The sequence below is a fragment of the Schistocerca gregaria genome, chromosome 3, assembly GCF_023897955.1.
Source record: "Schistocerca gregaria isolate iqSchGreg1 chromosome 3, iqSchGreg1.2, whole genome shotgun sequence".
Classification (NCBI taxonomy): Eukaryota; Metazoa; Arthropoda; class Insecta; order Orthoptera; family Acrididae; genus Schistocerca; species Schistocerca gregaria.
In genome coordinates, this window is record NC_064922.1 from 897,190,444 (window position 1) to 897,334,622 (window position 144,179).

At 40.3% G+C, this 144,179-nt stretch overlaps 1 protein-coding gene across 1 annotated transcript; it reads left to right on the forward strand.

The window, feature by feature from the left end:
• Positions 1-16,639: 16,639 nt before the first annotated feature.
• Positions 16,640-68,438, forward strand: LOC126355171 (ubiquitin domain-containing protein UBFD1-like). The gene is made up of 6 exons (XM_050005382.1): positions 16,640-16,966; positions 17,353-17,565; positions 42,778-42,929; positions 53,742-53,864; positions 65,724-65,912; positions 67,882-68,438. The coding sequence occupies exons 1-6, from the start codon at positions 16,954-16,956 to the stop codon at positions 67,990-67,992; spliced, it is 801 nt and encodes a 266-aa protein (XP_049861339.1). The 5' UTR covers positions 16,640-16,953; the 3' UTR covers positions 67,993-68,438.
• The last annotated feature ends 75,741 nt before the right edge of the window (positions 68,439-144,179 follow it).

Below are 144,179 nucleotides of genomic sequence, written 5' to 3' on the forward strand. Positions count from 1 at the left end.
TGGATATTGACGTTAATGATTTGGGCCTGTGATTTAGTGGATTACTCCTGTTGCCTTTCTTGAATATTCGTGTGAACTTCGTGTGAACTTCCCAGTCTTTGGGCACGACTATCGTCGAGCTAGCGGTTGTATATGATTGTTAAGTACATAGCTATTGCATCAGCATACTCTGAAAGGAACTTATCTGGTATACATTCTGGGCCGGAAGACGAGCTTTTATTAAGTGATTTAAGTTGCTTCACAACTCAGAGGGTATCTAATTGTAAGTTACTTATGTTGGCAGCTGGTCTTGATTCGAATTCTGAAATGTTTACTTCGTCTTTTTTTCGGTAAAGAAATTTCGGAAGTTTCTGTTTAGTAACTCTGCTTTAACAGCACTGTCATCGATAGTATTTACATTGCCATCCGGCAGAGAAGGCATTGACTGCGTCTTGCTGCTAGCATACTTTACATACGATTAGAGTCTCTTTGTACTTTCTGACAGATTTCAAGACAAATTTTAGTAGTGGAAACTATTATAATCATCTTGCTTTGAAGCCCACACTAAATTTCGAGCTTCTGTAAGAGATCGCCAATCTTGAGGATTTTGTGGTCGTTTAAATCTGGCATGCATGTTTCGTTGTTTCTGCTACAGCGTTCTGACATGTTTCGTGTACCATGGTGGATAAGCTCCGTCGTTTGGTAATTTATTCTGCATAAATCTCTCAGTTGCTGTCGATACTATCTCTTTGAATTAAAGCCACATCTGGTCTACACTTACATTGTTAATTTGGAACAAGTGGAGATTGTCTCTCATGAAGCTGTAAGGGACTTTTTTCTGCTGTTCTAAATAGGTATGTTTCTCGCCACCCCTCACTCCTCAAATGTAAAATCTAGCAGGGGAGGGGGGGTGTACAGTAGAGCGAATGAGGAATCTTACCATGGGGAAGGAGAAGATACGAATAAGCAGGGGTTGCAGTAGCTAAATGAGAAGTGAGTAGAAGAATTATTGATGTCAGTAAATACGGACTTAGAAGAAGGTATGGAAGCATTTCATGCCAGTGATGACCAGAATAGGGGTCAGCCGAGTAAAAATAACGTAGGAGGAGAAGATGAGATAGAAGAATTACTGTAGAAAAGGGAGCTGCAGATTTGCAGAAGTGTTTTAATCTATCCATAGTGGATAATTTAAAGAATGTAGGAAAGGAGAGTAGTCAAAGCAATCCTGTAGATATTTGTATAATCTCTGGGCACAAGGAAGGTTTCGAAAGGCGTAAAATTGTACACGACTTGCTTGAGGAGGATGAAGTAACTGTTAAGGAAGAAAAGAAAGTTCGACTAGCAATCAATCTGTTAGTGCAAGGGGAAGAAGTGCAGTTCCCAGCTGATAGTGGCAGTGATTTGTGTGCTGTTAGTCAGAAATGGTTAGATGTTTTGCCTAATAAAAGAGAACTAGTAATTATGCCTGTCATGGGACTCCAGATAATTGTAGCACAGGAAAAGTGAAGAAGCATGTAAAGTATGAAGTGATGTTGCCTGTCAGTATAAATGGTAACCAGTTGTCTCATAACTTTCTAGTTATTGAGGGCTTATGTATAGATATGTTAGTGGCAATTGATTTCTAAATGAAGTACAAGGGAAGGCTGGACTTTGAAAATGACAGTATAAGCCTGAAAGTGAGTGGGAAAAACATTATAGTGCCTTTTTCTAAGAAAAGAAAGTTTACAAACAGAGAAGGAGTAGCAGAGGGTGTTGTTGTGATGAATAGTGGTAACAATGCGAGTGAAGTATGTGTGGAAAAAGGAATTGAGAAAGTTAGAGTAATGAGACAGGCGGATATAATTTGAAAAATAAAATGATGTATTATGGTGATTTTGCAGTAGTGAGGTGTTGTCATATTGTATATGAAGGTATACGTTTTGAAGTAGTAGTGAGAGAAGTAACAGAGATGACTAATAAATAATAGAGCATAATAAAAAGGCTCAGAGTAATGAGGAGGAAGGACATAACTTGTTGTAGAAGGGAGTGTTATCCTGTTGGAAAATGGTAAAGGAATTGTGGAGTGTTGTTATAAAAGTTGATGTTTGAAAAAAAAGGTCTTAGTTAGCATTTGATTACTAATGGAAAGCGACTAAGATGATTTGCTTCAAGATGCATGGTCATAGTGGAAAATGAATCTATCCGAAAAAGACATGAAATTTACGAGAGGTGACAAATAAAATTAACCAACAGAGATGACAACCAAAATATTACTAATACTAGTGCTACCAGGTGTGAATGGCCTTATTAATGGATTTTGTGAATAGTTACATGAATTTGAATTTAATATCTTATGTGTTTTTGAAGTAATGCCCAAGTATTGAATTTTGTTTATTATTTGCTATTGTAAAAGACTTCTTAAAAATTTTTGAAGAAGAAAAGTTAAGCGTACTTATGGAACCTTGTAAAAGCTGTCATAACGACTTTGCCATAGTTGTCAAGTTTTGAGAAAAGATTTATTGGATAGGGAATAATCAGAATTTAACCTAATTAAGTGATTTCAGTGTATGCCTTCAATAGAAACGCATTATTTTGCTGAAGTAGTTAAACACTTCAAAAGAAAATGCAAATTTTCTTGCAGTTTAAGAGTTAAATGTTCTGTTAATTTGCTCTGAATAGTTAAAATAAAAAAATAAAGATTATAACATAGGGAGAACAATTTTATACTATGTGTTGAGACGGTTATGTATATTAGTTGTCTTAGACGAAACATGTTTTGTAGGTAAAAACACTGTACAATGAGGACTGGCCTGAGAGTGGACCAATGTGCAATGTTATGGACGCCAACAAACTAAGGTGTTGTGGCATGCTAAGAGAAAAAATCGTGAGGCACTTATGCAGTGCCATGTGTAAGGTAGGAGTGATTTCAGAATTACACCAGGACACTAATCAAAGTGCGGGTGGAGATTCAATGAAATATTGAGTTCATGTAAATAAGAGGAGGTAAAAGGCGAAAAACGTAATTGTAATGGACAAGAACTATGTTATGTAAAGCCAAAATTTGTGGAAAGTTTGGTTTTGGAGGAAAACATTAATTACTTCAGTTGTAAAGTTTTGTATAAAATTCCTAAAAAAACAAAAAGTTTTGTAAAATATTAGACTTAGTTAGGCTAGTATGCCAAGACCGAAGTAAGAATTCTGTAGCTTATATTAGTAATTTTCAAATTTCACATTTGTTTTGAGAGTAAGGAGACAGTCGCGATGTAGTAAAATTATAAAAAGTTGTTTTCAACAATTTTAATAACTACAGGGGGTGTGCGGCGTAGTGCCTTCGCATCGCTCCTGTCACTTGTTAGGAAATATCGTTATAGGCATGAGTCATCGACAGATGTCACCAGCTGACATGGACCTGAGTTACAGAGATGCACGTAGTTGTACTACTAACTGGCAGAGGTCAGCAGTCGACAGACAGTGCTAGTCAAAACAATGTTGTAAAGTTATGTTCGATTAATATTTAATGTATTTGCATAATTATAATTGTTTTCTATGTGTAGTAAATAGCAGTGTGAGTGTTGTATGAGTGAAGAAGAACAAAAGTAAATGAAATTTTCTTTGTTTATTCACAAAGTACCAGTTACACTATAGAGGGGATTTACTATAATTAAATGTGCAGTCAGTTTATGGTACTAATAAATCGTGAGTAGAACACAAATTAATCGATAATTTCAGGAGTAATTTTATATTTGATACTTTTCTAAATATATTTATTTAGCAATTGCCATAGAAAGACATGTTTTACTATGATTTCTCATTGAAGTAAAACGCGGGTTAGCGCGGGATAATACTGCAATCTGAATTGCTTTTTGTGATATCAGCCAATCAGAAAAATGCAGGCTCGCGCCAATCTATGCTGGGAATAAAGCCTTTGGTGTGATCTAGGGGGGGCATGGCTGAGGGTTCGAAATAGTAACATCTGATTGAAAGCAGCTCTGACCAAAGTACTATAAAATAGCGGAAAAATGCTAATTACGATTTCGCTAAGTAGTACAAAGTGTATTCAAGTGAACGGTATAGTGGAAGTCATGTGGAATTTCGGACGGAATATCAAAATTATTACTTTTGACTGTTAGTTAAAACCGCGTGGTGTGTTGTGCAATCTAAGATTGGAACAGGTATTACGTGTAGAGCAGAGTGCACAACATTTGAGCGAGCATTTTCATAACTAAACGATCCCGTGAATTCTATTAACTTCGGTAACGGGTGTAAATACCATAAACTGGCTATGTGTGTGATTGTGGTGTGTGTGTGAACTTTACACTGTATTGCCATTTAGTACGGACTTGGCAGTATTAACTGTTATCTTTATCGTAAAAAATAGACCTGAAAATTTACATTGGCTAGTTAAAACTTTTATTTCAGTAACTAGCCACATCCCGTTTACCGGAAAATCCTATGATGTTGCGACCTGCAATAGACAGTAGTGGTCTAGTATTTTCTACTAAGCTTTTAGCTAGACAAACGAACACTGCTGGACACTGGCAGGGCGGTAAAAAGTAGCGTGTCGCGTCACAATCCTACCCCAAACAACTCCTCTCAATGGACTTCTTTCAACACGTCCACATATTCCGGAAGGCAATCATAATGATGGACGCCAACGCTAGGCAAAGGAATTTAGGAGACACCAAGGAAAATAACAATGGACAACTCCTTTTTGATCTGCTGACAACAGAACCGTGGAGCAGCCTCCCAATCAATCAATCAACATATATAGGATATGCAAGCCACTCCACACAAGACCACATCATCTACAGTCCATGCTTTCAAGAAGCCATGACACAACAAACAATAGACCCAACGATAACAAGCGACCACCTACCAATACTGTTTACAACCACAGCAGTACCCCCTCCCCACCTCCCAGATCAGGAACATGGGCGATTAGAATCTACAAAGCAGCAGAATGGGAGGGATACCAGCCAAAAATACGGGACGAAATAGCCGACCCAGTACCGACCTCAAACAACCTGGATCTAGTAATGGTCACCAACAAAATAGAATCGACAATTCAAACCGCAATCGAAGAAAATATCCCCAAAAAAGTAATACAAAACCGGAAACTCACCATTCCACAGGCAGCACTAGCGCTTATAAGAGAAAAAAAGGGTGTACACGGAAATCAAAAGAACGAATGACTCCACACTAAAAGGAACAGGCTAAACGCGAGGATAAACCGAATATTCGCCGAATACACACAAAACAAATGGACTGAAACATGCATAGAACTAGACTACAGGGATGGAGCTAAAGTTTGGCACAAGTTTAAAATACTCACAGGCCAAAAACAGTCCAACGTACATTCCCGTTAATCGACAACGAGCCGACCACTGATGCCAGGAAAATAGTACAGGAGTTCAAATGTGTGTGGATTCCTAAGGGACCAAACTGCTGAGGTCATCGGTCCCTAGACTTACACACAACTTAAACTAATTTAACGCTAAGGACAACACTCAAGCCCATGCCCAAGATTGGAATCGAATCTCTGGCAGGAGGGGCCACAGCATTAGTGACATGGCGCCTCTAACCGCGCGGCCCCTCCGCGCTGCCAAAGGTGTTCTAAAAGTAATATACAAATACAAGATTCGACTTAAACCACAGACTAACGACAGAACAGGCCATAGACGAAATGCTAAACACATCCACTGTAGACAGAAAGGAAGAAGAAACGCTCACATCACAAATTACCCAAAACGAAGTGGCGGAAACCATAATGACAGGCAGGGAGTCGTCACTTGGAGAAGACGAAATTCGCAGATTGCACCTCCGGAAAGCCTCCCTAGAAACAGTAGCGCCAATACTAACGACACTATTTAACTACTGTTTAACCAGGGAAACGACACCAGAGACATGGAAAAAAGGAAAACTCATTATGCTACCAAAACCGAACAAACCAAAAACAAACCCCAGCTCGTACAGATCTGTCACACTACTAAACGTAATAGGAGGGACATATCAGAGAATTATAACAGATCGGATCAGAAAATGCGTGGAAAACAAGTACATAATACCCACCATCCAGGAGGGATTCCGCTAAAACCACTCTACAAATGACCCGCTCATGGGATTATCCAATTATGTCACACAAGGATTTAACAACAGTCAATGCACCCTGGCGATATTTTTAGATATTGAGCGAGCCTTCGATAAAATATCGCATAGCGGTCTGCTAACACAGCTAATCAATATAGGAATCCCCAAAAACTGGTGAGGATAATAACAGGACAAATATACTGAGCGAGGTGGCGCAGTGGTAGGCACACTGGACTCGCATTCGGGAGTACGACGGTTCAATCCCGCGTCCGGCCATCCTGGTTCAGGTTTTCCGTGATTTCTCTAAATCGCTTTAGGCAAATGCCTGGATGGTTCCTTTGAAAGAGCGCAGCCGACTTCCTTCCCCTTCCTTCCCTAATCCGATGAAACCGATGACCTCGTAGTTTGATCTCTCCCCCAAACAACCCAACAGGACAAATAAGGGAAGGCAATGCCGGGTACACATAGGAAACGAAACATCGGACTACTTCACGCCACAGGCTGGCGTACTGCAGGGAGAAATCATCTCCCCATTGATATATACACTTTACACGGAAAACATTCCGACCATGGACGGCAATAAAGAAACATAGCCTTGTATGCAGATTATAAGGAATACTGGGTCACAGGCAGCCAAAAACACACAATACAAAGAAAAGCAACTGCATATTTAAATAAACTAGAAAAATGGATGGCAAAAAATAGGATCAAACCCATCCCCAACAAGACTCAAATGGTACTTTTTCGGCATCGAGGCTTAACCAAGAAAAGAAACGAAATTAAAGAGATGTAAGACTCACACTATGGGGTTCGCCACTCCAACTATGGAACACAGCTGAATATATAGAGATCCACTACAACAAACCTAACACCTGAGTCCCCTAGACGTAGCACTACTTAAACCTAACTAACCTAAGGAAACCAAAACCATCCATGTCCGAGACAGGATTCAAACCTGCGACTGTAGCAACCACGTGGTTACGGACTTAAGCGCCTAGGAATTGGCACATCCACCAACAATAATTACTAAATAGAATCAGGAAAACACAATACTTCGTCAGAGAAGTACAGGGAAGGTTTGAAGGATGTAGCACACGAACAGCAGCTTACAAATATAAAACCTTTATAAGACCAATGCTAGAATATGGGGTCCCAGCACAAGGAGGAATGGCAGCCATAATAGCAAATAAAATGTACACAACAGAAAAACGACTCCTACGGTGTTTCCTTAAATTGCACAACACTACATCAAGCAATGAAGTATACAAAGTCACACCACTACAAACACGTCTAGCCAACCTAAGAGTCACCCTGACTTAGAGCACATAATAACTACCAGAATCAACAAAACCAGGAACCGAAATTCAAATACATTCACCCCAATAGGACAGTGACTCAAAACACAACCAAAGCATTCCCAGAACTAGCGCTAACGACGGTGCTCCTCACTGAGGATGAAGAAACACCTATACATCTGAATGAAAAACAAAAAGAGCAAGATTAGAAGAACCACAGACACAAACAACAACAAGATCACAGCAACCAAACAGCAAGTGGACCACCGCCCCACAAAAAAAGAATAATAAAAATAAAAAAAAATAAAAAAGTGAAAACGCCTGATATCCATTCTCAGCGATATTCATCAGCAGAAACAGCGTTCTTCTGAAGATAGCGAACAGCTGGATCGCCAAAATATTGAACTGAGTGATTTTAGGATCCAGCAGCAAACCCGAAGAGAGTTTCAAGACACTACTCCAGGAAAGCCTGCGAAGTCAGATAAATGGGGTATGTTTTCTGATGATGCCTAGGTCTTGACTTGTTTCATAACAAAATACTGGGTGATCATAGTGAAAGTGCAGCTACTCACGAAGGTCCAATGTGGGCTGTAATTATTGTATGGTAACAGAACTTGGAAGATATGGTAATGCGTTAATACAGAACCGATTTACACTGAAAAACAAATTAGTTTCAGCTGTGGCCACCAGGTGCAAATCCGAAGCTATACACAATCTGTATGATGATATGATATCGACGTTGCCATTTGGCAAGCTATAATGTTAGTGGACAGCATGGCTATCGAGAAGAGAGAATGGGCACTCTTAATGAATCAGTTTTATGTGAATGGCAGAAATTACAATGCTGCATTGAGAGAGTATCACCAACTGAAATGTCATTATATGATGTAAGGAAGATGATAATGAAATCCGAAAACATGGCTGAGTTTGGTGTGACATCTGGATGGGGAAGACGTTCTATCCCGGTCAAAGTTATTGACAAGGTAGGCTGATCATGCACTACATGCTCCGACTAGCGCTGGTGCTCATGCAGAATTGTCTATCCCATAGTCAATGATACAGAAAGTTTTGTCGTCTGTTTTATTCCAGTACTGGTACAAGGTTCGTGGCGACGTTCTTAATTTGCTCTTCTGTTTCTGGCGTGGATCGAAGTTGATGACTTGTGGCCAGGCAATGTTCTATGGAGAGAGCAGACACATTTTACAATATACAGTGCAGTGAATAAACAGAAGTAGCGAATTTTATGTACTGCTAAACCGCATGTTGTGCATGAAGAGTCATTGCGCTCACCATATGTGACTGGTCGGTGTGGATTCACAAGCACCTTTACTCTCAGTTCATTCTTCTTTGAAGAGAATACACACAGATGGCCTGTCAGGTGTATTGTGATGTCTGCAGGTTAGGGAGTCAAGAAGAAACGTAATCGACGGAACCGAGAGAAGACATGATTATTAATGGGAATAAGTGTACAATGATCAGCGCTCACTGACTTGCAAACAGATACAGAGAAGGAGGTGGAATGACAGAAGAGCACATGGCCCAAATCACCATACACTCGTAGAATTGAATGAGACAAGATAGGCATGGCCAAGGGGGCGCACCGTCGCCTGGCCGTTTTCAAAAACAGAAGTGTTATCAAGTGGAAGAGGAGATGAAAGGAAAAGGTAATAATGTCGACAATGATATTTGTACAGTGTATGCTAGTGTTATATGTGTGTAGTGCTGGAAACAACATATACTGTCGTTTTAGTAAACAGAGGAATTTTCCTTCTTTTGGCATCTTGCAATTGCGAAACTTACAAGTGTAGGAACTGATAATATTAGAGCTTAAACTATTTCGGTTTTTTGTAGTAAGTGTAAAAGCTGAGAGGCGCTATGTTTTTCATGTTTGCTGCATGATGGAGAGCTGCAGATTGGGGGTTCTGGTGACGCACATCAGCACCACACTGCACCTTGCTCGCCGCTGATGAAAGCTGAGAAAGAGAGGTGATGGTTGCACAAAAATGGCTGCATGCTTGTTCTGTTAACTCTTCGCTCGAGCAGCCACAGGACATAGACCTTCATCCATACAGCTCGCAACACTCACAACAGTTGGCATTCCGATGCGCTTACACAATGTTCCTAACGCAGGAAAACTGTCGAAATCAGCTGCTAACCACTACCTGTCAGTGAATGTGTGGATTGCTTCAGGTGTTGTGTGGGAAAATAAAACGTCATTTATCTGTGTCTTTGTAAATTTTCTGTTCCAGGAAATTCATCTTCTACTTGTAATAGTTGTATTCCGGTGTTTGTAAGCCGTAAGTGCTAAATCTTTTTTAAATTATGTTTTACATTACTGACACAAAAACAAAGAATAAACTTTATGTGTAATATATTTTAACTGATATACACAATATATTTACTGATGTAATGTTATTGTTTACTCTTGATGTATAACTATTTTCCATTTTGCTTGTGTTTCTACAGATATGGCAATGTACAGTAAAAACTTCTTGTCGATTAGAAGTGGACAGTAAATATTGCTGTACTTTGCTTTTTCTGTTTGCCCCATTGACTTAACCAGAGTAAATTAACCTGATTTTCATGTCAGTAATTACACTCTACTTCATGTAGAGTCTTGAGATGTTTTACGACATTAGGTGAACAAATGTTAAACAATTACTTCAATTTTAATGAATGTTTATATTTCATTTAATGGCTTTTATGTATTAAGCTACATTCATATATAAATTGTTATGGAAGTGTAGATACGTTTTACTTAACTGATCAATGTTTGGCTACACAGCTCACTTAAGGTATCATAATTCCTGGATTTATGGAAATATGTTTGGATGAAGTAGTAAGTTATGCCTTGTTACAGTATCAGGCAATATTTTCAATGAAGTTTAGCTGTGTAGAAAGAGAAGTATGCAATGTTTAGAGTTGTGTAAGAAGTCATCATTTTTTAATTTTTTGTGCAGTCTGTGAACATAACAGCTGCTGATTATGTGAACATGCCTCTACAACTGCAACATATAGTCTTACTTATTGGAAAAATCAATAATTAGGATGAGCTGTGTGGTCTAGAGCTTTAACTGGAATGCATTAATTAGTTTTGGACCAGTTTCCATGGTCACTGATTTCACATTGTGTTGTTGAATAATCTAATCACATAACAAATTTCTATTTCCATGTATATTCTATGTCTACTCAGGACATATATAGACCAAAATGTAAATATATTGTAAATTTTCATTGTAGGAGAATGTGAAGCATACTTGATATTTTTATTGTATTACGATATGATGAGTCATTGTTCATAACTCTGAAGTTATTTCTTTCTCTGGGAATCTTGCTGGGTCAAAATTTCTTTGATATTTCTATATTCATTTTGGGTTTATGGAGAACTTTTTGTCACATCTTTTGAAAAAATTCCTGTGGGGGCAGTGGTGAGAAAGAGTACTGCTGTCTTTGATGTTATGACATAGTGATATCATGCTCCTTATTCAACACTGTATTCTGGTATCTTAGAAGTAGTGTGCACTTTTTCTCTGACTACGACATTGACCTGCTACTTAATCTCAATAATTCCCAAGCACTACTAGTCACACACAGAGATTGGTGTGTCAAATAATCAACACATTTAAGACCAAGCAATCGGCTGGCTGGGACGAGATACTTAGTGCCCTGGTTAAGAAGTGTCACAAAGAATTAGTTAAACCTATTATCTATCACATTAACTGTTGTATGAGGGAAACGCCTACTCATTAAAAATTTGCTTGGGTTAAGCTAATATATAATAAAGAATCCAGAAAACGGGTTGAAAACTTTAGGCCAATATCATTAGTACCCATATTTAGTAAAATCTTTGAATAAGTTTTTCTTTCACAACTCAGTGAAATTTCACAAAAAATAATCTACTTACTGAAACACAATATGGTATAAAAAAAACTCTGAATTTTTACATAGTGTATATAGTGTACTAGGTACAGGAAATTTGTCAGCAGATATATTCCTTGATTTTATCAAAGCATTGGATTCAGTTAAACATGACCTATTAATAATGAAACTTAAATCACATAACTTTAAAGATTCAGCAATAGACCTAGTAACCAGGTACCTGTCAAACTGGCAACAGTGCACATGGCTAAGCTATTAAATTAATGACTGAGTTGTAACCTGTCAGTCTTTTAGTGAAACAGTAAAATGAGGAGTCCCCCAGGGGTCAATTTTCAGCTGCTTTCTCTTCTTAGTAGACGTGCATGATGTCACCCAGCTACAAAACTCGAAAATAGTTAATTATGAGGATGACACATCTCTGCTGTTTTTTGGTAAAAATACCCTTGAACTTACATTTTCTACAACAGATGGAGTAGTAAATATAGTTTTTTGTATGAACAAGTAAATGCATATGTTTAAAAAAATGCGATTATTATCATTTAAGACTGTTAACTCGACTCATACATCTATAAATCGTATATGTGGAACTGAAGCAACAGATGCTAATAGCTGCAGATTCTTAGGACTATACATAGATGAAAACTTGTGGTGGTCAAATCATGTTGACTTTGTATGTGGGACGATTAGTAGTGGATGATATCCACTCAGTCACCTAGCATAAATAGTTACAAACACTACTATCAAAACTTCTTTACTATGGAACAATATATCCCTAGCTAACTTATGATATTAAATTATGGGGCTGTGTTGCAGGTATATACCTCAATAGATTCATGTTGCTGCAAAAAAAAGGCAGTTAGAATAATGAATGGTTTAGGTTTTTTTGACTCTTATAGATAGGTTTTTGTAAAATATAAATACCTACAGTATATTCCTTGTATTTATATAAGGTATATTATTTTTTGTAGATCATCAGAAATGTTCTAGAATGTGCAATAATAGATGTGACCACAATACTAGAAATAAAAATAACTACTTTAGACAAAGAAGTAAACTAAAAATAACAGACCACATCCCATACATCAGTGGTCTACTTATAATCACTTTCCGAATTTTCAGTTGAAAACATGTGACCTAACAGTTTTCATTAGAAATTAGACATATTTTAATTATACACCTACTTTTGTAGCTTTAAATTCTCTTTTGTGCGCTTCTATTATAGTTTTGTTAATTTATGTCACCTATCTGTTTGCAAATTCATCTTCTTTGTTGACTCTTTACAAATAAATAAATAAAGAAATGAATAAATAAGTTGTTGTAGGAGTTACATTCCAGATGGTTGGATGCAGTCACCACTCAGATAAAGTGGCAGAAGAATTCGGTAGAATGTATGAGCATAAGTCGAAAACATTGTGTTGGCCCATATGGTAAACATATTTAAGTGTTTTACTTTAGAATGAGATTTTAACTCTTTAGCAGTGTGTGCACTGATATGAAACTTCCTGGCAGATTAAAACTTTCTTTCAGGAGTGCTAGTTCTGCAAGGTTCACAGGAGAGCTTCTGTAAAGTTAGGAAGATAGGAGACGAGATACTGGCAGAAGTGAAGCTGCGATGATGGAGTGTGAGTCGTGCTTGGGTAGCTCAGTTGGTAGAGTACTTGCCGGTGAAAGGCAAAGGTCCTGAGTTCGAGTCTTGGTCCGGCACACAGTTTTAATCTGCTAGGAAGTTTCATGTTTTACTTTAGTCACAGAAGGCGCACGAAATTATGTATGAAAATTGTGGTTGTTACAACACTGTGTTTCTTAATCAGTAGCTCCTGTGGTGGAACACATTACTATTATACATAACTGAAAAAGGCTTTTGTGATCAGTGATTACCTGTTAAATTAATGTGGAAATGCAATACAGTTATGCTTGTTTCTGCATGAATGTGAAATGAACTTGAATGTTGATACAGGAGTAGTGAGGTTAGGTAGTATTAGGAAGTCTGTTACATGTCAAAAGGATAATAAATTAAGGTCATTTCACACTGACATTTTGCAACTTTTAAGCGAGTGAGTTTCACATATGAATAATACAAGAGAAATGCCTTCACATTAGGCACATGGTAAGCTTTAATTAGTAAGAATGTGCATTCTCATTGTGATGCTCCCATTGTCGACTCCAATAGCTGCAAAATAAATAAATTATAAATGGAGAGCTTTACAGTCCTTTATGTCAATTTGCTGTGGAATTATTCTACATGTGTTGTGCTCATGTATTATGATGTGTTTGTAGAATAATACATCCTCTATAAAAATTATTATGGATTTTTCAAAGAGAGCTTTTGTGAAACTCTGCTCGATTTATTCCTTTATGAGATTGACAGTATTGTAGATAATGGCTTTCAGGTCGATGCTGTGTTCTTTGACTACAGGAAAACATTAAATACCATGCTCCATTGTTGTTTAGTGAATAAATACGAACTTACTAAATATCAGATCAGATTTGCTACTGGATTCAAGATTTCTGTGAAGTTGGAACTCAATATGTCACTTTTAATGGAACACAATCGACAAATACAAAGGTAATTTCAAGAGTTCCCCTAGGAAATGTAATAGGACTATAGCTTGTTGCAAATATATATAAACGATCTAGTAGAAAAGCTCGAAACCTCCATAGGGCTGTTTGCACATGATGCAGCTGTCTATAAAAAGGTAGCAATGCCAGTATACTGTAGCGATTTTCAGGTGGAGCTGAAGAGGATTGATTAATGGTTCACAGGCTGGCAGTTGGCTCTTAATGTAATTAATATAACATATTGAGCATGTGTGGGAGAATAAATCTACTGCTGTAAAACTGCTGAAATGATGCTAAGTTACTGGAACCAACATCTACCATACAATATCTGGGAGGAACTATCCAGAGCGACCTTAAGTGGTGTGTCCACATAAAACAAATAATAAGAAAAACAGATGCCAGACTGAGATTCATAGGAAGACTCTCACAGAAATGTAATCTGCATGTGAAAGAAGTTGTTTACAGAACACTTGTTCGACCCATTCTTGAGTACTGTTCATCAGTATGAGACCCTTACCAGGTAGGATTAATGGGAGAAACAGATATGTTCTAATGAAGAGCGGCACGTTTCGTCATGGGAGCAGTTAGTCAGTGAGAGAGTGTTAACAGAGATTTTCTATGAACTCCCATGTAAGACGTTACAAGAGATGCATTGTGCATCACAGAGACGTTCTTTGCTGAAATTCTGAGAGAGTATGTTCTGGGAACAGTCGGAAAGCTTATTACTTTCTCTCACATACGTCTTAAAAACTCTCCACAGGGGAAATTCTAGCAATTAGAGCTAATACACCGGTTTAACGACAGTCATTCTTAACATGTGCCATTCATGAATGGAACCAGGAGTGGGGGCAGGGGGAACCAGTTAGTGGTATTGGAAGTACACTCTGTGTCACATCGTCAAGTGTTTTGTGGAGTACTGATGTTTATGTAAATCTAATCCACCTGACCAGCAATAACATACTTCAAAATCCGCAAAAGTCACAACTTTTGATTGCTTAGGATTTCCGTAACTGAGAATGCTATATACGCATTCACCCATCCAATTTTACAAGCGTTGAATAACAATACAACACCGTTTGGTATTTTCTTTTGACTGTGTGAATCACAATGTTCTCCCAGATGAGCTGAAGATTTAATAAATTGATGCTGTAGGCAACCGAGGAATGATGCTATTTCCAACCAAAAGAATACAGAAAGTTGTACTTAATAAATAATTCAACCAGTGTAAGCAAGGGAGATTTTTCTGACTGAGGAAAAAAAATTGTTTAACAGGTTCCACCACTATTTCTCATAGATGTAAATGACCTTCTGTCTAATATACTATACAACAAAACAGAATTAGTTCTTTTTGTGGATGACACTGATATTATAATCGATGGAAACATTTATACAGCAACTGAAGAAATGGTAAATAATGTTCTGATAATTATTATTGAGTGGTTTTCTGCAAGTGACGACTCCCTCAATTTCAAAATGACTCAGCATATTCAGTTCTGCACGTATAGAGGCTACTACACTAGAGATAAGTGTGACACAGTAGTATGTTGTATCTTGCATTTACTCATTGAACAATGTCACATGTAATAATATTCTAGGGTAACTCATCTTTAACGAAAAAATTCTTCATTGCTCAAAAAGATGCTGTAAGAAAAATGAGTGGTGATTACACACAAACATTTGTTTAAGGGTGTAGATATTTTGACTTCTGATTCAAAGTGTATTTACTTCCTCATGAAGTTTGTTGTAAATAATCCACTGCATTTTAAACGGAACAGTGATGTACAAAATTTGCAATGCCAGAATAGGAAATGATGTCATTACTCCACATTAAGGCTGTCTGCAGCACAGAAAGGTATGTACAGTGTTGCAATCAAATGTTTTGATCACTTTCCCAATGATATAAAATGTCTGTCAGACAAGTTAAATCTGGAACAGACTGCAAAAGTTTCTCCTTGACAATTCCCTCTGTTCTGTAAAATAATTTCTGCTTTTGTAAGGTGTAATAGCTGGTACATATAAATAAACTAGCTCACAACTACATCTAAAACAATCTTAAATGGTCAGCATGTAGCCAAATTAACACTCAATATCGTAATGTGAATGTAAAATGACTTTTTCCATATCATTACGGTTAATCTTACAAATAATCCATAGAAGATGAAACTAACCAGCTAACTTACTCTGCTCTCATAATTTGTATAGCGGCCTTTCATTATTCAGTGCCATTGCAGATAGTTTGGGTTTACTCTTTATAATTACTTCTTTTTGTTTTGTAAACAATGAAAATAAACACATTTGGATCAGAGAGAGAATAAAAATGTCCTTTGTTACAATGAGAAGCACATGCAGCGTTAACTGATATTACTTTCAGTTATTGCACTGAAGAGGACTATCCGATTACGGAGAGGAAGATCGACCTTGTGCCATTGCTGCCTGTCCGACTAAACGTTTCACACTCCATTCCTCTTAATCTCAGAATGTTATGATTATAGTTGAAGTTCTACTGTCTTTCTTTTTCTTCTTTAGATAAAAATTTATTTTTGAACATGTGAACTGTATCAGTATCACGCATTAGCTTGAGGTACGTGTTAAACTTTATACCTCAAAATCCAGGCTCTGTGATGACGATTTCGCTGAAGTTAAATGAACATCTCGCTTTTGGGTTGTTGTGCATCGAGGGGCTGAAGCGTTCAAGGCTTTAATGAGAATTATACTTGCAGCGAAAATAATTCCCAGATGGTGTTATCTTTTTAATAACAGACTCATACTCCTCACGGTATGAATATTCACGGTATGGACTTCCATTGTCGTTTGAATTTTGCCGCCTAGTCAGACAAAGATGGAAATTTAATAGTCATTCATTTTTCTTACAGTCCAGCCAACGTGTCAATTGTCAGAATTTGACTATTTCTGCCGTAAAAGTGCATGTGTGTGTTGTGCATTAATGAAGTTGTAAATTGTAACTAATTTCTGCAGTGGCCAAAACATTTTCTGAGACTGTTAACCAGTAAGCGTCCAGGCACAATAGTTCAAATTTATGTTTAGTTTCCGACACTAATCATCTGTTTCGGCATCTAGAAGAACTGCATCTCGGAAGAATAAACAACGAAGATACTGCATTTCGAAATTCAAGTTAATGATTGGTTGAGCTTCGTCAAACTATAAGTTAACCAATATGGAGTGTGTTGGTATGAATATATTTATTTGCATAGTGATCTATTGTAGCGTTTTCTCATACGATTGCTCGTCTGTTCGGCAGCGTAGTTTTAAAATGTAAACAAATTAGACCAATAGTTAATTCTTTTTATCTGCTGTTTCAATCCTTTGTCAGTCATGCAGCTTTTCAAATAGTGCATGTCATTTTAGAGTAATATCAGGACAAAAGCTAGACGATTTATATTGTAAAATTAAAATTAATTTTAAGTTGTAACCGTTTATAATTTCGTTTTTACACGTTAAGGACGCTACGGCTGAAATAATACGCCGTAGTTGATGGGCTGTTTTTTCCAAGTGTTTGTACGTTATAACGCATAGTAGGACTGAAGGGTTACTTTCATTTTATTTGCATTTTTAGGGGCAGAAAAGGGTGATTGTAGTAGTGAAAACTGTAGGCCTAATGCAGAATGTTTGCCAGAGACAGAAAAGGAAAGTGGTACTATTCCTGATGGTGATGTGAATGTTGAAAAAGTGGACTTCAAAGTAATATACAACAAGACGAAATACGATATTAGTTTTGGTTTAGATAGCACTGTCGGGCAGCTGAAGGAACACCTGCAGGATGTCATAGGTAGGTTCTGTGTGTTTTATTACGCTTAAATCTTAGTACTATGTTTTGGCATGATACATGTAGTTTATTTTTCCCTGTTTAGTGTTTAGCACTATTTCCTCTCATATTCATAATATTTATAAGATCAATTGGTTTAGTTCATTGTGTTGCTGACGAATGTTTAGAACTTGCTCATTTGTGCCACCTGTAGTTTCTAATCCTTGATTTATCAATTTTGCACAGTCATTCATCATACAACTAGTAGTTTCATAAGAATGTGATCCTTGATTCACCACTCAAATATTTTGTCAATTGTAGCAGGAAAACTGATGGTAAAAATGAGTTTGGGTATAGGTATAGACCTGCCATGGCACAATCTTGCGTAATTCGCTAAAAATGACACACATTACATTAGTATAAAATTAGTATCTGTTTAAACCAACAAACATGTGGGAACAAAAGTCAGCATCTGTATTTTTCTGACAGCCTATTTGTGTATGCTTTCCACAGTGATATTTTGAACATTATTGTTGAAACAAGAACCATTTGTTTCGTTTGTATTGATTGCTCTTTCGAACAGAACACTTTTTTTTATTACTCACTTGTTGATATTTAGGCTAGAGTATGGCATGCTGTGTTTTTATTGAAATATTTGTAGGTCAGCCATGATTTGATATTTTGTGTCAAAGGCCTATGCAGTTAGCACACACAGACAACATGTTTATAAAACTGATGGGGGGAAAATAAATGTTTGTCAGCAGTCATCTTGTGGTTTCAGTTATTAGAGAAATAATAAGTAACTGAACAAGTTTTGCAAATATTTTTTGTTATAATCAAATAAATAGAAATCATTGCTTGGTCATTTAAAGAAAGCCTTGTAGTGCACTACAAGCACAGTTAATAATTAGTGTTAGACCTTCGTCACATTTGACTGACTGTAAGCAGAGAGATACGTTAGACTGCTTTACCAGTTTTCTGTAATGAAATGATTTTGATCAGCTGATAAATCGCCGCACTTAATATTTAGTAATTTCTATTTTTGCTATGTTTAAATTATGTGTTTTCTTTTATTGGTAAAATGGAAATAATTCTGTGTTGAAATGAGCATCTGATAAATTCTGATACATCGGGGCCGAAGTAATTGTGTAATTTCAACACAGTTAATGGTACAGAGAAGGTAATAATTAGGTTATGAATGTTGAAAGCCAGTGAATGTAAATGCCAAATACGTGTTATTGTAATAATGAACTGAAGTGCTCTGGTATGTTTACGTTCTCTGTACACTTTTCATCATTAAAACAAAAACTGCAGAGTACTTTTCGAAAACATATGTTAGATAATGGACAAGTCTCAGTGTATTTCAGTGCTTATTATGTGCATATATCGTACATAAACTACGACAAAACAAGGGCAGTACACTACCTAACTGTTCCCTAGTTCGGGCTTATAAGTTAAGTGGAACATTGTGAAGTTAACTTGTTGTGGGCGGTTTCAGTTTTGTTAACTTCTACTCTGTATTTGATTTCTGAACATGCAGTGAAGACATTCGAAAGGTAGCTAGCTTTGTGTCAGGTTGACTAATTCATAAATGCCATATGATATAATGCCACCAATTTAAACAGTAAGCCATGCTGGTATAAGTTCAAGTAACACTTATGTGATATTGTTCAACTACAGTTGGACTTTGTCATAAATTGACATTGTTATGGGTAAGTCAAAAATTATAACTACCATCTTAAAACTAACAACAGTATTGAGCATATATATCGATCAGTTGGATGGAATTCAACTTGTCATTCTGTGTGTATTTTCCACAGTAAAAAGAAAGATTTAAAGATCAGCAAATACCAGACTTTAACATTTCTATGGAAGCATTTGTCGACATTTTTGACATAAACGCTATACAAAGTGACAAGCCAAAAAATGTAATACCATATGATAAATAATAGAACAAATATTATATTAAAGTGACAAAGTTTAAAAATTACCATTTGTAGTGTCTTTGTTTATACTCTGTGGGGCCACTGGGGTGATTTTTAAATAATTTTTGAAAGGTTGTGATATTATTCAACTATTTTTTGACGTAGTCCCACTTTTTTATTCACAGCTTCAAAGGGATAACAGAAAGCAGGGAAGCTTTTTCAGGGTCCCTTGTGTTCTGAATCACACCGAAATTCCATGTATTTGTCCGCCTGCTCAACTGAGTGGTAACGTGCTTGCCTACCATGGAGTGGGCCCAGGTTAGATTCCCAGCCAAATTGGATGTTTTCTCCAATCGTGGACTGGGTGTTGTGTTGTCCTCATCATTTCATTCTCATCACTGGCACACATGTATTTATTGGTTGAAAGTATAACTTTGGGTTGGGCAGCAACAACATTTCTCAGTGTTTCCATGGCTGAGAGACTTTTCGTTTAATGAGTTTTTGATAACTGCTTCATCCTCTTGTGATCATGTTTCTTAAGTTTTATCTTTGTTGTTCGAAGATATAAAATCTTGATCATTGGTAAGAAGCAGATCGGCTCTTACGAGAAAATAATGTGTTATCTTGTTGAAATGCCGAAAGTCTGAGACAGGGAAAATTGAATCATTGTGGTTACATTTGTGTCCAGAGCAGCCATCAGAAAAAAATATGTACTTAATGAACATGCTACGAACTTCATTATTTCCTTTCTTTGCTTCAGTTTCACCAAACAGAAAGAACATATTTTTTATTTGTTGAATTTTTAAAATTATTGTTTTCCATTGTTTATATAAGTAGGTGATGTCTAGAGGGAGTATTTTTGGTCATGATAGATTCTACATGAAGTCAAAATTGTGCAGAGTCACTATGTTGTATACACAATTTAGTTCTGGGCTTCAGTTTCAGATGACAGTTCATATCAGTTCAAGGAATAAAAAGGGAAAAAAATCTTTAAAGTGTCAGGTGTTACTGCATTTAAGATGTATTAAATGAAATACTAAACCTATATTTATACATTCGACCCAGAAACATTCCTGTCCTGGGAGATAGGCTGCAAACAGTGGCACCTCATCAAATACAAAAAGATTTTTTCCCAATAAACTGCTTTTATTTTCCTTTTTCTCTTAATCAATATTGTGCAATATTACTTTCCATATAGGGGTGAACTTCAGTTTTTCAGTGAAGCTGATTTTTTAAAAATGGAAAATAATTCCACACATTAAACCAGTTCCATTAACATATCTTCACATATTGAGTGTATGAATAAAAATACAGTTTTATTTGACATAGCGTTTTAATTCTTCTTACATACTGATAGACATGGTTGTCAAACATACAAAAACTTCAAAAACAGGTGTGCAAATTGTAACACATGCTGGTTCCTAACAATAACACTTTTATGATTCCCACTTAGGACTGAAATTATCAGTTAAGTGAATTAAATGTAGGTTTCAGTCAGTTTCTTCATTTGATAGTGCGTGATGCATAATCAGTCTTCAAAAATGTCTTACCAATTTCCTCAGTTTCTCACATTAATTACATCCTTTACTTTTATCTGTTATGCTTTTAGCAGTTTGTTTGGGAAGGATTGCACTTTATTCATGATGTGGTCACCTACACATTCTCAATACACGGAAAACTCCTCTGGCCCAGAAGCCAACACAGTAGCCAATGGACTCTGAGTAATGGACAGCACAGTGACTGGGTGATGCCCATGAGGAGAGCCCTCAATCAAAGTAGATGACATTGTGGTTCACACCTCACAAATTAAAAAATTAAACTTACACCAGCTAATAGCTGTCTAGAACTGGCTGTCTCAGTGGCTGGAAGAAGAAAATTTACTGCGGCAACCTGCAATCTCTGGACCTTAAGTTCTATGGCCATGTCTTATATATACAGATTGCAGCTACACAGGGTGCTACTGTGGTTAAATTCAGGTGGAATGGGAGTCAAATCCCTATTCATTTGCCCTGTTGTAAATTTTCATTATTTTGACTAAATCACTGCCACAAATGTAAGAATGGTTCCTTAGACAAAACCGCTAATTTCTTTCCCCTGGGCCAATTGTTGACACACAATAGGGCCAGTCCATGCCAAGTTTACTTCAAGCCACTTTAATTTTTTTACAGGTTTCACTAACATTCTGTTGAATTTCGTGACGAAAAACGTATTGCTAGCCAGATGATGTCACTGATTATGTTGGAATAAGTGTGGTAATGTGCTGTTCCAGAACCCAGCACTTTTCACTCCTTGGTGGCCAATGAAATGAATTTGCTGGGCCATGGGGGTGCATAAAGCTTTTTAAAGCATACTTCTACTCAGTGGAAGCTCCACAGATATTTCCAATTCACCAATCTTCTTGTTAAATACATGCACCATACCAATGGTAGGCCATGAAAAGCTGATACCTCCATTTTGTTAAATTTTACAGATGAAGCAAAAATTGTTCCTTAAAAAATAGTTTAAAGTTACCCAGAGAGTTGCTGCACGTGTAATGGTATAGTAGAAGCCTAGTTATTGACAGATTAGACTAATCCACCCATCTCTCTGTGGTTATGGAGTTACTGGGCACTGGACTTGCAAGTTTTCACAGACAGGTGAGTTCGGTTTTTGTTGCCTACCATCAATATTGCTGTGGCTAGAGGTCTGAGGTCACCTTCATCACTGTCATTAATTTTGGCCAGAAAAGATAATGAATTGTTTGGAAACTTGCTGACCTGATTTGTTTTATCAGTTGGCAAAATAGCATTAAATTTGCTTTCATCAGCACAGCAGAAATTGAATGAAATCAAGGAGTGATAAATCCTGGGTTCCAGAATAGCATATTATTTAAATTATTCCAGCATCATCTGTGACATCATGTGGTTTTCATCTTAACGTTCAACAGCAAATTAATGAAACATGTAAAAAAAAATAATAATAATAATAGTGGTGTGAAGTAAACATAAGTGTAGGATTGTATAAGAGACCTCTTCTAGCTTCAGACTCTTAAGACTTAAATATATCATCAAGATTAGGATCCTGTATAAAGAAGCCCTTATTGGGCTTGGAACCCTTTTGATAAATTAACCCATTGGCAGCTGCTGTTGCACAGCTGTCGGGTGTGGCCTCTATTGCAGTGAGAGAGCTGGTATTCTCACTTTAAAAGAAACATGCAGTGATTAAGCATCTGTAGACCATTGTAACTCATTTATACAATATTTTATCAGTACAGTAATTTTCCACATGAACTACAACTACACAAACACAAATATGCTATATTTTAAACCAGAATTAAACTAGCAAATCAGTAGCATTGTACAATAAAAAAGATATACCCAGAATTCTTTACAGCATAAATTTTATCAAAAAATAAATAAAGAAATAAAACGTCTGGCTGACTGCTGTGAATTTTATCAAACTCACACAATGTGACAGTAGTGTAAAACTTGAAGGCAGTTTATAGGGTGTACGTTGCAGCTGTTATGCAATAATTTTTCTGGTATTATCTGCAGTGCCTTGGTAACGTACAGAAGTTTTGAAATTATAACCAGTTAGTTTCTGTAGTTGTCGTAGCAGAAAAACAGGCTGAAGTATGTTGTGAGGAGTTGTGACAAAAGACACAGTTTCGTCCTCCCCCTCCTGAGTTGTTCTGACTCAATCTCACTTCCTAATCAACATCTTTTGTTATTACCTTTCCTAGAGGGTACTAAACAATAATGGAAGATAACAAAAGACATCAGATTTGAGTATCTGTGGAATATGGGCACACTTCTAATTCGCATCCACTTTGTTATTGCTTTTTAGGGCCTTATATGCTTGCATTGCAAAACCAGATCTAATTTTTTGGCTGTTTAGAAATCGGCTTTCTGATGAAATTGGTTTAAAAGTGTTTTCGGAATACTCTTCTTGTAAAAGTGGGGCATTTTTGCAGAAAATAAGAAATGTAAAGTTTTCCCTTAATTTGTAAACTGCTTGAAAGCAGTGGGAGGATGAAATTTTCTTTTCTAAGACCCTGTGTTGGTAAGATATTACACACAAAGTTTCAGATTTATGTCACAATTGCTTCCAGAGATACTTTGCATTTTTTTCCAATCGTCTGTTTTTTTGGCTGACTTTGCTTCAAATCATCTGTATGCAAATTGCTCAAGAAATCTGTTATTATTTTGCTTAATAGTGCAAAAAGTTTTACAAGATGGCTAAGTTTTGTTTCTTTCAAGAAAATATTGCCAGAGGTATTGTGTCACAAAGTTGCCAAAAAACTCAAAAGTACATTTTGGGATAAAACAAATGAGTATGTTGCTGCAAGTATTACATTGGCAAAAGTAAAACTGTACCTGTGTTCATAGGGAACGTGTCCAAATGTTCACACAACATTTCAGCAAAATCTGTGATTGTCCTGCGGGGAGCTCTATACCACTTGGCAAGGTATGACTGGTAAAGGTTGAATGAATCGTATTTTCCAACAGTGAAAAATATCATAAAATCATTAATGTAACATGATCGCCACATGGTAAGTTTCGTGCGTCCATGTTTAATTCCGTCAAATTTACTTTTGTGGAGAGGAACATAAACAGTATTTAAGAGGGCGTGGTAGGTACTCTTTAGAGGCTCATTGCTGAAGTATAGATCAAAATTTATTTCATAGTTACTGCGAATAGCAATTGGTATACAGATTTCAGTGGTGCCACATTGAAAATTAGCTCAGGTAATCGTGAAAGCAGTGCCTATAATTGCACTTTCCTGTTCAGTGTTTCTCGATTCAAATTCTTTCAAACTTGTGATCTGTCTCCAGGTCACAGTATGACCATTCACAATGTGGTGTGACACTTGATTTATAACTATGAAATAATGTTAAAAATGTCAGACAACGGTTTATGAAGTTGTGGTAAGTTGACCGGAAACTCATTAAGTAATACCTGTTAGCGCAGTAATTGTAGTGTATTGAAATGCTTTGTTGCAGATTGTCAGGTGCTACCTGTCTACTTTTAGACTTCAGGAAGCTCTTCAGTTCCTGTGAGTTTAGGATATATTCTTGCATCTGTGATAGCCATGTCCACATGGATCCAGCAGTAATAATGATTGCATGTGGCTCGATGTGACTTGGGTGTCCCTAACATCCCCCAATTATCCGCCCTTTGTGCAGCACCTACTTCCTTTCTTGTGCTGGAATCTCCCATCTCAGACTGTCCTTGTTTCTCCTATATCCCTTCCCATGGTAACAGTGTTTGATGTTAACCCAGCTCTGTCTCTAGCTTCTGTTGTTTTACATCTTTATGCATTTCCTCTGCATCAGTTTTTCAGCAGAAGTAATTTTGGTCCCTTTTTGCCTTTGACCTCCATTTTCAAAATTTTTTCTATAGTGTTTATCGGATGGGGAAGAATAGCTTAAATAGCACAAACTTTTTATGCCGCTAAAGATCCCCTGACCACAGTAAATACCTAGGCTCATTTATGCACTTAAATGCCAGCGCAGTAGCCAGTCTAATTTGATAGGGATCATTTAACAATTCGATAGAGGCTTGTGACAACACAGGGATCAAACTTCTGATGCCTGAGCTGCTAGCTCCCCATGCATGTGTAGAAATACATACCCAACTTCTTGGGGCATTGAGACTCCCGTCAACAACCTTTAAGCCAGATGACCTTTGCTGTGGCTGGGTGGCATCTGTGTGGAGAGCCCTTTATCAGAATATGTGGAATCAGTGTTGATGTTTCACACATGAAACATTTCAGACTACATCAATGTAATGGCTCTATTGACTGTCTCAACTAATAGTATTGCCATTTCATTGAGGACAGTTATGTAGGATATAACATACATGTTAAAGCAGAACAGACACAGAACAAGCAGCCAGAGGTGTTCATAAACTTCTCAGATTAAACACCTTCTGTGAACAAATTCCTATAAACACTTCACTCAAAACAATAGGTCATTCCATTTCAAATCAACCAATAAAAAGATTTTGACCTTTATGTTTTACAGTTTTGTAATGTCATACTATTCAACTTATCAAACTAACATCGAATAAAAAATTAGAGGATAATGAATAACAATCTGTTATTTGACAATGGCTTAAGAAAGCTGAAAGCCGGTTCATAACGAACTAATAAATAGTGTGCACCAACAACATATGGTACAGTATTTTTTTGATTTACACAAGGTGTTTGATACAACGTGGCATTTTCACATTTTGTCATATTTGCATGAATAGGGTGTACAAGGAAATTTACCAGTCATCATCTGTGTGTGTTTTTTCCCCCCGACTGTTTAGAGCCTGGATTGGCTTGACCCTTAGTAACAGATACATGCAGGACAGTAGAGTCACATAAGGGTCAGTGCCACACTTTTTGCAATTACAATAAACGTCATTGAAGATGTGATGGCACAGAGTCACACCAGAATTTATGCAGTTGATCTTTGTGTTATAGCACCATATCACTATGTAAAGCAGAATGCCAACTACAGACAGCTATATGGAAAGCAACAAAATGGGCCCAAAACCATGAATACCATTTCTCTCTGACTAAATCAAGAGCTGTGTACATTTGTAGAATATGGCCTCCCCATCCTCGGTGAGAAGTACATGTTGAAACCCAATGGAGGTAAAGGACCACTACCATTTTCTAAGACTTCTTTTTGATGATAAGTTTATATGGTTGCCACATACACAACAACTCAAGACTTCCAGCATGAAGGAACTCTCCATTTCCTCTCTAACAGTACCTGGGGTGTGAATCACAGTTTCATTAATATTTTGTAAAGAACTCATTTTATCCTATTTGGATTGCGGAAGCAGCACTGACCATCCTGGAAATATTAGACCCTGTCCACCACAATGGGATCCATGTTGCAACCGGAACTTTTCAGAAAAGTTCAGTTGATAGCCTTCTTGTAGAAGCAAGAATACCGTCACTGAAATACAATATCAACAAAATTTATTTAACCACACAATCCTGATTAATCAAATAACGAACCAGCCTTGGCATTCAATTTTATTCCAAAATTCAAAGACAAGTTACTCATGAACTACATTATAACAGGACATCTGGTAGCATAGGGCTGGGAGACATCAGACAAGAACTTCAGCTTCCTCCAGTTATCAGTATGCAACACTCCACCACAAACACCTCCATGGTAAGTTCCCCAACCAGAAGTAAAGGTGGACCTAAGTTGTGGCACCAAAGACAATACAATACAATACAAGTTCCAATTTTTATCGATGTGTGCTTCATTCAGTCATCAAGAGTATTCACATGTTAAATCTCCTTTAGGCTGTTTGCCCATTAGTGCAACGCTCCTGCAAGGAAATGTATGAGCATTGGACAGCTGTCACTTCAGAGTCTGACCCATTGTGCTGCATTGTACCTTGTCCACAGGCGCAACTGCGGTCCATGTGCAATGCAACATGTATGTACGTAACTCTCATACAACCACGTCCATTGCAACTGCTCTGGCAGTTGCGTCACAACTCTGGTGTGACTTCCCGCATTGTATGTTCTTTCTTGGTTATTAGTTATATCACATTGGGTCCAAGTAATTTGTACTAAGCTGGCTGTAACAATGGAGAGTCATCCGTGTCTATATAGTCACAGTTTGCCAGTATATTCAAACAAAATTGCTGTGGAAAAAGCATGAGAAACTGTAGGCAAAGAAACTGATGTGAGTGGAGTGATAAGTACATTGGTTGTTATTTCAGCATTGAAGTGTTTCAGGTTGGCTTGGGCTGCGTGATGGTTTGTTCTACTTCACCTCTTGCACCAAGCACTTAATAAGTTGCCACTTCAACATAAATAAGTTTCCACTTGAACATTCCTTTTATATACAATGAATGTTTCTTACTGAATATTCGGTTGCTGTTGAGTATTATTAATCAAGGTCCAACTAGCCTGTGTCCTGAATCTGTGTGCCTTTGTCCCCAAATTTGGCTCAGACTTCACCTCCTTATAGACTGCTGATAAAGCTGCAGAAAATTAACCTATCATTTTTGTTCACCTCACCACCAAAATAAAAAGTAAGATTCAATTCACCTTATATTATCTTCAAAATTAGAACTCAATACATGATACATGAGGACAGCTACCAACCCGTATACTGCCTCTCTGTGCTATGTACATAACAAATCTGATACTGAACCAGGTAGTTAACAAGTACAATACCTTTATTATCTTTCAGATTTCGTGTTCTTAGATTTCATAGAGCTCTTTCCTTCTGCACTGCCTGCTCTATGGAAATCCTATCTCCACCTCAGCATGTACGATTGTCTGACTACTACCCATTTCCATACATTCGCTGGATCATTAGCTCTGGTATCATCATCTACAATTTAAAACACTTCCCAACAATAAGGTGCTCACCACTTATCGATTACTCTCTAACATGTGTATTTAAGGGTGTTATACCTCTTATTCAGGGAATGGGATGTATCATCAGTGTACATATGATATTGTGGCTATGTACAGCAATTTAACTATGTGTAGATAATGTATTGTTCACTGTTATCTGTTTTTTAATTATTATTGTGAAGTATTTTTATTAGAGCAACAAAAAACCCATCATGTGTTTGCATAGCTGATAATTGTTTTTATTTTGATTTAATTATTTTTAACATAATACTTCCATAGCCAAGGTAAAGCAATATTTGGTGTCGGGAAATATTGCGTTAAATGATTTTGTAATTGTTGGGCATTCGAAGTGTCATCAATGGGAGTGATGCCAGGTACTTGTACTGGCTGTACAATTTGATCCTGGTCAAAGTCATATTTGCTTACTGAATATATTTTCTCTTCTCTGTTTCTGATGTTGTGTAGAGCGCGTGCGTGCGTGCGCGCGCGCCCACACACACACACACACACACACACACACACACACACACACACAGAGCTTTTATGATGCTACTCACTGTTGAGATTCTTTTGCAAGTTACTAAATTTTGCAAAATGCAGGCTCGCCATACTCAATGCATGAACCTGACTCAATGTACAGTTGAAAATCCATGTGAGGTGATTTGTCTTTTTTATGAAATGGTTGCATGAGATATTTTTGGAAAGGAACTACTTCATCAACAACAAAATAAATGAGAACTTTGGTCTCGTAATGTCATGAGGTAAGGTACAAGGTTCAGGCAAACCAAGAGTTCGTTGTTGTAGCCTGTGTTTCAGGTTTGAAACTTTGAGAATTCCACCATCACTAATTCCTTCTCGTTGCCTGTGGTTCAGGCTTGAAACTTTTAGAATTCCACCATCACCATTTCCTCCCAAGATACCCTGTTTCATTTGCAGTGACATTTGTCATCGGAATCGGCTGCAGCCATCAGCATGATTGAATGGTATGTTCTATAGCTGAAATCTGTTAGTTCGCTTCTAAGAATTTTCTTAAAGTGTATGTGGGTTCCATGTATCGTGCCTATGCAGATAGGTAGTTCCAAAGAGACTGAAAATGCTGTTTGTTTCCAAAGAGTTTTGTCTGAGCTGGCATGCATTGCTTCTGCAGCATGTTCCAAATTTCTTTGTTGTTCTTCCAATGGCACAACTCCCATGAATGAAATAAAATGATAGTGAGGGGAGACTGCATCCACTTCCCAAGTGCCTAAAACAAAAGTATCAGTTATAAGGGGAGTTGTAAGTGAAATTACACTGATAAATTTTATAATTTTTTCTTCAGCTATTATCAAACTTAGAAAACTGAAACTTGGCAACTGAAAACACTGTGCTTAAAGGAATACTATTTAATATTTACAGTATTTTTAATGCTATTAAATTAAAATTGAAACACTGAAAAAGTTATGTACCTGTTTCTCCAATACCATTGCTGATAGACATCTGAAATTTAGGTAAGCTTTAGTTGGTGTAGGTACAAACAAATTGGTGGAAATAATTTTTAAAATAATGTACTTTTCTTTGTATTTTAATTACCTTCTGTAAAGAAATATGGAGAAATGGGGACTGTATTTTCAAAGAGTCAGAACCAGGTTGTAGTGGCGGCAAATGAAAGAAACAATATTATTTGTATAAGGAGCTACAGTTTCTAGTTCCAGTCATGAAACCTTTAGCTAGCAGATGTTGCTGGAAGTTTGCCTCGATTTACCAAACAAGGAAGTGAGGCTCTCAGCAGTGCACATATCGGTGATGATGAAGGTGAAATTTATGATGATAATGAGTTATCAAATAAATATGCTTCCCCAGATAATAAAACTCCATTACAGGCATCGCAACCCAGCATTAAGTCTCAGCCTACCTCGGTATTTCTGAAATGAGGACCAAACACACTGTGAAGAAGGTAAAAGTTTAATCACTAACATCTGCAGCTGATAAAGCTTTTATAGACTTTTGTAATTAGCAGATTAATTTCACAGAAGGCGGTCTGAGTAAACATGTTTCAGTAACAGATGTGAAAAACATGACACACTATTTCGTCTGTTCAGAAGTGAAGTGGTACTATTGACAGATGGTATTCTTGACTCCTCCAACTCGTCAGTCATCTCTGTGCCCACCCCAGGATTCCCAGCACCCCTCAGTCAGTTGGTGGCAGTTTGGTGCAGGCAGCCTAAATGTTTAGTTCTATGAACTCACATTGTTATTTTTCATGTCTTTGTGTTAAATTTTTTTAAATACCATAGAATTATAACATTTCACTCAAATTCGATGTCCCAACTGAGGACACACGCTAGACCCTGCATCCTGAAGAAACGGGAAGATAAATGGCAATTAAGTACACGATACAATTAACTACGGACAATTGACACACTGCTAAGGCAAACTTTGCTACAAAGCTCAAAGAGGAAGGTATTGCCTTATGCAGATTACGAATTGAATGTACCAAAATAACTCTTACATCAACATAGTTGAGTCTCTTTACATTTACAATCATCTTGAACATCCGAATTATCCAATGAGGGAAAGGAGACCAAAAGCATAACATTGAATCTGAACCATTTCTCAATCCTGGTAGGTTGTTACGTTGTTGAGAGGTGAAGGTTAGATTAGACAGACTGAAAATTTCTGTGATCCAAACCTGATTCTGTCCTGCAACCTCTGTTTCCACACTCTTGCCTTAGCTCTAGATCACCAAGCCCAAAATTACATGCACTCTTTGACATGACTTAAAAAAGGTATGTTGTTTTCAATATTTTGTAGTCATTTGACTCTACTTGCATATGTATCTTCGAACTGCTCTCTGAATAGTGCTTCTACACACATTTGCACATTTTTATGCCATTTTCCCACTCGATGTTGTTTCAGATATCTGTTTTGCCGTTCAATCCATATTTGTTGTCAATTTTCCCCTTTTATCCCATTGAGGAATCTGAAGTACTTACCTTACTGTGATATGTTGACCATTCAGCATCATAAAATATACCTTATCTGTTCTAGTTTGACAAATAATAAATTTCTTGTTTACTGTGAGTGCATAGTGTGTGGAGCTGAAACCTTAGTGTATTGTCGTTGAAAAATGAAGTGCATCATAGATGCGTTGTGGAAACTGCATTGTGAATATGGTTTTTACAGCGTGTGAATGTCGGTATTCACAAAGTCTGTGTCCAAAGGGCATCTTAGCTTCTGAAGAGTCTCAAATATATTTTAGATATTTTGCAGTACACTAGAGCAAACCCTCCCATCAGGATACATTTTTGGGTATGAATAGCTCTCATTGGTTGCAAGACCATTTTCAATGTGTATATTAGGATTCAACTTGCATACAAAATTTGCAGCTTTCAAGAGAGATAGCAGTGTACATCTAACAAAGAAGTTGTTGAAGGGAAAAATGCCCTAATCTGTTATAGTTCCATGGATAGTTTTGAATAGTTGTTCCAGCAGAGAAAATTTCTCTTATGTGTAATAATATGTTAGTTTATGCTTTGTTACATTGCTTGCAGACACCACAGCAGTCCATTAAGAAAAAGTAATATGCACCTCTTGCTACAAAAGTGTTGAGATGTTGATGTACCAGTAAGTAGTTTAGGGGGCACACGAAAACAAGAAATATGATGTAACAGTCAAAGGGAGTACTCCGTGACTAAAACAACTTGTCGTTTGATATTTGTCACACTGCAGTACAGTATTATCAGCTGCACCTCTGTTAAAGCTCAAACAGCACATTGCGGCGGGTGACCAACACTGGCACTTCTCCAACTTGCCCATCACTCAGCAGAAGGAGAATGGACTGCTGTCAGATTGTGTCTACACTGCACTACTTGAAAACTGCATGTGATCTGATGTTTGGTTGTGGCTAGTCCGTGTCATGTTGTAAGGTTTGTTTGGATCAATTAAATTCGAAGGTGTTCAAAGCAGACAAATTATTTTAATCTGACTATTGTGATGTTGAAATGGACTAGGAAACAGTCAGTGATTAAAGGGTCACTGCAGGTGAGGGGAAAACAAACAGCCATTGTTTAGAGTCTTTATGTCAGTGTCTTAGGACACGTTAACTTTGATCCACATGTTATAAAAAACAGTGTTGATTAATAACAAGTTTCATGGGTAACTTTTGTGATTGAGGACCTTTACCATGCTCTTCCACAGAATAACACTTTTACCCACACATTACTTCCTCCTCCCACCCAGTACTCAAGTGATTTCTGATTGTTAAAGATTTTTTGTTTTTTTTGTTTCTATATATGTTGATTACTTAAAGATCCCCAATGATCTCCCCTCAGTGGGCTCACAGCTCTCTCATTAGTGAGTTGGTGGGTAAACAAGGGGCCCAAAGCTACTGCAGCACTTCATTCCTTTCTTGTGATGTGTAACATGCCACACTATTATTTATTAATTTATATTTAATTGTTGCTTGCTGTAGTAAAATTTATATTTAATTGTTGCTTGCTGTAGTCTAGCTGTTTGGAAAATAAGGTGTCGGACATTCATACATAGCCGGCTTTGGAGAATGGACTTACCCCAGACATACATGTGTCGATAAATAAAGTTCTGCACCTTTGCCTGCAGCACATGCTTTGTCTATTCTCCTACACTGTTCTATAACTTGGTTCCTTTCATAATATTGTAATAATAATGAAGAGATTGTAATATGTGAACATTTTGTGCAACACAGTTAATTTATTTCACTTTAATTTCAAGTATCACATCCATACTCGTTCTTATCGCATTCACACTATAATTAGTGTCACTCATTTGCCTCAAGCTTATATGAGTTTATAATTACCAGTTCCTTGCAGCATGGTTGCATTTTAATTACCTGTCAACTACACTGATAAGAAATGAAGCCATGCTTTAAAATTATTGTTTTACCACAAACACTTCTCTCTCATACATATGTGTCCTACTCATGTGAGGGGCACTGTTGGAGTTGACTCATTCCTTCGTGCCATATGACTCCAGGTGCCAGCCTGTTCCTTGTAGAACTATGGGGCATCTCTGTCAGCAATGCTGCTGCACCGTAGCAAAGAAGTGTAAGAGTAAATTTGATCCGTCAAGTACAGGATCAATATGTATCTCCCAATTAATTGTTCTCAAAATCCAAGTAAGATTTTGAAAGTAAAAGAAAAATTCTCCCAAATACTGAAAAAGAAAATTCGCCACCGACTGCAAATAATTGAAAATGGCAGTGGTGCCCTCTTAGCTTGGCAACATTAATTCTCTCTCTCTCTCTTCTCTCTCTCTCTCTCTCTCTCTCTCTCTCTCTCTCTCTCTCTCTCTCTCTCTCAACCACTAATGTGCTGTGAGCTCACTCTTCTACCACGCCACTCAGGTTTATGACTAGGTGACATATTGACAGCTGGTTCGCCCCTGTTGTTGTTAGCTGACATCCAGCTGGCTGTTGAATTCTCTCCAGTCCATTGGCTGCTTCATTCACTGCCTGAAGTCTCACCACACCGTCAGGCTGCTCTCCGCAGTGCCAATCTGCAGTCAAATGCAGCACCTCACTTCACTGGCTCTTAGCATGTAACAACCCATCACACTGTCTAACAAGTGTTGTTAGAGCTGGGCCCACTCTTACTGCCTCTTGAATTGCTCTGCTTTCAACACAACAGGCTAAATAAGAGGCTGTGTAACTGAATGCGTTCAAAGCAGCCTGTCACTAAACTACATATACTCTTAATTTTTAGACATGTCCATTACAAGAGTCACAATGAACATTCATAAACTTAAATAGAAGGAAACAGTCAAATTAATATACCAATACAGTATTGACATGTTCATTATTGGCAGTTAGATATATTACACTTAATTACTTCATCAACACTGTTAATTTTACTCCCTATTTTCCTCTTCTTCTGGGGGGGGGGGGGGGGGGGGACAGATCTCCAGTAAAGTTATAAAAGTTCCAACGTGTTTGGGAGTTTCAGTGCTATAATCTTATATTGTCCTTTATATGCATGATGGAACTTTTAACACAGAATCCATTACATCATAAATTGTAGGATGCTCCAGTTTATCGTATTGTCTTCACCTAGCATCAGGTCTTCCAGCAACTGTTTCCTTCCATGTAACATATTTATTGTAGAGATCGGTAGAGTCCTGAGCTGGCAGGCAATCAGACCAGTCTTCTGCCACCCAGGAAGATTAAGGAAATGTTGCGACCCGTGAGAGATAATCTCTGCCTGAGAGTACCGGAAATTTACAGCATTCCTCGCGAGTGTGGCAAAAGTATGTGGGCCAGTCTATAAGAACTGTTGCCGATGCTGTGTGGAACATCGGCGTCCCCTGAAATACAGGTATCTAGAAAAATCAGCGGTGGCTGAGCACAGTTTGTTAAATAAACATAAGATTTATTCGATGCAGCAAGAATACTTGCTCACACTTCAAACTATTGGGACTCTGTCATCAGGGAAGCAGTTGAAATTAGTCTAAGTGAAAATAATTTCAGCAGAGACTCTGGATATGCACTCACCAAACCATGGAAGCGTGCAGCTGATTAAGAAAGAGAGTAGAGGGAGACTTCTTACATTCCTCCCAGTTCTCCGCCTGTTGCGATGGATGGCGCTACAAGCAACGCTGGATAAAGCGCGGAAACAAAATCTATGGACATACAGGCCACCATTTCCGTACGCGCCGTTTTCACCATCACGTCATCCAGCCAATCGGAAGCCGTCCACTGCTTATAAAAGCGGAAGCCTCACCGGTCCACGGCAGTCAGTTTTACCCCTGACGAAGATGACGGTGGTAGCCATCGAAAGCTCAGGATTTTATCCAAATTTGACGCGGAAAGTAAACAGAGAACTTTTTATGCAAGGACTCCCTCGTGAAAAACTTCGTCGTAGTCATATATATGTGACTTCTTTGAACAAATCTACAGTGAGGCCCTATTACACCATCAAGTTTCTTTGACAAAGATATTCAACAAAGAAATTTGATAGTGTAACACTGGCCTAAGCAAAGAAGGGAAAACAGAAAGGTGGAAGGAGTATATAGACACTTTGCACAAGGGCGATGTACTTGAGGGCAATGTTACAGAAGTGGAAGAGTGCGCAGATGAAAATGAAATGGGAGGTATGATACTGTGTGAAGAATTTGGCAGAGCACTGGGAGTGCCAGCCATGACAAAACTCTTCCGTCTGGTGAGCAAGATGTATGAGACAGACAAAATACCTTCAGATTTCAAGAAGAATACAATAATTCCAATCCCGAAGAAAGCTGGTGTTGACAGGTGTTGAAGTTACTGAACTATAAGTTTAATAAGTCACGGCTGCAAAATACTGATTTGAATTCTATACTGATGAATGGAAAAACTGGTAGAAGCCAGCCTTGGGGATGATCAGTACGGATTCCAGTACTGACCATTACAACTTATCTTGGAGGATAGTTTAAGAAAAGGCAAGCCCACGTTTCTAGCATTTGTAGACTTAGAGAAAGCTTTTGACAATGTTGATTAGCATACTCTCTTTCAAATTCTGAAGACAGCATTGGTCAAATACAGGGTGCAAAAGGCTACTATTTACAATTTGTACAGATACCAGATGGTAGTTACGAAAGTCAAGGGGGCATGAAACGGAAGCAGTAGTTGGGAAGGGAGTGAGACAGGATTGTAGCCTATCCCTGATGTTATTCAGTCTGTATATTGAGCAAGCAGTGAAGCAAGGAAAAGAAAACTTTGGAGTAGGAATTAAAATCCATGGAGAAGAAATAAAAACGCTGAGGTTTGCCAATGACATTCTAGTTCTGTCAGAGACAGCAAAGGAATTGGAAGAGCAGTTGAACAGAATGGGCAGTGTTTTAAAAGGAGGCTATAAGAAGAACATCAACAAAAGCACAACGAGGATAATGGAATGAAGTCAGGTGATGCTAAGGGGATTAGATTAGGAAATAAGACACTTAAAGTACTAGATGAGTTTTACTATTTGGGGAGCAAAATAACTAATGATGGTTAAAGTAGAGAGGGTATAAAATGTTGACTGGCAATGGCAGGAAAAGCGTTTATGAAGAAGAGAAATTTGTTAACATCAAGTATAGATTTAAGTGTCAGGAAGTATTTTCTAAAAGTATTTCTATGGAGTGTAGCCGTGTATGGATGTGAAATGTGGACAATAAATAGATTAGATAAGAAGAGAATAGAAGATTTCGAAATGTGGTGCTACATTAGAATGCTGAAGATTAAATGGGTAGATCATGAAACTAATGAGGAGGTACTGAATCGAATTGGGGAGAAGGGGAATTAGTGACACAGCTTGACTAGAAGAAGGAATCGGTTGGTAAGACATATTCTGAGGGGGGATCACCAATTGTATTGGAGGGCAGCGTGGAGGGTAAAAATCGTAGAGGGAGACCAAGAGATGAATACACTAAGCAGATTCAGAAGTCCCCCCTGTGGGTTCGGGGGTAAGAATAGGCCCACGGTATTCCTGCCTGTCGTAAGAGGCGACTAAAAGAAGTCTCAAACGTTTTGGCCTTGTGAGATGGTCCCCTAACGGGTTTGACCTCCATCCTTCTAAATTTTCCGAAGAGCGAGCCGATTGGGGAAGGGCGCCTTACAAGGAGCGATGTGTCCATCATGCATTACCATCTCTAGCCAGGTTTGTCGTGTTCGCTTAGCAGTCCCGCTCACCTACCATCTCTTGGGCGTGGATTTGTTCTTGGGTGCAGTTTATTGCAGTCTGCTATGCTGTGTCGCTTTATGCGCCAATGACGATATTGGACTACATCACCTGAAATCCAGCACGGTAGCCAGTCCGTTGTGGTGGGACCGCCATGTACCCTGTTGGTTGTAGCCCCCTGACTACACAGGGATCGCTCTGCTGATGCCAGTGCCGTTAACTCCCCACGTATGCCAAGGAGTAGATGCCTATCTCCTTGGGGCATTGGGACTCCCGGCAATGGTCATCCTGCCAGGTGGTCGTTGCTGAGGCTGGGTGGCGCCCGTGGGGAGGGCCCTTGGTCGGAGTAGGTGGCATCAGGGCGGATGACCCGCAATGAAGCGTGGTACATCATCTCTTGCTGGCGGCCAGCCGCCAGCAGTCTCTAAGCGTTCCAGGGCTCAATACAACGCAACTACATATGACCCCAAATCGTTCCCCTCCCTGGCTACACCATGGGAGGAACGAAAGACTAAGGATGCCAGCGAACCATACTCGCCCCGCTACCTGGTGTGTACGAGAGCTGATGGTGAATCCTTTACATCCATGAAGCCTCAGTTCTTCGTCGAGCACTTAGAGGACAAGTTCGGGGAGGTGGAGGGCTTGTCCAAAATGCGCTCGGGCTCGGTTTTGATCAAATCGGCGTCCTCCGCCCAGTCCCGCCGGTTACTCGATTGTAACAAGCTGGGGGATGTTCCGGTTACAATCACGCCCCATAAGAGTCTTAATATGGTCCAGGGCATAATATTCCATCGGGACCTTCTATTGCAGTCCGATGACGAGCTTCGCGCCAATTTAGAGCGGCGAGGTGTTCACTTCGTCCGGCGCGTACATCGTGGTCCAAGGGATAAGCAGGTTGCCACCGGTGCCTTCATCTTGGCCTTCGAGGGTGATACTTTACCTGAGAAGGTCAAGGTGATGGTCTATCGTTGTGCCGTCAAGCCATATATCCCTCCCCCGATGCGGTGCTTTAAGTGCTGGAAGTTCGGGCATATGTCTTCCCGCTGTACTTCCAGCCTCACATGTTGAGATTGTGGACGCCCATCACATCCCAATACTCCATGTGCTCCGCCTCCCATCTGTGTAAACTGCGGAGAGCACCACTCGCCTTGCTCGCCGGACTGCAGGATCTTCCAGAAAGAGCGCAAAATCATGGAGTATAAGATCCTGGACCGCCTGACATACACTGAGGCCAGGCAGAAGTTCGAACGCCTCCATCCTGTTCGAATGACTGCCTCTTACGCCGCGGCTACTACTGTTATGGCCCCATTAGCTCTCCCTCAGACTGCCACCTCTCAGAGCCGGAATGCTACACCTGCCCCCTTGCTGGTGGGGGGCACTTCACTCCCTGCTGCTCCTGCACTACCTGCCTCAGGAGCAGCAACCCCCCAACCATCAGGGACATCAGTCCCCACTTCTAAGCTGGGGAAGCCTCAAACTTCCCCGGCTCGAATAGCACGGAAAGGGTCCCTTGGGTCCCTTCCTTCCCAGGTTTCCGCCTCTGGGAAGGGTGACGTCAGCCAATGGAAGAAAAGCAGACCAGCGGCTGGTCGCAGGGCTTCCCGCTCCTCCTCCGTCCCGGAGACTGACTCGCTGGAGCCCTCCCAGCCAATGAAACCCAAGGACCAGAGAGACAAGACGAAGAAGAAGACCTCTAAGGCCAAGGAACACGCGGTGGCATCCACCCCACTGCTCCCTACAGGCTCTGCATCCGAGGATAAGGCGGAGATCCGGGCGTCCGCTGCGGACCTGGATCTCGCCGGACCCTCAGACACCATGGAAGCAGATTGTACTGGTCCTCCATCGGTGGCAGCAGGTGACCCAGTGGCGTGATCTGCCTCCTCGGCCCCTTCACGCCTTTTTCGGACATGGACAAAGCGATACTCCAGTAGAACTGCAGTGCTTTTTTCCACCACCTTGCTGAGCTTCGCCAACTCATCAGCAGTCACCCTTTCCTCTGCATTGCCCTACAGGAAACTTGGTTTCCGGCAATGCGGACCCCTGCCCTATGTGGGTATCAGGGTTATTACAAGAACCGGGCAGCTTATGAGAGGGTATCTGGTGGAGTCTGCGTCTACATCCTTAACTCTGTCTACAGCGAATGTGTACCTCTTCACACACCTTTAGAGGCTGTCGCTGTAAGGATGTGGACACCTCAGCCTATTACTGTCTGCAGTTTGTATCTTCCGCCAGATGGTGATGTCTCGCGTCATGTGTTGGCTGCATTGATAGCACAACTGCCTCCTCCTTTTGTGTTACTGGGCGACCTTAACGCCCATAACCCCCTGTGGGGTAGCGCCGCTTTTACTGGCCGGGGTAGAGATGTCGAGACTCTTCTCTCGCAGCTTGACCTCTGCCTCTTAAACACGGGAGAGCCGACACATTTCAGCGTAGTCCATGGCACATTTTCGGCCATCGACCTTTCTATCTGCAGCCCCGGACTTTCACCATCCATCCACTGGAGTGTCCATGACGACTTATGTGGTAGTGACCATTTCCCCATCTTTCTGTCACTACCACAGCGTCACTCTTCTGAACGCCCCTCCAGATGGGCTCTGAATAAGGCTGATTGGGGCTTGTTCTCCTCTCTCGCCACTATCGCCCCTCCTTCCCATGACACCATTGATGCGGTGGTTCAGTCGGTCACCACCGGCATCGTTTCTGCGGCGGCATCTGCGATTCCCTGTTCATCCGGGTCCCCTCGGCGGAGGACTGTGCCTTGGTGGGCGCCCGAGATCGCAGAGGCGATTAGAGATCGCCGGCGAACTCTTCAACGCTATAAGCGGCACCCGTCCTTGGAGAACCTCATCGTTTTTAAACAGCTCCGTGCCCGTGCCCGACGCCTTATTCGCCAACGGAAGCAGGAGTGCTGGGAACGGTATGTTTCCACCATTGGCGTCCGTACCTCTGCATCGCAGGTTTGGGCTAAGATTAGGCGACTCCATGGCTATCGGCCGCCTGTCTCTGTCCCTGGGCTTTCGCTGAATGGAGTGGTGTGTCCTGACTCCGACACGATTGCGGACCGGTTAGCAGCGCATTTTGCTCAGCGTTCTGCATCTACGAATTTCCCACTGGCCTTCCGCTCCCGGAAAGAGCGGTTGGAAAGTTGGAGGCTTTCCTTTCACACGCGCCACGCGGAGTCGTACAATGCTCCTTTCAGCAACTGGGAATTCCAGAGTGCACTATCTGCTTGCCCTGATACGGCTCCTGGGCCAGACCGCATCCACAGCCAGATGCTGAAACACCTCTCTGTGAATTGCCAGCGATGCCTCCTAGATGTTTTCAACCGCATCTGGGTTGAGGGTGTGTTCCTGTCTCAATGGCGAGAAAGCATCGTCCTCCCCGTGTTGAAACCTGGCAAGAACCCGCTGGAGGTGGACAGCTACCGCCCCATAAGCCTCACCAACGTTCTTTGCAAGTTGCTAGAACGTATGGTGAGCTGGAGGTTGTGTTGGCTCCTCGAGTCTCGAGGCCTTCTGGCTCCGTCTCAGGGTGGGTTCCATAAAGGCCGCTCTGCCGTCGATAATCTGGTCTCCCTAGAGTCTGCCATCCGTACAGCCTTTGCACGCCGCCAACAACTGGTTGCCGTCTTCTTCGACATGCGGAAATGCGGAAGGCGTACGATACGACTTGGCGATATCACATCCTGGCCACACTTCATGGGTGGGGTCTTAGGGGCCCGCTCCCGATTTTTATTCAGAATTTTCTGTCGTCTCGTTCCTTCCGCGTGCAAGTTGCTGCGTCCCATAGTTCCTCCCGGGTCCAGGAGAACGAGGTCCCACAGGGGTCTGTCCTCAGTGTCTCCCTGTTTTTAATTGCGATCAATGGGCTCACTGAGGCGGTGGGATCGTCCGTCGCAGCTTCGTTGTATGCAGACGACTTCTGCCTCTACTACGGCTCCGCTGGCATTGCTGTTGCTGAGCGCCAGCTGCAGGGTGCTATCCGCAAGGCGCAGTCGTGGGCTGTAGCGCACGGCTTCCAGTTTTCGGCCGCTAAGACCTGCGTTATGCATTTCTGCCGGCGTCGCACGGTTCACCCTGAGCCACGCCTTTACCTTGACGGTGAACCTCTTGCTGTGGTAGAGACTCATCGGTTCTTGGGACTGGTATTTGATGCCCGGTTGACTTGGCTGCCTCATATTAGGCAGCTTAAACAAACATGCTGGCGGCATTTAAACGCTCTCTGTTGCCTTAGCCACACCGGATGGGGTGCCGATCGGTCCACCCTTCTCCGGCTGTATCAAGCGCTGATCCAGTCCCGCCTTGATTATGGGTGTGTGGCTTATGGTTCGGCATCGCCATCAGCATTGCAATTGCTGGATCCCATCCATCACTGCGGGATCCGACTCGCCACAGGAGCATTTCGGACAAGCCCTGTTGACAGCTTACTTGTGGAGGCTGGTGTTCCTCCATTGCGGATCCGGCGCGACAGACTTCTGGCCGCTTATGCTGCCCACGTTTGTAGCTTTCCGGGGCATCCCAACTACCGTCTCCTGTTGCCGCACTCGATCGTCCATCTTCCAGACAGGCGGCCCCGGTCAGGGTGTACGATCGCGGTTCGCATCCGGGCTCTACTGTGTGGGATTGAGTTTTTTCCTCTCCCGCCTGTTTTCCGGACCAATCTCCGTTTGCCCCCTTGATGTGTGCGCCAACCATGCATTCGGCTGGATCTGGCACAGGGTCCGAAAGACTCGGTCCCTCCTCCGGCCCTCCGCCGCCGCTTTGTTTCTCTCCTTGCCGAGTTTCCCGGATCTGCCGTGGCCTATACCGACGGTTTGATGGTCTCTGGTCGCACTGGTTACGCTCTTACTCTAGAGGATCATTGTGAGCAACGGTCGCTGGCACCCGGAAACAGTGTATACACTGCCGAGTTGGTTGCCATCTATCGCGCCCTAGAGTATATCCGCTCCCGCTCAGGTGAGTCCTTTGTCATCTGTAGTGACTCCCTGAGTGGTTTACGAGCTCTTGACCAGTGCTTTCCTCGTTCCCGTCTGGTGATGGCCATCCACGAGTCGCTCCATGCTCTTGCCCGTTGCGGCCGCTCCGTGGTCTTTGTTTGGACCCCAGGTCATGTCGGCATCCCGGGCAATGAGCGGGTTGACACGCTGGCTAAACAGGCAGTGAGTTCACCGGCTCTGGAACTCAGCCTTATGGAGTGTGATCTCCTGTCGCTTTTGCGCCAGAAAGTGCTTGGTGCCTGGGGTGACGAGTGGCGCACCCTGCCCACGCCCAACAAACTTAGGGCGGTGAAGGAGACGACCGGTGTGTGGCGCTCCTCCATGCGGGCCTCTCGGAAGGACTCTGTCGTCCTCTGCCGGCTGCACGTTGGCCACACGTGGCTGACGCACGGCCATTTGTTGCGCCGGGAGGACCCACCGCTATGTCGCTGCGGGCAGCTCTGACGGTGGTCCACATTTTGGTGGACTGCCCGCTTTTAACAGGACTCAGGCAGACGTTTGCGCTGCCTGATACCCTCCCTGCCGTTTTATGTGATGACGTTGCTATGGCGGACCTCGTGTTGAGTTTTATTCGGGCAGGGGGTTTTTATCGTATGATTTGAGTGTTTGTCCTTTTATTTCCTGTATTGACTTGGGCCTTTGGCCTGTGGTTTTAAACTGTGGGTTTTAATGTCATTTGGTGGTTGGCTTTTCCTTATTTTCATGGTCGGCCAACCACCTTCACACTCGGTGTGATTTTAGTCCCGTTTGTCTGGTCTTTGTCTGTCTTTCTTGTATTGTGTCGTCCCTTGTCTCAGTTCTCTGTTTTTAACGACTGACAGTTTTTATTTCGTGTGATTTTATTGTGGAACAAGGGACCGATGACCTTAGCAGTCTGGTCCCTTCAATCCCACACCCAACCAACCACCCAGATTCAGAAGTATGTAGGATGCAATAGTTACTAGGAGGTGTAGAAGCTTGCACAAGATAGATTAGCATGGACAGCTGCATCAAACCAGTCTCTGGACTGACGAGCACGACGATGACAACACCACCATGTAGTTAAGCCCCTTCAAAATTGTCATCATCTTTTACTTTGGTATGTTGAACTTTCATGATGGTTATATTTTATGTGAAGATAAAGGTAGACATAAAAAAACCAAGTGTACACTGTAGTAAAACTATCATAAATGTGCATTTGTATATTTACAGTTGAGAAAGTATGTATGTCTTGGCATCTCACATAATTTCTGTTATACATTTCCTGTATAGTTAATATCTACATAATCTGACTGGAGCAGAACTAAGAGGATTATGGTTTATTTTGCAGGTGTTCCACAGGCCATGCAGAAAGTTATGATAAAAGGACTTGCAAAAGATGAAAGGACACTGAGGGAACTTGGTGTTGTTAAAGGTGCTAAAGTAATGGTTGTAGGATCAAAATTGGATGATGTGCTGGCAGTGTCTACCCCCAGCAAGCAGGTATTGTGTTTGTAGTCACTGTTGCAGTGTAGCTTATTTGTGCAAGTTTGTAAGAAAGGAAAAAAAAAAAAAAAACAAATAATGGAGAAAGAAATTCATCCAACTTGTTTACCTCCAGATTAATGTGGCTGGCACGATATTATCTTGTTCTAGTAAAAGTGCAACTCATGCCCGCCTCCTCCCCGTTTGTACCCTATCTCCCCCCCCCCCCCCCCCATTGTTCACTAGGAATGAGAGATGGTTCTAAGGTCAGTGTGATTTTGAGAGTCCATAGGTACTTTCTGCCATCTATTCATAGAACAAGAGAATTCACAGCTGCTTGTAGGTTTGCTGGCTGATGCTGACACAACAGAATCAACTATTAACATTGGTCTGCTCACCATGCTAACAATAAGACAACTGATGTTTGCTGCAATCACTTCGCTACTTGTGTTGCATGTGGCATTTACCTCTTACCATGCCCTCACCCCTCTGACAGCGGACTTCATATGGTACGAAAAGAAAAGGATTGTTCAATAAATAATGTCCACACTTTTTTCGCAGAACTTGTTTATTCTTGAGATTCAGAATCTGGTTACACTATCAGTTGATAATTCTTTTACATGTACTATTTTTCTGCATAGTCTCCAGGACATTGTATGGCCTTATGCCAGCATTATGTAAGATCACAAGCATCCTGTTTGTAAAAGATCTTGTCTTGTGTTCAATAGCATGAATTATGTTCTCATTGTCTTCAAAGTGTGTTCCACATAGAGAATCCTTAAGTGGTCCAACATATGGAAATTCAAGGATGAGAGGTCTTGGGCAATGGGTTGGGTATGTTCACATTCCTGCGGCTTGCGTGTAGTGGTGATAGAGCAGTGTTTCTGTTGGGTTCTTGTCACACAATTTACTTTGGAAACGGATCTTGAGTTTTTGTCAGGGTCTTCACGTATGACTTAATTAAATGGTAGGCCTTTTGGAAAAACATAAACGAGAATGGCACCACCACTATACCAGAAGACTATCATGTCTTTGCCAGCCAATTGAGCTACTTTGAATTTCTTCATTCCATTGATTGGCTTAAAATTGTTTCTAGCTTGAAGTGAGGCACCCAGGTTTTGTCACCTGTAACAGTCTTCTGAAAGGATTCTCCATTGGTCTGAAACTGAATCTTGTCATCTGTTGCTAGCATTCATGGAAGCCATCTTGCTTTGAATGTCAGAAGAGGCTCACCCCCCCCCCCCCACACACACACACACACACACACACTTCCAATGCCTACCATTAGCTGTAGAGCCAATTGTCAAATTACGATGTGCTGGTCTGCACAAATAATGGCAGCTGCACGATTCCCTATATCGGAAGCTGTAGTTCTGATGGGGCTTCTCAAAGGTGGCTGCTCTTGGAGCTCAGTTTCTGCACTACAGTTATTGTTGCTCAAAAAGACATGCATTATTCAGCAACAAAAATCTTAGATCATTTGCCCAACAACATAAAGTGTCTGGCTGTTAGCAGATCAAGTTTTAAATCTAGCTTAAAGTCATTTCTTTTGGACAACTCCTTTTGTTCCGTGAATGAGTTTCTGTTTCAGGACTAGTAAAAAAAAAAAAAGAGGTACCTCTAAATGTAGTTGCATGTGTAGAACTAAAAATTTCAGTAATATTAATATTAGCACTATTCATGTGTGTGTATATATATCTTGTAATCTGACTTGTTCATCATATCGATAAAATAATTGTGAAAATTATCTACAGAACATGACATAACTAAACTAAACTAACAAGTGTGTTGCGTAGATGCCATCTTGATGGTTTGTTATGCCTTTGCAATCTATCAAAATTCTACCAAAGCTTCACACACACGGAGGGGAAATGTCACATTTGAAGCATATTGAAGGGCAATGTCATATGTGTATTAATTACTGTAAAAAAATGAGACATTATTGAACAGCTCATTCATTCACCTGTATGGCTAAATTTTATTGGCACACGTTTGATGGGGGTTTGTGTCGAGTGTGAGAGGGAGAGGCAGCAGGTGCACAGGGTAGAAATGTGGCACCAGTGAGCTCATTTTGGTTGCAGGCATGGGAGTAGTGTGGAGCATACAATTGTGCTGGCCTCAAATTATGCTAGCCTCTGACCTGAACTAACCACCTCTTCTGATCCATAACCCTAACTTCTGTCATACCACACTCACACCCTGTTTCCCACAGTATCATTCTACCTCTGTAGTATTTCATTCTTCCAATGAGCTTTTATATATCGTTAGTGTCTTTTGCACAATTCCTCTTGCCTGCAACAAGGAAGAGTTCTTCAATGAAATGTTGCCATACTGTGCATCTGCTGCTTCCTTCTCCACCTCCCTTCCCCACATCCTTTCTTTCTCCACCCACTCTACCTGGTACAACCCCCATTCCAGTTGAACTGCCGTGCCAGCACAGTATAATCAGCTGGCACAATGAACTCCTATACATGTATGAATGTGTAGACTATTGTTCTGAAGAGGGACTCTTCCTAAACGAAACAAAGTTTTTAGTCTTGTTAATGCATATCAATGACTTAGCAAGCAACTGTTCTCTGTGTTGTTACATTTAATCCTTTAATTTAGAGTATTTTTACACACCACACTAGTACTGGTGTTGATACCTATGATGAAATGTTGGCTGTGAATACCATACATACATTTCTTGTCCACAGCTCCGCAGAGCAGCACAGTTCAACATCATACAGATAAATCTAGTACAGGCTGATAGGTCTGAATGGTTGTACTATGGTTGCTTTAGAAGGAAGATGCTGTACAATTCATGCAGGTTGTAGCATATTCCTAGTCATCATTTAAAAGTTCATGTTGAAACTTTATTAATAGACTTTCTTGGAATAGTTACGTCAGTCTTAAGTCTTCCAGTACAGTTCCTTCGTTATCTGTGTGACACTCTCCCATGGATCAAATAAACATGTGACCATTTGTGCAACCTTTCTCTGTATTCGTTCTATATCCTTAGTTAGTCTATTTATTACGAGTCCCGCGAGTGATTTGTAAGCAATCTCCGTTGTATACTGATTGCATATCCCCGGTATTCTACCAATCAACCAAAGTCTACCACCTGTTTTACCCACAACTGAGCCTATGTGGTCATTCTATTTCATATCTCTTCAAAGTTTTATACCGGATATTTCTATGAATTGGCAGATTCCAACCGTGACTCTTTGATATTATACTCACAGGATACTAGGTTTTTTTCATTTTGTGAAGTGCAAAATTTTACATTTCTTAACATTTAGAGCAAGCTGCCAATCTTGGCACCACACTGAAATCTTATCAAGATTGCGTCATTTGCAAAAAGTCTGCAAGGTCATTAATATACACTATGTGATCAAAAGTATTTGGACATCAGCAAAAACATGCATTCTTCATATTAGGTGCTTTGTGCTACCACCTACTGCCAGGTACTCCATAACAGCAACCTCAGTAGTCATTAGAGAGCATGAGAGAGCAGAATGGGGCACTCTGGAACCTACAGACTTCGAATGTGGTCAGTTGATTGGGTGTCACTTCTGTCATACATCTGTATTTGAGATTTCCACAATCCTAGTGATAGTGAAATGGAAACACGAAGGGACACATACAGCACAAAAGTGTACAGCTCGACCTTGTCTGTTGACTGACAGAGACCGCTGACAGTTTAAGAGCATTCTAATGTGTAATAGGCAGACATGTATCCAGACCATCACACCGGAATTCCAGACTGCATTAGGATCCACTGCAGTTACTATGACAGGTAGGTGGGAGGTGAGAAAACTTGGATTCCATGGTCAAGCGGCTGCTCATAAGCCACACAGCATGCCAGAAATGCCAAACGACGCTCTGCTTGTGAGAAGCATAAACATTGGACGATTGAACAGTGTAAAAACATTGCGTGGAATGACGAATCACGGTACATAATGTGATGATCCAATGGCAGGGTGTAGGTATGGCGAATGCCCGGTGAACGTCATCTGCCAGCATGTGTAGTGCCAACAGTGAAATTCGGAAGCGGTGGTGTTATGGTGTGGTTCTGTTTTCATGGAAGGGGCTTGCACCCCTTGTTGGTGTGTGTGGCAGTATCACAGCATAGGCCTACATTGATGTTTTAAGCATATTATTGCTTTCCATTGTAGAAGAGCAATTCAGGGATGGCGATTGCATCTTTCAACACTATGTTCATAATGCACGGCCTGTGGCGGAACGAAACAGGACATAAGAGGAGACTCCATGAGCATCAGAGTTTCGTAAACGATAATTAGACTTACATAGCACATTCGTATATCCAGATTCAGAAAGACATATGCCCCAAGCTGATATTAACCTTTTCAGTGTGGTTTTCGAGATGCAAATTTTCTTGGAGTACCAGTACTGTATTATCTCATGTTTAGTTCTTTATTATGACATACGTACCAAAAGATAATGTGCACTTGAAATTCTGCAAACATTTCACAATATAGTGCGTGTCATTTACGACGGCGGCTGAGTTTAGGTTCGTTCTGCGCATCTGACGTCACAAAAAACAGTCAGCCAATGAACAGACAATTACATTGCCAGAGCTCGACTGCAGTGCAGAACACAGACGAGTGTCTTCAGTTTTAGAAACATTCAGTCATACATAAAATAATTAAACAAAAGCAATGTCTTGATAGCAGACTTTCTTTTATAGAAAGTTTGGAAAAAGCATTCTTTATACGAATTGCTTCATATTCTATTAATTAATTAATTAAACCAAACAAGCAATAAGCCTCCTAATTCAGGCGATAGCAAGAAAAGGGGTTTGTATCATTCTCACAAACCACTTTTTAGCAATAAAGAACAGCGGTAATCGTTTATTTCCTATTGTACTTCGACAAAACATGAGTAATTCATAATAATACCAACAGTGTTTATCGGTATTTTGTGTGATATCTTAGAGCCCTCCAGAAGCTCAGTTGAACAATGAGCTGCCTTAGTGTAATGGTTAAGTTGTTTGACTGCTAAGCGACAGGTTCCGAGTTAAAGCCTTGTTCGGTGATCAATATTTTCTTTATTTAAAAACAATATCGAAGTGTCTTACTTCAAGAATTTTATTCATTTGAATGTAATTTTTTAAAATTTCTAGTGCTTTCTCTCTTAATTATAGCCATAATAAGTTTTCGGTTTTTCTAATTTTGTCCTCCAATATTTCTTTTCGCATAAATTAAAAACAATAAAAAGGCACACATACAATATTCATGTTATCTGTTTTGTTTGTATATCTTCTCTTCCACAGTCGCTGTTTTACTATTCATACTGAGATATATTTTTTTGTGGCATATTAAAAGTATTACTTAGAGCAGAATTTGAAATATATTCCTCCTCTGCAACTGTAATAAGGGTTATATTTAGACCAGACGCGTTTTTCACTTTTGAAGCATCTTCAGTGGACAGTATTTTGTCTCCTCAATTGCCAAGTCACCTTTTGTAGTTCTGTGCTGCGGTAACACAATATTCAACGTTTGTGTCAGCTGATCAGTGTTTTAGCAAATAAATGCTGTTTGTGTGTGCCACACACAAAAACTATATTTGACACAGCTCAGAGCACTTCACTGATACACAGTATATTCAAGTCCTAATGTTTTTGTAAGTCCACAGTTTTGTTTAATGTATTTTGTTACTTTCTCTTGATTGACTGAAGTGCTTTAAAATAAAGCCAAATGTGCCCAGTGTAAATAAAACTTGTATTACAGTCACGAAAGACGGAATATTTCTCAATATTACACACGACACCTATCTGGTACTTACATGAATTGAGATATTGTTAAACAGTTAATTTTATATGAAATGTAGGTATCTTGTCCACATTTCATTCTCAACATTGTTGCAACTAAAATCGACCGTACTGAAAGTATACGCTATGGACTTTTACCTCTGCAAACTCTTCAACATTTCTTGCAATGGTTTACTACATTTAATGCTGCAAAATAACTGCATTGAACATTGAAACAAAATTAAGTCATTTATGGGGGGAGGTATCAGTCAAGAAGAAGTGTAAAAATCAAATTTTTGGGCCAAATACTTTTTGTGAAATTAAATGATAAGTGTGTCTGCACATGCGAGCAGTGCAGTGATGACAAAATGCGGGGAACACGTCTCTGCAGCAGCGAAAGGGATAACGCGGTCGTAGTGGCTTTACTTCATAAACTGAGTGCTCCCCCCCTAAATGTAAGTTTGCGAACTATACTATGGCGCTGCTTCTCTTGGCGCGTGCCTCGTTTGCAACTGGCAACGCAGCAACTCCCACATCTGAGCAGGCATGGGCCAAGATAAAAGAATTGAACTATAGCCAATAGTGTTTCCAATAAAGTGACTGCCTCTGAAGAAAAGGTTAATGAAAGCCATTTTTTATGAAATCAACAAAAATAACTTCAGTGTTCTGCAAGGCAATTAATGCCCAACTGCCAAAAACCTGGAAATAAAATCAAACCAGAAAACTGAAACTAATACCGTATTTTACCCTTCCATAATTATGTGAACGTATTTAATTCACTTTATAGGTATGGGCCACAGAAATCAGTTCTGTTTTCATTTGACTTGACAGCTGTCAACCAAGAGGAAACAACAAAATCACTAAATGTAAACACGGTTCACGTGGAGACTACCCCTCACCTCACTGCAATTCAGACTGCTCTGCATATGTGCGAACCTGGCAACTTGGGCGCGCAAAGAAAATGTCTCCGGGTAGCACCGAACAAGGCTTGAACTCGGAACCTTTCGCTTAGCAGTCAAACACCTTAACCATTACACGAAGGCAGCTTCTGGAGGGCTCTAAGATATCACACAAAATACCGATAAACACTGTTGGTATGACTATGAATTACTCATGTTTTGTCGAAGTACAATAGGAAATAAACGATTACCGCTGTTCTTTGCTAAAAAATGGTTTGTGAGAATGATACAAACCCCTTTCCTTGCTATCGCCTGAATTAGGAGGCTTATTGCTTGTTTGGTTTAATTAATTAATAGAATATGAAGCAATTCGTATAAAGAATGCTTTTTCCAAACTTTATATAAAAGAAAGTCTGCTATCAAGACATTGCTTTTATTTAATTATTTTATGTATGACTGAATGTTTCTAAAACTGAAGACACTCGTCTGTGTTCTGCACTGCAGTCGAGCTCTGGCAATGTCATTGTCTGTTCATTGGCTGACTGTTTTTTGTGACGTCAGATGCGCAGAACAAACCTAAACTCAGCCGCCGTCTTAAATGACACGCACTATATTGTGAAATGCTTGCAGAATTTCAAGTGCACATTATCTTTTGGTACATTAAAAACAAAGATTCCAAGACTTACCAAGCGGGAAAGCGCCGGCAGACAGGCACATGAACAAAACACACAAACACACACACAGAATTACTAGCTTTCGCAACCGATGGTTGCTTCTTCAGGAAGGAGAGGGAAAGTCGAAAGGATGTGGGTTTTAAGGGAGAGGGTAAGGAGTCATTCCAATCCCGGGAGCAGAAAGACTTCCCTTAGGGGAAAAAAAGGACAGGTGTACACTCGCACGCGCACACACACACACACACACACACACACACACACACACACACACACATATCCACACACACATATCCATCCGCACATACACAGACACAGTATGTGCGGATGGATATGTGTGTGTGTGTGTGTGTGTGTGTGTGTGTGTGTGTGTGTGTGCGTGCGTGCGAGTGTACACCTGTCCTTTTTTTCCCCTAAGGGAAGTCTTTCCGCTCCCGGGATTGGAATGACTCCTTACCCTCTCCCTTAAAACCCACATCCTTTCGTCTTTCCCTCTCCTTCCTGAAGAAGCAACCATCGGTTGCGAAAGCTAGTAATTCTGTGTGTGTGTTTGTGTGTTTTGTTCATGTGCCTGTCTGCCGGCGCTTTCCCGCTTGGTAAGTCTTGGAATCTTTGTTTTTAATATATTTTTCCCATGTGGAAGTTTCTTTCTATTTTATTTATATCTTTTGGTACGTATGTCATAATAAAGAACTAAACATGAGATAATACAGTACTGGTACTCCAAGAAAATTTGCATCTCGAAAACCACACTGAAAAGGTTAATATCAGCTTGGGGCATATGTCTTTCTGAATCTGGATATACAAATGTGCTATTTAAGTCTAATTATCGTTTACGAAACTCTGATGCTCATGGAGTATCCTCTTATGTCCTGTTTCGTTTGTTATGTAATGTAAGGTCTCTTAATGCTATATACATACGAACATATGGACTATCTACATCATTGTAGCTGCACAGGCACAGTAACACCGTTTTCTGGTCTAATAGGTTGCGGGAAAACATTGTGATTGGTGGTTTTAAAAGCATTACTTTCTCATTTTACACAATATGAGTTATGTTACATGTGCGAACGTCCTTTGAATTTCTTAAATCGCAGAGCGTTTGATTCTCATTTAAAGCTTAACACTTTTGAGGGCCAGCCAGTTAGAAGAATTTTGAGACCAGAAATTTGCGTCATTACTTAACGTTTCACTGGCACGTTTGTGTGATGTAACGAAGTGTACCAAATGCAAAAAAGACAAATATTATATGTGAAAGCTTAGCTTTTCTTGTAGCTACACTACGTGTGTTAGTTTATACCATTAACTTTTTCTATTTGTCTGTTCGCGCTGCTTAAGAGTGATGTTCGCTATAGGCTGACTACATCACATGTCCTTTGCTCTGAATCACTACATTTACATGCGACACATCTTCTGAAAGACGAAAACTGAATTTCTGAAGCGGATTTGCTAGACCAGTTAACTATGGTGCCTGGAAAACAGCAGACATAGTTGATGATTTAGTCAGCACAATCACTATTTCTCTTCAATTAGATGAGGTATAGACAGCTTCAGTCTAGTATTTCCACTTATCCTTCACTGTACAAAAAGCCACTCTGTCAATATTTGCCAAAATTTTGAAAAACAAGACAAAACCTTACACCCCAAACAAAAAGCGGATTTCCAGAATAGATTTTGAAATGTTTACTTGACCACCCTGAAGCAGTATTGGGAGATCACTTTGCAAAATCCAGTTTTGGGTGCCCCATGTAAACACGATGAATATCTACTACCATTGGCTGGCGAGATCACATGACATGAACTATGATTAGCTTACAAAAGCACATCGTGATCTCCAATTTCAATGGTTTGGAAATAAACATTCTGTGTTTGGTGGAATTTGATTATATACATTTGTAATACGAAAATATGCAGCAAGCAAATCAAGTACCTTTCAAAAACACATTTTTTTCTGGGGTTTGTTTCTTAAAGGGGTCGGAGGTTCTATGATAGTGTACAAAACCTTGACCATTGAAAAGATTGATAAGTTTTCTGATTTCGAGGGAAAGTATACTGTCACTTAACATGGAAAAGTGTATCTTCACCTGGGAGAAAGTGTATTTTTTAATCGGGAAAAATCCAGGATTTTTTTTCCTTTTCCACATATACACCCTGTCATCATAGCTGGTGATTGAAAAACACATTTCACACCATATTTCCACAGAAAACTACCAATGCTGTAGGAAGTATATTCTGTGCAGGCAAAAGGACAGTAGACGTTGGTGCCACATCATTGTTAATATCACTCACCGAATTCACAATTGATGGTTGGTTCAACTGATCTGTTATTCACTATGCCGTTCATAGTAAGCCAACACACACTGATTAGTATATACAGGCTGATAGTTAACCAGTACGCATTAATTTGTATCCATAGGCTGACAGTTGTGACCATTTGCTTTAGCATGATGGGGTTCTTTGTACCTTGGTTTGTAAGGCCCACATCATCTCGAAGCCAACCTTTCATCAGAATGGCTGCAGCAAAAGACAGAGCAGTCGCACTTTGCACCAGTGACCAACAGGGAATCTTGTGAGGGGTGATGATAACAAGGTTACACCGTAGACTACGGCCTTTTTGTTTTACACAAGAAGCATTTCCAATAAGGTTGGTCATGTTCTGCAGAAAAATGATGTGAAACATGTTTTTTGACCAAAATCTAAGATTATAGCCTTTTTAGGAACTTAAAGGATGATTTTGCTGTGTGTATCTATTGCACTTATTGCAATTGTAATAAGTTGTATATTGGTCAAATTAGTATGACTGTGGAGGAATGGTGTACTGAGCATAAATATCACACATTTAAAGCAGGTGAACAAGTCTGTTGTTGCAGAATTCTTGTCTTGGAACAAGTCTTCCTATGGAATATCAGGCATGCTCTTCCAGCTATTGGGATAGTATTGATAAGGAAGTAGCTCAAATTAAATTAACATGTAACCTTGTGAATAGAGATGGAGATTTTGCTTAAATTCTGCTTGAAATCCTGCTCTATCTCTGGTCAAACAACAGAGCAACAGAAGTTTATTAATATTCATTATCAGTAACTTCTGACATTTGTCATCTCTAGTTTTGTGATGGCACTAGTGTTTAAAGTGTGTGTGTGTTTGTTTTTGTACATTTCTGTGTGTGATCTGCATACCGAGGTTTTAAATTTTCTTGCACAACATGTTCCCAATGCATTTGTATATTGAAAATGACTGAGTGTGAACCTATCAAGAAAGCGCTTATTGTCAAAGATGTTACTAAGATGCATTCTTGTAAGTTATTTGAATATTTCACCATTGCTTTTTTTATTTTAATACACACAGCTTGACAGCTTTGTGAGGGTATGTGTGCACGCAATCTCTTTAGCTGTCTGTCTATACATAATTCCCACTGCCTTTCTGTCCATAGATTTTTAAGCAAGCATCATTTGTATTTGTCAGCACATCCATTACTCTTCATAAGAAGTAACACTGTTCTTGTCAATAGGAATTGCTAGAAGAGAAAGCTGTATCCACAAGCAAGGAGCCATTTTGCAAACAGAAACAACATCGGAAGGTGTTGGATAAAGGTGTTCCAGAAGATGCAATGCCTGGAATAAAAAATGCAAAGGTGAGATCTAATTGGGTAATGTTTTGAGGTCCCTGGTATCACTGTTAATAAAGATAATTTTCATTTTCCTGTTCTGACATTTTGCTCCAGTATGTAATAACTAAACTCCGTCTGAACAGGCCTCAAAAGGTCCTAAGGTGCCAATCGACCGGTCACTGGGTGCGTCCATTGTGTAAGACTGCTTTAAAATTCCTCACTATTGCTTGATCTAAAACTTCTTAATAGCTGTTGATTTATGTCTCTGTTTACTATTGGAGTCAGTGCTGGGGGTGAAGAACAAAAGAAATGTGACCTATTTCTCTGTGAATTCCCTGTACTTGGTCCGTAGAGCTTCAGCTATGTAGTGTATGTTTCCTATGAATATTTCATGCAGGTTCCAAATTGATTTCAGGTTTCGTTCGCCTCTACTTAAATGATTTTTCAGCTGTGTGTCTTTGATTTAGCACTAGCCCCCATTATTTTTATGCATATGTTTGTTTAGTACGGTGTTGAACATTTATGTTAAAGTTGATGACCTTCAAATAATATGTAATTACCATTTATTAAGAATACTGTAAGTGGAGTAAGTTTTTTAGCCATAAAAGGCTGTATTTTGGATTTAATGAAAAAACACTGCAAGATGCCATGTTTTAACATCTGAAAATAACTGATCCTTCTCACTTTTAATACTGCTCAAAGTTACAGAAACAGGAATGAGAGTTACATTTTTATGACTAGGTGCCTAAACCCTGTATATATGGTTTCCCCATGGTGTCCGTTCTCTTGCTTGGCTGTGAGACAGCTAAAGATTTGTTCCTGTAACATTAATTAGTCATGGCGGATTGGGGACACACAATGAGGTCCATTGTTATTTGGCAATATCCCTATACATACTGATATTCAAACACTTCAAGTTTTGGGCTTTGCTATTCACAACTAAAACATTACAGTATGAGTGTAATTACTCATTGTCATCATTTCAACTACATAGTCTGTTGGAATGGATTGTCAAACAGTCAGTCTGTTCAAATGCCAGCACCACACACACTAAAAATCCACTATTCAAACAACTAAATTTAGGTTAGCGACACAGTTCTTTCCTCCCCCTCCCTCCTCTTCCCATGAGGCTCGCTGCTCTTTGGCGGATTCGGGCTTGGCTACCACAGAGCCCCTGCCGTTGCAGCATCTTTTCCCTTCCATGCTGCATGTCTATCCTCTTGCTGTTCTTTTTCCTCTCCCTTGGAGCACATGCATGTGATGTTTTTTGAAATGTGTTTTGCATTTTCAGTAGCCAGTATCAGAACAGTCTCTCCACTATTTTTTGTTCCTTTTTTTTCCTTTCTTCATTCCCCTTCCTCTATTATTCCTCAACTTCGGCGTTTGAGGTTCCTCTTTTTCTTCTTCCTCCCTGTGCACTCCAGAAAGCTGGCCCACACATCTGACGCGTTACGTGTGCCTGGGTAACAAATAATTCACAGCCCTGGGTCAACAGGTAGGGTTTGCGTGTATCCCCAGGTACATGCCAGGCCCAGGGATGGGTGATTCCTTGAGCTGCTATCTTCCAAAATAGCCGATTGGTCCCTCTGGGGTGTTTGGGAGGTATGACCTGAGATGTGAACAATCACCTAAAGCCGTCGGCACACGGATCGTGCTGTTGAATGTCAACATTGAGTATGCTGAGTTCAATGTGCTGCTGAACGCTCAGGAACGATGTGACTTGTGTGTACAGTATGTGGGCCCCAAAGTGCTACATGCGATCACAACGCACTCCAGCGACAGTTGCGGGATGTTTCTAGCTCGTAAATCACACTGTTTACTAAACGCGTGCGCTTAAAATTCCCACATTAACTCTATCAAAATGCTCATTTCCTCCATTGCCTGTAGGCTAGTCACGTTGTTCTATATATCATATACACAAATAAAACCTTGAATATCAATGTACATGTTTTAAGATGAAAAGGAAAGTACCGTGTCCAATAAGTAAGGAGACATGCTTATAAAAGTTCTATTACAAACAGTGCGATACAAATTTGCAATAGTTCTCCACATAAGATAAACATTATTTCACCATTCCCACATTTTAGTAAAACCCTAACGTCATTCTTACTTGATGACTGTTCCTACCCAGTAGCAGAATTTTTGCAAAGTGTGAATTACGAAACGTAAAAGAAAAAGGAGCAAAATATCGTTATACAAATAGCGCAAGCTGTCCTGTAGATTAAGCCAATCGAACAAACTCACTTCTCAAAAAAAAAGGTGAACTTACATTGACATAACATCAAATACTATAGTATATACTTATATTAAACTAATAATAATGCATCAGAACCTATTACGTGAATGTTAGGAAATAAAAAAATTTTGGCGTGGTGAGATGTGAACCATTGGCATTTTATGCATTTTGATAGAAGTTGGTAATGCTACTAATTACACTAAACTGACAACAAACCTCACACAGCCAATCTTAATATATTGCCACTTGCTGAAAGCTTTAATCATAGCTATATTACTAATTGAAATTTAACTATAACAAATTGTACCAAGAAAACTACGTTTTTGGTGGATCCTCAGTGTGTCATTGCCTTCAAATGGCATACTCCTATAACTCACAATTTACAATAACACTTCTGCCATGAATAAGATGTTTCTGTTTCTCTCTCTCTCTCTCTCTCTCTCTCTCTCTCTCTCTCTCTCTCTCTCTCTCTCTCTCTTAGCGAATCAAACTGTTAACAATAGATTTTCGAGTGATTCTCAATTTTCTGCTGCTCAGAAATGGCACATATACGTATAGGCTTGATATGAATGACATTATGGTGCCTCACAACTCTGTTCTGAAGGGAGGTGGTGTGCGTGTGACATAGGTGCTGTTGTGCCATCTCTTTGGTCAACGCTCAGAATATGTGACCTGCTAGACATTGCCTTGCACGTTCGGGAAGACTCCCAAACGTGTTATTCCGCACTATGACATCAGAAACTTGGCACGCTCAACTTTCAGATGCACGGTCCGTGTGTGCTGACGGCTTAAAACTAGTGCATCCCCTTTGAGGGGGGAGGGGGCCAGAAGGACTGCGCGATTGGAGATGCTGGCAGTCATGGGGAATGTTCTCGCTGTGAGCAAATCATCTTCTTGTTCACAGTCAGTGTCTACTAAATGTAAACGGAATGATGCTAATGATTCAAAGATTCTCCCAGCTGCACAATATTTCCTCATGGTTTCATGTGCTGAAGGCAGTGAGTCCCTTGCTACAGTAAATATGTTTATTACTCAGAAAGATGATAGAATTGCTGGCACTTTGCTTTTAGAGACTACTTCTGATTCTCAAGCACAGAAACTGCTTGCAGCTATGCTCCTCCATGGCTATCCTGTTCATGTCGAGACCCATCAAACCCTGAATTCTTGCCATGGAGTTATTTACACTAGGCTGCTCGATGGTGTGACCGAGGCAGATATCCAAACATACCTCTCCGATCAGGGCGTCAGTGCAGTCCATTGGGTGATGAAAAAGGTGGATGCGTCTGTAGTGCCCACACGCATTCCTTTTCTCATTTTTGATGGAGTGGTGCTTCCGTCCATGATCAAAGCAGGATATGAAGCTATCACAGTCCGACCGCACATTCCGAACCTGATGCACTGCTACTAGTGTCATTGTTACAACCACACTCTGTCTTGCTGACACCAGCCCAAATGTGTAACCTGTGGTAAGGATGCACACGAGGGCGATTGTCCCTCCCCTCCTCCCTGCTGTATCATTTGCATTGGCAACCAGGCCACCTCTTCCTGAGATTGTTCCTTGTATCTCGATGAACGGCCATCCAGGAGGTCCGGGTGAAGGAAAAAGTGCCCGACCGGGTCGCTTGCAAGTTCTTGGCGAGTCGGCTATCCTACGTTCTACCATCTGGCACTTAAAGTACTGCTCTTGCTACATCTCATTCCACGAAGGATGTGGCAAGGTGGTCATGTGACCTCTAATTCAGCATTGCAGTTGTAAAATTGCCCAATGTCATGGTAGCATCTCCAGCTCCCCCAGCTGTGTAACAACCCATTAAACTTTCACCTCACGGGGCAAAGTCACCTGCTACACAACTGGCATGAAGACTTCTTACATCCCTTGAGCCAACCAGAAGTGCTCCAACAAAACAAAGGCAAGTGGTCTTCTTCTTTGCCGACTTTAAGGTCCTCTTCAACGGTGTTGCCACGTGATACCGTTGCCCGGCTGACGTCTCTATTGCTGGTGCGCACCTCCAACCATTTTTCTGCACTGGACTCCACAGACTGACAGACGGAAAATGCCGACGCCTTTGTAGATCTTATGGAGCAGGATCCCCCAGCCTCTACATCTACATCTATACTCTGCAAGCTACCTGACGGTGTGTGGTGGAGGGTACTTTGAGTACTTCTATTGGTTCTCCTTTCTATCCCAGTCTCGTATTGTTCGTGGAAAGAAGGATTGTCGGTATGCCTCTGTGTGGGCTCTAATCTCTCTGATTTTATCCACGTGTCTCTTTGCAAGATATACGTAGGAGGGAGCAATGTACTACTTGACTCCTTAGTGAAGGTATGTTCTCGAAACTTCAAGAAAAGCCCATACCGAGCTACTGAGAGTCTCTCTTGCAGAGTTTCCACTGGAGTTTATCTATCATCTCTGTAACGCTTTTGCGATTACTAAATGATCCTGTAACAAAGCGCGCTGCTCTCTGTTGGATCTTCTCTCTCTCTTCTATCAACCCTATCTGGTACGGATCCCACACCGATGAGCAGTATTCAAGCAGTGGGCGAGCAAGTGAGCTGTAACCTACTTCCTTTGTTTTCGGACTGCATTTCCGTAGGATTCTTCCATTGAATCTGTCTGGCATATGCTTTACCGACGATTAATTTTATATGGTCATTCCATTTTAAATCACTCCTAATGCCTACTCCCAGATAATTTATGGAATTCACTGCTTTCAGTTGCTGACTTGCTATACTGTAGCTAAATATTAATGGATCTTTCTTTCTATGTATTAGCAGCACATTAAACTTGTCTACATTGAGATTCAATTGCCATTCCCTGCACCATGCATCAATTCGTTGCCGATCCTCCTGCATTTCATTTCAGTACAATTTTCCATTGTTACAATCTCTCGATATACTACAGCATCATCTGCAAAAAGCCTCAGTGGACTTCCGATGTTATCAACAAGGTCATTTATGTATATTGTGAATAGCAACGGTCCTACAACACACCCCTGCAGCACACCTGAAATCACCCTTACTTAGGAAGACTTCTCTCCATTGAGAATGACATGCTGCATTTTGTTATCTAGGAACTCTTCAATCCAGTCACACAATTGGTCTCATAGTCCATATGCTCTTAATTTGTCCATTAAACGACTGTAGGGAACTGTATCAAACGTCTTGCTGAAGTCAAGAAACACGGCATCTACCTGGGAACCCATGTCTATGGCCCTCTGAGTCTCGTGGATGAATAGAGCGAGCTGGGTTTCACACGATAGTCTTTTTTTAAACCCGTGCTGATTCCTACACAGTAGATTTCTAGTGTCCAGAAAAGTCATTATACTCGAACATAATACGTGTTCCAAAATTCTACAACTGATCGACGTCAGAGATATAGGTCTATAGTTCTTCACATCTGTTAGACGTCCTTTCTTGAAAACGAGGATGACCTGTGCCCTTTTCCAATTATTTGGAACGCTACACTCTTCTAGAGACCTACAGTACACACCGCTGCAAGAAGGGGGGCAAGTTCCTTTGCATACTCTGTGTAAAATCAAACTGGTATCCCATCAGGTCCAGTGGCATTTCATCTTTTGAGTGATTTTAATTGTTTTTCTATCCCTCTGTCATCTATTTCGATGTCTACCATTTTGTCATCTGTGCGACAGTCTGTAGCAGTGAGTCTTCAAAGACTGGCAGTTGCCAGTTGCCAAAGTGGTACCCCTTCATTTTTCCCCTTGTCCACTTTCCTCGTCATGACTCTCCTCCAGTGGAATGTTTGCAGCATCCACTTGTTCTCTGCCTGTAGGAAACAAAATTGCATCCTCATGACTGCTTTGAGATCTCTCATATTTCTCCTCGATCCACTTTGACCTTCCCCCTGAGGAAAGCATTCCGTCTCATGGGGGAGTCGTGCTGCTCATCCGGGATGACATTCATAGTCAATCCATCTCCCTGATAACTGCTTCAAACTGTTGCACTCCCCATTTTGCTTCTTAACTTGACCTTTTCCCTTTGTACTGTTTACATTCCTTCGCCATTCGGTGTCACCAGAGCCAACTTGCTCCAGCTTGTTGGGCATCTCCCTCTCCCCTTTTCTGTTGCTCAGTGACACACACACACACACACACACACACACACACACACATAATATTTACATGGATAATTGTTCAGTGCATTTTACTTGTCCCATGATTTTGGTATTATCGTTCTGAAATAAATTGCCAGTACTGAGCCGTCAATGCTGATATGAAATACCCAACTTCTGTGGCAAGAATCTTAATTACTTTGACAGATTTACTCCAAATTGCATCCCACAGCTGTGGCATCAACACTGCATGATAAATGCACCACAGGAGCCAAGTCATGACTCCTCTGCATTCACACAAAGAGCTCGCCAGAGTTTCGACTATATATATTCGCATGCGTGGTAGTCTGCAGTAGTACAATATGTTTACACCACCTTGCTGCCAGCAGTAATTCTGCGATTTGTAAGACTACCTCTACCAAAACTGGATAAGGAATTAACAATGGATGGAGGGGTATATTGCTTTTCCACACAGTTGTTAAACTTGGTGTCACTGTTGAGACAATGACCAGTAGAGCATAAATCGGGTTAGCTATCATATCCAAGAACAGTCCAGTGGCAGAGTTTGTCAGATAATTTATAATGTTGAAGCACAATTTTTTAGAAATACAATCAATGGATTAGTTGCACTTATATAAATCTCCAAAACAAAATACGGAGTGTGGCACAGAACACAGCTCACATTTACATCATGTGTCACAGTGATCACAGTGTCTTGCAGTAATCCATCAAAAGAAAGTTACCCAGAGATAGTTCATATGATCCAGTCCTTAACGTATGCCATAACTTGAAATAATCAGTTCTACCAATGACAATGATGTCCCAAATTCACTACTATAGTCTTAGGAATCAACGTTACTAAGTTTTTGTAATACTTGTTCTTTTATGGAAATGTTGACATGTTTACATTAGAGTGCTGACCTCTTTTACTCACAAGAGTAATGCGGAGATGTTACCATACAGTAACTCTCCCCTGACCTGTGGTTCTGGATGAATTTCCCAAAGTCTTCCCCTTTTCCTAGACCTCTCCAGTTCCTTTACTTCACCCTTCTTCCTTCTCCTTCAACCCTTCTGCCTGAAGAAGGAGCCACTGGCTCCGAAAGCTTGCCAATTACAACAGTCATTTATGTATGTGTACTGCCATCGCTTGGTGAGTAGATTTTTTGTCTATCCGATTAAATAACTTGCAAATCTTGACATTTAGCTTTCTAATCCTGTCCACAAAATTCTTGATGGCTTCTCTTTGTGTTCGAGACAAATTGTTCAGCTGTTCCCAATACTTACAGCTGTTTCTGCTTCTATATTGCTGCAGCAAGCCTACCTTCAGAATTTCAAATCTCTGCAAGTTCCTTAACTACTCGTGATACACTGCCTATGCCTTAGTGTCTCCCACCAAACATAAGTTAGCCAAATGTAAAGCTGTTCCCGTGATGCAGGTTTATGAATGTTAACGGGTTTTTTTATAACTGCTAATATGTCCTCTCGTGCCAGGTACTAGAAAAGAGAGATACTAGGATAGCGATACTAGTGTGGAGGATGGCTACTGATATGTCCGGTATGTCAGTATTGATCCTTTTTGTCTTCTCTGTGAGGAGGACATAAAGTTAACTAATGCGTATGTAAGATTTAAAGATTTCATGGTACCACTTCATCCAAAGTACATTGCTCGCAAAATATACATAAGGTTCGTTGTGAACTAAGCAAATGAGGGTAGTAACTTGAAAACACCGTACCTTCTCTAGGGTTGGCCAGTAGTGCTATTTGATGAATGACACAGGGAAAGTGGGACTTATGTTTCCTTTTAAATGAACTTTCTGTGTGCTGCTTCCAACATCTGAGCATGGATACCAATTCCAGCCAAAGGCAGTTTCTGGAGGTCGTGCCTATAAACAAACACCATTACTCATTGGCCAAACAAACAAATCGAAGAGGAATTTTCGTTTGAAAATTATTAATATTTTCTGCAGGTGACACCGAAAGTCAACCAGCATGCACCTGTGAACTCAGTTTTGCTTCAACTGTTGTGCCAGCATATGAATCTGGTGGCCAAAGCAAATTCCCCATTATGAGTACTAGCCTGCTATTGACCAAATGTCTTTCTCCAAAAATTCCTCGTACAGGGAAAATTTATTATTTTTAGTCGTCATTTTCCATATTCAGAAAAAACAACTTAAATTTCCAATAAAGTAATCTTACCTAACTTACATAAAGTTGCTACAATTTTGTCAGTAATGATTCCAGATTCAGCTTTCTACTGAAAACAAAATGAGCGGACATAATTTCCTGTTGCAGAAAAATGTTTGTGTTAGATAAATGTAACGCATGTTGCAATTATTTGGAACTAAATTTGTATTGATGAAGGAAATGGGCTGATTTTAAATAACAGCTTCTTGGTCAGCACATGGAACTTGTCCAACTGTAAAACATTGATGTAGCAGGTTGGAGATTTGTCAAAGACACAGAAAGCACTCGGTGTGCTGATTTCACGTGATTGGCATGACCGAAAATATCAGGCATGACCGAAAATATCAGTAACTCCCAAAGTGAGGACAGTGTTTTCTATAGCAAATTTCCTATGATTCAACCACTTGTGCCCATTTAGTTCCCCTTCTTAATCCTGTCTTGTTTTTTAGTTTTTGTTTCCCAGTTCCTGTCTGTCTGCTCCTAGCTTTTGTTGTAACCACCCTCCCTTTCAGTAGGTATGCCTGACAGGTAGCCTACACAAGCTGCAGCTGCCTTAGAGAGAACGGAGGCGCACCTGCACCCTGTGAGGACAGCATTAGAAGAGTTGGCTCCAAACACACAATTTTTTCATTTGTCTGTTTTTTCAGTTACCATTCTCTTTTGAAAATGTTTTAAACAAAAGAACACACACTTCCGTTTCTGGGGTGTGACTTTCTTCCTTGGACGTTTCCTATTGATAACTTTGTTTCTACTGTTGAAAATGCATGTGCTTTGCTTTAAATAAAATTGTATTGTATGAAAACAACTGAACTTTCCACAGTAATGCATTTACTCGATTATAAGACAAGGTTTTTTCCCCCTAGTTTGTCATTCAAAAAGTGAAGAATTGTCTTAAATTAGCAAATTAAACTACTGCTGCTGAGGTTGACATGTTTACATTGTTTAATAGAGTATATTGGAGTCTTCTTACATTAACATATGAAGTTTTGGCTGTTATTTTGAAGAATTCAGAAAGGCAGGCCTGTGCAAATGATACTCGCCTTCGAACAGGCTCAGGATTTCCCGATATGCCGAAACGCTCAATGCAGTATTGACATTGCATGAACAATCATGTGACATTTGACTGGCTCAGCACTGAGAAACTATGATCTAGCCGTTACAACAATCTGTTGGTGTGAATTTTGTGAAATGCAGGAAGAAACGGCACAAAAGTTTATCATCTTACAAACTCTTGTTCTATTTGAGGAGGTTTGCAATAAAAGTTCTCATACATGTATGAGTACAAACATTATGCTGCTTTTTGAGTAAACATTCAAAAGCAGAAATGCTGTCCTTAAAAAAAAAATAATTCCTTGGTTCTGAACTTGGATCAATATTTTATTCGATTACAAGAGACTGTAATGATTTACTAAGTGGGTTGCAAACGAGATAGTTGGTCACTGTTCATTATTATAGTACCAGGTAAAAATGTTTCTAGCTTTTAATCAGCTATAGATCATGATTCTGACATTCAGGTGAAACAAGAAGGAAAATTTATTGAGAACGAAACAAAAGAAATCATACTAAAATGACTGTAATTGTTGTCACAAGAAAAAAGTACAGCAGCTAAATCTGTTGTGTGGAGATGGTACCAACAGACATCAGTAAATGGTGGGACGAGCGCAAGTTTGAGAATTGGGCTGAATCGTGATTGCGATCTTTACCTATGTACTAGTTGCTGTTATTACATATGACTTGCACCCTAAAACATATTGCAGTCTGTGTTCAGTTGCTCAAGCATAATACCACAAAAGGGTTGGAGGGGGAGTAGTGAGGAGGTAGCAAATTACGTTGTGTTGCCAACCGTGGGAATCTATATTGCATAGTTTAACGTTTCAGGAACATCTACCATTTTTAAACTGCAATATCCCTAAATCTGTTTAAACTGCAGTTTACCTGAATACATTTGTAGCCAGTATTGAATTGAATTTAAATTTGGTCAAATGCTCAACAAGAGTACTAATTTCTGCAGGAGACGATAAAAGCCTAGATAGGGGCCGGTGGTGGTCTTATTTGTTTCGTGCTGCAGTGTCGCCTATGCTCATCGTGACATATGACAGCAATGAAAAGGGGTGTGTCAGCTGTTGGCTCTACACAGCCAATAAGAGAGAGAACGCAGCAGGCAGATGATATATTCGAAAGCAAGAGACATTGTAACATTCCCATGTCAGTATAGAAGTGAAATTGAACAGTAACCACAATCTCAGAAATTGCAATATATTCAGAAGCAATAGCCAAATATTTGTGACAAAAAAAGTATTAATTTCACGGCTGTGCTTTGAGTATGATGAAGATTAAAAATAGTGATACCACTGGTGACAAGATTAGTAAGTGAAAATTTAGAAAAGAAAACACCTTACAAATTAATGTAAATCATTTCTTTTTCATTTTATTTCTCATAATATTATCTAAATGTAGATAATAAATGGCATAAATGTAGAATATGTATAATATTAACTTTTTAGACCCAAAATATGTTAAAAATTAATTTGTCTCAATAAGCCTCATGGAAAAAAAGAGGGTTGTCTTATAATAAGGGTCGTTTTATAGTTAGGTAAATATGGTATTTACTACTCTGCCTATTTATGAGTAGCTCTGTTACACCATTTTGTGCTGCTGTTGAAACTACACCACCTTCATCTGACTGGAAATCCTTATGCCTTATCTTCTTTCTGATTTGCTTCAAATGGTCTCCCCCCTTCCATCCCACCCCACACTGGAGTGATGGTCTTGTAATGATTGTGTATTTCATTATGTGTTACTTCATTTAAAGGTTCATTTTACACCTGCCAAAATATGTCATTAGTACGGGAAATTTGAACTACATTTGAATTCTTTCTGTTCCAAGACACAGACCTTATTTGTTTCACCTGCCAGTTGATAAGAAATAGTGACAGTGAAGGATAGTACGGTGTAGAAAGTTCATTTCTTGTGCTAGACTATCTGTTTTCATTCACATTTGCATCATTGAATGAGTAGAAGTTGTTTGTATTGAAAAGAGCAACCATTTGTTGGTCATAGATATCAAATCATAATCTAGATGTTCATTGGGAATGTTCATGTTAGTTTGATTCACAAGTAAATATGAAAAATCTTAAAAAAATGTTTTTGAAGGAGTATGGCATACATGTTTACATTGTGTTATCATTTGATGAGAGATGTAGTTACAGGTAGCTGCTGATTGTGTTGCTGTAGTAATTAAGCTATAAAATGAAGAAAGTTGCATAATATTAGGAAATTGCTATTCTAAATCTGTTCTGTGTTTTCCATACTTTCAGATAAATGCAGTTTTCATTAAGATCATCTCCATGATCTGTTTTGTATTTAAAAGGGTGTTTTTTTTTTTTCTCTTTAGGATCCATTGCCACCATTTCCTCTGTCAGGAATGTTAAATAAATCTGGTGGAAAGGTACGTCTCACTTTCAAAATGGAGCAAGATCAGGTGTGGATTGGCACTAAAGAACGCACTGACAAGATACCCATGACATCAATTAAGGCAGTTGTTAGTGAGCCAATTGATGGCCATGATGAGTATCACATAATGGTAATAGCCTCATTTCATTCATTATATCTTCATAGTTGTAGCCTATTTGTTGTGTTACTACACACAGGAATTTGGAAAATTCCTAGGTTACCTCTTGAAATATATCACTCCAATGTTTAATGATTTTATTTCACAGTCACATAAATACACAAAAATTATAGAAGGTACTAGTTCATAATGTTGACATGGTACATATTTTCTGAAGATATTGAGATTTTTGTTTCAAGTAGCAAATATTTTCTTGTTCACATTCACTAAGATTTTATCTCTCAAGGTACTAAAGAAAGTGTGCTGTTTTAAATGGAAGCTGTATAATTTTGTAATGACTTTTGCTGACTCCTGAAAATACTTTACAGTGATAAAGTCTAAATTATTTGCAAAAAAAGGTAACCTGTCAACATTATCTGTATGAGGCTGCACTCACTTGGCCACTTGCTCTCCCTCAGTCAACGCCTCGTTGTACCTGTTGTTGATCAAGACATAACACTCTTGCAGCATGAAACAATTTTGACACTCTTTGTATCAGTTTGTGTTCCTTGCTTCTTAAATCCCAAATTTATTTATTGATACACAATTTCTGCTTGTTGCTAAATGCCACAGTTACAGTCCTTGGGTATTAAAACTGCATATTTGTACTCCATATTGGACATCTCATATAAAATCAAAGATGCTGTAACTTACCAAACGAGAAAGCATTGGTTGTTGATAGGCATAATAAAAGACACACAAACACACACACAAATTTCAAGCTTTCACAACCCAAGGTTGCTTCATCAGGAAAGAGGGAAGGAGAGGGAAAGACGAAAGGATGTGGGTTTTAAGGGAGAGGGTAAGGAGTCATTCCAACACCGGGAGTGGAAAGACTTACCTGGCGGCTCCTCACATGCCAGCGATAAACTGCCTGTCACAAAATTTTGTCCAGCGAGTACATCCTGCAGAAAAAGGACGTTAAAGAGTGGCAATCTGGCAACACATTGTATTTGTGTTGTACTGTTGGTGCGCAGTGGATAGAGTTTTGGGTTATCACCACGGTCCCATTGATTGTTTCAACTGTCTATTTCTTATTTGTCTAACCACGTATTTGTTGTTTTCAGCATTACAAAATGTTATAAACTTAGGGTACATTTGACGTAAGAAATGGTGTATATTACAGTATGAAATGTCAGAATGAAATTAACAAATAAAAAAAATGCACCCCAACCCAGGACAGAACCCTCGGCCTTCTGCATGGGAACCCAAAACTCTAGCCACTGTGTCAACTGTGCAGCAGGATTAAACTGTCCTCTCAGATGTAGCTACCATACGTGTTGTTACAGTGTTGCCAGAGTGCCACTCCTTTTTCTGCCAGATATAATCGCCAGACGAAATTCTGTGAGAGACGTTTTTTTATCGCTGGCGTGTGATGAGTTATAGTTCAATCCAACCCAAAAATCCCATAATTTATGTGAACAATATTACGGGCAAAGGTAGATTGCTACTCACAGTAAAGCTGACACATTGAATGGCAGATACACACAAGAAGAAGACAGTTACATTGTTCAGAAGAGAAAATGTACCTCCCCCGACGGGTGCACGCACGCACATGCGCGCCCGCGCGCGCACACACACACACACACACACACACACACACACACACACACACACACACCAGGAATCCGTCACTCTATCACAGAGGGATCTTGGAAAGTAAGCAGGAGATACCAACAGATTTAACCATTAATCAGACTGTTAAATGTGTCAGTAGAATAGTTAAATTGGTTAGATCATTGTATGAAGGTTCTGGATTTAATTTCTAGACCCATAAATAGATTTAAAGGATTTGGAAGTTCTTTTACAGTGTACAGGTTGTCACACCGTGGAGTATTCATTTAGCAATTTACCTGAATATATTTAGCCATAGCCTTTAGATTATCTGTGAGCCAGAACAGTTTTAAAATGTGCTAGTGACATTCAAAAACTATTCTTGCAGGGAATTCAGCTTGGGCCAACAGAGGCCTCAAGATACTGGGTGTACTGGGTGCCAGCTCAGTATGTAGATGCCATCAAGGATGCCATTCTTGGAAAGTGGCAGTACTTCTGATTCTATTCTGTGGTGACTAAAAATTCAGAGTCCATTGTGGGTGCTTCTGCCCTTTCAAGTAAAACAGTTTTGTGGTGTGACTGTAATAAGACATGATATGTATTTTTCAGCACGATTTTTCATTCAACTCGATTGAAGTGGAGGCGTGCATCTGCAGTGAGAAAGTTACCAGACACTGATGTGAATATGTGATTTATCTGTATTGAGACTTTTAGGTCTTTTTTATGTAAAGCAAAATATAATACTCTTACTGTTGCTAGCACAACAGATTGGACTGATATATGTATTTATGAGTTATCAACCTCGCCTTTGCTTTCGATAGCTGGACTTTATGGTATGTCAGTTTATGAGATTGTTTAATTATGTTTTGTTGATTGTAACAATGATTGCTGTTAAATTTTTATGTTTTGATTATATATATGTAATAAATGCACAAATGAAAAACACTTTTTCTTTTAGTATGAACTGAGACTTGTTAATGGAATTACCAGGGCAGCTCAATCAAAATAGGCACTGTTTGATCTATATACTTTTCCCAGTGTTGTGTACTAGTTAAATACCTCCTTACTAGTGTTTGAGTGCTTCTTTAACTGTTTCACTGCTTTGAATGTGTGTATACAACTTGCTACACCATTCCCCACTTGTTGTGGACATCTATATGTGCGCCGCTTAGATTTTCCTACAGTGCTATGGGTGTTCCATATATCAGTAAATAAAATAGTTCATAGCATTTATCATACAAAATATGTGCCTCATTGCCTGCTATGACTTTTCCAAGTTTTGTCTCCTGTTACAGTGTTGTATACAGATTTTAACCTACCTCACTCAAATTTTGTGAGCATTTCATTACGCCATCTGACAAGCCTATTTTTTGAGCTTTGGTCAAATTGTGCTGAAATCATCAGGAACAGATGATCTTCAGAGTTAAATATTCATTCAAAATCAAATCTACTGCTAGTTTCAATTTGTCTATGATGCCTCCATTTCACAGTAAGTCACATGTGAATCATCTTCAATTGTGTTGGACAAAATTCATCACTGGAAACCTGACTCGCAACAAAAACCTGCAAACCACAATACTAAACAGTCTTTGCTGAAGGTAGTTGACTGCCAAATATAGAATGAAGTGATTTCAGACATTGTTGTTGAGTTAGGCATTTACAAAAATTATGAAAAATCCTCGGAAAACTTTTACATCAGATTTCCATATTTTTGCAATGTTGTTTCTTTGAACATTAATTGTAAACAAACTACCCAGCCATTTTCTGATGTGCCACATATATATTATTTTATAGGATGGTCAGAAAAAGTCTCAAAAGCTTGTAAGGATGTTTCAGGGTAGGTTGTTCTGAGAAATAACTTTTAAGAAAAAAACTGGTACATTGTGCCATTTCTAAGGAAATTAGTATGGAAGTTAGCCAGTCAGGCTGTTGTGTACATAAATTCAACCAGCTCATCGGAGATGGTGTCGCCAAATAACTTACCTGTAAGTGCTAATTAACTCAGAAGTCAGATAATTTTGGCTGAGTATGTTAGGCTGAATGACGGAAAGCATTTTCTACTGTGGTATTCATGAATGTTACTGTTGATTTGAACTGCAGTAAATTTTTGACAACTTTGCGAGGGAATAAATGTACTGTGCCTATTATCCAAATACCCAATTGATAAAGAAGTGAATCTGACAGACTAAAAATGTGTACCACACAGACAGAGTGAAAGACTGATTGTGGATACAGTTTTCTAGGCTATGGCTAAGTCATTTTTCCACAGTATCCTTTATTCCGAGAGTTCTAGTGACACAAGACCTACAGAACAACTTCTGTGAGGTTGTAAAGTGAGAGGTATGTGCTGGTGAAAGGCAGGTTAAGAGTTGGACCTAATATTGATTATTCTCCATTTTAAATATGCTTCACTGTGTGCTCTCCCTGGGTTTCTTAATACAACAGTTTGCACCCCCTCAGATAGGACAGGATGTTTAAAAAACAATAGACATATTAGAAAGTATTTATATCTTTGCCATGGCTAGGTTATTGGAGGAATGAATACATTGTCTAGTTTATATACATTCCTGATAGACATTGTCTTCTGTTTTCTTGGTTACGTGTTGTAAAACAGCTATTCCACAGCAGAAATCACTTTGTGTTCTGTAATTTACAAAGTGTAACTCCGCGAGGACAGTGCAAAGAAGTTTCTGGTTGATGTGCCAAACTGATCCTCCAAATGGGTGGAATAAGTACAGATGGTGTCAACAGTTTGTAGACACAGGATGTGTATGTAAAGGGAAGGGTCCTTGACTGCCCTCATGTTTCTGACAAAAATGTCACATTGATTCAAATGGCTTCCCAACATAGTCCTACAATATCAGCTCTTGTGATTCGGGACTTCTAAATGCCTACAACAATCATTTGGCATATCTTATGATGTTAGTTGGTTATGAAGCTGTGCAAGTTACAGCTGTTTCAGGCTCTGCATCACAATGACAAACGCAAACGTGGAATTTTCTGACAAGTTTCAGAATATTATTGTCAATGATCACACTTTTGCACAGCAAATCATCTTCAGCAATGAAGTGACTTTCCATCTTAGTGGGAAAGTAATCAAACACAATGTTTGAATGAGGCATACAGAACCCACATGGACACACTGAATATGTAGGAGATTCTCCCAAAATCAATTCATTTTTTGCAATATTCCACTTGTCTGTTTACTGCCCATTCTTCTTTGATGGAAACTTGGTTAACAGTCAGTAGGATTTTACGATGTTATGAAAGTGGATGGTTCCGAGGCTGAACAAGGACAACTTCATTTTTCACTGCAGTCACCAAGTGCATGAGTATATGAATGAAACCCTATCAAACTGTTGGTTTAGTTTTCAAACAGCTGGCAAATTAGCACTTCTCAGTTGGCCTCTATGGTCACTTGACTTGATGCTCTGTAGTTTCTTCTTGTGGGGTTTTGTTAAGAATAACGTTGATGTGCCAATAGTACCACTGAACATGGAGGAGTTGAAGAACTAAATCTATACTGGCTTAACATCAGTGACAATATACTTGCTGACCCGAGTAGGGGAGGAATTGGAGTACTGATGTAATATTGTTTATGTTGCTGGTGGAGGACATATTGATCATTCATAATCCAAACCCGAGAGATATGTAAATGTGTCCCAAGTTCCACAGTTGTATGTCTTAACATTTTAATAAATATATACATTCGAAAGATGTATATTCTTTTTGAAACACCAGCAAATTTGTCTCAGCCAATGAAGGTCAAAAATTAAATGTCTAAGAATTTTGACTAATCTATTTCATTGATTCCTGTATCATTGTGCATTATTTCTAATAGCATGGTCAGGCCTTGTGCAGTACTGAATTGCATGTATTGTGTTTTATCAAAATTAGGTGACCGTCCATATGCAGATAATCAGTTATTAATTTTCAAGAAAATAATTGGTATTTTTTCAGATGAGATTTCTGCATTAGTCATGTCCATAATACTACTTCCGTCATCATCAAATTGAACTATTTCTGCTGCTTGGATATATGACAGTGTATCATTTACATATTGAGAGAACAAGAATAGACCGAATACTGATACCTGTGCTGATAAGTCTCCATTTTAAAGGTTATGTTTTTTTGTGGACACTCCTGGGTTTTTAAAGCAACAGTTTGCACTCTCTTAGTAGTATTAAAACCAGTTATGAACAAGTACTTGACTAATGATGATTGAAACAAACAGCTGTATTGTAATCCAACGTCAGACTGCCATCAACATACGAACCACAATGACAAAGACCAATGAAGTCTTCAAATGGAAACATTACAACTTATTAAGCATGTTACAGCAGCATGTGGGATCAACAAAGTTGAGTGCAATGGGGCCAAAATCAACTGGATTCCATAACTCCCAGTAAAATCCCTCCAATGGTCAGGTGATGCTGCATTTTGGAGTCTCTGATGGAGTGGCAATGTTCAAGGAAGGAAATCTTGTAAGGTATGAATTCCTGAAAAAGTCTTCTACAAACTGTTTATCCTTTCACAGTTAAACAAATGTTAAATTTAATGGAAAGGATAGTTGCTACGTACCATATATTGTAGATACTGAGTTGCAGATAGGCATCTCCACTATATTGTGAGTAACAATTGTCCTTTTTGAACATTGTCATTATTCCATCTTGGATTTTCCATTATTTAAGTGTTAAATTTAGATGAAAGAGTTAAAGCATCAGACAGAGCTGTTAGAAACCTTGAAAACAGGTAAAGACAGTGTGGACAAGCAGGAAAAAGGAATTTGCAAGATGAGATGGAAGAGGATGCAGACAAGCCATCATACAGAGCTGGGATGCACTGAGGACTTAAATAGCTATTTCCCAGAACTTCTGTTAGTGTACTTTTTCTCAGCTTCTAATTTGTTAATTTGTCAGCTTCTAATTTGTTCAAAATCACAGGGTATACTTATTCGAGTGTTGTCCATATTTTAACATGGGGGATTTCTTATTTTGTAAAAATCGAAGAAGTTAGGGCCTGACATAAATCAAAAAGTGTAGGCAGTTTTTGTTTTAATGTTTTACAGAAATAACTGTTAACTTAAAACTAATAAAAATAATTTTAGAGATCCCTCTGTTAAAGTAGTTTCAAATGTATAACCTACAAGTCTCTTCTTCTTTTTAAATTTTATTCCTAATAGTTTTTTAGAGAAGATAACTTTTATAGGAATAAATTTTACATTGTTTAAGATAGGGATTTCCAAACCTGTCCCTTCCATTAAGCCTATGTAACTTCGTATCAGGGTACAACTTAACATGATATATACGTAGAATTGTAAAACCAAACTGTAGTATAACATATCCAGCATTGAGATGACTGTATGGGCAAGCCAATAAACTAAAAGAAATGACGAAACATATTCTTAGACGTCGTCTCATTATGAAAACAACAAACATGCTGTGAAAGCTATCGCTAAGGCGCAGCACGATCTACAGGGTACTGCCTGCCATGTAGCACTCAGAGCCCGCAGGGGTCTGTGACCTCGCGTGGCCCAGATCACTGCATTCGACGCAGCTAGGTGGACATGCCACACTACCGAGGGGGCGCATGAGACACGCCGCACACCAGATGTTAGTGTGGGGGATGCACTTCCCACTGCACCATCTACCACCCTCACTGAAAGATTTTCACAGATGTCTCGCTTGTGTTTGTTATATACATTTTAAATTGCTACTGTGGATGTTTGATGACAACTGTGTGTCTTACTTTTGTAACAATACACTGGATTTTTAGTTCTGATGATTCATTACAGTTGAAACCTTATATAACATCTATGATCAAGACATTTGTAAATAAAATGACATATTTTTCTAATTACTAAATTTAGAACATAAGCTGAGGCTGAAATAACGCTGAAAATATTTTCCCTGCTGGTCAGTAATAATTTGGCAATAAACAGTGTTTTAAAAAACAGTGTACGTAAATCAAACATATGCAACAAAATCTGCAATAAATGAAAACTTTTGTACGCCACAAACAACGGAAAATGAAGCCAAATGTCTGAAGAGAGTTTCAGCATTAGTTTTCACTCATTTGTGTCTGACAGAGTTACTATGAATAAAAAGAACGCATCAACATTTTCCAGTGTAAAAGTGACAATCTTGTGTTGAGAATAAAACCGGCAGAACTAATATTTCTTTCAGAACCAGAGCTAGATGCTTGTATACACAATATTTTTTGTCAGTCTTCTGAAGAGTTGAAAAAAATTTTGCCCACTTGCTTTCCAGTAAGAAGCCATGTTTTCTTCCTTTTTGCAGTTTTATTTAAAAATCCCCCCAGCTCATTTATTGGAGTAAGACTATCATTGACTTCTGCAAACAAATCATCTAGTTCCGACCAATCTTGCTCTTTGTGCTCAGTGAGCCACACAGGACCAAATACCACAGATGGTGACTGATAGTCTGTACCACTGTCTGCATAGAGAAAAATAATGCTAAGATTGGTAACAAAAGGTACTAAATGGAAGTGAAGTAATGAACATTACTCGCAATACAAAATGCAGTAATGAACTCTTCACTTTGTGAACAATGAGACATATACATACCTGAATCATCACTTGTACTTTCGTCTGGAGAGTACGAATCCTCTTTGTCAGAATCGTTAATTTCAGATCCTGCATCTCCATAAAGAATATCTAAGATCTCTGCCTTCATCAACTTGCTGCGTGATATTTACACGATCGTAAACACTTGTGAATGAACTGCAGGTAAATTTGTCTTTCCAGTGCTCACAGCTGCTCCCAGAATAAGATAGCCGACACGTGCTTGCCTCTTGTGGTAGAAGAGTAAAATACCTCCACATTAGTTGACGAAATTGCTTTGGAGACGCCCTTACGGAGCCAAATAAAGGCTCGCCCGTACGGTATACGGGCGCCGTCGCCAACGTTAGGGCGGCCGCGCCAGTATGGTGTACGGGCACCGTGCTGTAAGTGTTAACTTTTCCTCTAATTATAATTTGAAGGGTCTGTGTAACAGTCCTATTTCAGAGACTTCTCTGTTCTGTGGCACCTGACTCAAATGTTGTAATAGTATCATCTTCCATTCCTTGAAGGACTGCAAAGATTCTCATCTTTTAAATGCTATAAAATAAACTACAGTGTATAAGAATTGCAGTAATAGTATAGCATACATGCCATAAGCAGAGAAATTAGTTCGTTCATCACCTTGATATCAGTTCCTTCCATTTGGGCCATTTCTCCCTTCTCAGACAGCTTTTCGCATAAAGCCGAGTATTGGCTTCCACCGATTCTAATGATGTCAACCATTTATTCTATTGAGTGTCACTGGACAGTTCTAGGGGTCTGTCAAGAGCATAAAGGAGGCCACTTTTCTTTGCATAATTGACAAGTTCTTTCGCTGCAGTCTAATGGATGATTGATGCACATACAGCGTGTCTTAAAAGTTTCGGGTCAAAATGAAAGAGGTGATAGTGGGTCGACACCCGATTATATTGAGATAGGGGACCAATGATCAGAAATGCGTATTTATTCTGTTTACGGACATACAAACAGTACTCCGCATGATGACAATGTAGGACATTGTAATTATTCAAAGTGATGACTGTCAGTTTCAATTCACACATGGCAACTGTGCATGAAGTTCTGCTGCACTCTCTTGTAGATTCCTGGTGTCTGTGGTACCAGGATACAGGTAGCTTGGACCCTAGCAAGCAGGTCTACATCCATTTCTATGTGGGTTTCTCACATGCACATCTTGATGTAACCCCAGAGGAAAAAGTGTAGAGGTGTGAAGGCCCCGTAAATGATCAAAGATTTGGTCAAACTTGTCTATGCTTGCCAAATATTTGATTGAGTAGGGTGCTGTTTGACCTACTTGTCAAGTATAGTGTGTGTTTGAGAGGTATTTTGACTGACAGAAAGTTTGACAAGATGGTGAACATTATTTATGTTAATGATTTGCCGCATATGTTTAGTGAAAAATGGTTTTGTTACAATTTATCTCACTATATCATGAGTTTCCACAACTATAGAAATAGCAGTCACTGGTTAAAAAAAATAGCATTGATAGATGCCAAAATTGTAGAGGTATCACATCTTTCCCAGCTACATATTATGCTGGAAGAGATTATGAACAAGGTCATTATTTTACACGTAACATACAAGCAGGAGTGCAGAAATAAAAGAAATCGAAATTCTCCAGTTTTTCCAAGGACGATGGGGTCTCTATGTTCCTGTGTTACAGAATTTTAATGAACTGTCAATAGAGGAGCAAGTAGAAGAGAATAAATTTTCACATACATATGTGTTTGTTTTCAGTTGAGGGTGAAGTAACTCTAATCTACCCATTTAATGTTTCATTGTCCATCCGCAGAAAGTAGTTGTAACCTTCAGGTTCCGAGTGCAACATTTCCATTTACAGGTTTTCATGTGTATATTTCTCCCTCATTTTAAACCTTCTCTCGACCAGCTTCTTCTTCTTCTTCTTCTTCTTCTTTAAACACAGTGCCAGAGTCAATGATAGAAGTGCTTTGTCTACATTTGTAACCATTCCCACTAGTGCCGAAATACAGCATGCATGAGAAGCATCTGCTTTAAATGTAAGGTTAAACTGACAAGCTTTCATTGTACGTGTATGAGCTTGTTTCACACATACAGGGCTAGATGTGAGCAATTTTGACAGACAAGTTTTTTGTTATTACGTCTTTAACAAGTTTTTAGAAGTTTCATTGTCCATTTGAAGAAAGTTGATATAATCTTCTGCTTCTGAGAGTAATATTTCCTTAGCAGACTTTCATGAGTTAAATCCCTCTCTCACTTTAAGCCATTCCCTGGACCAGTGTCATGTTTTCATCTTCTTCTTCAAACACAGTATCAAAGTCAATGACAGGACTGTTTTGTCGACATTTGCGGCCATTGTCACTACTGTCAAAATACTCACAAACATGAACAGCATCTGTTCAAAGTGAGGTTCAACTGAGAAGTTTCATTTGTACTCGTACGGGCTTGTTTCAGAAATCCGTAGCTGGACAAGGACTCATTTGACAAACAGGTTTGATCGTTTGCGGGGGACTTCAGATCCGATGATCACACTGGCCATAGCACAGGACCTCTACTTCCCATCCAATGATGGGGGTATGTGTTAGTCTGGTGCTTGTGAACATTAACTTCAAAGTGAATTGGTGCACCACCGAGTTGAAACCACATCCTTTCACAGACAACAAGGGGTACAGTCTCCAAGAACTGTGGCAGTACATCATGCAGGAAAAGGAGATAATGTGGACCAGTGAAATGGGGAGGCAGCAAATAAGGTGATCTTGGACAATGCCGGCCCATATGTTGACAGAGAATTGTTGCTGGCAGCCACCAATGTGGGTGGCATAGGGACTGCCCTCACGCCAGACGCAGCTGTTGCAAGTTGAAATGAGCATCACAGGCGAACGAGGCTTCATCTATGAACATTGCAAACTATAGGAAGTTTGGCATTGCAGCACTGAGGTGGATAATCCATTAACAGAAGTGAACACAGCACTCAAAATCCGTTAGACCCATGCCATGTGGCATGAATGCCCTGTCTCTTGGAAGTTGGTATCCACAAAGATAAACTTTTTCCGGTTATGATTTTGCCTGTTGAGAAAGCATTCTCTGCACATTTGTACTGCTTTATGGGCACTACATCTTGCTGTACCTTACATTAAATGCATGTCTGCCAACTCTCCTGACGAATTACTTTCCATTTCTGACTACATGTCATGCACTGTACGCAGTAATGCACATTACGTGGACACATCACAAGCTGTCTGATGTAATGGATGACTGACACCAAGGATAGCGGTGTTCGTGCGGCACAGGTTAATGGGTTGGTTTTGATGCATGCGGTCGCCACATAGCACACATGCTGTGAGCTAAGATGTGTACAATATGTATGATGCACAGCAGCGGTCTGCACTGTTTATCAACTGCTGCCTGTTTCCAGTCTACAACAGATTCCCAGGATCTTTGTGAGAATGCAGCAGAATTGCACGCACCATTACAATGCTTGAATTTATGATATTTGCCTGCTTTATTTCTTCACTGATAGTCCTCTGTGTCGATGTACTGCGTTGTTATACTAGCTGAAAAATGAGGAGGTTGAAGTTCAACACTGACTAGTGTAAATGATGTAGCCAGTAGTTGTGTTTCACAATTCTTTAGTTTCATTGTTAACCCCGCCCCCCCCAATATTACACAGTTATATGGCCAGTTCATTATTGCTTAATGATAAACCTTATTAGTGCATTGCAGGCAAGCATCAGCATACCACTACAATAGTTTGCTGTAGAACATCTATATGCAACAAAAACCTAACCACACAATTCTTGAAGAATAATATGGTATGTTTGACACTATTTCCCAAATAAATTGAACACACACTGTCATTGTTTTAACACATGGCCTATTGGTGTTACACTAATTGCACTGTTAAGGTAATTCATTATCATTACTCTACCTGATACAGACTTCTCCTCTGAAAATCGACCATGGACTGACCGAGTCGGGACCTAAAATAGAGCCTTTATATATCCTCACAATAACAGGCAGTAAAACTATAAATTGTTTGATGTTTAATTTACAGAAATTACAATTAAAACGTACCACATTCAATTAACTGAATACACGGAAAAATTATTTCTTTTTAACAGTTTATTCTGCCACAAATGTTAAGACAAATTATTTGTTTAAATAATGAAATTAACAGACACATTGATACAAACAATGCTTTTGACAAATCTGGTAATTATTTTGGAATTAATTAGGGGCTAGCTTTGCTAATTGTTTTCAAATAGAGCCAAATAAATACTTTAAGAATCTTAGTAGTTCTTGTTCCAAATGTTTATAGGTAGTATAAATTTATACTTCTTTATTAGTCAACAATGGAATTTAAGTCACAAAACAATTACTGATTTCACCCTATAACAAAAGTATTAGCTAGGAATGGTCAAAATTAATTAGGACATTAATTACATACACAAAACTAAGCACAAAGTTAGACCTGGTGGCATATTTCTTAAGACTGAGGACCAACCTTTCTCTCTTATGAAAATACAGATTATACTCATGTATATTAATGGTAATTAGTCAAAAATGAAAATAAAATTGATTTAAGGAGGCAGATGGCAAAATAAGAAAAGAAGATCGTAGTTTGCTTCATCACATTACCGCCTCATTGGGTTGACCAGATAGATATTGCAAATAGCTGACTGGGCGATACAGTGACACAGGTGACATCAGAATGTGGGTTTAACAGTCTACACATAAATGAACATTACCGGTACATAAGAAATCTTATCAAAAACTACAGTACACATGTTTTTCAAATTTCTACTTATATGAACTGGCCACATGAAATCCCCATACAAAATATTTGCATATACTGTATTGTTGGAGGGCTGTTTGAAATGTTATCAGAATCACCACAAGATGTCGGCACTAGCACAATGAGTTGTTCACGTGATATTCATTGGCCTGTTGCCGCATCAGTGCTTTTGGAAGAGAGCTGTGGTGGTGACATGGCTCTGTTGTTCCTCCCACGTAGTGATTTGCAAAGATCGACAAAATCAAGATTCGATCATTGATTAAGTACTTCGTAAAGAAAGGTATGAAAGAAAAGGACATTCATGCCGATTTCCAGAATACACTGGGGGACTGTGCTCCCTCATTTTCAACTGCTGCCAAGTGGACAAATGAATTTAAATTTGATTGGGAGAGCTTAGAGGATGATCCACGCAGTGGTTGGCCAAGATGTGTCACTACTCCAGAAATAATTGCACAAAATGGTCATGGGGGATCGCCAATTGAAAGTGTGTGTGATTCCTCACGCTTGTCAGACATCATTTGAAACGGTAGATCACATTTTAGTTGAAGAACTACAAATGAAAAAATTATCTGCAAGATGGGTGCCGAAAGTGTTGACACGTACCGTTGCTATGGCAACAGTACACAAACTAAAGTAAGAACTGTTGCCACACCCACCTTATTCACCTGATATGGCTCTGACAGACTTCCATCTCTTCCCAAACCTTGTAAGCACTTTTTTTTTCTATTCTGTCCTGAGAACTTTTCAAACCACCTTAGTACAATGGCACTAAATATTCACAAATTATATTTTTAATGAAATTAAGCATCTTTATCGTATGTGATTTCCTTTTTTGATAAACAAAGATTGCATTCTAAGATACATATCACTTTATACAAGTCCTGTCTCGCTGCAAAAAATAAATTATCCTGGGTTGCGGAAAGCTAAATTGCACTGCACATTGCAGTTCATTGTTAGACAGCAATTTTCACTTGCTCAATATTTAGTACTTTTCACAAACGTTTTCTCTCTTTTAATGAGCTTTAACACATTTCCTCACCAAGTCGTCCACACCTTCAACAGGTCCAAGTGGCAGTTAGTTAGGAAACACACTGCCATCAGTTCCTTTGGAGGTGGTTCTCCTCTGCCGCAGTACATGAAAAAAATTCACTACCTAGCTCTTTGTCCAAATATTTCAGTTTGTTTATTCTAAGCTGAGAGAAATCTTTCACAGTACCCTTCATAGAGTCAAATCTCTCTCCTCCCCAAAATTCACTCAAAATTCTCTTATGCTTCTCTTCCGACCAATATTCACCTAAAAATGCTTTCTTAAAGCTATGCCATGAAGTACAACTATCAGCTATTTGAGCTGCCCATCCATAAGAGGTTTTCAAAAAACCTCTCACAAATGACACTTTCTCTTTGTCGTTCCATTTTTCAGGCAAATCATTAAATTCCCTAATGAAATCTGGTGGATGCACTTCCCCATTTGGTTAAAGATTATTAAATTTCTTACAACTAACAAATGAAGGACCCTTTGGGTCACTACAAACTCTATGCCTTAGATTTTGTACCTCTTCCACCTTTTTCTCTATTAGCCAATTTTGAATCTACAATTTTTATTTACTTGTACCAGTTTTTCCTCTACCACTACTGCACACATGATTTCTACCTCCATTTCTAAATCATTTTTAATCTGATCAATGTGGTTCTCAAGTTTAACCCTATTTTCAGCACAAAATTTCCTGGCTGCTTTGACTTCATCTTTACACTGTTTCTCGAAAGCCTCCACCCTCCTACTATAGTCATCACAAAGCCTCTTTCTCTCTTCTACATATTTATGCTCATTTATGTTAATTTCTCATTAGTGTTATGTACTACTTTCTCTATCTTTTCATCACAATCTTTAACTACTGCCTCAGCCTTCTTATTTAATTCTGAAACATTATAGATGACTGCCTTAATCTCCTTTTTAATTGCTTTCTTCAGTTCATTCTTTAAGCTAACTATGTCATTTCTAAAGCTATCAGTTTTCTTTACCACGCCATTAATGTCTTCTTTCATACTATTTTCCACCCTACTAATGTCTTCTTTTGTACACATACCACTCATAATTTGCATTAACATCACATCCAATTTTCCATCTGCGATAAACTGTTGCCTTCATGCAGACTTTCACTACTAGATTCCTTCCCCTTAGCCTTAATGATTACATCCACTTCAGTACTGTTTTCATCCATTTCACTCACATTGCCCCACAATGGAGATAACACTTTTATCATTTTGTCTACAATAGGATTTTTGTCCACATCATTCAAAGTTACATTCATGTCCGATTTATAGCCACTATCATCTACAGAACCAGTCTTTTGGTTTATTTAAAAACTTAACCTCCACAGCTGTGTTATCAGTTGCATCACTCACTTGTTGTCCATTCTCCCCCATCACACTGTCTTGTTTGTTAAGGCCACTCGTTATGTATCACTTAATATAAAATAGCTTTTCCTACGAATTACCTTGTTTTTATTGGTTACCCTGCTGCTGCTGTGGTTGTCATCTCGATTTGTCACCTTCACAGCCGCTAGAAGTTGTAAGTTTCTCAGTGATGTGTGTTGTTTATCCCGGTCGGCTGCATCCACCTGTGTGCTGATTGGTTGCTCTTGTACTCAATGGCTGCTTCCATAGAACTCACTCGCTGATAGGCTGCTGCCATACTGTGGCCATGAAACACATGCACTAATTGGCTGTTGCACTTCCCTCTTTAATAGTGGCTACATCAATTCTGATATTTCAATATTGTCTGTTCACTGCCCTTGACAAAATTCTGATGCCACATGTACCACACACTCACTTCATTAAAATCACTGCATTGCAAACCGTTATTGAGTTCACTGTTCAAAGTTCGTGAGTCCTTGCTTATCGTATCCAAATACAATAGTCCTCTCCCGAAAGGCCATCATATGTGAGGTTCGCTTGCTTTATTTCTTCATTAATAGTCCTTGGTATTGATGTACTGCTTTGTTATACTGGCTGAAAAATGGGGGATGGAAGTTCAACACTGACTACTGCAAATGATGTAGCCAACTGTTGTGTTTCACAGTTCTTTACTTTCACTGTTCACAACAACCTCCCCCCCCCCCCCCCCCCCCCCCCAGTATTACACAGTTACATGGCCAGTTCTCTATTGGCTAATGATAAACCTCATTAGTATGTTGCAGGCAAACATCAGCATACTGCTACAATAGTTTGCTGTTGAACATCTATGAGCAGTAAAAGCTTTACCACACAATCCTTGAAGAATAATAAGGTATTTTTTGTAACATTCACTAGGCTGATGTATCACCTTGTAAAATCCCCTCTGCAGAATGACAAACACTAACTTATAACGCACTGGACCCCTTGGTCTGTCTGGTATGATAAGCGGTAGATTTACAGGGGTGCGTGGCATGTAATCTTTGTGACTTACACTATGTGATCAAAAGAAACTTGGCTGGAAATGACTTATAACTTTGTGGTGCCCTCCATTGGTAATGCTGGAATTCAATATGGTGTTGGCCCACCCTTAGCCTTGATGACAGCTTCCACTCTCGCAGACATACATTCAAATAGGTTCTGGAATGGGGAATTGGGGAAAGGCAGCCCATTCTTCGTGGAGTGCTGACCTGAGGAGAGGTGTCGATGTCAATTGGTGAGATCTGGCACAAAGTTGGTGTTCCAAAACGACCCAAAGGTGTATAGGATTCGGTTCTGGACTCTGTGCAGGCCAGTCCATTACATGGATGTTATTGACGTGTAACCACTCCACCACAGGCTGTGCATTATGAACAGGTGCTCAATCGTGTTGAAAGATGCAATCACCATCCCTGAATTGCTTTTCAACAGTGGGAAGCAACAAGGAGCTTAAAACATCAATGTAGGCCTTTGCTGTGATAGTGCCATGCAAAACAACTAGGGATGCAAGCACCCTCCTTGAGAGACACAACCACACCATAACACTGCCACCTCTGAATTTTACTTTTGGCACTACACACTCTGGCAGATGACATTTACCGGGCATTCACCATACCCACACCCTGCCATCAGATTGCCACATTTTGTACCACGATTTGTCACTCCACGCCATGTTTTTGCACTGTTCAATTGTCCAATTTTTATACTCCTTACACCAAGCGGGGCGTTGTTTGGCATTTACTGGGGTGTTGTGTGGCTTATGAGCAGCTGCTCAACCATGAAATCCAAGCTTCTCACCTCCTGCCTATCTGTCATAGTACTTGCAGTGGATCCTTATGCAGTTTGGAATTCCTGTGTGACGGTGTGGGTAGATGTCTCCTATTACACATTACGACCCTCTTCAACTGTTGGCGGTCTCTTGTCAGTCAACAGATGAGGTCGGCGTGTATGCTTTTGTGCTATGCATGTCCCTTCACTTTTTCACTTCACTATCACATCAGAAACAGTGGACCTAGGGATGTTCAGCAGTCTGGAAATCTCACATACAGACGTATGACACAAGTGACACCCAATCAACTGACCACATTCGAAGTCCGTGAGTTCCGCAGAGTGCCCCATTCTGCTCTCTCACGATGACTAATGTCTACTGAGATCGCTGATATGGAGTATGTGACGGTAAGTGGTAGCACAATGCACCTAATATGAAAAACATATGTTTCTGGGGGTGTCCGGATATTTTTGATCACATAGTGTACCTGCGTGGTGGCAGCGTAGTCGGCCTCTGCATTTTCTCGACCTGTAATCTTACCAGCAGTTCAGCTGCAGGTACATTATTCGGCACCCTGTGGATTCTAGACTTAGCAAATACGTAGATCTAATGTTTTTGGGAGGGACTCCAGTGCTACTAAATAATGCAAGGCAGCTCCGATAAAAACAGTTATAAAGGGTGTTACAAAAAGGTACGGCCAAACTTTCAGGAAACATTCCTCACACACAAAGAAAGAAAATATGTAATGTGGACATGTGTCCGAAAACGCTTACTTTCCATGTTCTAGCCCTTTTTATTACTTCTCTTCAAATCACATTAATCATGGAATGGAAACACACAGCAACAGAACGTACCAGCGTGTCTTAAAACACTTTGTTACAGGAAATGTTCAAAATGTCCTCCGTTAGCGAGGATACGTGCATCCACCCACCGTCGCATGGAATCCCTGATGCACTGATGCAGCCCTGGAGAATGGCATATTGTATCACAGCTGTCCACAATACGAGCACGAAGAGTCTCTACATCTGGTACCGGGGTTCCGTAAAGGAGAGCTTTCAAATGCCCCCATAAATGAAAGTCAAAGAGGGTTGAGGTCAGGAGAGCGTGGAGGCCACGGAATTGGTCCGCCTCTACCAATCCGTCGGTCACCGAATCTGTTGTTGAGAAACATACGAACACTTCGAGTGAAATGTACAGGAGCTCCATCGTGCATGAACCATATGTTGTGTTGTACTTGTAAAGGCACATGTTCTAGCAGCACAGGTACAGTATCGCGTATGAAATCATGGCAGTGAATTGAGGAAGTACAGTACATACTGACGAAACTAAAATGAGCTGTAACATGGAAATTAAGCATTTCCGGACACTTGTCCACATAACATATTTTCTTTATTTGTGTGTAAGGAATGTTTGCTGAAACTTTGGCCTTACCGTTTTGTAACACCCTGTAACTACTCAAGTCAGATAGCAGTCAGACAGATATGCCCCTCTAAGTGGCTGTTGGAAATTGATTGCAACTGATTGTCTCAATCAGGCTAATCCCAGTTTTGATTGTATTAATATAATTCACTCAGTTGCCCTGTAGGTCTTTTAGTACACAAGGCCAGGATCTTGTATTACTGGGTACCATGGAACTCAGTCTTTACTTACACTTGATACCCCACATAAAAATAAGCCTGATCATAAACAATTGGTCATAATGATCATTAGCAGAAAACAAAAGCAGAACTGCAACACCAGGAGAAAACACAGCAGCTGATTACCGTGTGCAATGACTGTTGTGTTGTTGCGTGTAATAAGCTTTGCTCAGCTAACTACTTGTGTTTCTGTGCCTCAGTAATTGTCACATATTAAGATAAACATTAATTCACAGTCAAAATAACTTTACCACCTACACGAATGTTCCTTTGTTACCGTCTTATTCAGATTTAGCCAAAAAGCAAAGCTTAGTTGGTAATCTTGCAGGAGCGCAACTGGCGGCCCTCTGTAGTGGTCCACAGTCGAAGCACTAGCCTTTAACAACACCGTGCTGTGCGCCCCTTCTCCCCCACTAAACTGCTTGTGACACCAGCCACCTTTTCTTCCCTTAAAACACATACATTTTACCTTATACTTTCAATGTTTCTTTCTGTGCATATACACTTTTGATTTACAATCTTCTGCAAATTTTACTCTGGTCCTCTCCTCTAATTTAAAGTTTTTTCAAATGAACTACTTTTTTACATTTCGGCAGCATCTGGTTGGACCAGTCCACCTTCTCCATTCCTAAGGGGTGTCTGGCTATGGATGCCCGTCATGTTTCTAAGGTACCCCTGGCTTTTCTGTGTCCTTCCACCTTCGCGTTCTTTGCAAGTCACCATGCTGGCCTACCGCACCCTGACTCGGCTCTCATCGTAACCCTTCGGCACGCTACCTCCGCTCTGGTTGTCTGCTATACCACAACATTCTAACCAGTGCTTGCTTAATTAAAAAGGCTATAACTTTAGCTTCATGTCTCGTACAACAACCGGGTTTCTTTCTGAAGCCACCTCATATTATTAGCTATTGAGCAAAGTTCTTAAAACTATTGCTTACCAGAAGCATGGTCATTTGTGCACAGCACTTTGCCACATTTTATCCCGCCTCCATTTTTCGTGTAAAGTAAGCTTGCCTTTTTCAGAAGCAGTGTACATAGATATGTTACCTTCATAGTACTTTAAAATTATATCTTTATGATTACCCAATTTCATTTTTTCACTTCTTTGTTTCTCATTTGATACACCTTCAGTCTTCCTTTTCAATGATTAAGCTTAATACTACTGATTATCATTTCTCTGCCCAGCACACCAATTTCCATCCCACTTACTACTATTGTCACTTAAATACTGGACACCAATCACTTTCTTATTAGATATATACAGTCAGTTTCCAATTACTGTCTTTGGTTGCCTATCACACCAACTGTGAACTTTCCAACCTACGGATTTGAGGCCTCAGCATCATTCATGCCACCTCTTACACTTCTTTTTCTGTTTGCTTAAATTTGTTACTTTATCTTGTATAATACCCCTTTATTCCCAACCTTCACACTGGCATATTACTTTTGTATGTCTACCAGAAATGCACTTTCAGCTCCTCTCTTGTGCTCTTAAATTTTTGAATCACTTTAATATATGTACAGGACTATTCTAATGAGTGTCTGGTGCTCATGGCTGCTTAGTCCATTCCACACATCTTACAGAACTCTACTTTCACATCTTACAACTACGTCATAGAGTATTGCTGCTTTAACTACTGCTACAGAAAAACAAACGTAACGCTTCTTTAATAGTTAGTGCTTTCTGTGGTCTCTGATCATTATTCCTCATCTTTGCTCTCTACTCTCAATTCATCTCACATTCCAGCAGTGTGTAGTACTAGCCTCCATCTTCCTTCATCCTAAAATTTAACCCTTTTCTTTAACTTTAAATACCCCTTTATTGCACCTAATTTCTGTTACTCTGCATTTCCACAACTACTTCTCTCCACCCAGAGTCTTGTCCTCCCTCCTTTTACACTCCTGTGAAGAATCTTTGATACACAAATGGTTAGTACACGAGACTGAAGCACAGGAAGAAAGAATTGCTTCAGACTGCTGAGGTGCACACAATCACAAATTGTGAAGTCTCTCCTAGACTGAGAGACTCCCTACGCTTAATTATCGCTCTCTCTCCCTCACATACCTCTTCAATTCTATTACATTCGTTAGTCCAAAATCTCGCTTGGAACCAGGATAGACGATTCAATAGGTGTTAATATGTGGTGAACTCTCCACCAAAAATGGGCCATGATACACTAGCAGAAATTTCTTTGTCTATTGGGACACCATTTTCGATCAATCTTTGGTCTTGACTAGTACGAAATCCCCTGGCTTAAACACAGTTGCCTGAGCCATAACATCATGTCTTTTCTTTCTTTCAGCTGCCCGTTGACACATTCTTTCTCTGGCCAACTTTTCTATTTCATTTTTAGCTAGAAATCTGCTCACTGGAAAAACTACTTCACTCCCAATAACATTCGTTGGTTTATGTCCAAACATTAATTCACATGGCGCAAAACCTGTTGCTTCATGCCATACATTACTGATTATCTCTTCAAAATTTACAATAAAGTTTGCCCAAGTTGTGTTTCTCCTGTGACAATAAGTCCTACGTAACCAGTTCAACTCCTTCATGACCTGCTCACGGGCATTCCCATGAGGAAAATATGGGGAAATTCTGACATGACTCAGTCAATGTCACTCCAACATTTCTGTAAACCTGTGGGATGTAAACTAAAGGATACTGACTGGCAATAAAGCAGCTGGCTTCCCCATTTGCACAAAATAATCTTTCTCCAGTTTTCCAGTCAGTATCCTGGTATTTGTCCTCCTAATTGGGTACAATTTTACGTGTTTTGCAAACACATATAACACTACAAAAATATAGGCACAACCACCCCTGGGTACTGGGAGAGGTCCAAACAAGTCTGCCGCAATTAGTTCTCGAAGTCCTTCTACTCGCACATTCTGACGCAAACCTTGAATGGGAACCTTAACTGCTCTCACCTTTTGACATTGACCACAAGCTTAGTCTCCTCTCTGCACCCTTCGCCACATGTTCTCAAATATTACCACTTCTTGTAACTTTGCAATGCACTTTCGTACCCTATAATGTCCATGACTTTCATGCACTAGGTCTATTAATTCATCTACATATTGCTGCAGAAAACAGATTTCCACTCTTCCTGATCCTCTATCCTCCTCCTAAACAATAAGCCTTGAGGAATTTTATAAAATATTTGCACTTTGTGATCTTGCTTTGATCCTAAAATTTGCTTGACATATCCTAAATGTTCATCCTGATTCTGCTGTCTTCTTATATGCTTACATACTCGCCTAATTACGGCCTCATGGTTCGATCCTGTCATCATCAATACTCGTAAACCATCCAAGTTTTCCTTTTTCTCAAGCTCTCTTCCCCTTATCAGCATTCCTGATAATGCACCTTTAATCATGTTATCCCATCCTTTAATGTATCTAATTTCCATGTCAAACTGCTGTAGATACATCGCCCAATGTCCCAGTCTAGTACTACGCAAACAACATCGCTTCATAGAGCAGAATGACCTCCTGTAGGTCCGGGAGTTCGAATAGGCCCAAGGTATTCCTGCCTGTCATACGAAGCGACTAAAAGGAGTTTCACACATTTCGGTCTTTATGTGATGGTCCCCTGTGGGGTTTGACCTCCATTCTTCAAAATTTTCCCGAAGAGTGAGCCAATTGGAGAAGGGCACCTTACAAGGTGCATCATGTCCATCGTGCATTGAGATCTTTAGCCCACTTTCTTGTTGTCGCATTGCAGTCTTGCCCATCCTCCATCTCTTGGGCAAGGACACCTTCCTGGGTGCATTTTCCACCATGCACTATGCAGTGTTAATTTCTACGTTGACGATGACTATGGACTTCTTTGCACCTTATGTCCAACACAGTAGCCAGTCCGTTGTTGTGGGGCCGCCATGTACCCTTTTGGTTGTAGCCCCCTGACCACTCAGGGATCGCTCTGCTGATGCCTGCGCCATTAACTCCCCACGTATGCCATGGGGTGGATGCCCATCCCCCTGGGGCATCGGGACGCCCGGCAATGGACATCCTGCCAGGTGGCCTTTGCTGCAGCTGGGTGGCGCCCGTGGGGAGGGCCCTTGGTTGGAGTGGGTGGCATCAGGGCGGATGACACGCAGTGAAGCGTAGTTTATGATCTCTTGCTGGTGGTGCACCACCAGCAGTCTCTAAGTGACCGCGAGCTCAATATAACGCCTAGAAGTACACCCCCAAATCGGTCCCCTCCCTGGCCACACCATGGGAGGAACGTCAGGCTAAGGGTAGCAGTGGATCATATTTGCCCCGGTACCTTGTTCGAGAGCTGATGGGGAATCTTTCACGATGATGAAGCCTCAGTTTTTTGTTGAACATTTAGAGGACAAGTTTGGGGAGATGGAGGGCCTGTCCAAAATGAGATCTGGGTCAGTCTTGATCAAAACAGCATCCTCTGCCCAGTCATGGGAGTTACTCGCTTGTGACAAGCTGGGGGATGTTTCTGTAACCATCATGGCCCATAAGAGCTTCAATATGGTCCAGGGTATTATATTCCACAGAGACCTTCTTTTGCAGTCTGACAATGAGCTACACACCAATTTAGAGAGGCGAGGTGTACATTTCGTCCGGCATGTCGACTCTTGGACTTTGAGAGTGATACATTACCTGAGAAGGTCAAGGTGATAATCTACCAATGTGACGTGAAGCCCTATATCCCTCCCCCGACGGGATGCTTTAAGTGCTGGAAGTTTGGCCACATGTCTTCCTGCTGTACTTCCAGCGTCGCATGCTGAGATAGTGCACACCCATAACATCCCAATACTCCATGTGCCCCGCCTCCCATCTGTATCAACTGCAGAGAACACCATTCGCCTTGCTCGCCTGACTCCATGATTCTCCAGAAAGAAAGGAAAATCAAGGAGTACAAGACCCTGGACAGACTGACCTACACTGAAGCTAAGAGAAAATTTGAACTCGTGCATCCTGTGCAAATGACATCATCTTACGCCGCCGCTACAACAGTTCTGGCACCATCAGCTCTGCCAACCCAGCTCACCTCTCAGAGCCAGAAGACTACACCTGCCCCCTTGATGGTGGGGGGCATTTCCCTCCCTGTTGCTCCTCACCACATTCCTTCTTCGGGAGCAACACCGCCACAACCATTGGGAATATCCATCCCCTCTTCTAAGCTAGAGAAGCATAAGTCATCTTCAGTTTCACTCGGTAGGAAGGGGCCCCTTGGGTAACTCCCTTCCCAGGTTTCTTCTGGTGGGAATGACAACACCCGCCAGCAGCTGAAGACCCCAAAAGCAGCTGGTCTTATGGCTTCACACTCATCCTCAGTCCCAAAGACTGAGCCAGTGAAGTCCTCCTACGGTCGCAGGTTTGAATCCTTTTGGCATGGCTGTGTGTGATGTCCTTAGGTTAGGTAGGTTTAAGTAGTTCTAAGTTCTAGGGGACTGATGACCACAGCAGTTGAGTCCCATAGTACTCAGAGCCATTTGAACCATTTTTTTGAAGTCGTCCTACCCAGGGAAACCCATGGAGCAGTGAGAGAAATCCAAAAAGAAAACCCCTAAGACCAAGGAAATTGTGGTGGCTCCCACACCAACGCTACCTACATGCTCTGTGGCTGAGGATGGAGTGGAGATTTTCGCGTCTGCTGAGGACCTAGATCTCGCCAGACCCTCAGACACAATGGATATAGACTGCTCAGGCAATAAATCGGTGGTAGTAGGTGACTCTGAGGCGTAAACTGCTTCATTGAATGTTCCATGCCTTCCCAGTCTCACGATGTCATCCTCCAGTGGAATTGCGGTGGTTGTTTTCCACCGCCTGGCTGAGCTACGGTAACTGTTAAGTTGCCCTTCAGGAAATCTGGTTCCCAGCAGTGCGGACCTCTCCCCCCATGGCTATCAGGGATATTACAGGAACCGTAGCGATTATAATCGAGTGTCAGGTGGAGTTTGCGTTTATGTCCTAAACTTGGTCCTTAGTGAACATGTGCCCCTTCAAACCCCTCTTGAAGCTGTGGCTGTCAGCAAAAGGACAACGCAAGAAATAACTGTCTGCAATGTACATCTTCCTCCAGATGGTGCAGTAACCCTGAATATATTAGCTTCACTGATTGATCAACTCCTTAAGCCTTTCCTACCTCTTGGGAGATTTTAATCCCATGCTAAATGGCCGAGGCAGAGATGTCGAAACTTTACTGTCGCAATTCGACCTCTGCCTCTTAAATACTGGGGCTGCCACGCATTTCAGTGTGGCTCATGATATTCACTCTGCCATTGATTTATCAATTTGCAGCCCAGGACTTCTCCCATTTGGAGAGCACATGACGACCTGTGTGGTAGTGACCACTTCCCCATCTTCCTGTCACCTCTGCTGTCACCGCTGAATCTCCCCCACACTGTAACATTGATGTGATGGTTGAGCAGGTGACTAGCACAATTTTTTCTGCAGCAGAAAACGCTCTTTAGGGTGCCCAAGGTGTAAGGCAGGCCCTTGGTGGTGGTGTAAGGCAGCCCCTTGGTGGTCGCCAGAAGTCGCTGAAGCAATTAAGAAGCATCGGCGAGCTCTACAGTGGCATAAGCGGCACCCTTCCCCGGAGCTCTTCATAGCCTTTCAACGCCTCCATGCCCGTGTTCACTACCTTATCAAACAACAGAAGAAGGAGTGTTGGGAGAGATATGTCTCCACCATTGGGCACCACACGGCACCTTCCCACGTCTGGGCAAAGATCAAACTTCTTTTCGGGTACCAGGCTGTCCACAATTGCATTCAATCTCCTCGCATCCAAGACAAGTCGCGGACTTCCATCCTTCTTGGGTACTACAAACAATGGATCGATATATTTACTACTTGCTCTTTCAATTACCCCCCCCCCCCCCTCCCCCCCCATGATATCATGCGATCTATCTCTTCTTGTATTGCTTTTCTCTGGGCAAATGGTATTATGTAAGTCTTGGGAGCATAGACCTCATGTGGCTTAATAGTTAAACTGCGCATGGTGCATCAGAAAAGACTCCACAATTATGTTTTAAAATTTCACTCTGTTCCCTTTTCTGCAGACAAACTCTCCAATTCTGACACCCTCTATTGTACTTTCTCTTGAATAGTCTCCACCATATCCTTGTCTGCCCCTGGTAACTGAATGGTGCCGGCACGGTAGTTCAGCGTATTCGGTCAGAGGGTTAGCTGCTCTCTGTAATAAAAAAACTTGGTGAGTGGATCAATAACAAACTTAAATGGGCGTCAGGTGACGTCCGTCACGAACAATTGCAACGAACTATAACGAACAAATTAGATTTTAAAAAAAGTGGTCAGTATGACAGAATGTTAACCCTAAGGGCCCGGGTTCAATTCCCGGCTGGGTCGGAGATTTTCCCCGCTCAAGGACTGGGTGTTGTGTTGTCCTAACCATCATCAATTCATCCCCATTGACGTGCAAGTCGCCGAAGTGGCGTCAAATCGAAAGACTTGCACCCAGCGAATGGTCTACACGACGGGAAGCCCTGGTCACACGATATTTATTATTTACCACATCCTTACCCCAACTCAAGCTATGTATCGTTACTAATTTCACCTCTGCTGCAACGCCCCCCTCTCGTACGTACTGTGCCTCCTCAGGACTATTAAATACCTCCTTTCTCTTAACGAAGGGGACCACTAGTTTTCTACCCCCTATTTGGAATCTCAACTCACAGTCTTTAAAATTTAGTTCACCTTTAAAAGCATTCAGGAAATCTACGCCCACTAATAACTGCACTGGCATCACTACTTCCTATCGAATAGCCTTTGACAGCTTTCCAGTAGCACCAAATATTTTCACTGGCCACACTGCCATATCTTCTTTTTCTGGCAAACTTGCAAAGTATTTTTCTGAAATTCCAGAAATTTCCAATCCGCTGTCCACTAACACATCACTCCTCCAACCTGCACCTCGACAACAGGCTCACTATCTGCGACCATGGGAATGGCTTCCTCCTCTGCTAACAAATCGGCAATTATCTCTCATCGGCCAAATTCTGGAACAACTCTAACATTTCCAGATTGAAATTTACATACCAGCCAAGCCGAAGAACCTTCAAGAAATTCGTCGTGAAGCGACAGTTTGCACATACGCTAAACTTCTGCCCATTCAGAGCGAGATTCGAGGAGCTCAACTTCTCCATCGTTTAACCTCAAGGGTTGTCCCTGTTGCTTATCTCCATGAAACATGAACTCAAAAACAATGTCGCTCTCTCACTCACCACTGCTGGCACCTTCCTCTAATGATTGCCCTATTGCAACCTTAACATTACTATCCATACTCCCAGAGTCCATATTTACTCTTGGGTGCCATAGTTCCCACACTCTTTGACTAAACAACATGTTACTATCTTTATTGCCTTCAGGTCCTGGTGTTGGCTCTTCAAACAATCAAGCTATTCTGTAAGTTTGCCCGCTTCCTGCACTTAGCGTGGTGTTTTCATTATCTCGTGGTGCTGCCGATTGCCTGTCAGCTGCTCACGTTCTTCCCTGTGTGCGGGACCCCCTACTACCGGTCTTCTCTCTCTCTCTCTCTCTCTCTCTCTCTCTCTCTATCTACATCTACATTCGCTGCGCGTGCATCCACTGCCAACTGCGTCCAGTCAGCACCAGCTGTCTCTCTTCCCTCCAGTGCACCTTGCCGAACGTCAAAGCCATCTCCTACGGCCACCCTGCTCCTTTCTTTCACTTTTCCCCCCGCCTACTTGGGCATGAACACCTGTTGTTATACGGGCCCTTCATTTGACCTGCTTCCAGTCGGCGCATCACTGAGACACTATTTAGTTTAAACTCTCTCCTTCCTCTTCCATACGCCTGTCTCTCGCATTCTAGGCACGAACGCCGCTCCTAACAAAATTTACCAGCTGTACATCTTCTCGCATCAGATGCTGCTGTGGCTGATTACCATTGTGCAAATATAAACACTCGAGTCTGTCTAAGAAACTCACATATTTTTCATAGCTGTCCTGTGGTGTTGCTGCTGCCAGTTCCTTTCTAACATAAAAAGGCAACATAAAACTGTTTCATAGTGCCAGACTCTGCTTGGTACTTCCTGCCTCCCCAAAAATCCGCTAACAAATGTTGCTGAATTTCTCCATACCAGTACTCTCTTAAAAACCTTTTCTTAAAATCTGTGAACTCTTTGCACTCAATAGCCACCTCATTAGCTCACTGAAAGGGATCATCCCTTAAGTGACCCACTACGTACGAAATTCACTCTCGTTCCGTCCAGTACTCTGGCATTACTCCATCAAATTCTTTAAGGAATACTTTAAGTTTAATGGTTCCACGTGGCGCAAAGGTACTAAACTTACGACACTGACTAAACGCTGCTTCTGTTGAATTGCTGTACGAAACCTGGCCTACCCTTATGGCCAGTTTAGTAATTGCTTGCTCATTTTGCAATATTCGAGACTCCATCTGCTGATTATGGACCTCTTGATGTTTCTCAAATGAGTCGCACATTGTTCGACTAGTGACCAATGCCTGAATCGTATCCTTGACATGCAACCTAAAACTTCAGATCTTATCTTACCACTTATATTACCCACTTCAGTATTTATTTTTGTTTCAAAATCCCACTGTTTACCTTCCCACACAGTTGCGGAGTTGTGACATGCAGTAGCATGCTCATCCAATGCTTTGGTTATTTTGTCTAACCCCTCCTTGTGCCCTGTAGCACATTCCTTCTTCACTTGGTCCCATCAGTACCCACTTTATTACTACTTGTTGCAGTTTAATGTCTACTTGCTGCTCCAATTGCAACTTACACTGCGTGAACTGGTCAGCGTTGTCTTTCTTCACCTCCTCGCGCAAATTCGACACTTCCAATGCAGTACTGGAGCTTACTTGTTCATCACCTTGCTTAATATCTGTACTGATTTCTTCCCAAAATTGCATCAGAGTTCAAAGAAGTGACAGCAAGAACTCATTTTTCTGTTCCCCTGGTACTGCTGAAATCATCTAGTCTACTATTGATTCTGACCTGCCTTGAGTAGCCTTAACCCCTTCAGAGACTGAGTCACTCGAGTTCAGTGGCACTCCTTTTGTCTGTTCAGTCTCTACTTTGCTGTCAACCGCCAATAAAATTCTCATTGAACGGAGATTTGGGCTAAACACCTCTGTACTGTTTAATTCCCTCGTTATACTATGTATGTTAACGCCCTCCTCAGCATCACCCTTGGCTTCTTCTGCTATGCTACTTTTAGCCTTCTCAGCCAGTCTATTTTCTAAAGTTAGAACGCTGGTCAACAGTTGGGACAGAATTCGGTTTCTTAGCTTTCGATGACTTCTCTGACGTACTGCCTGGTTGCTGCACACCCCGCGATGGTCTGCTTTCGCCGACCTCTTTGTGCGGCTCTTCTTCACTGGCTCCTCCCTCACATGGTCTGCTATCCACTGGTCTTCTTCGCGCCCAGCAAAACTTCCCAGACTGCGGCGTTACGTTTCGCGCCCCCCCGATTCACAGCTACTACGCAGCCCGTTTCAACTGGTACTGTCTCCACGTAATAAGCACGCAAGCGAAACCTACTGAGCCGCTCCGCTGCAGCAATTACTTACAGTACTGTATCCTACTATAACACGTATCCTTTGCATTTTTTTAAATATCTTATGGGACTTACGTGCTAAGGTCATCAGTCCCTAAGCTTACACACTACTTAACCTAAATTATCCTAAGGACAAACATACACACACCCTTGCCCGAGGGAGAACTCGAACCTCTGCCAGGATCAGCCGCATGGTCCATGACTGCAGTTGGATAAATTACACGACCAGTAACTCCGTCTACCACTCGTATTCCGTAACACTGTTTTAGTCATCTTTTATGCTCCTCTCACACTTTACTGGCCAACTCTTGTGGCATTTCTTTCACAAGCTTCCAGCCCTTCTGTGAAGCACTTTGTACTACTTCGTGATTCATCTCTGTTTACTCATATCTACATCGTTACACTGCAATTCATACTTAAGTGCTTCGCAGATGGTTCATCGAACCACTTTCATACTACTTCTCTACAATTCCACTCTTGAATGGCGTGTGGGAAAAAGGAACACGTAAATCTTTCCGTTCGAGCTCTGATTTCTCTTATTTTATTATGATGATCATTTCTCCCTACACCCGATATCACTTCTGTTCTACTCGAACTGTGTATCAAAAACTTTCTGGAAATGAAAGTCTCGGTCCGGCACACAGTTTTAATCGGTCAGGAAGTTTCATATCAGCGCACACTCCACTGCAGAGTGGAAATCTCTTTCTGGAAACCTTCTGGAAATCTAGGAATATGGAATCGAGCTGAGATCCCTTGTCGACAGCACTCATTACTTCATGAGAATAAAGAGCTAACTGTGTTGCACAAGAACGATATTTTCTGAATCCGTGTGGGTTATGTATCAATAAGTCATTTTATTCAAGGTGGTTCATAATGTTCGAGTACAGGATGTGCTCCAAAATCCTACTGATAATTGAGGTCAGTGATATGGGTCTGTAATTCAGTGGGTTACTCCTATTTCCTTTCTTGGATATTGGTGTGACCTATGCTACTTTCCAGTCTTTAGGAACAGACCTTTCGTCAAGTGAGCGGTTGTACATGATTGCTAAGAAAGGCGCTATTGTGTCTGCATACTCTGAAAGGAACCTGATTGGTATATCATCTGGACCGGAAGACTTGCCTTTCTTAAGTGATTTGAGTTGTTTCGCAACACCTTAGATATCTACTTTTATGTCAATCATGTTAACAGCTGTTCTGGTTTCAAATTCTGGAATATTTACTTCACTTTCTTTCGTGAAGGAATTATGGAAAACTGTATTTAGTAACTCCGCTTTAGTGGCACCATCATCCGTAACATTTCCATCTCTATCGTGTAGTGAGGGTATTGATGATTTTTCCACTGGTTACTTTACATACGACCAGAATCTCTTTGGATTTTCTACCTTACTTAGAGACAATGTTTCATTGTGGAAACTGTTAAAAGCATCTCGCAGTGACGTCCGCACTAAAATTCGAGCTTTCATGAAACTTAGCGGGTCTTGGGGATTTTGTGTTCTTCTGAATTTGGCATGTTTTTTTCGTTGCTTCTGCAACAGTGTTCTGCCGTGTTTTGTGTACCATGGTGGATCAGTCCCATCTCTTATTAACTTATGCGGTATGAATCTATCAATTGCTGTCGATACTGTATCTTTGAATTTGAGCCATATCTGGTCTACACTTACATAATTAGCTTGGAAGGAATGGAGACTCTCTCTTAGGAAGGCATCAAGCGAATTTTTATCTGCTGTTTTAAATTATATTTTGCGTTTATATTTAGTGATTTTGGTTGAAATGCAGAATGAGATTTTCACTCTGCAGCGGAGTGTGCGCTGATATGAAACTTCCTGGCAGATTAAAACTGTGTGCCCGACCCAGACTCGAACTCGGGACCTTTGCCTTTCGCGGGCAAGTGCTCTACCATCTGAGCTACCAAAGCATGACTCACGGCCGGTACTCACAGCTTTACTTCTGCCAGTATGGTTCTGAGTCTCGCTACAATGACCTAACCCCTGTATCCGCCATGATGCTCTCTATTAGATCAGGATTATTTGTGACTAAAAGGTAAAGTGTGTTTTCGCAACCAGATACAATTCGTGTGGGCTCATGAACTAATTGTTCAAAGTGATCCTGAGTGAAAGCATTCAGTACAATTTCGGAAGATGTTTTCTGTCTTCCACCAACTTTGAATATGTATTTTCGCCAACAAATCAAGGGTAGACTTAAGTCTCCACCAATTATAACTGTATGAATGGGGTACTTATCTGTAATGAGATTCAACTTTTCTTTGAACCGTTCAGCTATTATGTCATCTGAGTCGAGGGGTTGGTAGAAGGAGCCAATTATTATTTAGGTACGGCTGTCGAGTATGACCTCTACCCATAGTAATTCGCAGGCACTATCTATTTCAACTTCACTACAAGATAAACTGCTACCAACAGACACAAACACACCACCACTTATTTTATTTAATCTATCATTTCTGAACACGGTTTGTGCATCTGTAAAAATTTCGGCAGAATTTATCTCCGGCTTTAGTCAGCTTTTTGTTCCTATAACGATTTCAGCTTCAGTGCTTTCTATCAGCACTTGAAGCTCTGGTACATTTCCAACACCGCTGCGGCAATTTACAACTACAATACCGACTGTTACTTGGGCGATTCTCGTCGTTTCTTTCCCCTGTACTCTTTGAGACTTGAGCCCTTTTTGATCTTCCCCGAGACTGTCTAACCTGAAAAACCGCCCAGTCCACGTCACACAGCCCCTGTTACCCACGTAGCCACCTCCTGTGTGTAGTAGACACCTGACCTATTTAGGGGAACGTGAAACCCCACAACCCTATGGTGCAAGTCGAGGAATCTACAGCCTACATGGTCGCAGAACTGTCTGAGCCTCTGATTCAGACCCTCCACTCGGCTCTGTACGAAAGGTCCGCAATCGGTTCTGTCGACGATGATGGAGAAGGGGGAGCTCTGCTATCGTCTCGCTAGCAAGTATGGCAGTCTTCACCAACTCAGATAGCTGCTGGAAACCAGAGAGAATCTCTTCCGATCCATAGCGATACACGTCATCAGTGCCGACATGAGCCACCACCTGCAGTTGGCTGCACCCTGTACCCTTCATGGCATCCAGAAGGATCCTTTCCACGTCTTGGATGACCCCCCCCCCCCTCCCCCCCTAGTACGCACATGGAGTGCACATTGGCTTTCTTCCCGTCCTTAGATGCCATATCCCTAAGGGGCTCCATTACCCATCTAACATTGGAGCTCCTAATGACAAGCAAACCCATCCTCTGCCAATAGCACCATTTTGTCACATCTCTTGCTGATGCACCATTTTGCAACATTCCTGAGGCCGATGTACCACCTTGTAACATCCCCTCTGTGAAATGACAAACTCTAACTTATAACATACTGGACCCCCCTGGACTGTCTGGCACGGTAAGCGGTAGATCTACAGGGATTAAGTGGCAGGTCTTCTTTGTGACTTACCTGTGCGGTGGCAGTATAGTCAGCCTCCGCACTTACTCGACATGTAATCTTACCTGCTCGTACTTGCAATTCAGCTGCTCGTACATTATTTGGCACCCTGTGGATTCTGGACTTTGCAAATACGCAGAACTAAGATTTTGGAGAGGAATCCCAGTGCTACTAAATAATGCAGTGCAGCTCTGATAAAAGCAGTTGTATTCTAGAGACACGTAGGCCTCAAAATCCTTTGATACTATTTATTACAAACAAATTGCAAAATTGTAGTTTGCTCGCTAGAATCCAGCGAGATACCAGTCAGACGCATGTGCCCCTCTAGGTTGGTTTAAGGCCGCTGTCAGATACCGATTGGATTTGGTTGTTGTCTCAATCAGGCTAATCCCAATTGTGATTGTATTAATATAAATCACTCAGCTGCCACGCGGGTCTTTTAGTGCACAAGGCCAGGATCTTGTATTACTGGATGCTACGGAACTCCGTCTTCACTTACACTTGATACCCCATATAAAAATAAGCATGATTGTAACCAACTGGTCATAATGATCATTAGCAGAAAACAAAAACAGAATTGCAACACCAGGAGCAAGCACAGCAGCTGATTACTGTGTTCAATGATTGTCGTGCTGTTGCACGCAGTAAGCTTTGCTCAACTAACTATTTGAGTCTATGCCTCAGTAATTGCCACATATTAAGATCAACATTAATTCACAGTCAAAATAAGTTCACCACCTACACAAATGTTTCTTTGTCACCAGCTTATTCAGATTTAGCCAAAAAGCAAAGCTTAGTTGGTGATCTTGCAGGAGCGCAACTGGTGGCCCTCCGTACTGCTCCCTGTTCGAACCGCTCCCCTCAACAATGGCGTGCTGTGCGCCCCTTCTCCCCCACTAAATCGCTTGTGACATCAGCCACCTTTTCTTCCCTTAAAACACACACATTTTACCTTATACTTTCCCTGTTGCTTTCTGCGCATATACACTTTTGGTTTACACTCCTCTACAATTTTTACTCTGGCCCTCTGCTCTAATTTAAAGCTTTTTCAAACGAACTACCTTTTCACATTTCTGCAGCATCTGGTTGGACCAGTCCACTTTCTCCATCCCCAAGGGGTGTCCGCCTGTGGATGCTGCGTCATGTTTCTAAGCTACCCCTGGCTTTTCTGTGTCCTTCTGCCTTCAAGTTCTTGCAAGTCACCATGCTGGCCTCCCGCGCCCGACTCGGTTCTTATCGTAACCCTTCGGCATGCGACCTCCGGTCTGGCCGTCCATCTGTCTGCTGCCCCGCTACTTTCTAATCGGCGCTCTCTTCATTTAAAAAGCTATAACTTTAGCTTCATTGTCTGTACAACAACCGGGTTTCTTTCTGAAGCCACCTCATATTTTAGCTATTAAATGAAGCACAGTCATTCCTGCACAGCACATTGTAAAGCAAAATAGCTGTGTTTTAAGGGAAAATATAACAAAATATCCAGGATTAATATTTTGACAGAAATTTTAATGTTTAATTTTTTATTGTCTTTTTTTATAAAAAGCCATAATCAAATTCCTGATAAGGTTATATGACCACTGTAGTTCTACAGTTATTAATTTATGGTACAAACTGTATCATTAACAGAGTTTTTAATTTTGCACATCCAAAATTAACTTTTTTTCTACATTCAATTGTCTAAAAATCAGAATGTAATTGCAGGCTGTCGTATTTTTTAGTTCCAGGGAGACAGCAACATGTTGTGAACAGTTCCTGAAAATTTCATGGCATCAGCGCATATACTCTTTGAGGAAAGTCTTCTACTAGCGTAAAAAATCTAAACCAGAGAAAATGAGGTTCAAAGATTTTCTTCTCATACTTCTACATGTAATAAGCTTACCTCAATTTTAAAATCCTCCATACTGACACTCCTCATCTTCCAGGTTTCTCTTCTCTCCTCTTCGAATCTGCCTGGCCTGTATCTGCAGGTAAGACACTGATCTGTTAGCTTTTTTGACCCTACACTCGTTGATGGTGCAAAACGCTTTTATTGTAGACACGCCAGGATCTATACCAACTCTCTTCAGCACTTCAGTTCTGCCACTATTTCCATTATTGTAACATAAAACTGCATCATAGACACCTATTTTGAGTACTTCAAGTCCACAGAATGTCCTTTTTGAGCATCTAATCTAAATTAAATTATTGAGGCTTTCATTTGCATTTTGTGTCTTTCCATGAAGACATTTCCTCAATAAATCAGGGTTTGCAAGAAACCTGAATGTGGGCTTAATTACATTCATAACAGGTTCTGGTAATGATTGTTTATGTGAATATGTCTCTTTTCTGGTGTTGAACTTACACCAATCATCTTTCGGACGCAGATTGTACATTGGTGTTTGGTCGGTGGATAGTTTGTGGAAAAAAGTTGCCCACACAGCATGCCTCATTGCCTCTAAATTATGTGTGTTTTTCCTGATAGCTCTCTCATAAAATAACCGTAGAGAATCAATTTCTTTCAGAGTCAGCCTGCCTTTCTCCTAGTGGTTTTCCATCCTCAAGTACTTCACCTTTCCTCTCTTTCAGCAAGCGACGAAGACTACCACTAAGCCTCTTTTGGATGTGGCCAACACATTCCACCTTCTCTATTGTTGTATTGTACGGATTTTTATCAGCTACAGCTCTGAACGTAGAGGAGTCCCCATCACCAAGGTATCTGGTATATCTAATATCATACTGGTCCTCATATCCGGAGAACATCCTCACAACTGCAGAGCCTCCATGCCCCCACTTGAGCCACTATTAAATTTAGAGCATGCTTCTTCATTCTTTTTTGCCACAGTTTGTCACTGTCTTCATTGTTGGAGATTTTCCTTGTTGCACACTGGTGGCAGTATCTAGACATAATTCCCACATCCAAAACTTTACCTAAGTCAATACAAATAACAGATGCAACTCCATACAGAGATGTGTGACCCCTTTTCATCCAGGTCCTACTCCTATCTACAGACACACAACTCAGTAACATTGGCAGGAGATTCACTGTCATGAACATCTACCCCAGGATCTATTTCTTTTTGGTTTATTTCCACAAATTCTTCCACTGCTTTCTTCATGGAAACTGTGACAGTATCCCATACTGCATTGGATATTTTTTTTTAAACCACACAACAAATTACCTCCTTTCCTGCCCTGTTCAAAGCACCTCAGAGCATTTGCTAACTTGAAATTGCTTTCATGGGTACCATTGTCAGTTTTTTTGGAGGAGAAAAATGAAAATTCATAGCCACACAAATTACAAATTAATCTAAAATCACAAGCTGTTCCCACTCTTCTTTCAACAACAACAATCATGCATTCCGTATTTTTACAGCTAACACATGAACATGAAAACTTTATAGCCTGGCAGACAAGCTCTAAATCAATAAGTCCGAATCCAGTGGAATCCATATCAACATCATTCACGCACCTGTACAATTCTCCTGTCCCAAGTTTCAATGCTGAAGCTGAGAGCTTAAGTTCTTCATTTCGAGTTGCTTCCTCATTTTTGTTGGTAAACTGATTTTCATGAAACCTCCATTCCCTAAACACAGTTTTTCCACCACTCATTATGCATAAATCTTGACTTCCGCGTAAAGGTTTGCGAATTCAACCTTCCACCTACTAATATGCATTAGTATTGTCAAAACGTAAATAAACCATATGCAAGAAAATTTTCAGGCAACTAAATAGATGTCAGCCAGAGATGTAGATGTCAGCCAAAGACACCGAAAGAAAATAGCCTTCACACTGACAAAAATTCCTCTGAAGCAAGCAGCTTCCCAAATGTCGAAAAAGGTGGGAGTGGCCACCGGTGCAGAGTTCACCAGTTTAACAATTTAAAGGCATTTCTAAAGCTGCTATCACGATAAAATTCACACACAACATAGACTAAACTGAGTAGATCAAGAAAATAATATTTTTGAAAAATCGATTTTTTGGCCAAAATCCTTTACATCCTCCCTTGATAAGTGGTCTATTGGTGTTACACTAATTCCATTGTTAGGTTAATGCATTACCATTACTCTAACTGATACAGACTTCCTGTCTGAAAATCATCCATGGACTGACCGTGTTGGGACCTAAAATCGGGCCTTTATATATCCTCACAATAATAGGCAATGAAACTATACATTGTTTGATGTTTAAGTTACAGAAATTACAATTGAAACATACCTCATTCAATTAACTGAATACGCAGATAAATACTTTCTTTTTAACAGTTTCTTCTACCACAAAAGTTAGGCCAAATTGTTTGTTTACATAATGAAATTAACAGACATAGTTATACAGACAATGCTTTTCACAAATCTGGTAATTATTTTGGAATTAATTAAGGACTGACTTTGCTAATATTTTTTTCGAATGGAGCCAAACAAATACTTTAAAGAGTCCGAGTAGTTCTTCTTCCAAATGTTTATAGTTAGTACACAATTTATATTTGTTTTTAAGCCAGCAATACAATTTAAGTCACAAAACAATTACTGATTTCACCCTATAACAAAAGTATTAGCTAGGAATGGTCAAAATGAATTAGGACATTAATTACATACACAAAACTAAGCACAAAGTTAGACCTGGTGCCCGCTGGTGGTATATTTCTTAAGACAGAGGGCCAACCTTTCACTCTTATGGAAAAGCAAATTATACTCATGTATGTTAAAGGCAATTAGTCAAAATGAAAATAAAATGAATTTAAGGAGGCAGATGGCAAAACAAGAATGGAAGTAAAACAATCCCAGCTTGCTTCGTCACAAATTGAGACTGGCAGTTTTCGCTCTGAACAATTATTATGAACTGTGCTGATGTTATGCAGCACTCGCTGTGATGTCCGTAACACAATAAATCTGCATTTCCGACCACTGGTTCCCTATCTCATTGTAATCGGTCATGTACCCACTATCACCTGTTTCAGTCTGACCCAAAAGGCTCAAGAGACCCAGTTTACTCCACGTTAAAAGCATTTCGTAGCATTATATTTACCAAACAATTCAATCATGAATAATCTCTCAGTTCAGGAACAATGTTGGCACCTTGATCAATCATAAAATGTATGTCTTTCAAAGCAGTCATGGATACCAAGAGACATAAAATGTCATAAATGATTCTGTACAAATATTATCACCTGTTTTTGGTTCATCTGGAAACTGGTATCTCTTAGGCTCAGCAGTTTGTGCCATGTGCCGCAACATGGTTGTGGTATGAAGTGTCTTTGTGGATTCTTTTCCATAAGTCGCTCCAGTGTTGACTAACGTCTGAACAATATCCACAAAACCTTTGCCCGCTACAGTCCTATACAATTGTAAGTCTCGCACACACATGTATTGATAACTTTCTCCTGAGCAGACTGAGGAAGGCATTTCCTGTCCTTATAGGTCCTTTGTTTATTAGACACACATGGATAGTGAGGAATGTGTAAAGTGACACTTGACCCTTTAGCATAAGCATACATTTCACTGGGCAGCGAACAGCAATTGTAATTAATGTTTTTCCTATAGCTATCTGCTGTAGGCTAAAATACCAGTACTGCCACCAGCTCATAGTCCACAGCACACCAGTGCTTGCGCAAGGCACTGGCTAACTGCCCCGCCTGTGCAGTGTCGTCACGGGCTCACGCACTGCGACTGTGCCTCGCAGGCTGCATCCCAATGCGCAATTCTGCTGGGCCCCTAGCTCACTGGTGCTTACATATAGCACTGGGGGCCAGGGCCAATGAGGTGTAGGAACCCTGCAACAAACTTACGATGTCACACTAGTTGGCTCAGCTCCATGCAGAGCCAACGGGACATCAATATTTAATTGCAAAGGTACCCATTAAGTGTCTTAATTTTGTCGTGTGCTGTTGAGAACTCGCATGCAATTAAACACACAGTCAAGAATTATTAAACTCATCTGAAATAACTAATTGCTCCCTGCCAGAGATGGCTCCTGGCCCTCGCAAGACATGCAGTGTCACATGCTGTGACGTATGCACCACAGCCTGTCTTCCTCGTGAGGCTTGCCGGCCCGTTCAGTGATGTCAACAGGCTCTCTCCACTGGTGAGTATAGCAGTCCAGTGCAGCCGACAGCCACAGCCCCCTGGCCAGGCCTCTGTGTATGACTGCTACCCGTTTGTGGCTTTCTGTGTAATCAAACGATGTTTACGTATTGTTGGAGATTTCAACAGGGTGTTTGGTTCCGCTACAGTTGGAGTACGCCTCACAGACAACTTGCTCGACAACAATAATTTGAAGGAGCACATAAAGGAAGTTGACACAGCACACAAGAGCAGCTTTTTTTCCACCTTTGTTTGATCCACAATGCAAAAGCATGCTCATTGTTGTGGAAGGGAGAACCACTCACAAACAAATGAAGACCATGCTTCATGATCAAGAGTCTGGTGTTACACTTTCAAAAGAGAGGATGGTGATTGCTATTGTATTGTCTCACTGTGATCAATCACATAATGATACTGTTGGCAAAATAAGAGGTTTCAAGGAATCGTTGGACATCACTTATAAAGATCTATGAGAAATGTGAAATGGGAAAAAACCCTGTACTTCACATTCGGGGAGGGAGGGGGGCATAGGCAAGTATCCTTCTTACTCCTCGCACACACACACACACACACACACACACACACACACACACACACACACACACATATCCATCCGCACATACACAGACACAAGCAGACATGCTTGTGTATGTGCGGATGGATGTGTGTGTGTGTGTGTGTGTGTGTGTGTGTGTGTGTGTGTGTGTGTGTGTGTGTGTGGCAGACATGCTTGTGTCTGTGTATGTGCGGATGGATATGTGTGTGTGTGCGAGGGTACACCTGTCCTTTTTTCCGCCTAAGGTAAGTCTTTCCACTCCCGGGATTGGAATGACTTCTTACCCTCTCCCTTAAAACCCACATCCTTTCATCTTTCCCTCTCCTTCCCTCTTTCCTGAAGAAGCAACCATCGGTTGCGAAAGCTAGAAATTCTGTGTGTGTGTTTTATTTATTGTGCCTATCTACGGGCGCTTTACCCGCTTGGTAAGTCTTGGAATCTTTGTTTTTAATATATTTTTCCCATTACAAAACCTTTCACCTGACTCCATCAAACTCCTGACCCCACCGACACCTCGCACTCCCACCTTCTACCTACTTCCTAAAATTCACAAACACAAACATCCTGGCCGCCCCATTGTAGCTGGTTACCAAGCCCCCACAGAACGTATCTCTGCCTATGTAGATCAACACCTTCAACCCATTACATGCAGTCTCCCATCCTTCATCAAAGACACCAACCACTTTCTGGAGCACCTGGAATCTGTACCCAGTCTGTTACCCCCGGAAACCATCCTTGTAACCATTGATGCCACTTCCCTATACACAAATATCCCGCACGTCCAGGGCCTCGCTGCAATGGAGCACTTCCTTTCACGCCGATCACCTGCCACCCTACCCAAAACCTCTTTCCTCGTCACCTTAGCCAGCTTCATCCTGACCCACAATTTCTTCACTTTTGAAGGCCAGACATACAAACAATTAAAGGGGACAGCCATGGGTACCAGGATGGCCCCCTCGTATGCCAACCTATTTATGGGTCGCTTAGAGGAAGCCTTCTTGGTTACCCAAGCCTGCCAACCCAAAGTTTGGTACAGATTTATTGATGACATCTTCATGACCTGGACTCACAGTGAAGAACAACTCCAGAATTTCCTCTCCAACCTCAACTCCTTTGGTTCCATCAGATTCACCTGGTTCTACTCCAAATCCCATGCCACTTTCCTTGATGTTGACCTCCATCTGTCCAATGGCCAGCTTCACACATCCATCCACATCAAACCCACCAACAAGCAACAGTACCTCCATTATGACAGCTGTCACCCATTCCATATCAAACGGTCCCTTCCCTACAGCCTAGGCCTTCGTGGCAAACGAATCTGCTCCAGTCCTGAATCCCTGGACCATTACACCAACAACCTGAAAACAGTTTTCGCATCCCGCAACTACCCTCCTGACCTGGTACAGAAGCAGATAACCAGAGCCACTTCCTCATCCCCTCAAACCCAGAACCTCTCACAGAAGTACCCCAAAAGTGCCCCACTTGAGACAGGATACTTCCCGGGACTGGATCAGACTCTGAATGTGGCTCTCCAGCAGGGATACGACTTCCTAAAATCCTGCCCCGAAATGAGATCCATCCTTCATGAAATCCTCCCCACTCCACCAAGAGTGTCTTTCCGCCGTCCACCTAACCTTCGTAACCTCTTGGTTCATCCCTATGAAATCCCCAAAGCACCTTCCCTACCCTCTGGCTCGTACCTTTGCAACCGCTCCTGGTGTAAAACCTGTCCTATGCACCCTACCACCACCACCACCTACTCCAGTCCTGTAACCCGGAAGGTGTACACGATCAAAGGCAGAGCCACGTGTGAAAGCACCCACGTTATTTACCAACTGATCTGCCTACACTGTGACGCTTTCTATGTGGGAATGACCAGCAACAAACTGTCCATTCACATGAATGGACACAGGCAGACAGTGTTTGTTGGTAATGAGGATCACCCTGTGGCTAAACATGCCTTGGTGCACAGCCAGCACATCTTGGCACAGTGTTACACCGTCCGAGTTATCTGGATACTTCCCACCAACACCAACCTATCCGAACTCCGGAGATGGGAACTTGCCCTTCAATATATCCTCTCTTCTCGTTATCCACGAGGCCTCAATCTCCGCTAATTTCAAGTTGCCGCCACTCATACCTCACCTGTCATTCAACATCATCTTTGCCTCCACACTTGACTTATATCTATGCCCATACTCTTTGCCTTTAAATATGTCTGCTTGTATCTGTGTATGTATGGATGGATATGTGTGTGTGTGTGTGTGTGAGCACGAGTATATACCTATCCTTTTTCCCCCTAAGGTAAGTCTTTCCGCTCCCGGGATTGGAATGACTCCTTACACTCTCCCTTAAAACCCACATCCTTTCATCTTTCCTTTTCCTTCCCTCTTTCCTGACGAAGCAGCCGTCGGTTGCAAAAGCTCAAATTCTGTGTGTGTGTTTGTGTATTTTATTCATTGTGCCTATCTACCGGCGCTTTCCCGCTTGGTAAGTCTTGGAATATTTGTTTTATATATATATATATATATATATATATATATATATATATATATATTGTCACCTGTTCTAGTATGGTGTGTGACAGTGATGGTGTAATGAACTTCAAAAGTGGCGTTTCAGGGGAAGAAATAACGCCACATGTGGAGCTAATGGAACTGCTGGAAAAATTAATGTCTTAAACATCAGTCTGAAACAAATCCGTCTGAGCTGATGTTAGTGTGGTGTCTACACTATCACGCTGCTCTCACATGCCACACAGATTTCAAACAAAAGACTTACTTCAGTAAATAAATGTGAGTAGAGATCATTAATTAGAAAGCTTAGTGCAAAAAAGTAATGCAACACATTTTTTGTCTCGGCCAGTTTCCATAACAAAAATGGAGAATTTGTTGTGGAACATTGTGGAATATTCCCACTTCAGGTCCCATAGTTTCATGAAGTTGCGATAAGTGGTGGCACTATATGTAGCCTTCAAAATGGTGTGTGTAGTGGAGATGCATACCAAGTAGACAGCTGTCGCTGAGTTTCTTTTGGCGGAAAACCAAAGTATTGCAGATATTCATAGATGCTTGCAGAGTGCCTATGGAAACCTATTAGTGAACAAAAGCATGGTGAATCATTGGGCGAGGAATCTATAATCATCGCAACAAGGTCACGCAAACCTGATCCTTCTGGGTTCCTCACTGCCTAAAAGAGAAGATCATAAGGAACAATGAAGGACCGCCTGTGCAGAATTGCTTGCACTTTACTTTATTATTTTGCATGCTCTATTTTATTTAAACAATTAGAGGCATTACCACCACCTAGTGTGCTTGCTAAGGGATCTGGACTCCAAGTGACCTAGAACACAGTACCACCACCAGAGGGTGCTGTCATGCCTCCTGTGATGTAATCAAAGATGGTACGGGAAATGGTGGGAAACAGTGTGGTCGCCATGGGGTCCAGACTCCAACTGACCTAGTACACAGTGCCATCAACAGAGAGTGCTCTCATCCATGACATAATCCAAGATGACGGTTGGGGGTGGGGGAAATCGTGGGAAAAGGACTCTGCCCGTGCTGAACATAAGTCTTTAGTTTGCAGACAGTGTCTCCATTATGTGATCTAGAGTACAACTGACATAGTAAACAGTACTGTTACTAGAGGGTGCTGTCATCCCTCCTGTGACATAATCCATGATGGTGTTATGGAGTGGGAAAATGACACAAAAATTACTCAGCCTCCGCCGAGCTGCTGGAGAGAGTAACGAAGGAGTGTACTTTATTTATTTTGGAGCAATTTATTTAGGGATGGAGTATATTTATCACACTGATACAAAACACACGCTCTGACATGCTCCGCTGCCCACAGACCTGTAAACTACTCTTAAACTCTACAGACATGCAAACATGTCCTAAATTACCGATGTAATTTCAGCACAGATGCAAACTACTCCTAAATATTGCAGTACAATGATGTGTAGACACGATCAGTACTCGTAAACTGTCCAATTAGCACATAACACAGCCTACAGACATTTTCGCAAAATAATGTAACAGACATATGCAGGCATCACCCACCACCTCCCTGTCCACTGGACCTCACACAATCCCAGAAGTCGAGATGCACCAACAGCCCCTGCAAAGTGGCGCAGCCACCAGCTGCCAAGCCACATGCAGGAGCCTGTTTCAATCCCTCAAGCATTAGGTGGTCACATCTCTTCCATACTTGCTATCTGAGAAATTCCTCCTGAAATTCGTGTTTACCTTAGCACCGCTGCTGATGCGACTGGATTGGAGTGATGTTCTATTTGCAGAGTGCATTGACGCTCTAAGCAAGCCAGTGCAAGCCATATCTCCCACTCCTTGCCGACGACATGTGAAAGTTTATCGTTACTGGTGCGATGACAAAGCTGCAGTGTGGGCCCAGTGCGAGCACAGTTCTCAATTGTTTTCTGTAGATGAGACTTTCAGTGGTAAAATTATTTTGCACTGATCGCTACATTGCACTGGTAGTTAAACCTGCAAAAGTTGTCTACAAATCATCAAATACATACAAGACTCAAAAGAATATTGGAAACCAGAAACAAATTTGGCAGTGTAACTATAATTAAATATTATGATTGCTGCTACAGTCTGACACTGATCAATTTACAGGCAATGTCTACTCTTGGCAGCTGTGGTTCTGGAACGAATCTCAGTATCTATAGGGCACATAATTTTCCATGTAAAAAATCTCTCTCATACCCTTGCGGTTATCAATGTGCTCAATCTATACATCCCTCACAATGGGACACACACTCATATTCTCAGTGATGTCACAACATAAGCCGCAGTAACTTTGCAATGCAATATATACATATTTTACACAAACAGTGAGTTATGTTTTATATCTGTACAGCACTCAAAAAAATTATAGTTTACCTACACTCACACTGGCTATGTCTCGATTCTCCTCAGTCGTAGGAAATTATCTGACAAAGTCTTACAATCAGCACTTGTGGAAGGTGCTGCATCGAGCCAAGATTCTCTCAAACAAGTGTTATGAAGGACAGGTGTCATGCACTATGTGTGATAATGAATACTGCATCTGTGGATGTAATGCTTGGAAAGAAATCACAGATGCAGGTTGGTGTAGCGTAATCATCATCGTTATCGATAGGACAAGGAAAAATGCGAATTCGTTCTTCCTCGCGCTTCTAACGTGGCACCCCATCCATCACGTGTTACCCTTCCTGCTGTTAACATACACAAACATTCTCACTACTATATAGACTCCTATATCCCAGCACAAAGGACGTCTTGTGAATGAATGGGGGATTATAATTGGCTCTTATCTAATTTACCAGTCGAATTAACTGATTTTGTTGCTGTGGAAGCACTGTCCACCTTTTCTTTTTCTTTCTGCAGACGAGACTTTCAGTGGCAAAAAACTATTTTACACTGTTCGCCATATTGCACCGACAAATAAACCTCAGAATGTGCCCTACATATTGTCAAATACAGAAAGATTCTTACTCAATTACACTGCTCACTCACTGAGGACAGGGACTTGAATATTAGAGCGTGAAACCGATCTCCAACCCAGCAATATATCACCGCAAACCATGTTGATGTAGTAAACATACAATTCATATCCTACTCCATACAAAAATCGCCCCTTTTACATCATTCGTACATATACAGCAATGACAGACAGCACCGTAGCTATACTCGTGGCACAAGATATTTCCCTGCGAGGTTGGCAGTCCACCATTCCCGATGGGTGAACAGAGCGCCCTCAGTGGGCCGAAGTCACTCTCAGAACTGTTCTACAAATTCGAGCTTGTTCCCTCGACACAAACACATTACTGTTTCTGGTACAGACCTGCATGCTTTTTTTTACACCCATCTCCAGACTCTGGGATTACAGGAACAAATATATTTTTGCATGGTTTGCACAGAGCAATATCCTACCGATCGCTCACACAATATAATTCCGAAGATGGCAGATTGGGAATTATTTCTCAGCAAACCCCAAACTTTAGCTAGGTGGAGCATGCTCTAGATCATAGAGTAACTAGAAATTTATCCCATCTACAAAGACCTTCATGTGAGAACTCGAAACAAATAGAGGAAATAGATATTTCCACTCGCGAATACCAATGTCAGTGATGTAACAGATTCCAAATCATCCCTATTTGAATCTTGTTCATAAAAGCTATCCACACATACTAAGTATTAGTACACTATTCGGTCGTATACAGGACAATCTGCATATGATGTCTACTGTCCTACGATCCAACAGGTCTCTCCATTTGGAGGGCTTCTACCATTAACAGGAACTATGAATCATCCCCGCACAGGTCATCAGCACTGCATGCCAAGCTCACACAGGTAGAATCATCACCCTAAGATATCGGTCACATATATATTTATCCCTGTACTCACAATTAAATGTTACAATCACTGTCTTAGTTGAATGACATTCGACAATGAGCAAAGTATTGGAAATACACCCTGTTGACAGTTGTGGCTCTGGAAATAAAAATATCACCACCATTCTTATGACTTTACATACTCTTCCCTTTGCTATCACAGTGCTTGATGTCAAATCCATACATTCCTTATGAATGGACATAGTCATTTCCTTTGCACATGTTCGAACACAAACACATACTTTCTAAGCCTGATGCTCAAGGTGAACCTATCACGCATCCCTACTACTACTAAGTATAATACTTATTCAAATGGCTCTGAGCACTATGGGACTTAACATCTGAGGTCATCAGTCCCCTAGACCTTATAACTACTTAAACCTAACTAACCTAAGGACATCACACACATCCATGCCCGAGGCAGGATTCGAACCTGCGACCATAGCAGTCGCGCGGTTCCAGACTGCAGCGCCTAGAACCGGGTGACCACCGCGGTCGGCTATAATACTTGACCAATAAATGATTCCACAAGATACAAAACAATACTGAGAGAAAATAAACGATGGGTGGGCATGTCTCATAAGTTTTTCTTGAGAGTGTTACCACTGTGTCTTAGAAAGAGAGGTGTAATCGGCCAAATGTTAAAAAACCTGTTCGCAATAACTTCTGTATGTTACTGTCACAAACGGTCTTGGTTCTACGGGTGCACACAAGTATCCATGTTAAAATCTATACTAGCTTTATAAATAGAGATATGGCATTACCTATGAATGTTGTGGTTTTTCCGTACAATTAGCGATATGGTGATTGTAGGAGCGTATATTATCATATCAGCAGGCAGGTTACATGTATCCCACTATGCAGCCTCATCATAAAATCGCTCAATTTTGAAAGTATTTGGGTTAAGGAACATGGTATGAGACCACTATCTGCAACTCCCTCATGCCACTAGATATTTCTCCAGTATGTGTAAAGTATTCTGTCTTGATACCATGTCAGAGGTTCTGCAGTATATCCACTGAGTTGTAGGTGATGAGTGATTGAGAAGGATCACAAGCAGTAGTAGATGGTGTGCTGATTGAGGTCATAAGAAATGTACACTAGCTTTTCAGATCTCTAGTGTTACGCTATCTGCTAGAAATGATGTCTATGATTTGGAATTATGTATCTCCATCCAACCACATACCTGCGTTGGATCACAGCCACAAGTTAATCATATTCCTGGTACTGTCATATCTCAAACACCTTTCTCAAACCTGTCTGCTACAGTAAAATTCCTATGTGGTTTTAGTCAGTCCCTAAGCATCCTGCAACTGCCCCCATTTTTGCAGCTTTGCACATGTGATCGTTCCAATTTAAGTCGGAACTGAGCAGAAGTCAGAGAAAGGCATATCCACCACCTTCTGCAACCCATGTAGAAACAGAACGAGTTAGCGCAACAGGACCGTGTTTTGACCATTCGGTGGAAATGCACACATTGTGGTGCATCTCTAAACCAGATACAGATCCCAGAGTCCGAATCAGATCCGACTCCATTCACATCTATCAGCCCAAGATGCTATCATTGTTATACTGTAACATCCAACAGAGAAAAATTACGAACTATAAAAGCTCCACTAACTTCTTCTGATGTAGAACTCACGTAGGTGCCTTTACTGGCACAATGATGCATAGCTGCGGCGGGGTTCACCGGTGATATAGAGATGTCGCAATGCTTCCCAGAATAGCATTCGTAACGGGACACCTCGCCTGTCACTAAATTTACCTTTAATTAAAACAGAGTTACAACATAAGGAAACTGGAAGAGTCTTGCGACATTGTGGATGGTTTCCAAACTACAGTCCGAAAGTCCTATCAGAAGTATGGAATGTAGCGCTGTTAATATTCCAATATATTTCAATCACTGGACATACATCCTTCTTCCTGGTTTCTCTACGATAAACTGTGTCACCAAACTGTAAAACGAAAAAACTACTGCCTTAAAACATTGGTTATGTGTGATTCGAGCACAATATAGCTTAGCGGAGATGTATAACATCCACAGTTCACATATCAGATCACGGTTCAGAAATTATACTATGCCTGCCTCAGCCTTATATAAAATGATCATTAGTTACAGGGAATACTTCTTACAAGGAAACAGATGAACGCATAGCGGCAGTGTCCAGCACATCTGTCAGGTAAATGTATAAACAGGGATTGCAGTGCCTCACAAGCACTTATCGTTAACTTAGTTATGAAGCTGAAGTCTTGATTTTACACCCAAGATGTGACAAGGGGATGGAGTACATCGTATAAATCATAGTTCGTTTAGAGGAATGTGTCACATTTCATCACACATGAGATGGAAGTCCTGTGATGACCAACAGGTTTACCATTAATGATTGCAAGTAGACAGTGGTTTAAATCACATACAGAAGACATGGCTGTATACACGTTGAATGCAGGTCTGATGCATCCTGACAGAACAGTGGAAAAATTGACCTGTAGCAACTTTTCCCTCTCAAGAATCCATCATCAGTCTACCATTGAACAGTACCTCGTTAGAGCTCCATCTCATTCGATCACTCTGTCCACTCTCTGTTATCCTTTAATGCAGATGCAAGAAAGTTTAGAGGCGGATGGTTCTCTATCTTCCAGAAAAGCGTCAAATACAGTAGTCAACTCTCGTGTATCACTGTATCACTGGTACCTCAATAAACATATAGTATAATGCTTCTTCGATAGAGAAAACATTGACAGCTTCCCTGATTCCCTTCGCTTCCATGTCAATGTTTCCTCGGATTCCTAGTGCTGCTGCATACTTGTCCCCTTGTGCAAATTGTTCTGCGCAAATCAGAAGATACGCAAGTACTTCATCAAGTTCCTCACATTTTGGTGTATATTCTGCCTATTTATACCTATTCCCCGTCATTTTTCTCAATTCTATCTATTTTCTAAGTCAGTTCTATCCATGCAATCATGACATAACCTCTCATTATGTGTTCAAAAGCTGAAAACAGGTCATGCTGCTTGTAAACGTAGCACAGCTGCCAACACATAGCCCAAATGCACTGATCAGGAGGTGTAATATAGCACTGTACTCAATTGTATTCTATCACCTCCACATTTGGAGAACATTTGTTCTGTATTCTGTATGTCTGTGTATAAGCATGTGTCACAGAAGGCCAGTGTTTGTGGCGTGTTATGGAAGGTGCAGTAAAAACTTGATTTACACAATCTAACGTCTAGTTTTCTGCAAGAGACTATGGATCAGAGCATGTTAATGACAGTTTAGAACCTGTCACAGAGCTCTAAGTCATGGTAGAAAAACAAAATGTATGGCACTGTACAAAGTGTATTAGAAAACAATGTTTCAAACAATGACTCAGGGTCACAGGGAGCCATCTCTTGTGCTTTACTGTATAGTCCGTGGGATGCTATCATCCTCCTACAGTACAGGTGATGAAACTTTATATTGGCCTCTGCAATGGATCAAAAGCTATATATTTAATAGGATCATCCCGCATCAGCAGCAGTAGCAGTTTGACAGATAAATTTAGTGAAAAGTAAATTTTGTGAAAGTCTCATCTGCAGAAAACAATTGTGAACTTCGCTCCCACTGGACCCGCACTGCAGCTATACGTCATCACGCCAGGAACAAGCTAAAATCCGCTCTGCTGAAGTTATCTATAATTACAGGAACCCTATAACCTCCTTCCACATAACTTGCATGAGCTAAACTTCTCCGCACAAAACAGTGTGCATTATCCAACTCCTCATTACTCAAGAGTGGCTCCACCATGTACAACGTCTCCTTTGGTAAGTCCGTATTTTCCAAAACCCAGACTACCTTCCCTGTACCCACTGGTATGTTATCCTGCTGATCGACCTTTAATGAATCCATTCGCAGTTTAGCTGGCATCACCTTGGCGTTAAGTGCGCCTTGCGACATTTGTCTATTTGCAACCGTTTCCCTCATGCAAAACATTGCTCCATTGAGTTCCATTGTTTGTTACCAAAGACCTATCTTCACATGATGTCAAAGATTCCAGTCCGAGAATCTCCAAATATCCCTCAACCACACATGGTAACACCTCTACCTGCTCACTAAACTTAGTTTCTGCCATCACAAATTGAGGTACTGTCGTACCCAATGACTCCATTTTATTATTCCCCACCCCACGTAACCTATAATGTGGCGGCTCAAGCCTTCTCCTGCTAACCAGGTCTGCCGGCCGCAGTGGCCGAGCGGTTCTAGGCGCTTCAGTCTGGAGCATGGATGTGTGTAATGTCCTTAGGTTAGTTAGGTTTTAGTAGTTCTAAGTTCCAGGGGACTGATGACCTCAGATGTTAAGTCCCATAGAGTTCAAAGCCATTTTTTTGCTTACCAGGTCTTGGCTAATAACAGACACGTGTGCCCCCTTGTCAACCAGAAACCTCGCTTTCCTTCTATTCACCAAGCCTAATAAGCAGCATACCACCTGCACACCTTCAAGCACATTACCTAATTTCACTGGGACCACCCTCTGACGGTTGAAGCAGGCGCCTAGGTTCCCCACTACTTTTACTCCTGCAGTTCACTGCCCGGTGATACATTTTCCCACATGAGTAACACTGCAACTGATGCTGACACTTCCTCCTTATATCCCCTACCTGGCCACAACGAAAACATTTAATTTCCGCTGTCAGGACTCTATGCTCCACCCTTTGCTTTGCCGCATAATCTACCTCCTCTAAGTATGTGGCAATCATTAGAGCCGCCAAAAGATCACTGGAATTCTCCATTCCCACCCGACATGACATCACTGGTGGTACTCTCCGCAAAAACACATCTAACGCCCCTCCGCAAAAACACATCTAACGCCCTGTTCTCAGCCTCCTGTAACGGCACTCTATGCATCTCCCCATTTGGTGATATTTCGAAAACCTGTCTCAGAAAACCTCCACAGTCTCATTTCTTCTCATGACTAAGGCACTTAATTTTTCCCGAAAAAACCTGGTACTATTCTGTTTTCCGTACCTTTGGCGCAACCAAGTTTCAGGCTCTGCAAACGTCCCCACATTGTTCAATGTTTCATGGTACAGTACGTACGACTTGGTATCCCCTAACAGGCGGAACTTTGCCACTCTCAACATTGCAACATCCGACCATCCATTGGCCTCAGCCATTGTGATGATGTCACTAAGGAATATTAACATATCCCCCGTTGTTTTACCCAAAAAGGGGTTAATGAATACCGTGATTGCTGGGTCAAATAGTCTATGACACTCCCCGACCTGCAATTTACTTTCACCAGATGTCCCTTCCCCTGCCTGCAGTGCCTTAACTTTCCCTGCTAATTCTTCATATTTTTCTTTGTCCCTTATAATTGCCTCTGACAATACCTGAATTAGCTCAGTTCGAGCGGCTACAGCTTCCACTGTAGTCACTGCTGAAGCCTCCGCTGCTTGCCGTGTTTCCACCTTTCTTGCTTATAGCTCTACTGTTAGTATTAATTCCACTCTGCTACTCCTAAAACTTAGTTCTTGCGGCGTATCATCTCCCATCTACATTCTGAACAATTGTGCGCCAAATGTCAAAATCTGTTACAAATAAAACAACTCCTTGGAACCCACTTTGTACACAGTAATACATGGCCTGACAGGTTACAGAAATTACATTGCTTAGGCGCTATGTCATCATGTCCCCCATTTCCCCTGAATTCAGATAAATCTACAGGCTCCTCCGGCCTTATAAAAGACACCTTCAAAAAGTCCATCCTAATTGACACTTAACACCTTAAAACACAAAAGAATGACACATAAACAATAACGTCCCCACCATGTTCGTGTGCAGGTGACAGTCCTGCTTTCCTCCCTATACTGCTATCGACGAACACTTCCAGAACGACAAGACATAACAAGAAGTGTACGACCACCCTTCACAAACGCAACCAAACACCTCAGCTACCCCTCTACACAGGCACACCTCAACGCTACTTGCTCTACATAAGATGTGGGAGTGGAAATCCGGTACCAGCATTGTAACCGGCACCACTTCTGACACCACTGTTGCGGGATGTCTACAGTCCGACCCGGGGCTCCAGATGGCCAAGCTGAAGCCGGGGCCCACCGTGCCGTTTCTCGTCAGGAGGCCGAGCAACTTCAATAGCATCAAGGGCAGTGCAGAGTGATACAGCGATATTTGGAAGTTTTCCTTTATTCGCATAATTTACAGTACTATGATGGGTGCAGTGTGGTGTCGGCGAACTGCCCGCAACTTCTCCCGTGAGTCCAGCTGGCTCAGCAACTCCTGGTATGCCGACACCGCTGCCGCCGTCATCAAGGTCACTCAGCTGGAAGCCGGCCGCGTGCTCCCCGGTCGCCACCTGGTGAGGCGTCGCGTCTTGTGTCACCTAGCTGCCCGCGATTCTGGAAACTGTTACAGTCCCTGGTCCCCGCCACCCTCCGCCCCATTTGGCCTACTCTGTCCAACCATGGGACGAAGGTGGTTGTACTGATCAACCATGGCCCTCAGCCACTTGTGCTCCCAGGACAGGCCTGGGCTCAAACCCTCCTGGATGCTGTGCTGCAACTTGCCGCTAGTGATACTTGCCAGTCGGCAACACCCGCCACTGTCTCTGCCACTGCTGCAGCGCTGCCATGCCTCCCACAGCGTATGCCTCGCCCGGACCCCGGTACACCACGTGGGAAGCAAACGTGGTCCGTCCTGGACCCACTGCAGAACACTGTCACTGCCCTCCTTCAGGCAGACCGTGCAATCTCCAAGAACCTGGCTGCCGTTCCGTCCCCGGAGGCGGAATACAGCCTGAACAAGTACATAGACACAAAGTACAGGTTACACAGAATATTTACAACATCGCTGCCAGACTGGCCCCTATAGGCATAGACCAGCACAGGTCTGTCCTGACTCTTGACTGACCTGGCATACCTCTCAAGCTAAGCTTTTTTTTTTTTCTTTATTGATTTTCAATTCCCCCCGAAGGAGGGTGGGCTGGCAGCAGCTTAGTACGCTGCTCTACAGCCTACAGACTTTTTTGTAAGAAAAGGAAGAAGAAAGAAACAAGGAAAAACACGTGATAAAATGATGACTTAAAGTGTAAAATGGCGTAAAAATGCGGAAAGTTAAAACAGAGAGCAAAAGGGGTTGGCAATGTCGATAAGATACACAGGAATCAGACAAGTAACAGAGTAGACACACAATTAAAAAACATGGCGACCGTCTGATTTCTGTTCGCAGGAGATAAAAAATCACATCCAGCGACAGTATGATGGCTGTTCGCTACACGTCCCTAAAGACACACCACAGAAAACACACACTGTAAAACACAGCATGAAAATAGTGGCACAAATATGATACTCCAGAGCCAAAGGCAGATAGGGGGTGGGACCTGGAGGAGGGGGAAAAAAACAAGGAGGGAGGAGAGAATAAAACGAAAGGAGGGAGGACTCATAAGGGGGGAGAGGGGCAGGGCAGACGTGAGAGGGAATAAGAAGAAGCAGAGGAGGGAAATGCAAAAGGACTCGAGGGAGAGAAGGAGGCAGTGAGAGGGGAGGTGGGGAAAAAAGAGGAAGGAAGGGGGGGGGAGAGGGAGCCCAGGAAAAGGACAGAGGAAAGGAGGGGGAGTGAGAATCAGAGTTGATAGGAGGGATAAATGGAGGAAGAGAGGGCATCATCCGGGAGGAGGAGTTGATGAAAGCCACCTTGGGAAAAGAGATGTAGGGTGTAGAGATGGAGGATACAACAGTGAAGACGTGGTAGGGGGCGGGGATGGGAGAGGAGAGGAGCAACCAGGGGGTGAGGGGGTTAAAGGCGGTGGGAGGTGTAGAGGATGCGGATATGTTCAAGGACTCTCAAGCTAAAAGTGCCTGACTATTTATACTGCTTTTCCCCTCGCTTATGACGTAGCATCAGAGAGAGACAGAAACTATGGCAGGGGTAAATACCCATACGTCAGCCACTTACAATTGCAGGTTCTGGCCTACTGCCTTGCCTCATACATCGCAATCACTTAAAGCAACGCTGCAGTTCACTGCCTGTTTCTCCACTCCAAACAAATTGTACATGCAATACGCCGCTGCAGCTCTGCGCCATGTTTACCCTGTTTTGCCTACTGGCTGCGGACTACAACCGCACACTGCCAGCGGCCGCAGGCTTCATCGCCCAACCGCGCCTTTACTGAATTTTAACAAAATTCCCCTTTCCTACGGCTGAGACTAATACTAGCGCAGCACAGTGTCATGTGTAGTGCTTCTCAATACATTGCTGTGGACTGTGTCTTGTAGAGGTATTTGCTGCTGACTCTATCCTGTCATGCAGTGGGCCTTCCTCTTTCTGAATGTAGTGGAGAGAACCAATTTAGCAATTTTATATTGCTTGAAAAACCCAATTGCAACATCAGATTTCCAACTGATAGTGATCTCCGACATGTAGCCATGACAACTAACATTACTACAGATTGGATTGTGGTTTAAGTGTATTGTGTTTAGTGCTTCACAATGTATTGCAGTGGACTCAGTCCTGCAGTGGTACTTCCTGTTGTCTCTATCCTACCACGCACTACAACCTTCCTTCTTCCTTCCAAATGTAGTAGAGAGAACCAATTTATAAATTCTATTGTGCTTGAAAAAACTCAATCTCGACATCAGATTCCCGATTGATGGTGATCTCTGACATCTGGTCATGACAACTTATTGCTATGGACTGGATTGTGGTTTATTTTTGTGTCGTGTTTAGTGCTTATCAATACACCGCAGTGAGATCTGTCTTGCAGATGATGTATTTGCTGTTTCCAGAATGAGATTTTCATTCTGCAGCAGAGTGTGTGCTGATATGAAACTTCCTGGCAGATTAAAACTGTGTTCCAGACTGAGACCCGAACTCAAGACCTTGGCCTTTTGCGGGCAAGTGCTCTACCATCTGAGCTAGTCAAGCACGACTCATGACCCGTCCTCACAGCTTCAGTTCTGCCAGTACCTCATCTCCTACCTTCCAAACTTCACGGACGCTCTTCTCCACACCAGCTGTGAGACAGGTTGTGAGTCATGCTTCGGTAACTCAGATGGTAGAGCATGTGCCTGTGAAAGGCAAAGGTCCCGAGTTCGAGTCTCGGTCCGGCACACAGTTTTAATCTGTCAGGAAATTTCGAATTTACTGTTGCCTCTATTGCATCACGCACCTTCCTCCCTCCTTGCCGGCCGCGGTAGCCGAGCGGTTTCAGTCCGGAACCGAGCGACAACTACAGTCGCAGGTACGAATCCTGTCTCGAGCATGGATGTGTGTGGTGTCCTTAGGTTAGTTAGGTTTAAGTAGTTCTAAGTTCTAGGTGACTGATGACCTCAGATGTTAAGTCCCATAGTGCTCCAAGCCATCTGAACCTCCTTCCTTCTGAATTTAGCAGCGAGAACCAATTTAGGAATTATACAGTACTTTTAAAAACCCAGTCACGACCTCAAATTCCCGATTGATCAATTTATTGTTTTCTGTAGTTGTACTGCGTGCATGCATTTGTTCTGGTGTGGGTCTCTATCCCAGCCAGTGCGATCGGCGGCTACGCTGAAGATGGTAACTGGCAACCACCTCAGGATCGCTAGTTTGTATGTTCAGTAGGATTTCTTTTTCATCAGATATGTTAAGTAGAACTTTGTGTTGGAGGAGGGTGTTAGCATTCTCAGACTTTGGTGCATAGAAGACCTTGGACATATTTAGCACTATGATTTATTTTTGATGGAAATTTCATTACTTGGCATGCATAACTCAAATGTTGAAAATATGTTTTATTATGAAGAAGGACCATCATAAGGTGGAAGTGAGCGTTTCAAGCGATCTATTTCACTGCTGTAAATCTTTAAACAATTAATTTGAAAGGGTAGTGCAAATGGCTTATTTCACTATATTTTCGTATCGAAATTGCATTAGCTCTCCCTTTGTCTTCAGCATTAGCCAAACACTATATTCTGAGGAGAGATGCACACCTCCATCTGCATGTTTTTGGATGTTGGTTCACGCAGACAATCAGGGAGTGGCCTCTTGAGAAAGACAGGGACAGGAAACGAGTCTGGAATTTCCCGATCGACCAAATGCCACTACTTGATGCTTTCTTTGGAGGCCGTGAGATCAAATGATGCTCAATGTGGACCATAGTTGGTGGTATTAGCACTGTGGTCCCTAATTCCCTCAGACTTCAAGAAGAATGTAATAATTCCAATCCCAAAGAAAGCAGGTTTTGACAGATGTGAAAATTACCGAACTATCAGTTTAATAAGTCACAGCTGCCAAATACTAACGCGAATTCTTTACAGACGAATGGAAAAGCTGGTAGAAGTCGACCTCGGGGAAGATCAGTTTGGATTCCGTAGAAATGTTGGAACACGTGAGGCAATACTGACCCTACGACTTAGCTAAGAAGCTAGATTAAGGAAGGGCAAACCTACGTTTCTAGCATTTGTAGACTTAGAGAAAGCTTTTGACAATGTTGATTGGAATACTCTCTTTCAAATTCTGAAGGTAGCAGGGGTAAAATACAGGGAGCGAAAGGCTATTTACAATTTGTACAGAAACCAGGTGGCAGTTATGAGTCGAGGGACATGAAAGGGGACGCAGTGGTTGGGAAGGGAGTGAGACAGGGTTGTAGTCTCTCCCCGATGTTATTCAATCTGTATATTGAGCATGCAGTGAAGGAAACAAAAGGAAAACTCGGAATAGGTTTTAAAATCCCAGGAGAAGAAATCAAAATGTTGAGGTTCGCCGATGACATTGTAATTCTGTCAGAGACAGCAAAGGACTTGGAAGAGCAGTTGAACGGAATGGATAGTGTCTTGAAAGGATGATGTAAGATGAACATCAACAAAAGCAAAACAAGGATAGTGGAATGTAGTCGAATTAAGTCGTGTGATGCTGAGGGAATTAGATTAGGAAATGAGACACTTAAAGTAGTAAAGGAGTTTTGCTATTTGGGGAGCAAAATAACTGATGATGGTCGAAGTAGAGAGGATATAAAATGTAGACTGGCAATGGCAAGGGAAGTGTATCTGAAGAAGAGAAATTTGTTAACATTGAGTACAGATTTAAGTGTCAGGAAGTCATTTCTGAAAGTATTTGTACCGAGTGTAGCCATGTATGGAAGTGAAACATGGACGATAAATAGTTTGGACAAGAAGAGAATAGAAGCTTTCGAAATGTGGTGCTACAGAAGAATGCTGAAGCTTAGATCGGTAGATCACATAACTATGAACAGGACTGGGGAGAAGTTTGTGGCACAACTTGACCAGAAGAAGGGATCGGTTGGTAGGACATGTTCTGAGGCATCAAGGGATCACAAATTTAGTATTGGAGGGCAGTATGGAGGGTAAAAATCGTAGAGGGAGACCAAGAGATGAATACACTAAGCAGATTCAGAAGGATGTAGGTGGCAGTAAGTACTGGAAGATGAAGAAGCTGGCACAGGATAGAGTAGCATGGAGAGCTGCATCAAACCAGTCTCAGGACTGAAGACCACAACAACAACAACAACATCTCTAATTAGGACACTGAGTGGTTTTGATCTTCATTGCGGTGCCCTGACAATAGAGACACACACGGGAGACCCCAAATGGTGGCTACTATACCACACTTCATTTCATTCAAGATCTGTAGACCACTTTCACAGGGTTTACTGTCAGTGCCATATGACTGCTGTAAGTTTCTTGATCTATGCAAAATAGTTTGCTACTGTGATTCTAGCAATCTGTCTGTCTGCAGAAACTGACAGTGAGTTTGGAAATATGTTACTTAGATACCAATGTGCTTCAAAAAGTGATGAAAATAAATGATAAGAGCCTTAACAGCCCTGACTCTGGCAGCACCTATAAGCTAAGCTCACTCAGCATTTCCAAGTGCCATCAGAATAAAAAAGTGCCGTAGTTGATTAAATATTCCATGCTGTGATCGATTTCCTGACAAATTCTTTACATAAAGTATATTCCATACAGCATCTTGTAACCTGTAAATTGTTTAAATATACAGTATTCCATAAAGTGCAGTCAGTATCCCGACAAATTCTTTAACTAAATAAGTAAACTATTTTCCAAATACTGCCTTGTATCCCATAACTTGTTTAAATAAACAATATTCCACACATTGTCTGAGTTGTTTAAACAATATTTCATACACTGCACTCAATTTCCTGAATAGAATGAGATAGGTATGAAATAAAACACAAACACAGTTTGAGATTATGTATGCACAGTATTTATTTAAATTTCATTCATCGGACGCAGTATCTCAATAAAGTCAACAGATTATTTCTTTATCTTCTTTGCACCTGGGCAATATTCCCCAAAAAAGATTTTTTGATATGCAATAAATTTCACATGTATCTCCTTCACACCAATGGGTATCACAAAAACTCTGCTTTTCACATGCACATTAAACCTGTTTCTCTTTTGGGTCTGCATTCATGTTGTAATGTACCCTCTTTCGTCCGGGGTGAAAATCAAATATCAAGCGACAAACTTTCAATTTATTTAATTGCTATTTCAAACCCTGAGATTATGATGATCAACTGACGACACCCTGCCAGCTTGGGTGGTCTGTATCTACAACAGACGATGTTAAGCTTAATATTTAGACAAAAGAATGACACATCACAGAATACTAAAACTAATTAAAATACCTTACCTTTAGATGCTGAATTTGGTCTCATTGTCTTGATTCTCGCCATGGTGCGTTCCATCCATCTAACATTGTTAATATTAGGTCCAGGTCTTTGTGTGCTAATGAAAACTGGTACTCACTTTTTGTTTTACTATTGATTCTTCATTTTTATTAATTTAACTTTTTCACAATAATTTCCATCTTCATATCACATACTATTTATAGATACTCTCTATATAAGACGACAGACTTCCTTCCGTACTCCCATCAACAGTCCACCTCACAAAACCACGCTCTCCCCACAACCGTCCAACTAACTCACTCCAACAGTCACCTTAACAATGTCCAACTCTCTACCTTTCACACACGAATGTCTTTGGCTCACACTGGTGCCAACATATTCTCCAGAAATAAACAAATAAAGTTCACATTATAGAATAATATAATAAAAAATATTTGGGCAAAATTAAATACTACATACAATAATATTAAATAAAAAAATCATAGAAATAAAATTGGAGCACTGACCCTGCAAGGGCAGATGCGACTATAAGGGTGGTATTACACTCTTCAGTAGTCCGTTACATTACACACACCCCTCAAGATTTCATGCAAAAGTATTTTGCAAGAGATCTCGACAGATACGCAAAGCAACGAACCACTGTTTTTTTTTATGTAATTAATGTAATCTTCAATAGTTGTCTTCTCGTCTCTTTCTGCTGGTCTTCTCCTCTAGAATTTGTCCCCTTAATCGCCTCATCTGTCAAATTATATCATGGTAATTTTCCTGAAATCATACAACACTTAATTAGTCACATATAAATACATTGGTATCTCACCCAGGATGCCTCTTCCCTACCATACTGGGTTTGATTACCAGAGTTCACTTACATATTTATATAATGATTGTACAAATATATTAGACACTAAAAGTAAGACATAAAAGAGATAAATGTGGTCTTATATCGATTTGGTTTTAACATCAGCTAAAAAGGTTATTTTCAGTTTAGTTCAGACATCTATTGAGAAATATGTGGCTAATATTCTTTTTATGTATAGAGTATCATTTAAACAATCTCAGTTAAATAAGCGTCTCAGCGTCCTCATATCAATAAGTTTTCCATAATGTAATGTAAAATAGCTAAAACGTGAGAGTTTAGAAATGGCAGTGCAATGGGATCATGTTAACCCAGCCATCATCAGTGGTATCCTGCTTCACTTGTACATATGTATAAAATAATTCAAATGTACAAATTCAGTGGTGGCATTTTAATGGGAATCTGTAAACCCCGTCAAATGTAGTGGGAAAATACTTTTCTCACAAATATAAATTAAATAGTAATAAAGTGAATACAAGTAAATACTACACAAAGTTTTGTTTTTGTCAGTTCCTGCATGTACTTTATCCTCTAATCCTAAACCACTCCATGCAGACACTCATCCAACCTACCCTTATCTCATATTCTGTGTCTATACAAGATCAATTTCTTTCAGAGTCAGTCAGTAAAACATAAATCTGCGGAGATACAGAGCTCCATCCACATAAAAGTGTTGTTGTTTTCTCAACTGATCAGAACAGAAGCTAGTAATTGCTTGGTCAGGTCAGTTTTTCAATATAAGATAATAAAATAGCAAACACACTTCTAATCCTAAAATTCAAAGAAAATATAAATACATATATATGAAAATTCCCTCTACTCATGGCATAGGCAATGTGTAGTCATGTAAAGTGTACATCTATGTACAGTGTGTAGTCCTCTCTCCATACCCAGTTCCTTTGTCACATAAAACATGTAGATTAGTTAATTATATTGCAGAATCATCCACCTTCTACCACCAATACTCAGCCTTCAATCAATCTTGGCCATATGCACAGGACACAAGACTAAACAGTATACAGAAGTCCAACCAGTACCAAGGCGCACGGCGTCTATGTGTCTCCATGAGAACCACATAGTATACACAACTGTGGCAAAACAGGATCACCATCACTATTAGAGTATGAATGCTGGTTCACTCAAGATTAATTGCAGTTTTTCATCCTCATACTTCAACTCACATAGTTTGTAGTAAAGACAGGTTACTCTGGTCATAACTTCTCGCAGTCACATAACCATATCGTAGCATATAAGTCATTTCACAAGTGTAAATTTGTGGTTAGTGTAGTTGCCTATGTCATAAGACATGACGTCTACTCCCCATTTCATTAACCCCTACTGAGCTGACCACGCAACAAAACCAAAGTTTCATAGCTTTGTGCATAAGTAAGTGAAATAGTCAGCATTTTGATATCTGCAGTTTCAATGTATATCTTCAGTAAGTGATTAATTCCAGATTTCTAATGTCATTTAGAGTGTTCAGTTTTATCATATATAGACTGCTTTCACAGTTATTTCATAGATCTCAGAATCAAATCTTGACAGAATTACCTAATTGTTTGTGTATTACAGACACAACATTGTCAGTGGCAAGGTAAGTTTCGAATGAGATGTCTCAGTGGTACAGAACAAACGTCACACCTCCGGAATTTTGACTAAGTAATAACGCAAGGCATAAAGAAATTTAAATATTACATAAAAAGGATTCACAAATAAAAGTTTACCACTGAAAAATCTCATCTACTGTTATTTCTCTCCAGTCCTATCATTATGTTTTTATGCTAGGTAGCAGTAAATCAGAATGTACATTTCTAAAGGGTATGGTGTCCTATTAAATCCATATATACTTGAGGTAATAGTAGATAAGCCTCACAACAGGCAATGGTACAAATTATTATACTTAAGTACTCATATTTTGTGAGTTATGCCTCAACAAGAAAAACAATGTATAGCATATATAAGTGTTCTAAAACTATAGTTCAGGTAAATTTCCCACAGAAATGATAATTGTTTCACTGGTTCAAGAGTAAATACCTGTCCAGGTATCTACTTATGTGCACAGTACACATGTTTTCAAACAAGATAAGACTAGTGATCTGTCTTGAAGCAACATGGCCCAACACTGCGTTAGATGTCCATAGCTATTGAACAAGACAAAGTTATGCAATAAAAATGATAATACAAAAGTTAAAACTCCATAAGCATAAACAAGAATAGAAACATGAAAACTTCTCTCCCCAACACAAATACTTAGCATAAGAGTGTGTTGGTCAGTTACTCATAAAGTCTGGTTCATAAAGGATCTTCAGTAACAAAATGTTACAAACAGTTTACACTGTGTATAATAAATATCAATAACAAAGATATTAAGCATAATGTCTAAATGAATAAGCTCTTTTGAACACAACATAGCCATATTCAAACAGATGAAGTATGGCCTCATCAACTTACACTAACACAATGATACTAAGAATAAAAATCTATGTTTTCAAATCACATGAGTATAAAGAAACATTTAAGTTTTGCACTCATTGTGCAAGGCAAGAGCATAAGATATTCATTGTAATAACCATAAATATATACAAAGCAAAATGCAAGATTAAACAGCAAAGATACAGATCAAGACAGAGTCCCAAGTTTTCAAAATTGTGACACTGTAAACTTAGCTTGGACTTTTATAATGCTTCAACTCCGTGATGTTACGTAGACCAAAAAGTTTTCTAGATTCAGGATAGATCAACCTATAGGCACTTGGATGTGGGTTCTCAGATATCACAAATGGTCCTATATAAATATCAAAGAATTTCTTAAGTCCCCCACACAATGATTTTGACATTTCTACTGTTTTCACTAGGACTAAATCTCCCACATTAAACTCGCACATTTTCCCCCTCTTATCATGTCTAGTTTTCCTAATTTCCCCTTGCTTTTTCATGTTGTTCCTTACAATCTCCTCTCTTTCTTCTTTTGCCAAGCTGTTACATGCTGGAAACTCAATCAATTCACTAATAAGATTTGGTGGCTTTTTATCATAAAGTATCTCATGTGGAGAGAATCCTGTTGAACTGTGCTGTTACCTATTCATCACATCTTCAAGTTTGCTAATGTAATGTATCCAAGTGTTGTGGTCAGTATGACAGTAAGTCCTAAATAATCTCCCAATTTCACGCATGTATCTTTCGGCTGGGTTGCTGGATGGGTGATAAGCTGAAATAAGTATGTGGTTGATCTCCTCTCTATATAAAAATGTTTCTCAACTTTTGGATGTAAACTGTGGTCCGTTGTCACTAAGAATTGCCTTGGGTACACCTACACATTTAAAATAGTCACGGGTAAAACATGAAATAATGTTTTTGCTAGTAGCATTCCTCAATGGGTACAACTTAATAAATTTGGAAAATAAGTCCACCACTACAAAAACATACATAAACCCTCCTCTAGTGGTTGGCAGTCGCCCATACAGGTCAATTGCTACAACATCATGCTGCTGTTTCGGAAGTATATTTTGCATCTGGTTACCTTGACTCTCTGACACAAGTCACAAGTGGACAAGATTTTCCTCACAGCCATCGCCATATTGTAAAAGTAAATGTTTTCTTGAATCTTTTGTATATATTTTGCTGCCCCACAATGACCATAACTTTCATGGGTATATTTTACAAGTAATTTGACAAATTCATATGGCCAACATAACTTCCATACCTCACTATCTTCCTTCATCCTCCGAAATAATATTCCCCTATGAACTTTGTAATACTGCCCTACTTTTTCTTTTCCCTTCTTTCCAATATAACTTTTCGTCAGTTTCCACTCTTTATCATGATTCTGAAACCGTCTAATGTCACTGCAGATTTTCACGACATCTTTCTCCTCATTTATCCCTTTTAAATACATAATTTTAAATTCATTCCCTCCTTCATCACCATTGTCACCAATAGATTCTCCCAAAGGATGCCTTGAAAGAGCATCTGCTATGCAATTTTCATCACCTTTAATATATTTGATGGTGTAGTTAAACTGCTGAAGAAAAAGTGCCCATCTCGTGATTCTACTATGGTATAATTTACATTCTTGTAAGTAGGATAGTCCTTTATGATCTGAAAAGACTATCACCTCGTGACCCAATAAATAATTCTTAAATTTGGAGAAAGCCCAATGAACGGCTAATAGTTCCTTTTCTGTATTGGTGTACTGCCTCTCGTGTTTCTGCAATGTCCTGCTGGCAAAAGCAATAGATCTATGTTCTTCCACCCCATTCTGACTTCTCACTTGGAAAAGGTGTGCCCCTAAACCATAGTTACTACTGTCAGTCATAATACAGAAACGTAACCCAAAATCTGGCCTACATAAGATTTTACTATTTACCAACTGGTGTTTAATCTCTTCAAAAGCAATCTGAAAATCTTTATTCCAATCCCATATAGTATTCTTTTTAAGTAAATTCCCTAAACAAGGTGCATTAAGAGCCTCAGTAGCACAATACTTCCTATAGAATCCACACAGTCCGAGAAATGACTTTAGCTGTTTCTTATTCCTAGGTGGTGGAAACTTTGCAATTGCTTCAATTTTCTCATCAACTGGCATAATTCCATTGTCAGATATAATGTGCCCCAAAAATTTAAATTGTTTCACTGCAAATTTACATTTCGATAACTTCAGTGACATTCCTCCTTTTCTAAACTCCTCACAAATTTCCTTAAGTAACCCTATGTGTTCTTCCCAACTTTTACTGGATACCAAAATATCATCTACATATATAGTTAGTTTATGTAACAATTCCTTTCCCAACACATAATCTAAAGCTCTGAGAAACTCTGCAACAGATACATTCAGCCCAAATGGTACTACAGTAAAGGTATAACATTTTCCATTATATCAGAATGCTGTGTATTTCTGAGATTCCCTTGCTTATGGTATTTGATGAAATCCAGAGGTCAGATCGAGGCTAGACATAAACTTTACATGTTCAAACTTGTGTAGTAATTCATCAATGTTTTCAGGATGATCAGTTTCCCTACATAATAATTTATTGAGGAACCTAGAATCTAGGACAAGTCTTACACTATTATCATTCTTGGCAATGGCTATGATAGGATTATTATATTCGCTATTACACCTCTGAATAACCCCCCCCCCCCCCCCCCCAAATCTGCATCTTTTCCAACTCCCTCTCTACAGCTTTCCTCCTGCTTAATGGAATCCCATAAGGTTTAATGAAAAATGGATCATGCGGTTTGAGTACAAGTTTACATTCATACTCTTTCACTCTGCCTGGTCTGTCACTAAATACACCAGAATATTCCCATAAAAGTTCAATGAGATCAGATTGTTGTTCCCTAGTTAAACTCTCTGCTTCAGCAATCTTATTTTCTACTATGCTTTGATAATCTTTGTCATCAATAGAAGTCTGTTTTTCAAAAGGATCAGTGCATCTCCCATCATCTAAATAATCCACCCCCCTGAACTGATTATGACTATTACTATTCTTCTCAATGAAGCTCTCTATATACAACTTATTTTTATCTGTTGGTTCCCTAAATTTGACAGTTTTGTTTTTCCAATTAAATCCCATATCCACTTTTACTATCCAATCCATACCTAGAATTATGTCCTCACTCAGGTCCGGAATGACAAGACAACCCTGATCAAAGCCCACATCTCCAACTTTGAAAGACAAAAGAATTTGACATTTTACTGTTTTGCTGAATCTTCCTGTCGCTCCCCTAATTTTAACCCCAACTACTGGTAATTCTGCAAATTCATGGTTTTGATTTATCCTTTCCCTCAATTTTTCACTGATTCCTAATATTGGGCTTCCAGTATCAATCAAACAATAAGCTGTCCAATCATTAATACAAATTTGCATGTATGGGCTTCCTACAATTTCACTCTCCTGCTCACCAACATCTTCATGCATCAAGTCATCTTCTACGCTTTTAAAATTCAGATCTTCATTTTGTTTGACATAAAATAAACTATTTTCAGTCTGCACATTGTGCAGAAGCCAACTAGGATCACAAACATAATTAGACACATTATTATTATCAGTAATCATAGGAAATTCTTTACATTTTATACCTGTTTTTGCTTTTTCCCACCAAATAGGATATATCTTCTCGCAGACGGATAACAATTGTATCCAAAAGATATTATGTTTATTAGCCTCATTAAGGCTGTCCCACAATCTACAAATGAACTCTTGTCCCTGGTTTCCTAAGTTAATAATTACCTTCTCTTCATTCACAATATTAATGTCAACCCTGTCTATCCCCTCGATTACTGGTGATGTATCAATCCACGTGACTGCAGCCTGATCCTCTTGTACTGAATGATTATTTTCTCTAACACTATTACCCTCCTCCTTCATAACTACATCTGCATCATTCTTAATCACAACAAATACTTTTATCTCACTTCTATATTCCATATCATCACTATCATCAACTGCATTTTCCTCAGCATCATTTAACATCTCACCATTTGACTCAACTTCCCTAACCTTAGCTACTTCAGCACGACTTCTCACATCGTCACACTCTACTTCTTCTAATTCTACAACCTTATTATTCAATACTTGATTGACATTCTCACCCACAGAAGTTTTTACATCACTCAGATCTCGATTTACTGCAATTTCATCAGAATACATTAATGCATTTATTCCGAAGGTATCATAACTATTATTAACATAGGAAGAACCACATACATCCCCCCTCACATCACTTTCTTCCTGCCTAAACAAATTATTCATTATCTCCCCACTAACCTCTGAATCTTCATTACTAATGTGTCTAGAATTATCTGTGCTCATAGCCTTCTCACTGACTTGCTGCCAAAACTGTTTATCAAATGGTCTCTTATCAATTTCCGGTGCTCTTGTTATGTTATTGATAAACTAAGGCTTACTGTTATGTATAGTTATGGATGTAGAGGCAGATAGCTATAAGCTAATAGGGTACAACACTGTCATTTTTTTTCTCCATGTAATATTTTTGTTATATAATGTACAAACAGCTATAATACTTCTGACAACATTGATTGCATGTTAATGCTGATAAATTATTGCTTACTGTTATGTATAGATCTAGGTGTAGAGGCTGTTGTAAGCTAATAGTTTACAACATTGCTATATTTTTACTATGTAATATTTTGGTATGTAAAACATAATGTACAAATAGCTGTAACTCTTCTGACGACATCGATTGCATGTTAATGCTGAAAGATGGATAAAAAATAAATAAATAAATATTACTATGTCTTTTTCTGTAATCATTTTGCCCATACCTATTCTGATTCCACTTAGCCTGATTTCTAGCATTATATCTGTTCGTCCCAAACTGACAGGCCTTCATTGGGACGGCTCTTAGTTTAACCGGCCTTGCCCATTCCATCTTGTCTTCTATCTGGATTTTCCCATTGTCTACTTCTGTTCCCGCCATAATAATTACCTCCCTTATTCTCATGTTGAGCCAGTTGCTATTCTCTCCTCTATTGAAATCTCCCTGAAAATTACCTTGACGATCCTGCTGATTATTCCCATTATGATTATTTCGCCTACCATTATTCCCATTATTAGAATTTTGGTTCCACCCTCCATGATTTTGTTCATAATGATGCCCATTAAATCTTTTGCTTCTTTCTAATGCACGATCCAATTTCTCCACGTAATTAAAAAATTGTTCAACTGAATCATCTGGCCCATATGAACTCTATTTGGTAACCTCCTTTCTAGAGCGTCTATTTGCGTTAGTTCATCAAAAGGTCTGTCTAAATGCGCCTACTTTCTTAGCTGTTTCTCGCAAAATTCCCTCATTGTACCATCACATTCTTTATAATTAGGCCCATTAAGAAAATCGCTTTTGATTTTGGCCTGAACAGACGCTGAGAAAAATTTGTTCAAAAGACTTTTTTCGAATTGACTATAGGTTAAATCAGAACTGGCGGTTAGATTAGCGCACGACAATGCTTCTCCGTCTAAGAATTTTTTTAACAAATTTGATCTTTACAGTGTCACTCATTTCGAACGAAAAATTGTCACGACAGTTCATAATGAAATCAACTGGGTGTAATTTTCCGTCTCCCGGAAAAATACGCACGTTTGTACCTGGCCAAAATCCGTTAAATGAAGTCGCTACCGATTTCATAGCTAAATTATCCCGAATTTCATTTAATTGTTTCTGTAGTCGAACTACCTCATGCTCATTGTCTTTAATTACATTGTTACAAGAATCTACAGTATGTTCAATAATTTTCACTTTTTCTGTTACCTTGTTTTCGAACAATGACAATTTGTCATCGACATTTTTCGTATGTAACTCAACTCTGGTAATCATTTCCCTATCTTTGACTTTTCTCTCACTCGAAAATGATTCAAAATACTTCCCGGTTTCTTCCACTTCCCTTTTGATTGTTAATTCGACTTTATTGAGTTTATCTTCCACATTGTCTACCCTATCTTCAATTTCGTCTGTTCGCTCCTCCAAACTGGTTTTCGTCTCTTTCAATTCCGATCTGATAGTTGAACATTCATTAAAGAATTCCTTAGCCAATTGGCTATTTTCTTTTAAAAGCTCCTCTTCTAAATCACACACTTTCTTTTCCATACTTTTCGCGTTTTCTGTAATTACATTGTTTACATTTATTCCATTTCTTTAATTACATTATTCAAGAAACTAAATTGTTCAGAACATTGCTTATTCAAACAACTAAACCGTTTGTTCAAAGTATCGAATTTTTCAGCATTCAGTAATTGCAACATAGCGGACATATCTAATTCTTCAACTTTCCTTCCGATTTTTTACCTGCCATTTCTGTACTAGCACTTGCTTGAACACTTTCGATAAACTTTTTATCCCCCTGCTGATTTTGTTCCAACTCGTCTGTCACGGTCATTTTTAATCGAATTAAGAAACTCTTGCTGCGACAAAACGCCCAAAATGTCAACAATACAAATAACTTAATAGGTGCACTTATCTCGTTTTTCCGTGTGGTCCCACGTCCGTTATTATTTGCTTTTCTTATTCTTGTTGAGTTGTTACTTCCATTTGTCAGTAGATTATATTTCCTTTCATTTAGATCGTTCTCCTCTTCTTTCTAATACATTATTAGTCCATACCTGTTAATATAAAACGAGTATCAGTGCAATAATGCAATGGATCCCGGACAAGAGCCTCCAATTGTAATGTACCCTCTTTCGTCCGGGGTGAAAATCAAATATCAAGCGACAAACTTTCAATTTATTAAATGCTATGTCAAACCCTGAGATTATGATGATCAATTGACGACACCCCGCCAGCTTGGGTGGTCTGTATCTACAACAGACGATGTTAAGCTTAATATTTAGACAAAAGAATGTACATCACAGAATACTAAAACTAATTAAAATACCTTACCTTTAGATGCTGAATTTGGTCTCATTGTCTTGATTCTCGCCATGGTGCTTTCCATCCATCTAACATTGTTAATATTAGGTCCGGGTCTTTGTGTGCTAATGAAAACTGGTACTCGCTTTTTGTTTTACTATTCAAACTCCAACAACATAGCTAAAATGAAACTTGTAGACACATTAACTTCATACAATCTTAGAAATATAGTCACTATGGATACCAGGGCTTCAGATTCTAGTTCTACCAAGATAGATTATGCAATAATTTACAAAACTGCTGAATACACTGTTGAGTATAGTAACATAGACATTCACTACTCAGACCACATTGCATAACAGATAGAAAATAGAAAAACAGATCCTAAAATAGTACCAAAAACTTTTGAAAAGAAACGTTTTATGAGCAATAGTAACACCAAACATCTGAAAATTAAACTAGCTGAGGAGAACTGGGATATAATCTACCATCAGGATCAGATAACAAATGGGATGAGTTTTATAACATCCTAATGAGACACTTTTATTCCTGTTGCCCTATTAAAGAAATGTAGACAGGGCCAATACACAGCCAGAGTGAAAGAAATAACAAACTCAGACCTACAGCCACTCTTGTTAAACTCAGGCAGAATATTTATGACATAGATGTCCTGTACAAATCAACAAGACTAAACATTTTCAAACAACAATGTAACACAGGTAAGAAAATCTTTAAAGCAAAACTTTCAAACCTTGGAAAACAAGTTCACAGTTATGAAATCTCGAAATATACAAATGTAATCAAGGCATCCTGGATACTGTTCAATAAGTATCGAAAAGCTTTCACAACTAGGTAGAGCAAACCCTTATGCATTATACAGGACAGTAATATTATAAATGAACCACAATCTTTATGTAACTTTCTAATACACATTTTGTATAACCAACAGGAAATCCAACACACGCTTTAGAAATGTACCAAGAGATACTGAGTGACACCCTTCAAGCAGTGAGTTTTGAATTCGATGAGATAAAGAAAATCATATAACCAAGACTATCCTCAAATTAAAGAACAAATACTCATCTGGATGGGGTAGTATGTCGAGTGAAGTAATTAAAAAATGCATAAAAGAAATAGTAAAACCACCAATGTATCGCATAAACTGTAGTATTAGAGAACACACTTGCCCTAGAAGTCTAATTGTTAAACTAGTGCATAAGAAGGGGAATACAAAAAAGGTTTCAAACTACCGCCCAATATCACAGATCCCTGTCTTAAGTAAGTAGAAAGTACAAATTGTTAACAAAAACATACTAAGGGTTTAGGAAAGACCAGTACATAACTACAGCAAGGTATGAAGATAGCAGGCATAATCTTAGATCTCTCCAAAGCCTTCGACTCAGTCAACCATGGATTGCTCATTAAGAAGCTGAAGGCCTACAAAATCAGGGTCTCATCGATGCAACTACTCGCCACATGTTTGAGAAATCACAAACAGTATATTAAACTTTCATGTAACAATATTAGAGAAGGAAAGTTGCTACTCACCATATAGCAACCCACCCACCCACCCACACACACACACACACACACCACACAGACACAGACACACACACACACACACACACACACACACACACGTGCGCAACTTGCACACACATCTGCAGTCTCAGATAACTGAAGCCACACTTTCCATTATCTGAGACAGCAGACGTGTGTGCAAGTTGCGTTTGCGTGAGTGTGTATGTGTTTGCGTGTCTATTGCTGACAAAGGCCTTAATGGCCGTAAGCTATAATTGTGTGAATCTTTTTGTTGTGCCTATCACGACTCAGCATCTCCGCTATATGAGTAGTAACTTTCCTTCTCTAATATTTTTCCATTCCATCCTAAACTTTCATGTAAAATAAATTGTAAGATAAAAGATTTCCAGTCTTCTAGAGATACAATAATCCAGGAGGTAATGCAGGAATCGATTCTTGGTCTCTTTCTCTTCTTGGTTTACGTCAGTGATATGATACAACCCTTCAACTCACATCTAGCAACTTGTGCTGGCGACATTTCCCTCTTATTTTATAAAGAAGACTTTGAGACATTAAACTCAGCTGCAACTATGTGTGTGGCCACATATTTTCTACACAGGGATCTAAGCAGCAACATCAGTACATCCCAGCTGCTAATTTTAAAACTGCTGGTTCTCATGAGGCTGAAATAAACACCATTTGTGGTAATACATCAGCAGAAACAGATAACATTAAATTTCTTGGTATCCACCTGGACAAAAATCTCTGTTAGGTAAACCACACTACTTATGTATGTGAGAAAATCAGCAGTAGCTGATCTTTCCTAAAGCCATGCTATATTTCTGTTAACAAACTGATAAGTAAGCTGGCAAAAATAGTCCCAAGTCAAACACTAAAATTGTTTATTATGGAACAGTTTATCCATTTCTTAATTATAGTACTGAAATGTGGGGTGGTGCAGCCGACATGCACCTGAATAGAATATTAGTGTTACAGAAAAGAGCCATTAGATTAATGCATGGGCTAAGAGTCCTGTCATGAAACCTTTGTGCAACATAAATATTTAACAGTATATTTCGTGAATTTGTATATACTTATTATATTTTTCTGAATAGTAAAAACAAAGTAAATAAGTGCAGTGACATGTATAATTTTGATACTGGAAGTAAGGGTAACTACTTCAGGCAGAGATCAAAATTAAAAATAACTGATAATAATCCTTATACTAATGGGCAGATATGGTTCAACAAGCTGCCACATGATTTCAAAACCTGTGAATCAAAGCTGTTCCACAGGGAGTTAAAAGCTAAAGAAATGTTTATAATCACTCCCCTTTTGAAACACAAGTATCATTTGCCCAGCCCTAATTTTTATCACTTTGGGAACTTGATAAAGAAAAGTGAGATTGCAATTAAGTTTCCAACTGTTTTAAGCTCTAGAAAATTGCCATTCAGTTTAGAAGGAACTGACAAGCATAATTCACCACATATTCAAGAATAGTTGCAAATGTTATTTTTTGAGGCAGTGGATCAAACAGCAAGCAGCTTTAAAAGCAGATTTCTGCCTAAAATTGTGTCACACATTTTCAAATCAAAACAGTTTTTAATTAAGCAAAGAAGATAATAGTAGTTACTTTACTTCTTTTTATGGTGTCAATTTTGACTTTGTAAGACTAACTCTTCATAGAGATATTTTGCTGGGCTTGTTAAAACAGCACGTTACTCTAAATAATTTTGAGAATGTAGTGCAATACTTGAGTAGGACAGAATAGTACAAGTGTGTAGTTCTGAAGAAAATGATACCAGAATATGTAAAATTATTGAGATTCCTTTTATAATACCTGTATCTAATCAACGAATTCATCAGCAAAACAATTATGAGGAGGAGCACGTTCCAGTCTCTCCCTGTTTAGGTGAGCGATCACGTATTTTAAGTTACTTTTGTAGGATTTACAATTACGACATTTATGTAGGGATAATTATCAGTTTTAAAGTGTGACATGATGAGCATACCCCAAGATTTTCAGGAGTTCGCAGCTATGCAGTTTTTCTTCAATTTCCTGAAAGAAGCTGCATAAATATTCAGTCAGATCATGATAAAATTTCAAAGTGGTGCAGAGACTTACAAAATGAGACAACAAAATATCCTATGACTATATCAGTGAGTCACATTTGGAATCGGCCAATTACAAATTGTTGGGTAAAACACAATGATCACGTGGGTCAGTTGGGAATAAAGCAGGTGGTAGCATTTGGTTCATTGGTAGACTGCTGGGGAAGTGCAATCAATCTACAAAAGAGATCACTTACAAATCACACATGCGACCTATCCTAGAATATTGCCCAAGTGTATGGAACCCATACCAGATAGGACTAACAGGGGAATTTTAGTATGTAGAGAATGTCAGCATGAATGCTCACAGGTTTGTTTACCTATGGGAGAGTGTCACAGAGATGTGGAAAAAAACTGAACTGGCAGAGTCTTGACCGTAGACATTAACTATTACAAGAGAGTCTACTAACGTGCTACTAACCAAGTTACAAAAACCGGCCTTAAATGATGAGTCTAGAAATGTGCTACAACCCCTTATGACATTTATCATTCTGGTTGTATGAGACTATACCTGTTGTATAAAAGAATGGATGTAGTCCAAACAAATTGTATTTGGTTTTTTATTTTTGCCCTAAAAATTAAATTGTTATGTTTTCTTAATTTGAGCAACCTTTATTAACACAATCTTTCACAAAATATCGATAATTAAGAATGTATATTTGAAACGAAAACCGGAATTTCGAGAGAAATATGTAATTAGAAACAAGAAGACATGAGCTGTTCATTAAAAATGATGAGGAATTTTACAATTACGAGATGTAGGTATTTCAAATTGAACGAAAAAAAGGACGATTGAAGCTAGACTTGAACCAGCGATCCCTGAACTTCCTTGGATTAACAGTCTACTATGCTACTGATACCATCTGCCTGCATAGTTTAGTGACAGCCGGCACGGTAGCTCAGCGTGTTCGGTCAGAGGGTTAGCAGCACTCTGTAATAAAAAACTGAGTTAATAGATCAACGACGAACTGAAACGGGTGTCTTGCGACGTCCGCCCCGAGCAGATACAACGGAAGAAAACGAACAAAATGAGATTTAAAAGTCCGCAGCTCGTGGTCGTGCGGTAGCGTTCTCGCTTCCCGTCGGGGTCAGGGATTTTCTCTGCCTCGTGACGACTGGGTGTTGTGTGATGTCCTTAGGTTAGTTAGGTTTAAGTAGTTCTAAGTTCTAGGGGACTGATGACCATGGATATTAAGTCCCATAGTGCTCAGAGCCATTTGAACCATTTTGAGACAAAAAAAAAAGTGGAAACGTGTTTGGCTATCACACAGCGAGCCTTTGTTCGATTCCCGGCCGCGTTGGAGATTTTTTCCCCCCCGTCGTTGACTTAGTGTTGTGTTGCCCTCGGCATCACTTTATCGTCACCTACACGTAAGTCGCCCGATATGGCGTCACCTAAAATTAAACTTGCAACTCGGCGGCCAACTTCCACGGATGAGGCCTCCCGGCCATCAGTGCCACACGATATTTTTTTTATTTACTACTGATACCGCTACACATACTATCTGTCCTGGTATTTCAGTTGTATCAAATACAGTCCCTCAGAAAACTTAAAAGCCGACTTTTTCTGTAAATTTGTGACAAAAATTAAGAACAACCTATTTTTCGGCACTTTTTAACCGTGTTCCACACGCGTGTTTCACTACGGAACAGAAGCAGCCTCAATCATATTCGTACTGAGTAACAACAGCACGACAGTCAGTGCATAACAGTTCAGGCACTGTGACTGAACACGCATTTTGAAATGCAAACTACGTGGGACACCAGGACATTTATGTGAAAACCGGGACTGTCCCGGTAAAATCGGAACGTCTGGTCAGCCAAACGTGCCCCTTCCACACAATTCAGAGTGGTTCCGGATTATACGTATGGACGCAGAATAAATTTGTATCGCTGGTGAGGGTTTTAAAATCCTCCGTTTTACTGTGACCGTTGTTACTATATTGTTTATAAATAGTGTAGTTCAGTAGACAATACATTATTTTTATCAGTTTAGTCATTGTTCTACAAATATATTTTTTAATCAGATAGGTAACGCAAAACCAGTTACGGCTTACAAGAAACCACACTGGTTAAAACCATAGAGTAAAAAACATCATTAAGCAGAAAGTATTAATTGTAATCGGTGATTGCAACAGAGGTTACTGTTTTGAGATTCTGCAAATTGCCTGTTCATTGTTTTAGTAATTAAAAAGAATACGACCTTCACGTTGTATTGGTAATGCGTCCAGCAGACAGAAGAGAAAAGGCAAGGCTTCATATATTATTTGATCCTGTTTGTATTCTGTTTAGTGTTACGGTGGTTCCAACAACATGAAAAATTTGCTATTTTTATTCTTTGCAATGGCGAATAACGTTCGATTAGTAAGCAGATTACATAAACAGGACATGGAAGTTTTATTAATATTACCGTATGTGTCCCGTGAAGTTACTAATTTTTTTTTAAAGGAAGTTGTAATATTTCGTATTTTTAAGTCAATAGCGTGAAATCATAAGCGCCAGTGGATGTCGCCCGTGAATCTCTGGTCGTAAGAGAGGAATATCGAGTGCGATTCTGTAAGTACATCGTTTGCGTGTTGGACGCAGATTCATTATTAGACACTGTGCTTAGAACACGCCTTTGTTTACGTCGAAAGTAGTCCCCGTACTGCTTGCTGGTTAGTACCCAGGAGAAGAGCAAAAGAGTGGTGTGCGTTATCGATGAACATAGCGACCTCTGCCTTTGCACTTTCCCCAGTCCAGTCGTCCTTCTGATAAAGCCTATAGCCCTGTAGTACAGGTGTATCAGACGCTTTTAATTGCATTTCCCACACACACAAGCTCCTGTGCCTGGAGTTTCAGTTCCTCCACATGTATCCTAAACCCATTAATGTTGTACATGATGATGAGAGCCATTTATCACGGGAGTTGCACTTTCACCCTGTCTTTCAGAAGGATGATTTCATCATCGTCAGGCAATTGACTTCCCTTCTCTGTCAGTGGTCGTCATTTCGTCTTGGATTTTTTGCCCTGGGTTGGCTTTGAAGCCACAGTCATGGCCGTGCCTGTAGCAGCACTGGACAATTGACATCTGCAACAGTGGCAACCACAGCCTTGTGTGATGTCCTGCAGGGAGATATGTAACAGAACAAGTGCAATGACAAAACAGGTACTAGTACTAACACTGGCAGACTCAGTTTGTGTAGTAGCATTGGTTTTAGGGACTGGCTGTTAAAGAACAGATGCAAAGGAGGTAGCAAACATGGTAGACTGCAAGGTCTTATAAATATTTTGGGCGCACCGTACGAAATACGCTTTGTAGTTTTGATCTCTTGTATCTTCCTTTCTTCAAGGTAGACATTGCTGACCCTACTCCAGCCAATTTGAGCCCCGGATCAGCTTACACACGCCAGAGAAGATGAACATTCAACCCCTCCATGGGAAGCCTTATCCATTACAGCCAACAGTAGTGTGCTCAAATGGCACATTGGGTTGTTGAATTGAGGCATGCGTAGGAAACCTGCCTTGACATGCTCTAGGAATTTCCTGTAATAAAAAGTAAGTATAAGGGAGTCCGATTTCATGAGATCACCATCCATCCATTTCACTACGCTTTGCGCATCTATTCAGTTTTCAGTTCTTCTCTGGGAATGTCAATTACATTCCTGCTATTCACAACATCTTTGCTGTAGTTAAAGATGTGCAGTTCAGTTTCGGTTGCGTAATCCTCAAGGCAGCTAGCTTTTTGGGAGTTAGGTGCTTGTTGGGAATTAGAAGTTTCTACTAACAGTGTCCAATTATGCAAGTGTGTGGCAGATTTTAAAGGGCCACAGATTCCGTCTAAAACTGTTTGGATACAGAAGGGTGAAACCTCAAAACTACCCTCTTTCTGTTTGACTGTTGAACACATTCTGGCCAGCAGCAAGTTTTCTGGTACTGTAAATGGCAACACACTGAATAATTCCTGAATTAGGAGGTCTGGTTATACAAGTCCACTTGTTTGATTGGGTGTTGGTAACTGCATGTTGGTCATCCTTTCCAATGGGAGGAGGAAGAGAAAATTTCAGAGAGTCCATCTCAATCTCACGAGCAGCTAGGGTAATAAAAGTCCACCTAGACAGTGCCCTGCATGCCTCGTAGACATGAGGTGTGGCAGGTTCCACAGAGTTTGCCTGCTAACGACTGTTCTATTTCTAACAGTCATGCATCATATCAGTGCACAGCATAACATGAGACTGAGATTTTTTTTAAAAATAGGTGGCACATAACGTAGCACCTCTGTACTTCACAGTGGTCGCCGAAACCTGCCCAGAGCTTCCCACGGTGACTCACCAGTCTATGGCTCAGGAACTCTGCAGTTACCAAGCCCCTATCCAGAAAATGAATGCTGAGCCCCTGAGAGCAATAGATTGTAGAAGATGTTTGTATCAGAATAGAGAACCCCACTCTGATATATAGACAAGAAAACAAGTCTGCTAAAAATAATTTTTGTTTCTTGTTTTGTTATTGTACGAATTGTAGCTGAACTAAAATTATTTTTATTACTAGCTACAAATACCATTAAGGATTAAATGTGCTGGGAAAGAAACACAAAAAACTTCATAATTTTTTGAAGAGGTTTCTACAGCATTTGTGGTTATCTACTTTACACAGTATTTTTATTGCTTGCATTTGCTGAATAAATACATTTTACGATCTAGCTGCATTAACCCAGAAGATATGTCCATAACAAAGGAAAGTATGCAAAATAAGCCTGCACCCATGTATTGAAGTTGATACATTGAGATATAGGTTATTTTCAAATATAAAGCATGCCAAAATAACCATCTTGTTAAATATTGAATCATCTTGCTAACTCAGTTGTAACTTGTTATTCAGCTACCACCAAGAAATTTTCCATGGAGGTCACTTTGATTTACTTGAAATACATGAGTCTTGTGAGATTAATATGTAATATGTTTGCCGTAAAAGCATAGTAGACTAACTGAGCTATTGTTAGAGCTGTACATGGTGTGTTTGATTTGGAACCCTTGATTAGTATGATTGTGACATCAGTGAACATTACAGTATTTGAACAGTCCATTAAATTCTTTTTTAAGACTGTGTATAGTAGGTAAAGAATAAAATGTATCTGTAGCTGTGGAGCCCAACAAACACAATAGCAGCAGCAGCAGTTTCTGCTTATAACAGGATTTAGTTTAGTTTTTGTTCTTATATGATTCTGGGAAGAAACTAATTGTATCCAGTATCTTATAGTGTTGATCACTGAATTCTACCTTAGTCAAAGTTTTTGTAAATTGTAGTGTATTGCACTGTGTAAAAACTGGAAGTAATGTAACAGCAGAACTTCGATTGCACCAGGTGACTGCTTTGATTGGTTTTATATTAGTTGTGGTTCAGATGAAAATCCATTGAAGGAGACTGCATCTGTTTTGTGTGGGTGCAGGGGCTTTGGTCACTGTCTGATCAACAGCTGGAAGCTGTGTTTGCCACAGTCGACAGGCATCAGGCTGTTGCTCAGGGCTGCAGTGACATTGGGCACCCAAGACAAATGCTTTAGTACCCCTGGCCAGTCAATACTTACTTAATGAGAAATGACAAAATCTGAGCAGAAAATAAAAGTGGATACTGGCTACAACCCTTCCCCGTACATCGTGCGAGAGTTTGTTCTGACGAAGTGCAACTTTTTGCAATTAGGTCTGAGCGCTGGTCGGATGACAGACCTGTGAAGTCTCAAAAAATCTTCTTGCAATGGTTTTCTAGGTACTTACAGAAAGTCTGTGTACTGTTTAACAACTTGGTTTATTAACTTTGCACAAAATCGTAAACATCAGAATATTCATTTGACAGCTTGGATATACTTTCCAGGATGAGGTAAGGGTCAAATCTGAGTGAGAAGTTCATGACAAAGAATTTCTTGAGGAGATATAATGAACAATGGTTAAACTTTGACTGAACCTTGTTCCAAATATTCGTGCTTGCTCAATCATAAAAGACCGCAGAGGATAAAAATATTATTCAAGTACTCAAGTGC

Bases quoted from the DNA above. Each gene is read 5' to 3' on its own strand.
- LOC126355171 (XM_050005382.1), top strand. The intron at 42,930-53,741 runs GTATTGTGTTTG...TCTTGTCAATAG, and splicing joins TGTCTACCCCCAGCAAGCAG to GAATTGCTAGAAGAGAAAGC. The intron at 65,913-67,881 runs GTAATAGCCTCA...CTATTCTTGCAG, and splicing joins ATGATGAGTATCACATAATG to GGAATTCAGCTTGGGCCAAC.